Here is a 144,179-nt window from a genome sequence, read left to right as displayed (position 1 = left end):
AACCTATGAAAAGTTATACCCAAAATACAGAGGCTATATTATTTTCGTCGAGAATTGAAATACCGACATACAACATTTTAGGAGTTGTTACATTCGGTTGGGTCAAAATGGGTCAAAATAATTATTGGGTCAAGACCCATTCCGCCCAAAGTTTGCTTGGGTCAAACAATGAGTAATAACTCAACTCGCCCAACATAACCCAACCTCTCCCCTCTATTCACCCTCTGTTTGCTTTGTCATTCATTTACCAACTTAATATTCTGGAATTAAACAGAGTGTGGGGGATTAATTAATGACACCACAGCATGAATCAGTGGAGCCTTACTTTTCTGCCACAAATCCTAAGAGGATTAGAGATTATTAGTTTTAGTTTAGTTATCTAATCAAAATTTCTCATAGGAACATGTCACGCCCCGGGAGGGTACCCCTAGGCGTGGCCGGCACTCGAAGTCCATTTCTGACCTCCGAGCGAACCACCTAGTCCAGTCACACATTCATTCAATCACATTCTCTTAGCGGAAAACTCAATTAATGACATACTGCTCATAAATTAAGGCTAAGGCCAAACAATCGTCGACTTGACAACAATTTGGAATGGGTTACTCAAAAGAACAATCCAACATTTCTACACTCCGGTCTATGAAGCCTCTATCTACAATTTAGAAGGTGCCCATGACAAGCCCATGGCTGCCAAAAATCAAAACAAAGTAAATGGCATCAAAACTATACAAGAAGAGCTCAACATCCTCCAGAACTAAGAGGACTCACCGCTAGCTGAGAGTGAGTGTGGATCTTCAACGGAGCACCGATTGATGATCTCTGGTACCTGTCTCTGCATCATGAAACAATGTAGGCCAAATGGCGTCAGTTCATGGAATGTACTGGTATGTAAAATGGTCGAATGGAAGGACATAAAGGAAACATCAATTCCGTCAGAACTCAACTCAAGAGAAATAACAACTCAATCAGGTGTCCTAAGTCTAAACAAGAATACAGTTTAGACAGGACCAATCAACTCAATCCAACTCAGAGTACTATCAAGACTTAGGTGGGAGTTTCTCTTACCCGACAACCATCACTTATGAGCCAGTGACAGTACAACAAGCCGACGTGGTTGCCGCATCCGTTCATGCTTTTCCAGGGCATGAATGAGTCAACCAATCATGGATCCAATCCAACCAAATCCTATAATGTCAGGACAAACATTTTGGGGAAACATCCGACTTTAACGGTTCAATCCCCTCCTACGTTTGGCGACGTAGTTATTGGGTTCGAGTATGGACTTTACTCTTACCCAATTCGGTGCTCGATACTCCTCCTAGGACTCAATGCTCATAAAACTCCATTCATTCAACTCAATCAAATCATATCGACAAGTCTCATTTAAACCTTGTCAACTCATCAACTCTAGCACAATCAATCATCTCCAAATCATGTTTCTCAAGAGTGAAATTAAATGCACATTTATAACAACTCTCAAACATCACCAACCATTTCCTCTATTCATTTAATCAATCTTTAAGACTCAACACAACCTCAAGGCCTTAAATTAATAATTCAAGCTAAGCAACACTTTTAAGGAAAACACATCATTTATCACAATCTACATAGTCAAGAAAATCAACAAGACATATTTATCAACTCTTCCTCATCAATTCATATTCACATAAAGGCTCCTTTTTAGAAGTTTCTTGACTCAACCTCATCAACATAACAAGAATCACTTTAATAGAGAACAAAACTCACTTGAACACAACCCTAGCAAGATACTCCATTTCTATGGACATTTATCCTCAAAGAAGGTATAGGGCACATGGGTGGACTCAACCCATGTTTTGGATAACCTTACATACCTTAGTGAAGACTTGAAAAAAAAACCTTGATGTTGAGTCTTCAATGGAGAACTCGAATCCTGAAGCTCTTGGAACTCTTCTTGTTGGAAATGGAAAGGAAGAAGAAGAGAGAGAGAGGAGAATTCCTAAGGCTTTTTAGAGAGAGAGAGAGAGCTGCAAAATATGGTCTCAATTTAGTCTAGGGTGATACATATATAATTTGGGTAAGTTCCCAAATTGCCCCTCCTCAAAAGTTCTGAAAATAGGCTAAAATGCTCATGGCGCAATAGTGGCACGTCGCGCCATTGCAGCGTCAGGCTGATTAAGCCTAAAACCTGCACATCTCATAGTGGCGCGCCGCGCCAGAGACCAAACTACTGAGGCATGTTTCTAGTGCGATAGTGGCGCATCGCGCCCTTTCAACGCCAAGACCATATTTTCTGGGTTTTGAAAATTAGGCTTGAAAAATCCTACACATCTTATAGTGGCGCGCCACGCCAGATACCAAACTACTGAGGCATGTTTCTGGCGCGGTAGTGGCGCATCGCGCCACTGGGGCTCCAAGCCCCTTTTTCCAGAATTTCAACCCAAGCCTGAAATCTTTGCCATGCTAGTTCGTCTTAGGATCGTCATATCTTTTGACTCCGAACTTCAAAATTTACGTTCTTGGTGGCGTTGGAAAGAAGACTCAATGAACTTTAATTTAATAGGTTGTGGTCCACCCAGATTGTCGTCCTTCAAAATATAGGGTCGTTAGAGGTCGACCTCTTAGGCGAACTCCTCCTCAAACTTAGCCACGACGAATCCTTTGGATTTAATTTGGTCCTAGGGGTCCCTTGTGACCCCACATCACCTCCAACATCCTTAGATTTCTCGGGGACTCGCCCTAGTTCATGCATACGCTCCTTAATAATCGAGTTCGACCCTATCCATTTACAAGAAGGGTTCGAATCTTAGGGGGAAATTTTGAGGGGTGTTACAGAACAATACTCTGTTCACTTTATATTACTTCCTTCTTTTCATGTTGTTCAACACTATTTTTTATTAACCCGTCTAGATAATAATAACATTCTTATAATTTCTTAATTAAAAGCTTTTATATCCACACAAATATTACGACATGTTTACGGCACAAGTTTCAAAAAACATTTCTTTTACCTCTCGGTTGATTTAGGAGGATGCCCAAGTGATATATGTGCGGGGGACAACTAGAGCGTCAGCTACAGGTTTGGGTGAAATCAAGAGCTTTTGTGTAGACCCTGTATTTGTATTAGAAAAATCATTGTATTCACATTTAATTGCGACCCCACTAAGTAAGATGAGTGACAATATCGGTGAATTCATCCACCTGCACTTCTTTTTCTTTCGTCACATGTTGCATCAACATAGGCATCTACCACGGTAGTCATAGAGGCTGGTGAAGTTGCACCAGAAACAACCCTTATGTCAAAGATTCATTAAGTTCCAACATAGTTTTCTCCTCTCTTTTGTTTGAGAGTAAATCCACATTGTCAAATTTGTACTTCCGAAGCACTAAAGAATTTAACCATTTATTACATTTCTCTATATGTTATATTCAATTTTTGATGATTTGACAAACTATGAACCCTGATGGAGGGACCTAGTCCCATGAGTAACGTTCGTCTAGGACAGAATGGGGAACAACTATAAAAGCTGCCACCACCTGTTGTGATTGGTACACACAACAGAGGATAGCAGAGCTCTCAGCTAATAGGATTGCACTAGGTTGTTTCGTCCATACTTTATTATACCATCTTTGACAAGAAATAACCTAGTTTTTGCTTAACGATTTTGAGAGCAAAAGCCATTCTCTCTCAAGCAAGAACAAGCTCACAAGAACAGCAAGGAACCCGATAGAGTTATCTGGTGAAAAGTCTTTAGTTGCTTCTTAGTGAGTTGTGTTGCTGCTTTCTTAGGCAAAGAGGGAGTTCCCTGGCTGGTACCAATAGATAGAGCTACTAGTAAGATAAGCAAAGGCGGTTGAGAGTGGAAGGAGTTAACCTCTCAGCCTCAAGGTGAACAGGCCCCCTACAATCCTAAAGAAGCCTTTATGGACTTCTTTTCTTAGACCAGAGGCGCGACCAGCAGCTTGTCTCCACATTGGATCAAGAACAGGATCAGAAGGATCAAAAACCGCTAATTCATACAGAGCCATCGAACCCCGAATTTAGATAGGTGAAAGATCCTTACTCAAATTACGAACCCTGAACCTCTTTGCGAATTCACAGCTGAACCTTGATGGGAAATCATAGATTTCTGATAGAACGAAGAAGGCCGAGGATGGCCTACGGTGCGTCTTATCTGAAGGGAACACGCTTTTTTGACCGCCGTGGTATGATTGCCGGGCCCTCTCCAACCAGTCAAGTGGCTGAACGCCCCTCTCCTCGTTCCGCCCTTCCTATTGGGATAGCAGCCTTCGGGCTTTGCCTGCCCTTTCTAATAAAAAATTCCGGCTCGGCCCGGGAAAGCGCCTGATTCTGAAATCCCCGCATACAAAGTCAAATAAGAGCTTCACTGCTCGGAGAGGAATGAATTCTTCTCCAAATCAGTTCCGGGAGTTACGAAGGAAGCTTCGAGCTCATATTGGTCATGGGTTGGGAACGGCGTGCTACGAGCTTCCGGTGGACCAAGTTCTTATAAAACAGCGTATTTTCCGAGCCGCCATCCAAGCGCGAATACCTTCGTTTAAGAGAATATTTTTGGTGTAGAAAGTCTCAAATTCAGGATCTTCCGCTGCGCGCCACCTCCCACTTTTTTTTGGCGCACTTGTTTGATGAGCGCTTTTAAGCCTAGGGGCTTTTAAGCGCTTCCCTCGTCTTAGAGCTGCGTATTCAATTCGCCGACACGAGTCCTAGTCGTTGCGCTGCGGTCCGTTTCCCGGCTTCGCTTGCTAAACTTGGAATGGATGGCGGAGCGTAGCCATCAAGTGTTGTCTTATTTCCCAAGCCACTGCTCAATCCTCCTTTTCTGATTGATTGAAAGTAGCAAGGAAAGACAAGGGTAAATATCTGGATTCATTGCCCATTGAATTTAATATTTAATCGACTAATTGATGTGGAAAAAGGCATAGCTTCATTGAATCCTGTGGGAATACGATTTCCTCCCTCACTAGTATAGTACTTCGTGTCATCTTTTCTTCTTCTGAGTGTCTTATCCACGATCAGCGCACGGGAAGGATCGTTGGCCGGTTGGGAAAGCTTTATTATACGGATATTCTTCTCTACATTCCTTTTTTTCAGCTGCCGTCCCTACCGTCGTAAAATAAGAGCACCTGGCTTTGCGCAAGAAGAGCCGAGATGGCAAATCGAGCAGCCTATTGAAGATTCCAGTTTGGAATCGTCGCCGAGGTTTCATGGTGTAAGAATGGACTTAATTCACCTGAGAGAGTTGTGCTTTTCTTTTTGAAACTAGGGTCGGTGGTGAGAAGGCCGAGAAAGTAGTTAAAACCGACGTCGGGACTGACGGGGCTCGAACCCGAAAGAACAGAAAAATAAACCTGTCCGCCAGTCAGTATTACAGCTAGTGCTATGGCCCTAATTAACATTGCGACCGTTTTAGCCTTAGCTGAATGGGGCCGCTGCTTTCTTATTGAAATCCCTTTTTTTGTCAAGCACATAAATGAGGGGATCGAAGACAGATTTAGGCTTCTCCGATTGAGAAAACTCCGACAATTACGGCCCGTAATGCCTCCCTTCATTTGCTTGCCTCCTTTCAGCTCAGAATGCCTAATGCGGACAAATTACCCGACGAATAATAGGTACCCACACCCCAGGCAGAGTTAGTGAGCCGTGTAATAGGCGACCATTTCGCGCGGTTCGGGGGGCACTTGAGTCAGCCGCCGGCGCCCGACAGCGTGGGTCAGATCAATCCATTCCGTTCTTCAGGGAAGATCTATGGAATAGGAAAGCCAAAACGGATCTATCAAAACAGATCTATTCTAAGTAAATACTTGGTCGATACGAGTGGATCTTTTTATCTTATTGTAGTTCCTTTACAACACGCATGTTCTAAGTTTCAACTATTCTCGTTTTTTTTTCCTTCGGATAACCGAGAAATCTCTTAGGGTAGGTAGTGCATGGAATGTAACTCTTTGATTTAGGGGCACACCCCTCTTAACTATTTTTCCGTTCATGCTTATACTTGTTGGAATTCGATCTCACACAGTTAGTCCTAACTGCGTTCCTTATCGCTTGTTTAGGTCGATCACAAAAAGAAAGACTACTAGTTTGGTTTTGGACTTGCAGTTGGAGAATAGAAGAGGCAGCTTAAACAGAGGGATTAGGGGTAAACATATGAGCACAAAATAAAAGCATCTTAACAAGTGATGTTTTTCTATAAAAGGATCGAAACATCAGTTTTGTATTTTTATAGAGCAGACATTGTTTCTGGAGCATACATATCATCAACTGGTGCAACTAGTCACTAATAGTTGATTTTGCAATTTGGGACAATTCTTTAGACAATTTAGAATTGTAGAGTTGACTTTATTCAAATACAGAGATCTATCATTATGATTTTACTGCATCTGGCTACTATGTGCTGAATAATTCTATTATTAAATTTAATGTAGTGTTTAGAGATTTTGAAGGTATTTGAATACCTACTATGTAACCAAGGGAAGTTTGATTTAACATCCGGTAATTTTTTTTGTCTAGTATTTGTGATGTTGGGAGATAGCTGGCATCTAGTGAAATTGTCGAGGTGGTTCAGATACTACATTTATAAAACCAAAGTGTCAATCATCTATTTCTCTATTTCAAATCAGTTTGAATCGACTATATGAGTTTCTTCAAATAATGTAGCCAGTGTAATACTATAGCATAGGGAATTTTGATGGAAGTAGAATTAGGTAGATACTTAGGCTTGTATCAAATTATCAGGGATGTCTCACCTGAAAACAGCGTGTGATTTCTTCCCATCTATTGTAGTTTCAAAGGACAAAGGTATCTGGTATATGTTACGGGAAGGAAACAAGTATCACGTTAAAATTAGTCGGGACATGTGAAAGTTGGTTCAAATATCATGGGTTATAAAAAAAATATTGTGAAAAATAAAAAGTGAAGTAATTGCATTAAATATTTTTATTAATATGATTCAGTTGTATACATTATTGATATAGCACATACCCGTGTTCTTTAATTTGGTTTAAGCTAACATATATATACTTCAACTTTAAGTATGCACAAGTAGACACTTAAATTTATATTAAATTGAATATGTGTACATGCGTCTTACGCGGAATATACAAATTAGTTCGAGAACACCATATAGGGTACACGTTTTTTTAATTGAAAAAGTAACAGACATTTTAATCAAGAATGTACAATTTAAAAAGGCTTTAATTAGAAATAACAACAAATTACTTATTGTAATGGCTTTCTTGCTTTTCGAATTAGTTTGTTTTTTCATTCTTCCACCTCATATTTGTTAAATTCATTTACTTACACGATCATTTTAATGGATTATGGTGTTTGATTTTTAAAGGTAAAGAAAATTCTACTATTATATTTTTATAGACTTTTCAATATTATAAACATGAAAAGAGTTTCAATTTTAAAATATAAGGGGTCGTTTGATTACTAATTAGGAAGAGAATTACTCATGTATTAAAAATTAAAATTTCAATATCATATTAAGGATTTTAATGGCTTTATATAAATTTAGCACACTAATACTATGTTTGGCTACGCTTTTGGGAGGTAGAAAGTATATTTTTTAATAAAAAAATATAAAAGTGTTTGGCCAAACTTTTGCAAGAAAATAAGTACTTTGGATAGTAGCACAAACTGTTTTTGATGTGCTAAAAAGTAATTTCTTTTCTAAAAGCACTTTTTAAAAACATATCTTTGAGAAAAATAAACTTAAAAATACTTTTTAAAAGTTTGGTCAAACACCAATTATTTTTAAAAGTGTTTTTTAAAATTTAATAATCAAACATAAGTTGTTTTTTGCCATAAAAATTTTTTTAACCACTTTTAAAAATAAGCTAATTTTAAAAATTTGACCGAATTGATTACAATGTGTAATTATTTTACACTCACACATAACTAAAATATACAATATAAGTATGAGTTATTTTATGCATAACAAATCACCCCTAAAGGGTTGTTTGTTTGCTAGTTAGAGTTATTCACTTATTAGTAAGGTAAGATTTAATTATTCATGTAGCATTTTTTATTTTATTTTTTGCCCTATAAAATAGTAAGTAAATTTCTCATAATTTATACGTGTATCAATTTATAATATTATAAACTAGTTCTCAATTTTATGCATAGCAACTAAAATACTACTAAGTGTGTGATTTAGTTATAATAATTTTAATATATAAATAATTTACTTGTTAACGAGCAACCAAATAATCCGTTAGGGGTCGTTTGGTGTGATAGATAAGAGGAGTTAATTTTGGGATAATTTTTGAGTGCCCTTGAATCCCCTGTTAGCAATTAGCTTGTTGAAAAGATGGTAATGTCATTTTTGTGGGTGATTTGTGGGATAACGAAGACTAAAATGGCTAATAAGGAAATGGTAGGAGAAAATGATCCAAATGTTGGTGCTACCAATATATATGTTCTATTCCTAATATTAAGTTCCATATCGAGTGTAGTATGTATTGCATCAGAACTAGTAACCCTGTACTCTATGAGAAAGCAAAACTTTAGAAGGGTGGGTTTATAGAAATGGCAAAGGAACTAGTCATGGAAGTAGTAGTGAACTGAGAGATGGTGCCTTCGGCATGTCAAGGAAATGTTGGATGAGAACACTAAAGAAGGATCTCTAGTAGAAGGGGAGTGGTGGGAGAATGAGAGGCTTTGGTAGCATGAAAAGATAAGAGTGAATAAGGAAAGCAAGTTTTGAATGGGAGAGATGAGTTAAGGAGGTCTCGAAGGGTTTTTGAAGGTGGGGCTATTCGATTTTGTCACACATTGAGTAGTATAAAAAGGTTGCAAGTGGGGGAGACAAATATAAAGGAAAATGGGTGATTTGTTGAATCTTGAATGTATATTGCTTTTGTTTCTCAAAACTCAACTATTCATGACATAATTTCTTATGATTCTCTTTTGACAGGGAAGCTGAAGTTCATGCAGATAGACCATGATGGTGGCTTAACTGCAGTGTATAGGAAAAGCTTCTGATGTTTGTAGAAGAGAAACTTCAGAAGAAAAGCTTGACAGCTCACAATAAACTAGAACTCCCTATCATGGAAAGTATCAAGCCTATGCTAAAGATTATTCTAATCAGGTCAGCTAAGCCTTCTGATTATAAGCCTAACACAGATGGTTGCTCGAAAGGTAATCCTGGCCCTGGTGGAGGAAATGGAAATCTGGCCATCAATAATGTGATGGAGCAAATCAAGAATATAGTAGAAAAAGTCTTGAAAGAGAAAGGAGAATTTTGTTTTCTGCATTACTACAGAGAAAGCAAATACTGTTGCAGATGCCACGACAAGCCATTGTCTCTGCAACTTCAACCATGCCAAGCATCGCTCCCACAAATGATTGTGTCTAGTAGAATATCATTTGTAGAAACTCCCTAGGGAGAAGGCCACTTATTAACCGAACTAATCTAATATACAAAGTTACGTATTTTCTTCAAGACTCTTTGAGTTAAAATGGGAAGCGCCACTTTTAATTAAATCAACACCTTAGATTGTATCTAATATCAAGTAGAAGATTATTTTTCATACTACTACATTCGAGACTCATACTAGGCATGAAATCCAAAATTTCAAATGTCAAGCACTAACTAGTTAAGTCCCCTTCGCCACTAAAGTGCAATTCAAGAGTAAACTTAGTAAATAACTAGACTCGATTTACACACCCTCCGAAAGTCTTAAGGAATGGAAGAAAGAAGGAGATAAACTATTCACCAATTTCAAGTTACATCATGGCCAACATTCATTAAAAAGTACATATCTAAGTGTATCATATGGTTCATGTACAAATCCCCAAAAGTCTACAAAAATATATATATGCTTATGCAAATGTGATCACCATCTATGCTTGACCATCTTTAAGTCTCTTCAGGTACATCACCTACGATAGCAACAGACTATCGCTAAGCATAAAGCTTAGTAGCACACAAACTTTGGGCTTGGAGCCATAAATTTCTCCAATTCCCATAATTAAAAAAACTGCAACATATCATATCAAACTTAAACACATGAATTTAGCTATAGCCATATAAGGTGCTCAAGAAATGTATTCTAGAAATGAGCTTATCAAAATCACCATCAAATACTTAATGATGAAGGTAGATGCCTCAAGAAAATCAAATATCAAGTAGTTCAAGATGCAAATATTCAAAATTTCAAGTGTCAAGAAGCTTCACAAAGCTAATCCAAAATTCCACCGATTACTTAATTTTGCCCAACACTACGTCAAACAACAACATCAAGCATAATAGAATAAGAAGAAGAACCGGAATCCACCCAAAAATCAAGAGAATAAAGATTAATGTTGAAAGTACCTTTTTTGGTAACTAATTATTTGTATTAATCACCAAGTAATGAATGATAAACACCACAGCTAAGCTATATTACACCTAGTTCCAAATAAAAGTCACTGATACATCAAAAAACACTACCTACTATCCATTGTAGTCAAAGGCGTGCTTAAGCCTTGAAGCGAGGCTCAAAATGTGTTGAATGCTTCGCCTCACTCTATGTGCGCTTCCGTGTCGTCTGCCAATGAGCCTCTTCAAAAGAAGTGACACTAAACAATTGATATTTCACTTTATCATAGTTTTTTTTTCAATTTCTTTGGTCATATATTTGTCATTCATGTTTATAATTATTAGTGTTGGACTAAACATATATAGTTGTATTTGTCCCTTTGCGCCTTTTTTCATTAAAGCCCATGCTTTATTTGCTCTTTGCGCTTAAACCCCCAACAGACCTTAGAGCTTTTTTTCGCTTTTCACCATTGAAACCACTGCTACTATCTATGGAATGTAAACAACATTATCAAAGGGATAGCATATAGAACACAATGCTTAGCTTCACTGATGATCTAACATTGCAAATACAAGTTATTTCCCAAGCTAGACTATCTGTAGTTCTCTCTTTCTACACAAAAAACTCTGAAATTCCTTCCAGACCGAATGGCAGGGAGATATTCTGTGTAAACCATCTTTAGAATCTGAGCTGAAGTAGGAGAGTGACTTTTTAGTCATAGTTTCATACTTAAATTGGACGTAAGTCCATAAATAAGATGAATTGTAAATCCAAAGTCAAGATGCAAAAGATCCAAATTATTTCAAGAGGCATGTCAAAATAAGTGATAGTCACTATCACAAGAAGGACAAAGTCCAAAAGAATGCAATAGTGCTCAAGCAATCCGTATATGTGGGTGAGTTAAATTATCTTACAAAAACTACTTCACGTTACACCAATGACTTTAACATATTCATAACCCAACTACAAAATTGTACACTCAATGATAGCTAATTTATCCAAGTGTCCAAGAGTCAAGACATACTTTCTAGCAACAAAATCAATATGACAATAACAACATCAACATACCTAATGTAATCCCACAAGTGAGTTCTAGGGAGGTTATAGTGTACGTTGACCTTATCCCTACCTTGGGAGGTAGAGAGGTGGTTTTTGATATCTAAGCAAAATAAATTGAAAGGAAAATTCAAGTTTATGTGCAAACGACGAAGCTTTAGTGTTCCAAAAGCTCAAACAAACATCAAGTATAGATCCTCAAAGCAAATAATCAAGCAATTATGTCGACCTCCTTAGCTCGAGTAAGTAGCTTTAGAACCTTAATACACAATCAAACACCCACTAAGGGTTTGAAATCTAAAGATGTTTAAAGCAAATCATGATGAATATCAACAAGATATACCAAGTCTTCTTTTTCTTCTTTCAAACAAAATTCAAATTTAAATTCAAGAGAAGTCATAAAAAAAATATTTACTATAAGAACAAGATCATCTAAAGGCACATAATAAATTTACAAAATTTGGGGTGTTACATCATCATTGTTGTTCACTTCTTCGTGATGAATGGGTGTTCTAATGCCTAAGAAACAGTGATTCTCTTTAGAGGTTCTAACACAAAGATTTTCTCCATCAAATCTTTGAAGTGAGCCAACATCTTTAATTCTTCACCTAGGTCACCTGAAATTACTGAACTAATATCTTTCGGTTTCATGTTGACAATCAGCTTCCTTATAGCCTGCAAACAAATAGAAGCACATGCAAAACTTAAAAGTACAGCAAAGTTATTACCATTCATTATTATAAAGGGTTGTTTATCATGGATTGAAAAGATGGGCTCAAGGGTCTATAAGACATACCTTCTTTGTAACGAGATCCTCTTTAGTGGCGAGGAAATTGAGATCTTGGTCAAAATGTTGATATGTAAATGCACCGTGTGATAAAAGAAGAAAAGAGTATTATTGTTTCCATACTAGCTATATCATTTCATTACTCATTACAAACTATAAAAGCCGCTACCTAATACAATCATCATAACAGAATTGTCCACAGCAAATTATTGACCAGCAAATTAACTTCAAATCATAAATGTTTTCATTCAGAGAATGTCTTAAGACGAACCTTTCTAAGGATCTTCTTCGGAAATGGACCTTTCAGTTCCATATGAAGACGGAGCACGTCATTATTAATACGACCTAGAAATAAGACTTTCCCAGCATAAAGCTCAAACAAACAGCAACCTACTGACCAAATATCCATTGGATGATCATATGGCAAGCCAAATACTGCAACAAGAAAAAATACATTAATAAACAAAACCACAGATCCATAAAACTACTTAGGATCAAAACATTGGAGCATCAAACAAAAGAAACAAAGTGAAAAGGAAGATCAAAAAATAATAAATGGAAAATCTTGAGAAATGATACTTACTGATCTGAGGGACGTGATAAAAGCGGCTCACGAGGTATGGAGTAATTTCGTTTTTGCCAGCAAACATAGCATTGCCAAAGTCACAAAGCTTCAGCTTGTCTTTCGCTTCATTTACCTTAACAATTAAATATAGAAAAGTCATCATACGCATACAAAAGCAAAGTGATGAAAAACTACTCTCAACAAATACAAAGTGGGTGAATCAGCAAGCCAGCAAAAGATACAATACTCAAAACATTCCACTTACCAAGATGTTGTCAGGTTTAATGTCACAATGAAGCACGCCACAATTCTTTAGATGCTTTAAAGCACTAAAAAGTTGATTCACATAAAGCCTCACAACGTCGAGGCTGAGTCCAATGTTACGCCCAAACTTCTTCTGGAGCTCACGGAGATTCATCCAGAGAGACTTAAATACTAGACAAAGATTATTCCAGTACTTGAAGCTACAGATTAAATGAACACAGCGGCGCTTGTCTTTAGGATCTGCAGCAACTAGCTTCTTCAATATGACCAACTCTTCCATACCCGCTTTATACCTGATGAGCAGAAACAACAAAATTAGGCTACCAAAACAAGCAAGGTTGGCATGAAATGGAGAAATTAATAGATTAACTCACATTGTTTCATTATTATGAATGATTTTTATTGCAACTTCTATCTGGTCACCGGGTCTAGCCTTCAAATCTTTAGCCCGAACAACAGTAGAAAACACACCTTTCCCATGAGCAGCAAGAATCTCATAACGGCCATCAAGAATTTCTCCGAAGCGGTATCCTGCAAAAATCAATGAGAATTAGAGCATCAACTAAGACAAAAGTTACCAGCCATTACAGGAAAAGTTGACAAAAATAGGCAGAAGGATAAAGCTATTTTCTTGAGGTAACAATGTCAACTTGCAGTATGATATATCAAATAACAGAATGAAGGGACTGTCATGCGCAAATATCAAGGAAGAGGGAGAAAAAAAACAAATTTAGAAGTATGATCAACATGCTCTGAAGTAAAAGCTCAAATAAGAAGGATCCAGGCAAAATGTGAGATGAAATACTTACTATAATACCATTCCAGATCATTCTAGTTATCATGAAGACAATTGCTCTCGGTCGGCATGCATCTCCTTTGCCCTGTAAAATGGATATAAGCAAACACATGAAATCGGTTTACTTATTACAGCCTGATTTGACAAAGAAAAGACTCTCCATAAGCACAATAAATTATTTCCCACAATTCAGTCTAAGCACAAGTACAAAGAACAGAACAATCCTTTTTTTTTCTCACTTATTGTCTAGGGTTTTACCTTGGAGCATAAACCACAAGATAGAGGGATTCATAGAATCAATAGAGTTCAAACAACACATGATTCCTAGATATCACACTCTAAACGGAACAGTAGTAGCAAAAACTACCACCAAGTAATACACTCCCACAATATGGACAAAGGGAATAACCTTCAACTAGAAACATAATAAAATAAAAGCCATTTTGCAGTCATCACTTCAATAAATGGCTCCTTTTTACGTTGAATTTTGGGTTCAGTAGGAAAGAAAGGGACACTCACATTTTGTTTGAATTAATATAACAATAATAATAATTTCCGACGACGTTACCAAGACAGACTCACCATTTTCGAAATGGCAACAAGTGATTCTCCAAATATATCGTAACAAAACATGTCAGCCGACCTCTCACTCTATGAAGTGTTAAAACAGTAAGTCAATCATCAAATAGAAGAAGCTAGTATTTAGGAAAAAAGCTAAACCAACCTTTTGCTTAACTTGGTCGTTATACTCCGGTTGATGCTGTTGGAGATATTCAATTAGTTTAGCAAGCTCTTTCACTAGCTCATCTGTTGGAAACTGCAAAGTAATGACTAATGATCAGAAAAATAAGTTTTATTATCAACATAAAGTATTTTTATTTTTATTTTTGAGAATTATCAGCATGCCAAAGTATTTGAGCCCAGTTGCTAGAAATTCAGTGATCAACTATATTTAATAGGTTATTTTCAGAAGTATTCAGTTAAATTCCAACTTGTTGCTTAACTCCGTCCTCATACTCCTGTTGATGTTGTATGAATTTTTCTTTTTGTTTAGGTAGCTCCTTCACTAGCTCTTCTGATAAAAACTGCAAAGTAATGACTATGATCAGAAAAAGTAAGCTACAATATCAGCATTTCGAAGAATTATTTCATTGACTAATTTTAAAACAAATCCATAACACGGGAGAATGATTACAAGCTCACATAAATAAGTGTTGAAAGATAAGGGGAAAAAAGAGAATGAGCACGTACTCTAACCTGTGGTTGTTGTTGGAGACGTTCAATTTGTTTCTCAAGCTTCTTAACTAGCTCCTCTGTTGAAAACTGCAAAGTAATGACTTATGATCGGAAGAAGTAAGCCGCATTATTAGCATCCCAAAATATTTGAACCTAATGGGGAAGTATTTCATCAACTAATTCTAAAACAAACCCCTAACAAAAGGGAAAAGTATTAAGATCTCCCAGAAATTAGTATGGAAGATAAATAAAACAAAAAGAAGAATGGCATCACTAGAAAAAAAAAACCCATTTGAATCTCAGGGTAAAGTGAACACACCTACCTCTGGAGTAGCCTGTCCTAGTCCACCAGCTCCAGAAGCCTTCTCTTCAGCATTATAAATACCTCGTGAAGGTGATTTCCCAGAAGAAAATATTAGCTCATTAACATGGACATCTGCACCATTGGTTGGACCATCAATGGGCTTTGGTACAATACTATCTCCAGCTACAGGCTTCTCAGTAGACTGATTCGCATGAACCTCACCTAATGCCAAGAAATGAAAAGCACAATTAGAGACCAGAAACTCAACAAGAGACAGACAGACACACACAGAGAGAGATAGAGAGATGCAGAGGAACAACAGAGAAAATAGCTCTGAAGAGGCTCAGGTGCATATACAATCTTCATAAAATCTTAAGTGGAGACATTATACAACTCAAATCCTAAATTATATAACACGCGCGTTTAAGAGTTCGGATCCAAAATTAAGATACATTAAGAAAGTAGGAACTTGGTACTTAAATATCTTAGCAAAATTGGGTTATTAATTAGTCAACAACAACAACAATATACCCAGTATAATCCCCAAGTATAATTTGGAGAGGGTAGGATTGTCACAACCCAATTCCTTAGGTCATGATGGCACCTACTATAACCCTCTAGTAGGTAAGCCAATCCATCAACCCGAAACTTTAAGTAATGGGCTTGAGGGCAGAAACTAAATAAGAGTATCGAATTATAAAAGTAAGCAGAATGAATAAGCGGAAGTAAACCAAAACATGTTTTAAAAAACTAAAGATTCCTCCCAAAACCCTGAAAGTCACAAGTACAGAGCTGCTACAAAATAAAATATGAGTACAAGTCCCGAAAATAGACCGAAAATATATATATATATATATAACAACTGGCTAGTCTCAGAAGGCAAAAGACGGGCCATCCATGCTGAAGGAGACAAGAATGATCCAAAAACGCCAAGTACTCACCCTAGTCTCCGAAGTTGACTGCAACAGGTTCGATTTATCCACGGCGATAGCTGGTGCTTAGTCCTGCATCACGAAAGTAGATGCAGAGTGTAGTATGAGTACCAAGACAACAGGTACCCAGTAGGCATCATAGGCCGACTGAGCAGAAAAGGTAAAAATAATATGAAAAAGAAGAATAGCCTAAATAGGAGTCAACATAAGCATCAAAAGAGGAAAGAGTACTACCTATGAGAACTACAGTTAATAATACCCAACAGGGCCCCCAAAAGCCCAGCCGAGATACTCATGCGCAAGTTAAATACAACTCGGATGAACCCCCATAAGCTCGCCGAGTACACAGAATAGCTACAACTACCAAGGCTAGGAACCAAGAATCTGCGATGTTAGAAGCCGAAGTACTATATCATTTCCAAATCCAGAATCTCTAAGAGTCAATCGATCTAGTAGTGACTTAGGGTTCGAAGCTGGGACTGGGACCCAAATGCTCACCTAAATATTTAAAGTGGCCAAGGCCGGGAATGAGTACTTGGATGCTTGCCATAATACATAAGTACGGTCGAGGTCGGCACTGGGTACCCGGATGCTCGTCGTATTATCGACATAATTGTGGCCGAGACTGGTACCCGAATGCTCGTCATACTAGCAAGCCGATAGAGGCCGAGGCTGAGTAACCGGATGCTCTCCGATAATTCAGAATGGAGGTCGGGACTTGGTACCCGGATGCTCACAGATAATTTATCCAATGATGCCAAACATTCTACTTTCCAACTTAGAATACAACAGTACCAAAACTCTTTTCCCAAATGAGTCAACCGATATGCCACCAAAACTGGAACCGAAGCCAAAGTCAACGATCACAAAATCTAGTATTGCCGACGCATCACGAAAGTAACAATTATACCTGTCACGCCCCGGGAGGGTACCCTAGACGTAACCGGCACCCGAAGGCCATCTCTGACCTCCGGGCGAACCACTTGGGACAATCACTCATTCATTCAAGCACATTCTATTAGCAGAAAACTCAATTTAAGAAATACTTCTCATATCATAAGGGCCGAAGGCCAAATATCTACAATCAAGACGATAATCAAAATAGGAATCCTCAAGATGGCCGCTCGACCTCCTCACATCTTAGTCTATGAAGCCTCTATTCAAGTCTAAAAGGTGCCAATGACAAGCCCATGGCTACCGACAATCTAAATAAAGAAGAGACAATCCAAAAACTGTACAGGAAGGCCCAATATCCTCCAGGAACTAGGAGGACTCACCGACTGGCTGAAAGTGTAAGTTGATCTTCAACGGAGCGCCGGTTGATGATCTCTAGTACCTGTCTCTGCATCATGAAACGATGCAGGCCAAATGGCATCAGTACATGGAATGTACGAGTATGTAAAATGGCCGAATACAACGAACATCAAGGAAGAATAAATCAACTCGGGAGCTCAACTCAAAAGGGATGACAACTCAATCAAATGTCCTAAGTCTAAACAAGGATATGATTTAGACGGGACCAATCATATACAACTCAACTCAATCTGACTCAGAGTACTATCAACACATATTTGGGAGTTTCTCTTAACCGACAACCAATACTTATGAGCCAGTGAAGGTACAACGAAACGACGTCGTTGCCACGCCCGTTCATACCTTGCCAGGGAATGAACGACGAACACTCATGGATCCAATCCAACCAGGTCCTATAATGTCAGGACAAAAGCTCTCGGGGAAGCATCCGACTTTAATGGTTCAATCCCCCCTACGTTTGGCAACACAGGTATTGGGTTCGAGTATGGACTATACTCTTGCCCAATTCGGTGCTCGATACTCCTCTCAAGACTCAATGCTCATAAAACTCCATCAACTCAACTCAATCAACTCATATCAACAAGTCTCATTACAACCTTGTCGACTCATCAACTCTGTCACAATCAAATATCAATCTCAATGCTCAATCTCAATCATATCTTCAAGGAAGCTTTAAATGCACATGTATAACATCATCTAGATATAATCAATCATTACCTCATCCATTTGAGAAAATCCTCATGACTCACCACATCTTCAAGACTTCAAATCGACATTTTTATAATAGGCAACATTTTTAAGAAAGTAATATACTTTATCAAATCTACATAATTAAGAAGATCAGTAAAACATATTTAGCAACTCATTCCTTCATCATCTCATACTCACATAAGGACTCATTTTAGGAACCTCTTAGCTCAACAACATTGGCACATAAATAATTAAATAAAATGGAGACCAAGTTCATTCAAACATGTACCATACCAAGAAACTCAATTTTCATGGATATCTAACCTCAAGACAAGAATAGGGCACATGGGTGGACTCAACCCATGTTTTGGTTAGCCTTACATACCTTAGTGAAGACTTAAAGAAAACCTTGTAGTTGGGTCTTCAATGGAGGACTCAAATCTTGAAGTTCTTGGACTCTTTTTTTGTTGGAAATGGAGAAGAAGAGAAGAGAGAGGAGCTAGGGCTTTTAGAGAGAGAGTGAGGGCTGAAGAAAATGGTCCCAAAATATACAAGGCTTGGGTATATATAATTTGGGACAATTCCCAAATTGCCCTTCCTCCAAAATTCTGAGAAATTAGGCCAAAACGCCCTTGGCGCGATAGTGGCGCGTCGCGCTCTTTCAGCGCCAAGGCCAATTACGCCTAAAAACCTGCACACCTCGTAGTGGCGCGCCGCGCCAAAGACCAAACTACTGAGGCATGTTTCTGGCGCGATAGTGGCGCGTCGCGCCCTTACAGCGCCAAGCCCATTGTTCTGAATTCTGGGATTTTGGCCTGAAAAACCCTGCACACTTTTAGTGGCGCGTCGCGCCAGGGACCAAACTACTGAGGCATGTTCCTGGCGTGATAGTGGCGCGTCGCTCCCTTACGGCGCCAGGGCCATTTCCCCAGCAGTGGTAACCCAAGCCAAAATGAAGTCCCTATCGTGCTAGTTCGTCTTCGAATCGTCATATCTTTTGGCCCCGAACTCCAAAATCTACGTTCTTGGTGGCGTTGGAAAGAAGACTCGACGAACTTTAATTTGATAGGTCATGGGCCACCCAGATTAAAGTCTTTCAAACGATAGGGTCATTGAAAGTCGACCCTTATGTGAACTCATCCTAAACTTAGCCACGATGGATCTTTTGGACTTAGCTCGGTCCTAGGGGTCCTCAATGACACCACATCACCTCCAACGCTCTTAAACTCCTCAAGGACTCATCTTAACTCAAGCACATACTTCGAAATAAATACGATGGGCCCCACACGTGTACAAAGAAGGCCCGAATCTTGGGAAAAAGTTTGAGAGGTGTTACATTATCTCTCCCTTGGGATCATTCGTCCTCGAATGACGAGCAACCAAGAATAGACTCGGGGTACAAATCACAATCAAAATCCAGTCATTCAATCAATTAAAACTCAAAAAGGTACGAATGAATTCGAGTCAAGGAAGTGGTCATTACCTTCAATGCTCTCCTCGGTAGGCACGAATAGATGTGGGTATTTAGACTTCATGGCTTCCTCTGCTTCCCACGTGGCTTCCTCAACAAATTGGTTCCTCCACAAGACTTTGACTGAGGCGACCTCCTTGTTCCTCAATTTGCGGATTTGGCGATCAAGGATTTGGATTGGGACCTCCTCATAGGATAAGCTATCCTTAATTCCAACGCTTTCAATAGGGAATACCAATGAGGGGTCACCCAAGCACTTTTTCAACATTGAAACGTGGAACACCGGATGAATAGAAGCTAGTTCTGAGGGTAGGTCCAGCTCATAAGCGACACTCCCGATCCGCCTTAAAATTTGGTACGGGCCAATGTATCGAGGACTAAGTTTCCCCTTCTTTCCAAACCTCATGACCCCCTTCATGGGTGACACTTTCAAATACACCCAATCATCCACCTCAAACTCTAAGTCTCTCCTCCTCACATCGGTGTACGATTTTTGGCGACTTTGGGCTGTCTTTAGCCTCTCTCGGATAACTCGTACCTTCTCCATGGCTTGATGGACGAGGTCAGGTCCAATCAACTCGGCTTCACCAACTTCAAACCACCCAATGGGCGATCTACACCTCCTCCCATACAAGGCTTCATAAGGAGCCATTTGAATGTTTGCATGGTAGCTATTGTTATATGCAAACTCTATGAGAGGCAAGTGATCATCCCAATTTCCCTTGAAGTCAAGCACACACGCCCTCAACATATCCTCTAATGTTTGAATTGTGCGCTCTGCTTGGCCGTCTGTCTGGGGGTGGAAGGTTGTACTCAAGTTCACCCTCGAACCTAATCCCTTCTGAAAGGATTTCCAAAATTGGGAAGTGAATTGGGCTCCTCTGTCTGAGATGATAGACAAAGGGACCCCATGCAATCTAACGATCTCCTGTATGTACAACTTCGCATAATCTTCTGCGGTGTCAGTAGTCTTAACCGCCAAGAAGTGAGCTGATTTCGTCATTCTATCCACAGTTACCCAAATGGAATCATGTTGCGTTCGGGACTTCGGCAAACCTGTAATAAAGTCCATGTTGATCATCTCCCACTTCCATTCTGGAATTTCTATGTTTTGGGCTAGACCACATGGTCTCTGATGCTCAACCTTCACTTGTTGACAATTCGGGCATTTGGAAACGAATTCCGCAATATCCTTCTTCATCCCGCTCCACCAGTAGATCTCCCTCAAGTCATGGTACATTTTCGTGGAACCCGGATGAATAGAGTATCTAGAACTATGAGCTTCGGCCATAATCCTCTCTCGAACATCGTCAACATCCGGCACGCACAATCTATTTTGGTACCGTAACACACCATCTCCCCCTTGGGTAAAAACCATTACCTCTTGTTTGTGAACTCCTCCCTTCAATTGGAGAAGGACGGGATCTTGGTCTTGCTTCTCCTTCACCTCTGCCACAAGTGAGGACGTAGACCCATCCTGAATGGTAACTCCGCCTTCATTATTCTCTTCCAGATGAACTCCCAATCAGGCTAATCTGTGTACCTCCTTCGCCAATTCCCTCCTTCCTTCCTCCACGTGGCTAGTGGTACCCATGGACAACCTGCTAAGAGCATCAGCAACAACATTAGCTTTACCTGGATGGTAGAGGATGCTCATATCATAGTCCTTGAGTAGCTCGAGCCATCTCATTTGCCTAAGGTTGAGTTCCTTCTGGCTAAAGACGTATTGCAAGCTCTTGTGATTGGTGAATATATCGATATGCACTCCATACAGATAGTGGCGCCAGATTTTAAGTGCAAACACCACAGCTGCCAGCTCAAGGTCATGAGTTGGGTAATTCCTCTCATGAAGCTTAAGCTGTCTTGAAGCATAGGCTATCACCTTTCCCCTTTGCATCAACACACAACCCAAACCAACTCTGGAGGCATCACAATAAATCACAAAACCTTCTGTTCCATCGGGCAAGGTTAGAACAGGAGCAGTGGTTAGCTTGGTCTTCAATTTCTGGAAACTCTCCTCACAAGCATCAGACCATTGGAACTTAGCCTTCTTTTGGGTCAGCTTAGTCAATAGTGATGATATGGATGAGAATCCCTCTACAAACCTTCGATAGTACCCGGCCAAGCCCAGAAAGCTCCTTATCTCTGTTGGGGATGTGGGTCTAGGCCAATTCTTCACATCTTCTATTTTCTGAGCATCCACCTGAATACCATCTCCAGATACAATGTAGCCTAAGAAGGCCACCGATGCAAGCCAAAATTCACATTTAGAGAACTTTGCATATAATACTTGGTCCCTCAAAGTTTGTAGAACGACTCTAAGATGATAGGCATGCTCCTCTTCATTCTTGGAGTAAACCAGAATATCATCTATGAATACAATCACAAACATATCAAGGTACGGTTTGAATACTCGGTTCATGAGATCCATAAAAGCGGCGGGAGCATTAGTCAACCCAAAAGACATGACCAGAAATTCAAAGTGGCCATAACGAGTCCGGAAAGCAGTCTTCGGAACATCGCATTCTCTCACCTTCAACTGGTGGTAGCCGGATCTCAAGTCTACCTTTGAGAAACAAGTGGCACCTTGAAGTTGGTCGAATAAGTCATCTATTCTGGGAAGAGGGTATTTGTTCTTTATGGTGACTTTATTCAACTGCCTATAGTCGATACACATTCTAAGGGACCCATCCTTCTTCCGCACAAATAGGACCGGAGCACCCTATGGCGAGACACTCGGCCTAATGAATCCCTTATCTAACAAGTCCTTCAGCTGCTCCTTCAACTCCTTCAACTCGGCCGGAGCCATTCTATATGGGGGAATTGAGATAGGCTGGGTATCAGGAAGAATATCAATCCCGAAGTCGATCTCCCTATCAGGAGGGACTCCAGGCAGATCTTCAGGAAAGACATCCGGAAACTCGTTGACAATCGGAACTGACTCAAGGGATGGAGACTCAATGCTGTCATCTTTCACTCGGACAAGGTGATAGATACACCCTTTTGAGATTAGCTTCCTGGCCCTAAGGTATGAAATAAACTTACCCTTAGGCGCAATAGGACTACCCCTCCATTCTATGACAGCCTCATTCGGGAATCTGAATGTGACAATTTGAGTTCTACAATCAATAGAGGCATAGCAGACATAAAGTCAGTCCATACCAAGGATCACGTCGAAATCAACCATGTCTAACTCAACCAAGTCAGCCAAGGTGTCCCTGTGATGAATTGACACAGTGCAATCTCTATAGACTCTCTCAGCTAAGACAGAATCACCGACAGGAGTAGCCACACAAAAGGGCTCAAGAAGACGTTCAGGGATTTTATTGAACTTACTAGCCACATAGGGAGTTACAAAAGATAAGGTGGCACCTGGATCCATCAATACATAACAATCAAAGGAAGAGAATCGAATCATACCCGTCACGACATTTGGAGAGTTCTCCTGATCTTGGCGACTACCCATGGCATATAGGCGGTTCATACCTCCACTCGTAACTGGAGTAGCGCCCCTCTGATTTCCTCTAGCTGGTGGTGCGATGGCTGAGGACTGGGCCCTGTTCCCCCATGTTGGACACTCCCTCAGAAGTTGGCCCATTTGGCCGCATTTATAGCAACCAACCCTTCCTGCTCTGCATTCTCCCAAGTGAAGCCTACCACACTTGCCGCATGGTGGCTTTCCCTTCGAACCCTGACTTACACTGGCCGGGGATTGAGAAACCTTGGGTCTGAAATTCTGGCGACCTTGTCCCTGCCGATCATACCTGTCCTGCAGCATCAGTGCGCTGGCGGTAGATGAGGCATAGGTGGAAGGCCTCTTCTGGAAGAAGGACCTGTTGCCCTTGCTTTGCCTCTGCTCATTCTCATGCCCAGATGACCTTGCCTTTTTGCTCAGGTGCTCTTCTCTGTCTTTCCTCTTCTCCTCCTCTACCTGTTGAGCATACACCATTAATCTGGAAAGGTCCATATCCGAGATCAACAATGCTGCCTTGCATTCCTTCTTCACATGCCTCCCTAATCCAGAGACGAACTTCCTCATCTTCGACCTCACATCAGGAATCATTTCTGGAGCATACCGGGACAGCTGGATGAACCTTAGGCCATACTCCTTAACCGACATTCCTTCCTGGTTCAGATTAACGAATTCCTCCACCTTCGCTTCCCTCAATTCTCGGGGAAAGAAGTGGTCAAGAAAAGCCCCCTCGAATTCATCCCATCTAGCAGGTTCAGCATCTTCACCTCTACTCTGCTCCCATTGATTATACCAAATATTTGCCACATCTTTGAGTTGATAAGACACCAACTCGACCCCCTCGATTTCTGTAGCGTGCATAGCTTTTAGAATCTTCCACATTTCATCAATGAAATTCTAGGGATCTTCATCAACCTTAGAACCCGTAAATGATGGTGGGTTCATCCTCAGAAACTCTCTAATTCTAGTGGCAGCAGATGGTTCCTGGGAACTAGAGCTGAGAGTCGGCGAACTTTGATTGCCACTTCGGGCGGCCATTAGTTGGGTGAGCATGGCAATTGCCCCTCGAAATTCAGCTTCTGATGTGGGTGCAGGTGGAGTAGATGGCACTTGAGGTGCCTCTGCATATCTCGCGGGTCGGCCTCTAGCTCTTGCTAGGCGTGCCTCTGACTGTGGCATCCCTGCATTATCAATATTCCTCTGGCTAGCGGTACATTTAGGAGGCATTATCTGTAACGTATGAACGCACGAATTAGAAAGGAAGTTTCATGGAGTTCAACTCCATCGCACGAATTCAGAGTATGAAAGAAGTGAAACAATTCCTAATGTCCTATAGCCTCTTGCTCATAAGTGTGGTTCACAACACACCCATAAGCAAGACTCTATTAGACACGGCTTCATAGACTCCCTAGGACACTTGAACTCTGTGCTCTGATACCATGTTTGTCACGCCCCGGGAGGGTACCCTAGACGTAACCGGCACCCGAAGACCATCTCTGACCTCCGGGCGAACCACTTGGGACAATCACTCATTCATTCAAGCACATTCTATTAGCAGAAAACTCAATTTAAGAAATACTTCTCATATCATAAGGGCCGAAGGCCAAATATCTACAATCAAGACGATAATCAAAATAGGAATCCTCAAGATGGCCGCTCGACCTCCTCACATCTTAGTCTATGAAGCCTCTATTCAAGTCTAAAAGGTTCCAATGACAAGCCCATGGCTACCGACAATCTAAATAAAGAAGAGACAATCCAAAAACTGTACAGGAAGGCCCAATATCCTCCAGGAACTAGGAGGACTCACCGACTGGCTGAAAGTGTAAGTTGATCTTCAATGGAGCGCCGGTTGATGATCTCTAGTACCTATCTCTGCATCATGAAACGATGCAGGCCAAATGGCGTCAGTACATGGAATGTACGAGTATGTAAAATGGCCGAATACAACAAACATCAAGGAAGAATAAATCAACTCGGGAGCTCAACTCAAAAGGGATGACAACTCAATCAAATGTCCTAAGTCTAAACAAGGATATGATTTAGACTAGACCAATCATATACAACTCAACTCAATCTGACTCAGAGCACTATCAACACTTATTTGGGAGTTTCTCTTAACCGACAACCAACACTTATGAGCCAGTGAAGGTACAACGAAACGACGTCGTTGCCACGCCCGTTCATACCTTGCCAGGGCATGAACGACGAACACTCATGGATCCAATCCAACCAGGTCCTATAATGTCAGGACAAAAGCTCTCGGGGAAGCATCCGACTTTAACGGTTCAATCCCCCCTACGTTTGGCAACACAGGTATTGGGTTCGAGTATGGACTATACTCTTGCCCAATTCGGTGCTCGATACTCCTCCCAAGACTCAATGCTCATAAAACTCCATCAACTCAACTCAATCAACTCATATCAACAAGTCTCATTACAACTTTGTCGACTCATCAACTCTGTCACAATCAAATATCAATCTCAATGCTCAATCTCAATCATATCTTCAAGGAAGCTTTAAATGCACATGTATAACATCATCTAGATATAATCAATCATTACCTCATCCATTTGAGAAAATACTCATGACTCACCACATCTTCAAGACTTCAAATCGACATTTTTATAATAGGCAACATTTTTAAGAAAGTAATATACTTTATCAAATCTACATAATTAAGAAGATCAGTAAAACATATTTAGCAACTCATTCCTTCATCATCTCATACTCACATAAGGGCTCATTTTAGGAACCTCTTAGCTCAACAACATTGGCACATAAATAATTAAATAAAATGGAGACCAAGTTCATTCAAACATGTACCATACCAAGAAACTCAATTTTCATGGATATCTAACCTCAAGACAAGAATAGGGCACATGGGTGGACTCAACCCATGTTTTGGTTAGCCTTACATACCTTAGTGAAGACTTAAAGAAAACCTTGTAGTTGGGTCTTCAATGGAGGACTCAAATCTTGAAGTTCTTGGACTCTTTTTTTGTTGGAAATGGAGAAGAAGAGAAGAGAGAGGAGCTAGGGCTTTTAGAGAGAGAGTGAGGGCTGAAGAAAATGGTCCCAAAATATACAAGGCTTGGGTATATATAATTTGGGACAATTCCCAAATTGCCCTTCCTCCAAAATTCTGAGAAATTAGGCCAAAACGCCCTTGGCGCGATAGTGGCGCGTCGCGCTCTTGCAGCGCCAAGGCCAATTACGCCTAAAAACCTGCACACCTCGTAGTGGCGCGCCGCGCCAGAGACCAAACTACTGAGGCATATTTCTGGCGTGATAGTGGCGCGTCGCGCCCTTACAGCGCCAAGCCCATTGTTCTGAATTCTGGGATTTTGGCCTGAAAAACCCTGCACACTTTTAGTGGCGCGTCGCGCCAGGAACCAAACTACTGAGGTATGTTCCTGGCACGATAGTGGCGCGTCGCGCCCTTACGGCGCCAGGGCCATTTCCCCAGCAGTGGTAACCCAGGCCAAAATGAAGTCTCTATCGTGCTAGTTCGTCTTCGAATCGTCATATCTTTTGGCCCCGAACTCCAAAATCTACGTTCTTGGTGTCGTTGGAAAGAAGACTTGACGACCTTTAATTTGATAGGTCATGGGCCACCCGGATTAAAGTCTTTCAAACGATAGGGTCATTGAAAGTCGACCCTTACGTGAACTCATCCTAAACTTAGCCACGACGGATCTTTTGGACTTAGCTCGGTCCTAGGGGTCCTCAATGACCCCACATCACCTCCAACGCTCTTAAACTCCTCAAGGACTCATCTTAACTCAAGCACGTACTTCGAAATAAATACGATGGGCCCCACACGTGTACAAAGAAGGCCCGAATCTTGGGAAAAAGTTTGAGGGGTGTTACAATACCAATTTACGAATGAGGATATTTTTAAGAGCAAGGATAACTCCTAACTAAGGCTATGCTACCAGGCATTAGCCCGCTACACCATTCTACAAGGATCTAAGTCCACTGGAGTGACGTTGGGACATCTAAAGCAAGTGTACATCCTATACTAAGGACAACATACTCCACAGTGTCAACAACATGCTCATTCAACACTCCTTATAATACTAACAAGTAACGACAAGATACACATGCTTTTAAATATCCGAAAAATCCGATAACAAGCCTAAACCATGATTTCTAACACCTAAAATATACAATCATACTACCCAACCCAAATTCCCACTATTTCAATATACTTTCACACATTCCAGCTCAATCTAAAGAAAGGTAAAATCGTAGCCTACCTGTTGGCTAAACACTCCTTCAAATCACTATGCTGGAGCTTTTCCCTTTCGAACGACCTCGGAATGCTTCCAAGCTATCAAAAATAGAACCACAACGTCAATACGGTCGTTTAGACACTAATTTCATAATTTTTGGAGACGGGCCAATTTCGGGGTCTAAAATGGGAATTATGGGACCCACATATGAAATTACGGATTTGGCCCCCAAAACAGTTTCCAAATGTCACCCCAAGCTCAAAATTTAGATTTATAACACAATTTGAGGTGGAAAAATAATGCAAGGCGATCAAACAATCAATTCCCACATTTTCAAACTAAGAAAACAAACAAGACAGCCTCTTTACGCGTCGATTTATCAAAAAAGAAAATCTCCAATCAAAACAAATCACACCATGACATTCCTTGCGAAAAACTCCACAATCTAGCCTCAAGAATTACTCAAAACGGAGTTATATTTACCAAGATACACTTTTCCAAAATTCAACAAAATTTGATTCCAAAAAATACTAAATCTGCAGCTAAAAATCCATTTATCACCTCGAACGACGTGACAAAAGCAAATTCTAAAACTACACGATGTTTTCCTCAAAATTCCACGCAAGATAGCCTCTCGAATCACCCAAATCGGATTTATATAGGTCAAGAAATAACTTGTCAAAGTTCTTCAAAAATTCATTTCGAAAATGGACACTGCTGCAAATAATATCATGGTTTTTACCTGAATCGAATACTCCAAATCAATTCTCAAGCTCCCCAATGCGTTCTTCACGAAAAATCTCACAAGTTTTCCTTTTGAATCACCCAATTTGGAGTTATATAACTCAAGTTATGGGGTTTTAAAGTTGGAGGAAAAAACCCAAAAAAAACAAAGGCAAACTGCTGCAGATTTTTGCAGATTTTGGAGAAATCCAAAATCTCCGACGGGGTGCTCGGAATTCGTTCGGAATCTGATAAAAATAAACAAGATATGCTAACCCACTAAATTCGACATTCCGGAATCAATGGCGCATTCAGCCATACAAGATCATTTTAATAAAATATGGGTCCCACACCCAAGAGTCACTTTAAGCACATTCCACAACGGGCCTCGATATTAGTCCGGAAGCCTCGAAAAGCGAACGAAGGGACGTTCTAGACCAAAATCGATATTTTGGAACTAACCGCCCTGTCAAAATTTTTATTTGAGCGTGTTTGAAGTAATGACTTATGATCGGAAGAAGTAAGCCGCATTATTAGCATCCCAAAATATTTGAACCTAATGGGGAAGTATTTCATCAACTAATTCTAAAACAAACCCCTAACAAAAGGGAAAAGTATTAAGATCTCCCAGAAATTAGTATGGAAGATAAATAAAACAAAAAGAAGAATGGCATCACTAGAAAAAAAAAACCCATTTGAATCTCAGGGTAAAGTGAACACACCTACCTCTGGAGTAGCCTGTCCTAGTCCACCAGCTCCAGAAGCCTTCTCTTCAGCATTATAAATACCTCGTGAAGGTGATTTCCCAGAAGAAAATATTAGCTCATTAACATGGACATCTGCACCATTGGTTGGACCATCAATGGGCTTTGGTACAATACTATCTCCAGCTACAGGCTTCTCAGTAGACTGATTCGCATGAACCTCACCTAATGCCAAGAAATGAAAAGCACAATTAGAGACCAGAAACTCAACAAGAGACAGACAGACACACACAGAGAGAGATAGAGAGATGCAGAGGAACAACAGAGAAAATAGCTCTGAAGAGGCTCAGGTGCATTTACAATCTTAATAAAATCTTAAGTGGAGACAGTATACAACTCAAATCCTAAATTATATAACACGCACGTTTAAGAGTTCGGATCCAAAATTAAGATACATTAAGAAAGCAGGAACTTGGTAGTTAAATATCTTAGCAAAACTGGGTTATTAATTAGTCAACAACAACAACAATATACCATGTATAATCCCCAAGTATAATTTGGAGAGGGTAGGATGTACGCCTACCTTACCCCAACCTTTGTGAGGTAGAGAAGTTGTTTCAGATAGACCCTCCCCTCTTCAGATAGAGCTCTACAACAGGCAAGAAGAAATACAGCAAAACAGAATTGAATTATATTTTACAAAAATCATAGGTCAAATAACTTACCATTTTCTCCGGATTGAGTAACTTGGTCCTTCTGTCAAGGCTGATTCTTATACTTTTCAAGAATAGCTTGCTTGCGCCTTTTGCTCTCCTCCTTAATTCTAGCAAGTTCTTCTTCTTCTTCCTGTTGAGCAAGTTGGAAAGCAATTTTTTTCTTGATAGTCCTCTTGTTCAACTTCATCTCAGCAATGAGAGAAACGAAAACCAGTATCAAAAACAACTTCGTCTTTGGTGCTCTTTTGCTTTCGACTTACTTGGACCTTGTGTGATTTAGAATCCAGTTCATTTATGTAACTAGAATTCTGCCGGTGAGCTTTAAACAATTCCTACACAAGAAATATGTACATGATTAAAACATAAATGTAATTTATTCAGACAAGGTTTGATTTTAACAAATCACAAACATACAAAAACAAAAAAGAAAGACCTCAGCCATGAGAACACCAACACGCCTCAATGTAATCAAAGCTCAGTATGGGAATAGGTAGTTATCATGTCTCCTTTTGCATTTTTCAATTGTCTTGATCTATCTTTTTATCTTTTTTTTTGGATTAAAAACTTTCGAGAGTTTAATTCTCAATTTTATAATTTTCTCTCAAATTTCGACTCCCCCTAAACCTAATTAGACCACAAAAAGAAAATATTTGTAACATTATATTCATTTTGGTTCAGAATAAGTATTGCTTTAAGAAATCAAGAAAGCATTAAAAAAACTGTTAATATTGTCGGAAGTCAACTTTTTTTTAATTATTTTTTTTGCAAATTGTTTAATTGTCCTTCTTTTGTGATGATATTTTCTTCTTTTTATTTTGTCATAGAATTTTTTTTAATATTTAAAAATAATTTGATTTTAAATTCTATATCATCCTTCATGAGATGATTATAATTACATGATCATACATGAATTGTTTTAAAATACATGTTCCAAAATTTTCTTTGTTAAATTCCGCTCTCAGCTATATATTATCACATAAATTAAAACTTTTTTAGTAATTATAAGTTTCTCAAAAACATCAACAATGAGTAAAGTGTATAAACCAATTTTTGAGGTTTTCAAACTAAAAGTATATTTTTATACATATATTTCATGAAATCATATAAAAGCATATAATTGAGTGGTTAAAATGTCTAATAAATTGATATATATTTTAAATATTCATCACACTTTGCCTCTCATTATTTTGCCTCCCCTTATCAAGTTTCTTCTTACCCTATGGTTGTATGTTATTTCAAAATTCAATTTTGTGTAGAAAATTCTTATTTTTGCCAAGCCAATTGAGGATTTATCTAAAAAAAAGTAATCTTCTAAGATATATGGTTAATACTTCTAAGTAAGTGACTTGAAATCGTTGTTTGGGACGGATCTTCGAATAAAAGACTATTTTTATTTTTTGAGTTGATATAGTTATTTCTAAGATAGATTTTATTTTTATTGAAATCTGAAACCTAAATTTATATTTGAAATTCAAAATGAGACATGTGTTATGCCCTTTTTAAAAAACTTTCTTTCTTCGACCACTATAAATTTATCTTCTTTGAAAGTGGCTATCGATTTGCAATGCCTATTTTGGCTTTAGTATATTCTTAAAAAACACTAGTGTATACGCGTGTATAATACATCTCAACTATTTTTTTAAGGTCAATGACCTCTGATGCTTCAAATCTTTTTTTTCATTGTTATATTTTTATTTTTCTGATACAACACTACACTTGACAGATAACTACGTCAACCGTATATCAATAATTGATTAAAACAGATAACCACATCAAGCATATCTCAATAGTTGATTAAGAGTGATATGATAAAGGGTGGTCCATTGAAAACGTTGTACATGCTATTACATTATTTTTTATGGCATTGGACACCTCTTGATCATCCCTTCATTCTCATGTTCTCAATTAGAATATATTGAAAAATCTTTGTTTATTGAGGTAATTTATTTTATAGAGCTGTGAAGATTTGGAGATTATTTTATGTAAAAATTGAATATTGATGTAATTTCTCAAAAATCATTTCAAATTCAAATTAACTTACTTGAATTTATCCACACATTTGGAGTATTCGAATGTGTATGATGGATAATATATTTTCTTTATCAATAGCAAGTGAATTTTCATGTTACTAGCCATGGAACTTTTGTTAAGTAAAAAGATATCCAGAGTATTTGTTTTTACATTAAATATTAAATAATACATCAAATAAATTATTATTCTCAAACAATTGGGCACCATCACACAAAAACTAAAAACAAAACCACAACAATAGATCCAATGTATTCCTGCAAGCAAGATTGAGGAGGATCGTGTGTATCTAGACCTTTTCTTTTATTAGTAAACGTACGTAGTTAACTCGTATATTGTGAAGACAAAATGTTTTCCCGCTAAATCAATAAAAAATAGATTGTAATAAGAATGCTTTGCAAATAAAATTTGATTTTAAATAATGTAGGTAAATATTATATATTAGACTAATCTATCACTTTTAAAGTGTCACATAAAACTTTTAGAATTGAAACTTTTTACATTTATGATGGATAAAAAGATATTTATTATTAATTTTCGTAGAAATGACAAAATAAACTCAATTTGAATAATCAAACATTGAAATTTCTACTAATTGGGCAATGATATATTTATTGACTATGCTTAACATGTGGAGTTCAAAAAGATGCATTAAGCTATTCAATCAAAACGAATCAAAATATTGGATCGGGTGAATTAAATTATTATCCAAAAATAAAAATTATTTAATTTTGAAGAAACCTAATATAAAAAATTATGTTTCCAATCCCAAATAGATTAAATTTGACCATCCATTATAATTCGTGTACAAATGATAAATAAAACAAAATAGTTAAAAAAATCTCCATTTTTTCACATTTTAAAATATATTTTTTTGTCACAATTATGTAATGCAGTTTGACTAGGTACAAAATTTAAAAAATATGAGAAGATTTTGTAATGTTACTTTTAACATATCAAGAAAATACAATTACTTTTTTTTTTACTCTCAAGATTAATTAATTGTTGTCCAAAACATTTTTCAAGATCTAAGATTATCCAACAAAAACAACATACCTATATAATTCCATAAAAGGGGTTGTGGAGAGTAGGGTTATTGATTCGATATTGGTTTTTAATATTGGGTTATTGGGTAAACTGATAGCTTATTAAAACAATAGTAATTTGCTACTTTACACCTAAATAAATATCAAATTTTAATATCAATACCTTATTGGTTACTATCTTTGTCCTTTAACCTTCAATTCACATTATTGTCTTAGTTTTTTTATTTGTGTTGCACTTGGAAAGTTTTTTCATGTTAGTCACTAACTCACTATTGTTTCTAATTTATGAGTATTGCGTAAAGTTATATTATTATCTTGTGGCGCCAAATTATTGAAAAAGTCATATAATTATTTTATGACCATTTTTTTATTGGTTAAATCGAAAACCAAACCATTAGAAACCAAAAAAGATAAACTGAAAATCGATAAAAAATATCTTATTGATTTGCTATTTCTTAAAAAAATATATAATAACTAAAATTGAACAAGGAAGCATGACATTTTTTTTGGGATAACTAAAAAAAAATGATATAAATTACATTAGAAAAAGTAATAATTTATAAGAATTATTCACTTTTTTACTTGTCAAATATTCTAAAAATTTCCAAAAAGCACAAAGGCTATAATTAGGGCACGCTGAGCAGAGCAACATTGGCACATCCATTAGCCATTGAAGATGAAGAGAATTTCTCTGCGAAATGGCAATGCTATTCCCTTTGTCTCTTTCTTCCCTAATTCACATTCTGCTTCCGCAATTTCAGGAAAGGGTAAAGTTGGGTTAAACAGTAGCAATTTTGACAAAGTAAAGAGTTTAGATGATGCTGTGAATCTCTTCAATCAAATGGTTAGAATGAAACCTCTTCCTTCACTTGTCGATTTCTCTAAATTTTTTAAGAATATGATAAGTATGAAGTATTACACTGCTGTCCTTTCTCTTTTTCGAGAAATGCAGAAATTGGGAATCCCAATTAGTGATTTCATTTTGAATATTGTGCTTAATAGTTATTGTCTGATGCGTCGTTCTGATTGTGCATTTTCGGTGTTACCCATTTACTTGAAGAGTGGCATTCCATTTGATGTTGTTACCTTTAACACCCTATTAAGAGGAATCTTTGCTGAAAATAAGGTCAAAGATGCAGTTGAATTGTTCAAAAAATTGGTGAGAGAGAAGATTTGTGAGCCCGATGAAGTCATGTATGCAACCGTCATGAATGGGCTCAGCAAAAGGGGCCATATTGACAAGACTTTAAGTTTGCTCCGTTTAATGGAACAAGGGAACACTAAGCCCAACATATATATCTACAACATTGTTATAGATTCCCTTTGCAAAGATAGAAACTTAGATGCTGCTATCACTCTTTTGAATGAGATGAAGCAGAGAAGTATTCCTCCAAACATAGTCACGTATAATACAATAATTGATGGTTTGTGTAGGATTGGTCAGTGGGGAAAGGTTAAGATATTGTTCTCTGAGATGGTGAACCGTAATATTTATCCAGATGTGCACTCCTTCACCATACTAATAGATGGACTATGCAAAGAAGGGAAAGTTCAAGATGCCGAGGAAGTAATGAAACACATGGTCGAAAAGGGTGTAGAGCCTAATATAATCACCTACAATGCGATAATGGATGGGTATTGTTTGTGTGGTCAACTAGATAGAGCAAGGAGAATTTTTGATAGCTTGATAGATAAGGGCATTGAGCCTGACATTTTTAGCTATAACATACTAATAAACGGATACTGTAAGAAAAAGAATTCTGCTAAGGCCATGCAATTGTTTCGTGAAATTTCTAGAAAGGGATCAAAACCTAATATTGTTACCTACAATACTATCTTGCAAGGTCTGTTTGAAGTTGGAAGAATTGGTGTTGCAAAACAATTGTTTGTTGAGATGGTATCTACTGGACCAGTACCTGACTTATGCACTCATCGCACTTTGCTTGATGGTTATTTTAAGTACGGACTTGTTGAAGAAGCTATGTCACTCTTTAATAAGTTGGTTGGAAAGAAAGAAACTATTGATATTATATCTTATAATATTATCATTAATGGATTGTGTAAAAATGGTGAACTCGATAAAGCTCATGCTATTTTTGAGAAGATTTATTCAATGGGATTGCTTCCAAATGCGAGAACATACAATACAATGATAACTGGATTTTGTCTAAAAGGGTTGTTAGATGAAGCTATAGATATGCTTAGAAAAATGGAGGGGAACAATTGTCTTCCAAACAATGTCACTTACAATGTTATTTTGCAAGGATATCTTAGGTGCAGGAAAATAAATGAAATGGTATCTTTTATGAAGGAAATGACTGGAAGGGGCTTCTCATTTGATGCAACTACAGCAAAGTTACTGGTAAACTCTATAAGTGAGAATCCTTCCGTCCTTGACATGATACCAAAGCTTCATGTGGAAAACAAGAAGTGAATATTTCTTTCGCTTGGTTTATTCGGCTATGTTATAACTTTGATACAATTTCGGTTTATCACCTCACATGAAAAGGAATCCAATGCAATTGTGGAAGATGAAAAATGAAAATCAGAACGTTGCTTGGGTTTTCATGCTGGCTTATCGAGGAGGTACATCACTTCTGATATTTTAATTGTTTTTCCACTATTCTTTATCTTGAAAATCTGGTATTACTGGTCTCTTGATATGATAAATAGTGTGAGTTACCCTTATGTGTACACATTATATGTTTAGGAATAGCATTTCCAATGCTATTTGTTATCTTCTGTATTGTCATTTTCTATCTATTTGAGGAGTAGTATATCTCAGATAGGCATTCCATTAAATGATGCCAATTTAATTAATGTGTGGTTTGCAGAACAGGTTCATCACGGTCACGCCTGAAACTGAAGTTCTGAAAGCGAAGCAACTGATGATAGGTACTACTTTCTGCTTCATTTCTTTTTTGAATGCCCTTTTTTAGTGTATTTTCTTTATACACAATAAGATTTGCAATAATGTACTATATGATGGACTTGAGGAGTAACATATGATATACATACCTATATAATTCCAAAAAGCACAAAGTCTATACATTAGGGCACGCTGAGCAGAGCAACACTGAGACATCCATTAACCATTGAAGATGAAGAGAATTTCTCTGCGAAATGGCAATGCTATTCCCTTTATCTCTTTCTTCCCTAATTCACATTCTGCTCCTGCAATTACAGTAAGAGATTATTCTGATATATCCATTTCAGGAAAGGGTAAAGTAAAGAGTTTAGATGATGCTGTGAATCTCTTCAATCAAATGGTTAGAATGAAACCTCTTCCTTCACTTTTCCATTTCTCTAAATTGTTTAACAATATGATAAGTATGAAGCATTACTCTGCTGTCCTTTCTCTTTTTCGAGAAATGCAGAAATTGGGTATCCCAATTAATGTTTTCATCTTGACTGGTGTGATTAATAGTTATTGTCTGATGCATCGTTCTGATTGTGCATTTTCGGTGTTACCCATTTACTTGAAGAGAGGCATTCCATTTGATGTTGTAACCTTTACCACTCTAATAAGGGGAATCTTTGCTGAAAATAAGATTAAAGATGCAGTTGAATTGTTCAAAAAATTGGTGAGAGACAAGATTTGTGAGCCTGATGAAGTCATGTATGGAACCGTCATGAATGGGCTTAGCAAAAGCAGGCATACTGAAAAAACTTTAAGTTTGCTCCGTTTAATGGAACAAGGGAACACTAAGCCCGACATATATATCTACAACATTGTTATAGATTCCCTTTGCAAAGATAGAAACTTAGATGCTGCTATCACTCTTTTGAACGAGATGAAGCAGAGAGGCATTCCTCCAGATGTAGTCACATATAATTCATTAATTGATGGTTTGTGTAGGATTGGTCAGTGGGAAAGGGTAGATTTTGTTATCTGAGATGGTGAACCACAATATTTATCCAAATGTGCTCACCTTCAGCATACTTACTGATGGACTGTGCAAAGAAGGGAAAGTTGAAGATGTCGAGGAAATAATGAAACACATGGTCGAAAAGGGTGTAGAGCCTAATATAATCACCTACAGTGCAATAATGGATGGGTATTGTTTGTGTGGTCAACTAGATAGAGCGAGGAGAATTTTTGATATCTTGATAGATAAGGGCATTGAGCCCAACATTTTTTGCTATAGCATACTAATAAACGGATACTGTAAGAAAAAGAAAGTGGATGAGGCCATGCAATTGTTTTGTGAAATTTCTCAAAAGGGATCAAAACGTGATATTGTTACCTACAATACTATCTTGAAAGGTCTGTTTGAAGTTGGAAGAACTGGTGAAGCAAAACAAATTTACGCTGAGATGCTATTTGCGGGGACCAAGCTGAATATATACACTCATGCCATTTTGCTCAATGGTTATTTTAAGTGTGGACTTGTTGAAGAAGCTATGTCTCTCTTTAATAAGTTAGAAAGAAGCAGAGAATATACTGATATTGCATTTTATAGTGTTGTCATTAATGGATTGTGCAAAAATGGTAAACTCAACGAAGCGCGTGCTGTTTTCAAGAAGCTTTCTTTTATTGGATTGCTCCCAGATGTGAGAACATACAATGTAATGATAAATGGATTTTGTCTCGAAGGGTTGTTTGATAAAGCTAAAGATATTCTAAGAAAAATGGAAGACAATGGTTGTTCTCCAAACAATGTCACTTATAATGTCATTGTGCAAGGATTTCTCAGGTGCAACAAAATTAGTGAAATGGCATCTTTTATGAAGGAAATGGCTGGAAGGGGTTTCTCATTTGATGCAACTACAGCTGAGTTTTTGGTAAACATTGTAAGGGAGAATCCTTCTGTCCTTGACATGATACCAGAGCTTCACTTGAAAAATAAGAAGTGAACATTTCTTTTGTTTGGTTCATTCGGCTACGCTATCACTGTGATACAGCTTCCTTTTTATCCCTGCAAAAGAAATGACACCCAATGCATTTGCCAAATGTGATGGCAATTAGAACATCGCTTGAGCTTTCCAGACATCAGTTTTGATTTGAGAAAAAATGGTGACCATACCGATTTTCTTAAAAAATAAATAATGGTAAGTTCCCTTTTTGTACACATTATAAGTCTAGTAATATCATTTTCAGTGCTATTTGGTATCTTGAGAAACACTGAGTAAACCCTCCCAAAGAAAAAAAATATCTGTTATATTTTCTTTTGCCGATTTCACCAGCATTGCTTGTAATTGTCTTTCATCTTTCTAGGTTTACCTTTTTAATGATTTTCACACTATTTAGTGTATGTTAATTTATCTGCAGGTTGATGCAGGGCAAGTTGCTAGTTTTGCACTGAGTTACAACAAGCTTTGTTTATGTTATTATTTTTTCTGAGAATCTAACTTGATTTCTTGCTGGCTAGTGTTGGTCTTGACACTTTTACTATGTGCATTTCCAGTAGTTTTGCAGTTTCCTGTTGGCTTGGAAATCTTTTTTCCTAGTTTCTAACTTGGTGGTTTGATCTTGTGTAACTGTACTATTTGCTACAACTGTGCACAATCTCGTTAAAAATGAAAGCTCCAAATTTAAGGCAGATAATTGGGGGTCTTTTGTAGAGAATCATATATTTTTTTGAAACTTGTAGTGAATCATATTTCTGCGTGTGTTTCTATGGAATGACTAAAGTGCTGCTATAAAAGGGATCAAGAAGATGCTGGTTAGATAATTGGGGGTCTTTTGTAGAGAATCATATCTTTTTTAATGGTTTTCACATTTTTAACGTTTGTTAATTTATCTGCAGGTTGATGCAGGGCAAGTTACTAGTACGGGAATAGTTGCACCAAGTTATGTTCAGAAAGTTGCACCATGTACGGGAATGGTTGCACTGAATTAGTATCTTAAGGACTTCAGTTGTGACTTGCTTTTCTTAAACTCTTTTCTGCGATGCAGCTGTCTCTAGCATCAGACTTTATGTACAACCAACCATATGTCTAGAGATGTTACATCAAGCTTTGGTTATTACATCCTTCGGCAGGTAACCTTTTGTTGTAAATTTTTCTGAAAATCTATATAATTAGTTTTGTACTAATACTATTTTATACTTTTTTATGTATGTACTTTGGTATTCTCTTTATAAATACTGAATACTAAAATTTTGTTTCTATAACAACACTTATTCATGCATTACAGTGTAGTCTCAGAGGGAAGATTGATTCCAATGGATGTGTTGCTGCTTTATTGGAAGAGTGGTTGAACATGGGTCTTAATTTCAATTTATCAGCCGAGGTAGGTTGCATCTGGACTTTTTTATCTTGTCGTAGCTCCTTCACAGAATACATGTTCCTAACGCCTTTATTTTAGAATTGAGGCTGTCTGTCCTCCTCTCAATGATGCTGAAATATGAAAAGCTTCTTGATTTCCTCCCACCTTTTTGCTTTTGCTTCAAACTTTCACCTGTTTTTTTTGTTGTCTCTTCCTGATAACCGAGAAATCTCCGAAGGGCGCATGGATACAAACTTGGTAGATAAGGGGCACACCCCTCTGTCTATTCTTTTCCTTGTTGCTTTTACTGCTTGGAATACAATCTCACACAGTTTGGCTGTATAACTTTCATCAGTGTACTAAATGTGCTCCTTATCGCTTGTTCAGGTCGGTCACAAAAGGAAAGACTACAACTTTGGCTTTGGACTCACAGTTGGAGAATAGAGGAGGATGTTTGAACAGGGATTAAGTTTTAATATATGAGCACAAGTAAATTGAAAGCATCTTAGCAAGTGCTTCGTTTTCTCAGCAATAAAAGAATTGAAACAATCAGTTTTGTATTTTTATCGAGCGGACATTGTCAACTGGTGCAACTTGTCACTAGTAGTTGATTTTACAATTTGAGTCATTCTTTGGATATGCATGGTAAAGTTGCATACAATAGGCCCTTGTAGTCCGGTCCTTTCCTGAATTTGCGCATATCGGGAGCTTATTGCATCGGGCTACCTTTTTTTTAGAACTTCTTTAGATAGTTTAGAATTTGTAGAGTTGACTTTATTCGGACAGAGAGATCTACCTTTCTGATATTAGGGGCCGTTTGGTAGAGTGTGTTAACTAAAATAATGCATGCATTAATTAGGTGTATTAGTAGTACCTTTTTTGGTACATTAGTTATAAACTCTATTATGTATTAAGGCTTGCATTACTAATGCCATGGATTTCTAGGTATTAGTAATGCAGGGGGATTTAATGCTTGCATTATTATAGTTAAAGACTCAATTGCCCCTCAAAATCCCTTTTACATTTTTTTCATCATAATTGTTGAGGATATTTTTGTAAATAAATATTTTTATGCAATAAATGTTATTTTTTAATATACTAAACCAAACAAAATATTTTAAGTTGTCAATTATTATAATTTATAACATTTAAAACATATTTTAAACTATATAACAAAGTAAAAAAAATAATACAAATAAATTAAAACAAAAAAAATATCAATTTTTTAGAAGTAAAGTCCAGCTATGTGCTTCCTAGCCTCTTATTCTATATAGAATAGTATAGCAGGTAGTAAATTATACTACTAATATTATTTTTATGATTCAAATCTCGTATTTTATATTTTAATAATGAATAGTGTCAAGAGACCTAACTTAAACTCGGAAGAGCTTAAACAAGCTAAACCAGAGAGATCTAGAATTAAGTAAACAAGGTTCATACACAACAAATGTTATACTTCATCAGTTTTAGTTCGTTTGTTCTATTTTTAATATATTTTTTAATTTATATATTTAAAAATATTTTAAATACATTTTATATATATTTAATTTAAAATTACGAGATTACTCTATCTAAACAGAAGGTCGATGAATGGTTGAAGCCATGAAAACTCGATGAGATCTGATTGAAGAAGAAGGAAATGGTAACATTTTGTGAGATTGTAATGACACCGCATTGACATTCAGAAATAATTAAGGGCATTTTTGTAAATTTATTACTTACGATACAATATCATAAGTCAAACCAAACAATAAAATTATCATTAAACAATAACAAATCATATAATCTATAATCATGAAAAACCACCGTCCAAACAGAGTGTTAATTACTACTTTGATATCGAACCAATCGATAACTTATTAGTTGACTAGCATATTATTATACTTAAAAATAAGTCGTTATCTCTCCAATAAGAAACTCTAATTTATACAATGCATTCTATAAAATTAGGTCACACTGAAAATTATGGAGAAATTGAGTGAGAGATTGAAGATGAGGAGAATTTATCTGCGGAAATGGAATGGCTCTATTCTCTCTATCTTTTCCTTTCATATTTCCCATTTTTACTCTTCTTCTTCTTCATGCCGCCCTACTAAAGTTATTGTAAATAGTTGCAATTTTTTTTTTTTTTTTTTTATGGGAACAGACCCTACACGAGGCTCCCACCTCTCGTGCACAGTTAGGGGTTAAGCAACACCCCCAAGCCTTAACATAAATAATCAAAATAAAAATACAAGGAGGGGGACATAAACCTTACCTCCGATCTTATGGTGGTTCATAAGTCGGCTAACCTATTAAGGTCGGCTAACTCATCCCCGATACAAAAAGAGACTAACTATAACTAGAAAGCAGTAAACCTGTGAGAGGACTCCTCCCGGTACAATTCAACTATGAAAGCATAAATGAGGGAGACTCTCCCCTTCCATGAGAAAAAAGAAAAGTAACCTACACTAGTCCTATTCCAACTATGCTACGTACCAGACATAGCTACATTGAAGAAGAACAAGTATACGAAACTTCTATCTCGCATGGGATGGGAAATTCTTTTCATCTTTGCTCTTTTTAGTCTTGTCGTACCAAGAAAATCCAGGTGAAATATGCCTTTGTATCAGTATCATGATTACCAGCTAAGGAGGCTGAAAGGATAGGAAATATATGGAACTATAGTAGCCAACAACCTTTGATTTGTTGTGGAAGAAAGTGTAGCTGTATTCGAACACCTGCATGGTGGTCCAAATGTATGGTTGCTGCAGACTTGCACCTGCACAGACAGACAAAACCAGAAACATGCACAAGCAACCAAGTCTGGAGGTTGCTGTACGTGGGTGTGTTGGTTTTGGCCTCTGTTGTTGCTGATGCTGTTGAACTTCATCTTTCAATTCTGCACTTTCAGCTTCAGCTCTGTGGTTGAGTTGTTGTTTGGTGTGTGGCTGAGTAGTTGTTTGGTGTTGTGTTTCCACAGTATGTATATGGAGTTGATGGAGGTGTATCATTCTACAGCTACTCATGATATTGTTGTTGGTTCTTGGATGTTGTCTCTGAGGGTGTTGGAGTTCCTTCTGGGTTCCACTGTTGCCTGTATCTCCAACAACCTTCATAAACAAATAAGCAAACAAAAAAACAAACAAACAAGCAAGCACACAATTATAAGAACAATTCCAAGAGTTCTGTTGCACAAACTCCTTGTTGCTGCCCTTGTAGTTAGGTTGCTTGTTGGTCCTTGCTTTGAAGTGGTTCAGCTTGTATCTGCACAGCCAAACACCAACAAAACATACAACCAAAGAGATGTGCAAGCTGCTGTAGCTAGTACTATTAGCTTGTATTTGTTCCTTGTCTGCTTCAAGTTGGTGTAGCTGTTGCAGCTGTTGATGGAATGCATCTGATATGTATGGAGAGGTGATCCATGCTTTAGTATCCAGTTGTTTACAATTATGAGGATCTGCACCTGCACAGACAAACAACAACAAAAACAACAAACCCAAGGCTGCCAATCTGCAGGTTCTGATGGCTGCAGTCTCCCTAGGCTGCTTGTTGGTCTTTGTTATGAGGTGGTTAGACTTCTTGGAGTACCTGTACAGAAAAAAAAAACAAACAAACTTGTATATGTTTCTTGTCTGCTGCAGGTGGATGGAGTTGTTGCTGGGGTGACTGCTCTTGGGGCTCAATGCAGCTTCAAGGAGGAAGCTGCAGCTGGGGTACCTGCATAAATCAAAACGACTGCACCTTACAACCAAGGGGATCTGCAGGCTGCTGTACCCATGTTCCTTGTGTGCTGCCAGTTGGTAGAGTGTTTGCTGTGGTGTGTTGATGTTAGAGAGTGTGGATGTCCCTAAGAAAAAACAATCAGCCAAAGACAAACAGCCAAACAAACACAAAAACCAGAAGGAAGTTGCATTTCTGCATAGTCCTTGTGGAGGCCTCTTAGTAATTGTTTTGGTATTTGTTTTGGTGGTTGTAGATGTGATGTGTTCTATGTAGGTGTTGGGAAGACATGTTGATGAGTCCATCCTGACATCTGCATCTACACAACAAACAAGAACCAGCAAGAAAGGAGCTGAGGTTAATAGAAAAGATATCAAGCAAGTGTGCATCTTCTTGTTGCTTCCTTTGTGATTAGGTTGCTTGTTGGTGTCAGTTACACAAGAATGGATGTCCTTTGTTGTGATCAGGTTCAAATTCTTGGAGTACCTGCACAGACAATCAAAACCAACAAACCACACAACCCAAGAAATCTGCATGCTGCTGTAACCAATAGTAGTACTATTAGGTTGTATTTGTTCCTTGTCTGCTGCAGGTTGGTGGAGTTGTTGCTGGGGTGTGTTGATAATAGAGAGTGTGGTTGACCAGCTGAGTGTGTTGCTCCATAGAAGCCCCAGGACATTGCATCTTGTGCATTTTCGGTGTTACCCATTTACTTAAAGAGTAGCATTCTGTTTACCACTCTAATAAGGGGAATGTTTGATGAAAATAAGGTCAAAGATGCAGTTGAATTGTTCAAGAAATTGGTGAGAAAGAAGATTTGTGAACCTAACGAAGTAATGTATGCAACTGTCATGAATGGGCTCAACAAAAGGGGTCATATTCAAAAGACTTTAAGTTTGCTCCGGTTAATGGAACAAGGGAGTGGCACTAAGCCCAACATTGTCATAGATGGCCTATGCAAAGATGGAAACACAGATGTTTCTATCAACCTTTTGAATGAGATGAAATAGAAAGGCATTCATCAAGACATATTAACGTATAATTCATTAATTGATGGTTTGTGTAAGCTAGGTTAGTGGGAAAAGGTTAAGATTTTGTTTTCTGAGATGGTGAATCTTAATATGTATCCAGATTTGTGCACCTTCAACATACTAACAGATGGACTATGCAAAGAAGGAAAAGTTGAAGATGCCGAGGAAGTAATGAAACACATGGTCGAAAAGGGTGTAGAGCCTGATATAATCACCTACAATGAGATAATGCATGGCTATTGTTTGCGAGGTCAACTAGATAGAGCGAGGAGAATTTTTTATAGCTTGGTAGATAAGGGCATTGAACCTAACAGTTTTAGCTAAAGCATACTGATAAATGGATACTGTAAGAAAAGGAAACTCGCCGAGGCCATGCAATTGTTTTGTGAAATTTCTCTAAAGGGATCAAAACCTGATATTGTTACCTACAATACTATCTTGCATGGTATGTTTGAAATTGGAAGAACTGGTGATGCCAAACAATTGTTCATTGAGATGGAATCTACAGGGCCCCTACCTAACTTATGCACTTATTCCACTTTGCTCAATGGTTATTTTAAGTACGGATTCGTTGAAGAAGCTATGTCACTCTTTAATAAGTCAGAAAGAAAGAGAGAATACATTGATATTGCATTTTATAGTGTTGTCATTAATGGATTGTGCAAAAATGGTAAACTCGACGCAGGTCATGCTATTTTTGAGAAGCTTTCTTTCGTTGGATTGCTTCCTGATGTGAGAACATACAATGTAATGATAAATGGATTTTGTCTCGAAGGGTTGTTTGATAAAGCTAAAGATATTCTAAGAAAAATGGAAGACAACGGTTGTTCTCCAAACAATGTCACTTATAATGTCATTGTGCAAGGATTTCTCAGGTGCAACAAAATTAGTGAAATGGCATTTTTTATGAAGGAAATGGCTGGAATGGGCTTCTCATTTGATGTATCTACAACGATTGTTGGGTTTAATTGATAGGTTGAATGGGAAATTGAGGGAAAAAGAAGTAGAGAGGAAATGATATGTTCTCTCTTATTTTATTAAATAAGCTTTGGTCCCACATAGGTGGTGGAAATGAAAAGTCTCCTATTTAAAAATAGAAGCACTCCTTCATGTTGATAAAGGGTCAAGAAGAGGGTCTCCCCTCGCGCCGTCGTCGTCGTCGCTCGCTCGGCTCGGCTTCGGCTTCGGCTTCGGCTTCGGCTTCGGATTTGGATTTGGATTTGGATTTGGATTTGGATTTGGATTTGGATTTGGTCAATTGATATGATTGATTGATAATCTTTTTGGACCAAATTTTCTTTATATTTTTAATTAATTAATATTATTTATTTAATTAATTAATTAAGTGGAAAAAATCCTGACCCGCGACCCGCGACCCGTTTCTTCCCGGATTAATTTAAAATTTCCCTCCGTTTTTTCCAACCGATTTTTGAATGGTTGCAACCTTGTCCGAAAAGTTGCAAACCTTCTCAACAGGCAAACCTTTTCCCAACAGGTGCCTTTTCTGAAAAGGTATAAACAGTCTATATATATCTGTAAATCTTCAGAATGTTCAATACGAAAATTCTGAACATACCATCTTCTTCTTCTTCTTCTTTCTGCACTTCCTAAAATCGTGTGATATACATCCTTCAAGTGGTTCGCTGTCATCAAAGATTTGCAGTACCTCTACTTTGGTGAGTAAATCGTTCTATCCTGGGAGGAAAAATTCCAAAACCTCGGGTACTTTGAGGGAAATAATTTCCTTAAGGACACACTGTGCATTCAGTGGGCTCGATTCTGTTTCTGCATTAACTTTTCCAGATTCTGTATTTTATTACCTTTACTTGTTGTTACTGGTTTTAATATTTACTATACAGTGTACTAACAATCTTAAGGAAATTATATTATTATTGTTTTCTAACCAAACTGTATTCTGTCTTTGGAGACTAAAACCTGTGTGGTTTTCTACTCCGTATGAAATAAATATTCTGATTTGAAGAGTATAAAAACTTCATTGGAATATTAAAGTTCATACTTGTACAACGATTTGAAGAGTATAAAAACTTCGTCGTTGTTTTTGTAAAAGGTCTGATATTCTGAAATATTAAGACAGTTTGTCTATTTTGACAGTGAAAAGAAATGACAAGTGATACTGCTACTACTTCTGCGACTGTTGCTGCAACAAGCCGCACTTCTGTGCCACCGGCAGAAAAACCAGGAAAATTTTCTGGAGCCAACTTCAAAGGATGGCAGCAAAGGGTGTTCTTTTGGCTTACCACTCTTGGTATGCAGAAGTTCACTAACGAAGATCCTCCTGTGCCCGCTGTTGATATGCCGGCCAATGAAAAATTTATGATTACTGAGGCATGGACACAGGCAGATTTTCTATGCAAGGGCTACATCCTAAGTGCTTTGGATGATGATTTGTACAATGTCTATAGTGCTGTGAAAACTTCTAAAGAATTATGGGATGCACTTGAGAAGAAGTACAAGACTGAAGACGCATGCTTGAAAAAATTTGTGGTTGCTAAGTTCCTAGACTATAAAATGATAGATAGCAGAACTGTTGGAACCCAAGTTCAAGAACTACAACTTATTTTTCATGACCTTATTGCTGAAGGCATGGTAGTTAATGAAGCTTTTCAAGTGGCTGCGATGATAGAAAAATTGCCTCCTTCGTGGAGAGATTTCAAAAATTATCTAAAGCACAAGCGTAAGGAAATGAAGTTGGAAGATCTTGTGATTCGTCTCAAGATTGAGGAAGATAACAAAACAGCAGAAAAGAAGTTGCGTGGAAATTCAGCAATTATGGGAGCGAACATCGTTGAAGATGCTGCTCCAAAGAATAAGAAAAGGAAACAACCTTTTGGAAAGATTCAGGAGCAGAACAAGAAAAAGTTCAAGGGCAATTGTTATAATTGTGGGAAAGTTGGACACAAAGCTCCAGATTGTCGTCTTCCGAAAAAGGACAAGAGAAAGGGACAAGCCAATATGGTGGAAAATAAAGAAGCTATTGATGATCTGTGTGCAATGCTATCAGAATGCAACCTAGTAGGTAATCCCAAAGAATGGTGGCTTGATTCAGGAGCTACTTCGCATGTGTGTGCAGTCCGAGAAGCATTCTCTACTTATTCCCCTGCAGCACCTGATGCGACGATCTATATGGGAAATTCTGCAACTGCAAAGATTGAAGGATATGGGAGAGTTTTTCTGAAAATGACATCCGGCAAGGTGGTGACGCTGAACAAAGTGTATCATGTTCCAGAAATGCGAAAGAATTTGGTGTCTGCCGGCCTTCTTATCAAGAATGGATTCAAGTGTGTTCTAGTTTCAGACAAAGTAGTTGTCAGTAAGAATGAAATGTATCTAGGAAAAGGCTACCTCACTAAGGGTCTTTTCAAACTAAATGTAATGGTTGTTGATGATAATAAAGTTCAAGCTTCTTCTTACTTACTTGAGTCAAATAATTTATGGCATTCACGTTTAGGACATGTCAATCATAAAACCTTGCGAAAACTGATTAATTTAAATATATTGCCTAACTTTGATTGCAATAAATCAAAATGTCAAGTATGTGTTGAATCTAAGTATGCTAAGCATCCTTATAAATCTATTGAACGGAATTCTAGTCCCTTAGAATTGATTCACACAGACATTTGTGATATGAAGTCTACACCAACTCGTGGTGGAAACAAGTATTTTATAACTTTTATTGACGACTGCACTCGATATTGTTATGTATATTTGCTTAATAGTAAGGATGAAGTAATTGATGCATTTAAGCAATACAAGAACGAAGTAGAAAATCAATTGAATAAAAAGATAAAAATGATTAGAAGTGATAGGGGTGGAGAATACGAATCTCCTTTTGAAAAGATATGTTTAGAATATGGAATTATTCATCAAACTATTGTCCCCTACACACCTCAATCAAACGGAGTTGCGGAAAGGAAAAACCGAACATTAAAAGAAATGATGGATGCTTTATTAATAAGTTCCGGTTTACCGCAGAACTTGTGGGGGGAAGCTATCCTTACAGCTAATCGAATACTCAACAGAGTACCCCACAGCAAAACACAAACTATTCCATATGAACTATGGAAAGGAAGAAAACTCAACTTGAAATACTTCAAAGTGTGGGGGTGTTTAGCAAAGGTCCAAGTTCCTTTGCCCAAAAGGGTAAAAATCGGACCAAAGACCGTGGATTGTGTTTTTATTGGCTATGCTACAAATAGCAAAGCTTGTCGATTTTTGGTTCACAAATCGGACAATCCTGAAATTAATGTTAATACGGTAATTGAATCAGACAATGCTGAATTTTTTGAAAATATTTATCCGTATAAAATTAAAAGTGAATCCTCAAGTGAAAGATCTAAACGACCAAGAGAAGTTCAAAAGGAAAGTAAACCATCCGAAGAGGATCCAAGGCGTAGCAAACGTCAAAAGATATCTACTTCCTTTGGACCAGATTTTGTGACATTCTTGCTTGAAAATGAGCCTCAAACATTTAAAGCTGCAATGTCTTCTTCTGATTCAGCATTTTGGAAAGAGGCAATCAATAGTGAGATTCAATCAATTTTGAATAACCATACATGGGAATTGGTTGATCTTCCTCCTGGAAATAAACCTTTAGGATCAAAATGGATATTTAAAAGGAAAATGAAAGCTGATGGCACTATTGATAAATATAAGGCAAGACTTGTGGTCAAAGGTTATAGACAAAAAGAAGGTCTTGATTACTTTGACACATACTCGCCGGTAACAAGAATAACATCTATTCGGGTGTTAGTGGCACTTGCAGCTGTATATGGTCTTGAAATTCATCAAATGGATGTTAAGACGGCTTTCTTAAATGGAGAATTGGAGGAAGAAATTTACATGGAACAACCTGAGGGTTTCATAGTTCCAGGTAAAGAAAGGAAAGTGTGCAAACTTGTTAAGTCACTTTATGGACTTAAACAAGCACCTAAACAATGGCATGCAAAATTTGACCAAACAATGTTGGCAAATGGATTTAAGATTAATGAGTGTGACAAATGTGTTTACATTAAAAATACTCCAAATCATGAAGTCATTGTTTGTTTATATGTTGATGACATGTTGATAATGAGTAAAGACATTGCCAATATAAATGCTACGAAGCATATGCTTGCTAGCAAATTTGACATGAAAGACTTAGGGGTTGCTGACTTAATCTTAGGAATTAGGATCCATAAAACTCCACAAGGTCTAGCATTATCACAATCACATTATATAGAAAATATACTTGATAAGTTTAAATATTTAAATTTCAATGTTGCAAAAACTCCAATTGATGTAAGTTTTGCACTTCAAAAGAATGAAGGTAAAAGTGACTCACAATTGGACTATGCACGAGTTTTGGGAAGTTTGATGTATATTATGAATTGTACACGACCAGATATAGCATGTGCTATTAGCAAGTTGAGTCGATTCACGAATAATCCTAATCAAACTCATTGGATGGCAATGAAACGAGTCTTGGGGTATTTGAAACACACCCAAAACTATGCTTTGCATTATAATAAATATCCCGCAGTAATTGAGGGATATAGTGATGCAAACTGGATCACCGGATCATCTGAAGTTAAATCCACAAGTGGATATGTTTTCACCGTTGGTGGAGGAGCAGTGTCTTGGAAATCATCAAAACAGACATGCATCGCCCGCTCTACAATGGAGTCTGAATTTATAGCTTTAGACAAGGCTGGTGAAGAAGCTGAATGGCTTCGAAATTTTTTGAAAGATATTCCATTTTGGCCCAAACCTTTGGCACCCATATGTATACATTGTGATAGCCAAGCGGCAATAGGGAGGGCAGGAAATGTTATGTATAATGGAAAATCGCGTCACATTCGACGGCGACACAATACTGTTAGACAACTACTCTCTAGTGGTGTTATCACTATTGACTACGTAAAGTCAAGAGATAATATATCGGATCCACTAACAAAAGGCTTATCTAGAGAGGCTGTTAAAAGATCATCGAAGGGAATGGGGTTAAGGCCAAGGACAAGTCAACATGGCGGTAACTCTACCTAGTAGACTGGAGATCCCAAGAACTAGGTTCAAAGAGATCAAACAAAGTTATGATTGACGGTTCAACATTGTCAAATAACTCAACCCATTCTCGTGATGATGACAATGTTCAGAAACAAAGGATAAAACCTTAAGGCTTTTAATGAGTTAATAAAGCTTTAAAGGTTTTTTAATGATTATCTAAATCTGACGGAAAATAACTAGATAGTGTGTCTATAGGACTACACGTTTAGAAATCACCTATGTGAATGTGAAGTATAAGCCGCTTCAAGGGGAATGACAGTAAAGGCCCATTCTCTATGCATTCACGAAACCAGGCGGTGTTCATGGCTGAAACGAACACAACCGTGAGAACCATAGATGGTTGATGATTGATTGTGTGACTTATGTTGTCTAGTTATACAACAAAGTTCGATGGTTCAAAGATATCGCATCTACCGATTGATCGAGTATATCCTATATAAGTTCACTATGGAAAGTTCAAAGGGAAACCTACTTATCCAGATGCAATTAATTTTCGCTTGTATATCACACACTTATTCGTGCATTCCTTTATCTTGTAGACATTCCCCATTCATGTGGGGGATTGTTGGGTTTAATTGATAGGTTGAATGAGAAATTGAGGGAAAAAGAAGTAGAGAGGAAATGATATGTTCTCTCTTATTTTATTAAATAAGCTTTGGTCCCACATAGGTGGTGGAAATGAAAAGTCTCCTATTTAAAAATAGAAGCACTCCTTCATGTTGCTAAAGGGTCAAGAAGAGGGTCTCCCCTCGCGCCGTCGTCGTCGTCGCTCGCTCGGCTCGGCTTCGGCTTCGGCTTCGGCTTCGGATTTGGATTTGGATTTGGATTTGGATTTGGATTTGGATTTGGATTTGGATTTGGTCAATTGATATGATTGATTGATAATCTTTTTGGACCAAATTTTCTTTAAATTTTTAATTAATTAATATTATTTATTTAATTAATTAATTAAGTGGAAAAAATCCTGACCCGCGACCCGCGACCCGTTTCTTCCCGGATTAATTTAAAATTTCCCTCCGTTTTTTCCAACCGATTTTTGAATGGTTGCAACCTTGTCCGAAAAGTTGCAAACCTTCTCAACAGGCAAACCTTTTCCCAACAGGTGCCTTTTCTGAAAAGGTATAAACAGTCTATATATATCTGTAAATCTTCAGAATGTTCAATACGAAAATTCTGAACATACCATCTTCTTCTTCTTCTTCTTTCTGCACTTCCTAAAATCGTGTGATATACATCCTTCAAGTGGTTCGCTGTCATCAAAGATTTGCAGTACCTCTACTTTGGTGAGTAAATCGTTCTATCCTGGGAGGAAAAATTCCAAAACCTCGGGTACTTTGAGGGAATAATTTCCTTAAGGACACACTGTGCATTCAGTGGGCTCGATTCTGTTTCTGCATTAACTTTTCCAGATTCTGTATTTTATTACCTTTACTTGTTGTTACTGGTTTTAATATTTACTATACAGTGTACTAACAACGATGCTATTGGTAGACGTTATAAATGAGAATCCTTCCGCCCTTGATATGATACTAGGGCTTCACTCGCTAAAAAAGAAGTGAATATTTGTTTAGCCTAGTTTATTCGGCTGCACTATGGCTGTGATACAATTTCCTTTTTATCCTTGCCAATGAATTGACATACTGTGCAATTGCAGAAGTTGATGGCAATAAGAACGTTGCTTGAGTTTTCTAGGCAGACCTACTGAGGAGGTACTTCGAATGTTGTTATTTTGAGTTCTATATCCTCTTTTGTTTTTCTCAGAAATCAAATGTTATTGCATTTTTATAGTGTTGTCATTAATGGATTGTGCAAAAATGGTAAACTCAACGAAGCGCATGCTGTTTTCGAGAAGCTTTCTTTCATTGGACTGCTCCCGGTTGTGAGAACATACACCGTAATGATAAATGGATTTGTCTTGAATGGTTGTTTGACAAAGCTAAAGATATTCTAAGAAAAATGGAAGACTACGGTTGTTCTCCAAACAATGTCACTTATAATGTTATTGTGCAAGGATTTCTCAGGTGCGACAAAATTAGTGAAATGACATCTTTTATGAAGGAAATGGCTGGAAGGGGCTTCTCATTTGATGTATCTACAACGATGCTATTGGTAGACGTTATAAAAGAGAATCCTTCCGCCCTTGATATGATACCAGGGCTTCACTCGATAAATAAGAAGTGAAAATTTCTTTCAGAGCTTATTCTTCATGCTCATAGGTTTAGACTCAAACTCACTTACAAGGGGAACTATGAGAATACACATGGTTTTGAATATCTACTTTAGACTGTCTAGTATTTTCAAGATGATTTACTAGATGCCAACACAATTAGTTGGTCTTAGTTAGACATGTAATCCCCTGTCAAATGATCTTTGTACTTTATACTGTCTAGTGTTTACAATGCCGTCATCAATGGATTGTGCAAAAATGGTAAGCTCTACAAAGTTCATGCTATTCTTGAGAAGCTTTCTTTAATTAGATTGCTTCCGAATGTGACAACGTACAATAAGATGATAAATGGATTTTGTCTTGAAGGTTTGTTATATGAAGCTAATGATATGCTAAGAAAAATGGAAGAGAACGGTTATTTGCCAAATGCCTTCAGTTACAATGTCCTTGTGCGGGATTTCTCAGGTGTAGCAAAATTTCTGAAATGACAACTTTTATGAAGGAAATGACTGGCAGGGGTTTCTCATTTGATGCAACTACAACTGGGTTATTGGTAGATGTTCTTAGGGAGAGTCCATTCGTCCTTGACACGATACTAGAGCTTCACTTAAAAATTATGAAGTGAATATTTCTTTGGCCTGATTTATTCGGCTACACTATCACTATGATACAATTTCCTTTTAGCACTGCAAAAGAAATGTTTCTAATGCAGTTGTGGAAGCATAAGAAATGGCAATTAGGACGTCGCTTGGGCTTTGTACGCAGGTTTATTCAAAAGGTAAACCACTTCTGATATTTGTATTGTGTTTGCACTCTTCTTTATCTTGGAAATCAGATATTACTGCTCTCTTAATATGAGAAATAAGATGAGTTTCTTTATGTGTAAACATTCCAAGTCTAGGGGATACTGTTGACCCTCACCCTCTCTTTACTTTAATATGATAGTAGCTTTTAATGTTAGGGGGATGAATTAGCGGTGACAAATAAGCAAGTTGGGTCAAAATAATTATTGGGTCAAGATCCATCCCGCCCAAAGTTTGCTTGGGTCAAACAAGGAGTAATAACCCAAGTCGCCCAACATAACCCAACCTCTCCCCTCTATTCACCCTCTGTTTGCTTTGTCATTCATTTAACAACTCAATATTCTGGAATTAAACATAGTGTGGAGGAATAATTAATGACACCACAGCATGAATCAGTGGAGCCTCACTTTTCTGCCACAAAGCCTAAGGATTAGAGATTATTAGTATTAGCTTAGTTAGAAAGCTAATCAAAATTTCTCATAGGAACAATACTCTGTTGACTTTATATTACTTCCTTCTTTTCATGTTGTTCAACACTATTTTCTTATTAACCCGTCTAGATAATAATAACAATCTTATAATTTCTTAATTAAAAGCTTTTATATCCACACAAATATTACGACAAGTTTACGGCACAAGTTTCAAAAAAAAATTCTTTTGTTGATTTAGGAGGATGCCCAAGTGATATATGTGCGGGGGCCAACTAGAGTGTCAGCTACAGGTTTGGGTGAAATCAAGATCTTTTGTATAGACCCTGTATTTGTATTAGAAAAATCATTGTATTCACATTTAATTGCGACCCCAGTAAGTAAGATGAGTGACAATATTTTCGATGAATTCATCCACCTGCACTTCTTTTTCTTTCGTCACATGTTGTATCAACATAGGCATCTACCACGGTAGTCATAGAGACTGGTGAAGTTGCACCAGAAACAACCCTTATGTCAAAGATTCATTAAGTTCCAACATAGTTTTCTCCTCTCTTATGTTCGAGAGTAAATCCACATTGTCAAATTTGTACTTCCGAAGCACTAAAGAATTTAACCATTTATTACAGTTCTCTATATGTTATATTCAAATTTTGATGATTTGACAAACTACGAGACCTGATGGAGGGACCTGGTCCCATGAGTAACGTTCGTCTAGGACAGAATGGGGAACAACTATAAAAGCTGCCACCACCTATTGTGATTGGTACACACAACAGAGGATAGCAGAGCTCTCAGCTAATAGGATTGCACTAGGTTGTTTCATCCATACTTTATTATACCATCTTTGACAAGAAATAACCTAGTTTTTGCTTAACGATTTTGAGAGCAAAAGCCATTCTCTCTCAAGAAAGAACAAGCTCACAAGAACAGCAAGGAACCCGATTGAGTTATCTGGTGAAAAGTCTTTAGTTGCTTCTTAGTGAGTTGTGTTGCTGCTTTCTTGGAAGAGCGCTTGAACATGGGTCTTAATTTCATTCTTTTAGCCGAGGTAAGTGGCATATGGATCTTTTTATCTTATTGTAGTTCCTTTACAACATGCATGTTCTAAGTTTCAACTATTCTCATTTTGTTTTTCCTTCGGATAAACGAGAAATCTCTTAGGGCAGCTAGTGCATGGAATGTAACTCCTTGATTTAGGGGCACACCCCTCTTAACTATTTCTCTGTCCTTGACATGATACCAGAGCTTCACTCGATAAATAAGAAGTGAAAATTTCTTTCAGAGCTTATTCTTCATGCTCATAGGTTCAGACTCAAACTCACTGACAAGGGGAACTATGAGAATACACATGGTTTTGAATCTCTACTTTATATTGTCTAGTATTTTCAAGATGATTTACTAGATGCCAATACAATTAGTTGGTCTTAGTTAGACATGTAATCTCGTGTCAAATGATCTTTGTACTTTACACTGTCTAGTATTTGAAGGGGAGCCTTGGAGTAACTGACAAAGTTGTTGTCATGTGAACAGGAGGTCACGGGTTCAAGCCTAGGAAACAGCCTAGCAGAAATGCAAGGTAAGGCTGCGTACAATAGACCCTTGTGGTCGGGCCCTTCCCCGGACCCTGCGCATAGCGGGAGCTTTAGTGCACCGGGCTACCCTTTTATACTGTCTAGTATTTACAATGTCGTCATCAATGGATTGTGCAAAAATGGTAAACTCTACAAAGCTCGTGCTATTCTTGAGAAGCTTTCTTTAATTGGATTGCTTCCGAATGTGACAACGTACAATAAGATGATAAATGGATTTTGTCTTGAAGGTTTGTTAGATGAAGATAATGATATGCTAAGAAAAATGGAAGAGAACGGTTATTTGCCAAACGCCTTCACTTACAATGTCCTTGTGCGGGATTTCTCAGGTGTAGCAAAATTACTGAAATGACAACTTTTATTAAGGAAATGACTGGAAGGGGTTTCTCATTTGATGCAACAACAATTGGGTTATTGGTAGACGTTCTAAGGGAGATTCCATCCGTCCTTGACATGATACTAGAGCTTCACTCAAAAATTATGAAGTGAATATTTCTTTTGCCTGATTTATTCGGCTACACTATCACTATGATACAATTTCCTTTTAGCACTGCAAAAGAAATGTTTCTAATGCAGTTGTGGAAGCATAAGAAATGGCAATTAGGATGCCGCTTGGGCTTTGTATGCAGGTTTATTCAAAAGGTAAACCACTTCTTATAATTGTATTGTTTTTGCACTCTTCTTTATCTTGGAAATCAGATATTACTGCTCTCTGAATATGAGAAATAAGATGAGTTTCCTTATGTGTAAACATTCCAAGTCTAGGGGATACTGTTGACCCTCATCCTCTCTTTACTTTAGTATGATAGTAGCTTTTAATGTTAGGGGGCTAAATTAGCGGTGGCAAATGGACAAGTTGGGTCAAATTCGGTGCCACGCCCCGAGAGGGTACCCTAGGCGTGGCCGGCACTCAAAAACCATTTCTGGCTTTCGAGAGAACCACTTGGTCTCATTTCTTATTTATTCATCAGCGGAAGACTTAAGAATACTAATGTGGGCTTGTCATAATCAAAGGAAAAATAGATAATTCTTAGAAGAAGTAGTTTCTAAGGAGAACTACTCCGATTACATCATCAAACTCTGTCTATGAAGCCTCTAATACTCTTAGATGGTGCCAATGACATTTCCATGGCAACCTCAAAAGAAACATCACACTCAACAATAATAAAAGGATAAGGAGTTCCTTCGAATACAAGAAGGACTCACCAAATAGCTGAAAAGAAATGATCTTCAACGATGCGCCTGTTGAGGATCTCTAACACCTTTATCTACATCATAAAACGATGCAGGTCGAATGACGTCAGTACGTGGAATGTACGAGTATGTAAAATGGCAGGAAGGTAAGGACAGATATCAAGAAACTCCTCTAAAAAAAACTCAGCTCAGAACTCAACATCATCTCAACATGAATATGTAATGCAAGTTTAAAATATAATAATAAAAATAATAGTAATAAGCAATGCTTACTCAGTTGGGAGTTTCTCTAACCGACAACCATCACTTATGAGCTAGCGATGATACAACGAAGCGATGTCGTTGCCACATCCATCCAATACCTTACTAGGGTAAAGGACATCACCATCTTGGATCCATTCATCAAAGTCCTCTTTTTGGGACTTAAGAGGCATAGCCTCCATCCTACGCTGGCTACGTAGTTCTGGGGTTTGAGTCAATTAAACTCTTACCCAACTCGGTGCTCAATACTACTCCCAAAATATGTGCTCATATTAAACTCATCATCTAGTCTCATTGGACTTTAATTTAAATCATCAAACTCATCTCATTTCATGTTCATCAATCATTATACTTCCAAAAACATCATTTACATCTCATCAAAACATCTTGCTCAAAATATCATTTGCTCAAATTCATTCAAATTCAACTCTTTTGCTCTTTCAAAACTCAATAAAATACATATATAGTATTAATTCCTATAACTTATTTTTATCAATCAAAATAATAAAAAGCCAACATCTTTACTCAAAATATGTGTAAAAATATTCATGAACATCAAATCAATTAGAATTCATAGGAAAGTAGCCATTAACAATAATTCCAATAATATGAGAGATAACAATAATAATAATATTAATGCATAAATATATCAAACTCAATAGAAGAAGAATTAATTTATTTAGAATTCAAGATTTGGATAAAACTCAACTATAACTCAATTATAATGAATTTAAATATTGGGCGCATGGACGAACTCAATCCAATGCTATGAAAGCCTTACATACCTTAAATCCGAAGGTTTACTCCGAATTGGAACACTCTTGGACCCCTAGCCTTTTCTTCTCGCCAGAGCGTTTTGTGTACTACCCAGAGTATAAGAATCACCGGAGTAGTATTTTTATACTACTAAAACTAAAACTATATTTGAGAAGAAGTATATAGAGAGAAGAAGTTCTTAAGAAAGCTTGATGAATAAAATGAGGAAATAGGGTGGGTATTTATAGGTGGGAAAGAGGGACCTAACAATAAATAAAATAATTATAAAGAAAATCTGAAAATTTAATGGAATATATTGATGTCATGGATGATGTTAAATGGAAGACAATTTATGTCATGAATGATGTCAAATGTATCTAGATCTTTCCATGGTAGGTAAGATGAGTTCTTTTTAACAGAATACTCTTTTTTGGAGCTGCGTTTGAATAAGATAAATTCCTTATTAGGATTTGGTATCTCATAAGAATTTTAGTTATGGAAGTCTAGTTTCATATAGTTCAAGAATAAACCAATTTGGAGCAACCTACAGTGAGATATGAATTTTCTTCTATAAACACTCAATTCCGTCACAACACTATATCTTGCAAAGATTAATTTATTTGATCTACTTATACTCTGAATCTTAAGATATGTGCCTCATGAAAGTTGTAGGTAATGATGTTGTGGTTACTCAGAAATTTGAATCACCTAATTTGGACCAACCTATGAAAAGTTATACCCAAAATACAGAGGCTATATTATTTTCGTCGAGAATTGAAATACCGACATACAACATTTTAGGAGTTGTTACATTCGGTTGGGTCAAAATGGGTCAAAATAATTATTGGGTCAAGACCCATTCCGCCCAAAGTTTGCTTGGGTCAAACAATGAGTAATAACTCAACTCGCCCAACATAACCCAACCTCTCCCCTCTATTCACCCTCTGTTTGCTTTGTCATTCATTTACCAACTTAATATTCTGGAATTAAACAGAGTGTGGGGGATTAATTAATGACACCACAGCATGAATCAGTGGAACCTTACTTTTCTGCCACAAATCCTAAGAGGATTAGAGATTATTAGTTTTAGTTTAGTTATCTAATCAAAATTTCTCATAGGAACATGTCACGCCCCGGGAGGGTACCCCTAGGCGTGGCCGGCACTCGAAGTCCATTTCTGACCTCCGAGCGAACCACCTGGTCCAGTCACACATTCATTCAATCACATTCTCTTAGCGGAAAACTCAATTAATGACATACTGCTCATAAATTAAGGCTAAGGCCAAACAATCGTCGACTTGACAACAATTTGGAATGGGTTACTCAAAAGAACAATCCAACATTTCTACACTCCGGTCATTGAAGCCTCTATCTACAATTTAGAAGGTGCCCATGACAAGCCCATGGCTGCCAAAAATCAAAACAAAGTAAATGGCATCAAAACTATACAAGAAGAGCTCAACATCCTCCAGAACTAAGAGGACTCACCGCTAGCTGAGAGTGAGTGTGGATCTTCAACGGAGCACCGATTGATGATCTCTGGTACCTGTCTCTGCATCATGAAACGATGCAGGCCAAATGGCGTCAGTTCATGGAATGTACTGGTATGTAAAATGGTCGAATGGAAGGACATAAAGGAAACATCAATTCCGTCAGAACTCAACTCAAGAGAAATAACAACTCAATCAGGTGTCCTAAGTCTAAACAAGAATACAGTTTAGACAGGACCAATCAACTCAATCCAACTCAGAGTACTATCAAGACTTAGGTGGGAGTTTCTCTTACCCGACAACCATCACTTATGAGCCAGTGACAGTACAACAAGCCGACGTGGTTGCCGCATCCGTTCATGCTTTTCCAGGGCATGAACGAGTCAACCAATCATGGATCCAATCCAACCAAGTCCTATAATGTCAGGACAAACATTTTGGGGAAACATCCGACTTTAACGGTTCAATCCCCTCCTACGTTTGGCGACGTAGTTATTGGGTTCGAGTATGGACTTTACTCTTACCCAATTCGGTGCTCGATACTCCTCCTAGGACTCAATGCTCATAAAACTCCATTCATTCAACTCAATCAAATCATATCGACAAGTCTCATTTAAACCTTGTCAACTCATCAACTCTAGCACAATCAATCATCTCCAAATCATGTTTCTCAAGAGTGAAATTAAATGCACATTTATAACAACTCTCAAACATCACCAACCATTTCCTCTATTCATTTAATCAATCTTTAAGACTCAACACAACCTCAAGGCCTTAAATTAATAATTCAAGCTAAGCAACACTTTTAAGGAAAACACATCATTTATCACAATCTACATAGTCAAGAAAATCAACAAGACATATTTAGCAACTCTTCCTCATCAATTCATATTCACATAAAGGCTCCTTTTTAGAATTTTCTTGACTCAACCTCATCAACATAACAAGAATCACTTTAATAGAGAACAAAACTCACTTGAACACAACCCTAGCAAGATACTCCATTTCTATGGACATTTATCCTCAAAGAAGGTATAGGGCACATGGGTGGACTCAACCCATGTTTTGGATAACCTTACATACCTTAGTGAAGACTTGAAAAAAAAACCTTGATGTTGAGTCTTCAATGGAGAACTCGAATCCTGAAGCTCTTGGAACTCTTCTTGTTGGAAATGGAAAAGAAGAAGAAGAGAGAGAGAGGAGAATTCCTAAGGCTTTTTAGAGAGAGAGAGAGAGCTGCAAAATATGGTCTCAATTTAGTCTAGGGTGATACATATATAATTTGGGTAAGTTCCCAAATTGCCCCTCCTCAAAAGTTCTGAAAATAGGCTAAAATGCTCATGGCGCAATAGTGGCACGTCGCGCCATTGCAGCGTCAGGCTGATTAAGCCTAAAACCTGCACATCTCATAGTGGCGCGCCGCGCCAGAGACCAAACTACTGAGGCATGTTTCTAGTGCGATAGTGGCGCATCGCACCCTTACAACGCCAAGACCATATTTTCTGGGTTTTGAAAATTAGGCTTGAAAAATCCTACACATCTTATAGTGGCGCGCCACGCCAGATACCAAACTACTGAGGCATGTTTCTGGCGCGGTAGTGGCGCATCGCGCCACTGGGGCTCCAAGCCCCTTTTTCCAGAATTTCAACCCAAGCCTGAAATCTTTGCCATGCTAGTTCGTCTTAGGATCGTCATATCTTTTGACTCCGAACTTCAAAATTTACGTTCTTGGTGGCGTTGGAAAGAAGACTCAATGAACTTTAATTTAATAGGTTGTGGTCCACCCAGATTGTCGTCCTTCAAAATATAGGGTCGTTAGAGGTCGACCTCTTAGGCGAACTCCTCCTCAAACTTAGCCACGACGAATCCTTTGGATTTAATTTGGTCCTAGGGGTCCCTTGTGACCCCACATCACCTCCAACATCCTTAGATTTCTCGGGGACTCGCCCTAGTTCATGCATACGCTCCTTAATAATCGAGTTCGACGCTATCCATTTACAAGAAGGGTTCGAATCTTAGGGGGAAATTTTGAGGGGTGTTACAGAACAATACTCTGTTCACTTTATATTACTTCCTTCTTTTCATGTTGTTCAACACTATTTTTTATTAACCCGTCTAGATAATAATAACATTCTTATAATTTCTTAATTAAAAGCTTTTATATCCACACAAATATTACGACATGTTTACGGCACAAGTTTCAAAAAACATTTCTTTTACCTCTCGGTTGATTTAGGAGGATGCCCAAGTGATATATGTGCGGGGGACAACTAGAGCGTCAGCTACAGGTTTGGGTGAAATCAAGAGCTTTTGTGTAGACCCTGTATTTGTATTAGAAAAATCATTGTATTCACATTTAATTGCGACCCCACTAAGTAAGATGAGTGACAATATCGGTGAATTCATCCACCTGCACTTCTTTTTCTTTCATCACATGTTGCATCAACATAGGCATCTACCACGGTAGTCATAGAGGCTGGTGAAGTTGCACCAGAAACAACCCTTATGTCAAAGATTCATTAAGTTCCAACATAGTTTTCTCCTCTCTTTTGTTTGAGAGTAAATCCACATTGTCAAATTTGTACTTCCGAAGCACTAAAGAATTTAACCATTTATTACATTTCTCTATATGTTATATTCAAATTTTGATGATTTGACAAACTATGAACCCTGATGGAGGGACCTAGTCCCATGAGTAACGTTCGTCTAGGACAGAATGGGGAACAACTATAAAAGCTGCCACCACCTGTTGTGATTGGTACACACAACAGAGGATAGCAGAGCTCTCAGCTAATAGGATTGCACTAGGTTGTTTCGTCCATACTTTATTATACCATCTTTGACAAGAAATAACCTAGTTTTTGCTTAACGATTTTGAGAGCAAAAGCCATTCTCTCTCAAGCAAGAACAAGCTCACAAGAACAGCAAGGAACCCGATAGAGTTATCTGGTGAAAAGTCTTTAGTTGCTTCTTAGTGAGTTGTGTTGCTGCTTTCTTAGAAGAGCGCTTGAACATGGATCTTTTTATCTTATTGTAGTTCCTTTACAACACGCATGTTCTAAGTTTCAACTATTCTCGTTTTTTTTTCCTTCGGATAACCGAGAAATCTCTTAGGGTAGGTAGTGCATGGAATGTAACTCTTTGATTTAGGGGCACACCCCTCTTAACTATTTTTCCGTTCATGCTTATACTTGTTGGAATTCGATCTCACACAGTTAGTCCTAACTGCGTTCCTTATCGCTTGTTTAGGTCGATCACAAAAAGAAAGACTACTAGTTTGGTTTTGGACTTGCAGTTGGAGAATAGAAGAGGCAGCTTAAACAGAGGGATTAGGGGTAAACATATGAGCACAAAATAAAAGCATCTTAACAAGTGATGTTTTTCTATAAAAGGATCGAAACATCAGTTTTGTATTTTTATAGAGCAGACATTGTTTCTGGAGCATACATATCATCAACTGGTGCAACTAGTCACTAATAGTTGATTTTGCAATTTGGGACAATTCTTTAGACAATTTAGAATTGTAGAGTTGACTTTATTCAAATACAGAGATCTATCATTATGATTTTACTGCATCTGGCTACTATGTGCTGAATAATTCTATTATTAAATTTAATGTAGTGTTTAGAGATTTTGAAGGTATTTGAATACCTACTATGTAACCAAGGGAAGTTTGATTTAACATCCGGTAATTTTTTTTGTCTAGTATTTGTGATGTTGGGAGATAGCTGGCATCTAGTGAAATTGTCGAGGTGGTTCAGATACTACATTTATAAAACCAAAGTGTCAATCATCTATTTCTCTATTTCAAATCAGTTTGAATCGACTATATGAGTTTCTTCAAATAATGTAGCCAGTGTAATACTATAGCATAGGGAATTTTGATGGAAGTAGAATTAGGTAGATACTTAGGCTTGTATCAAATTATCAGGGATGTCTCACCTGAAAACAGCGTGTGATTTCTTCCCATCTATTGTAGTTTCAAAGGACAAAGGTATCTGGTATATGTTACGGGAAGGAAACAAGTATCACGTTAAAATTAGTCGGGACATGTGAAAGTTGGTTCAAATATCATGGGTTATAAAAAAAATATTGTGAAAAATAAAAAGTGAAGTAATTGCATTAAATATTTTTATTAATATGATTCAGTTGTATACATTATTGATATAGCACATACCCGTGTTCTTTAATTTGGTTTAAGCTAACATATATATACTTCAACTTTAAGTATGCACAAGTAGACATTTAAATTTATATTAAATTGAATATGTGTACATGCGTCTTACGCGGAATATACAAATTAGTTCGAGAACACCATATAGGGTACACGTTTTTTTAATTGAAAAAGTAACAGACATTTTAATCAAGAATGTACAATTTAAAAAGGCTTTAATTAGAAATAACAACAAATTACTTATTGTAATGGCTTTCTTGCTTTTCGAATTAGTTTGTTTTTTCATTCTTCCACCTCATATTTGTTAAATTCATTTACTTACACGATCATTTTAATGGATTATGGTGTTTGATTTTTAAAGGTAAAGAAAATTCTACTATTATATTTTTATAGACTTTTCAATATTATAAACATGAAAAGAGTTTCAATTTTAAAATATAAGGGGTCGTTTGATTACTAATTAGGAAGAGAATTACTCATGTATTAAAAATTAAAATTTCAATATCATATTAAGGATTTTAATGGCTTTATATAAATTTAGCACACTAATACTATGTTTGGCTACGCTTTTGGGAGGTAGAAAGTATATTTTTTAATAAAAAAATATAAAAGTGTTTGGCCAAACTTTTGCAAGAAAATAAGTACTTTGGATAGTAGCACAAACTGTTTTTGATGTGCTAAAAAGTAATTTCTTTTCTAAAAGCACTTTTTAAAAACATATCTTTGAGAAAAATAAACTTAAAAATACTTTTTAAAAGTTTGGTCAAACACCAATTATTTTTAAAAGTGTTTTTTAAAATTTAATAATCAAACATAAGTTGTTTTTTGCCATAAAAATTTTTTTAACCACTTTTAAAAATAAGCTAATTTTAAAAATTTGACCGAATTGATTACAATGTGTAATTATTTTACACTCACACATAACTAAAATATACAATATAAGTATGAGTTATTTTATGCATAACAAATCACCCCTAAAGGGTTGTTTGTTTGCTAGTTAGAGTTATTCACTTATTAGTAAGGTAAGATTTAATTATTCATGTAGCATTTTTTATTTTATTTTTTGCCCTATAAAATAGTAAGTAAATTTCTCATAATTTATACGTGTATCAATTTATAATATTATAAACTAGTTCTCAATTTTATGCATAGCAACTAAAATACTACTAAGTGTGTGATTTAGTTATAATAATTTTAATATATAAATAATTTACTTGTTAACGAGCAACCAAATAATCCGTTAGGGGTCGTTTGGTGTGATAGATAAGAGGAGTTAATTTTGGGATAATTTTTGAGTGCCCTTGAATCCCCTGTTAGCAATTAGCTTGTTGAAAAGATGGTAATGTCATTTTTGTGGGTGATTTGTGGGATAACGAAGACTAAAATGGCTAATAAGGAAATGGTAGGAGAAAATGATCCAAATGTTGGTGCTACCAATATATATGTTCTATTCCTAATATTAAGTTCCATATCGAGTGTAGTATGTATTGCATCAGAACTAGTAACCCTGTACTCTATGAGAAAGCAAAACTTTAGAAGGGTGGGTTTATAGAAATGGCAAAGGAACTAGTCATGGAAGTAGTAGTGAACTGAGAGATGGTGCCTTCGGCATGTCAAGGAAATGTTGGATGAGAACACTAAAGAAGGATCTCTAGTAGAAGGGGAGTGGTGGGAGAATGAGAGGCTTTGGTAGCATGAAAAGATAAGAGTGAATAAGGAAAGCAAGTTTTGAATGGGAGAGATGAGTTAAGGAGGTCTCGAAGGGTTTTTGAAGGTGGGGCTATTCGATTTTGTCACACATTGAGTAGTATAAAAAGGTTGCAAGTGGGGGAGACAAATATAAAGGAAAATGGGTGATTTGTTGAATCTTGAATGTATATTGCTTTTGTTTCTCAAAACTCAACTATTCATGACATAATTTCTTATGATTCTCTTTTGACAGGGAAGCTGAAGTTCATGCAGATAGACCATGATGGTGGCTTAACTGCAGTGTATAGGAAAAGCTTCTGATGTTTGTAGAAGAGAAACTTCAGAAGAAAAGCTTGACAGCTCACAATAAACTAGAACTCCCTATCATGGAAAGTATCAAGCCTATGCTAAAGATTATTCTAATCAGGTCAGCTAAGCCTTCTGATTATAAGCCTAACACAGATGGTTGCTCGAAAGGTAATCCTGGCCCTGGTGGAGGAAATGGAAATCTGGCCATCAATAATGTGATGGAGCAAATCAAGAATATAGTAGAAAAAGTCTTGAAAGAGAAAGGAGAATTTTGTTTTCTGCATTACTACAGAGAAAGCAAATACTGTTGCAGATGCCACGACAAGCCATTGTCTCTGCAACTTCAACCATGCCAAGCATCGCTCCCACAAATGATTGTGTCTAGTAGAATATCATTTGTAGAAACTCCCTAGGGAGAAGGCCACTTATTAACCGAACTAATCTAATATACAAAGTTACGTATTTTCTTCAAGACTCTTTGAGTTAAAATGGGAAGCGCCACTTTTAATTAAATCAACACCTTAGATTGTATCTAATATCAAGTAGAAGATTATTTTTCATACTACTACATTCGAGACTCATACTAGGCATGAAATCCAAAATTTCAAATGTCAAGCACTAACTAGTTAAGTCCCCTTCGCCACTAAAGTGCAATTCAAGAGTAAACTTAGTAAATAACTAGACTCGATTTACACACCCTCCGAAAGTCTTAAGGAATGGAAGAAAGAAGGAGATAAACTATTCACCAATTTCAAGTTACATCATGGCCAACATTCATTAAAAAGTACATATCTAAGTGTATCATATGGTTCATGTACAAATCCCCAAAAGTCTACAAAAATATATATATGCTTATGCAAATGTGATCACCATCTATGCTTGACCATCTTTAAGTCTCTTCAGGTACATCACCTACGATAGCAACAGACTATCGCTAAGCATAAAGCTTAGTAGCACACAAACTTTGGGCTTGGAGCCATAAATTTCTCCAATTCCCATAATTAAAAAAACTGCAACATATCATATCAAACTTAAACACATGAATTTAGCTATAGCCATATAAGGTGCTCAAGAAATGTATTCTAGAAATGAGCTTATCAAAATCACCATCAAATACTTAATGATGAAGGTAGATGCCTCAAGAAAATCAAATATCAAGTAGTTCAAGATGCAAATATTCAAAATTTCAAGTGTCAAGAAGCTTCACAAAGCTAATCCAAAATTCCACCGATTACTTAATTTTGCCCAACACTACGTCAAACAACAACATCAAGCATAATAGAATAAGAAGAAGAACCGGAATCCACCCAAAAATCAAGAGAATAAAGATTAATGTTGAAAGTACCTTTTTTGGTAACTAATTATTTGTATTAATCACCAAGTAATGAATGATAAACACCACAGCTAAGCTATATTACACCTAGTTCCAAATAAAAGTCACTGATACATCAAAAAACACTACCTACTATCCATTGTAGTCAAAGGCGTGCTTAAGCCTTGAAGCGAGGCTCAAAATGTGTTGAATGCTTCGCCTCACTCTATGTGCGCTTCCGTGTCTGCCAATGAGCCTCTTCAAAAGAAGTGACACTAAACAATTGATATTTCACTTTATCATAGTTTTTTTTTCAATTTCTTTGGTCATATATTTGTCATTCATGTTTATAATTATTAGTGTTGGACTAAACATATATAGTTGTATTTGTCCCTTTGCGCCTTTTTTCATTAAAGCCCATGCTTTATTTGCTCTTTGCGCTTAAACCCCCAACAGACCTTAGAGCTTTTTTTCGCTTTTCACCATTGAAACCACTGCTACTATCTATGGAATGTAAACAACATTATCAAAGGGATAGCATATAGAACACAATGCTTAGCTTCACTGATGATCTAACATTGCAAATACAAGTTATTTCCCAAGCTAGACTATCTGTAGTTCTCTCTTTCTACACAAAAAACTCTGAAATTCCTTCCAGACCGAATGGCAGGGAGATATTCTGTGTAAACCATCTTTAGAATCTGAGCTGAAGTAGGAGAGTGACTTTTTAGTCATAGTTTCATACTTAAATTGGACGTAAGTCCATAAATAAGATGAATTGTAAATCCAAAGTCAAGATGCAAAAGATCCAAATTATTTCAAGAGGCATGTCAAAATAAGTGATAGTCACTATCACAAGAAGGACAAAGTCCAAAAGAATGCAATAGTGCTCAAGCAATCCGTATATGTGGGTGAGTTAAATTATCTTACAAAAACTACTTCACGTTACACCAATGACTTTAACATATTCATAACCCAACTACAAAATTGTACACTCAATGATAGCTAATTTATCCAAGTGTCCAAGAGTCAAGACATACTTTCTAGCAACAAAATCAATATGACAATAACAACATCAACATACCTAATGTAATCCCACAAGTGAGTTCTAGGGAGGTTATAGTGTACGTTGACCTTATCCCTACCTTGGGAGGTAGAGAGGTGGTTTTTGATATCTAAGCAAAATAAATTGAAAGGAAAATTCAAGTTTATGTGCAAACGACGAAGCTTTAGTGTTCCAAAAGCTCAAACAAACATCAAGTATAGATCCTCAAAGCAAATAATCAAGCAATTATGTCGACCTCCTTAGCTCGAGTAAGTAGCTTTAGAACCTTAATACACAATCAAACACCCACTAAGGGTTTGAAATCTAAAGATGTTTAAAGCAAATCATGATGAATATCAACAAGATATACCAAGTCTTCTTTTTCTTCTTTCAAACAAAATTCAAATTTAAATTCAAGAGAAGTCATAAAAAAAATATTTACTATAAGAACAAGATCATCTAAAGGCACATAATAAATTTACAAAATTTGGGGTGTTACATCATCATTGTTGTTCACTTCTTCGTGATGAATGGGTGTTCTAATGCCTAAGAAACAGTGATTCTCTTTAGAGGTTCTAACACAAAGATTTTCTCCATCAAATCTTTGAAGTGAGCCAACATCTTTAATTCTTCACCTAGGTCACCTGAAATTACTGAACTAATATCTTTCGGTTTCATGTTGACAATCAGCTTCCTTATAGCCTGCAAACAAATAGAAGCACATGCAAAACTTAAAAGTACAGCAAAGTTATTACCATTCATTATTATAAAGGGTTGTTTATCATGGATTGAAAAGATGGGCTCAAGGGTCTATAAGACATACCTTCTTTGTAACGAGATCCTCTTTAGTGGCGAGGAAATTGAGATCTTGGTCAAAATGTTGATATGTAAATGCACCGTGTGATAAAAGAAGAAAAGAGTATTATTGTTTCCATACTAGCTATATCATTTCATTACTCATTACAAACTATAAAAGCCGCTACCTAATACAATCATCATAACAGAATTGTCCACAGCAAATTATTGACCAGCAAATTAACTTCAAATCATAAATGTTTTCATTCAGAGAATGTCTTAAGACGAACCTTTCTAAGGATCTTCTTCGGAAATGGACCTTTCAGTTCCATATGAAGACGGAGCACGTCATTATTAATACGACCTAGAAATAAGACTTTCCCAGCATAAAGCTCAAACAAACAGCAACCTACTGACCAAATATCCATTGGATGATCATATGGCAAGCCAAATACTACAACAAGAAAAAATACATTAATAAACAAAACCACAGATCCATAAAACTACTTAGGATCAAAACATTGGAGCATCAAACAAAAGAAACAAAGTGAAAAGGAAGATCAAAAAATAATAAATGGAAAATCTTGAGAAATGATACTTACTGATCTGAGGGACGTGATAAAAGCGGCTCACGAGGTATGGAGTAATTTCGTTTTTGCCAGCAAACATAGCATTGCCAAAGTCACAAAGCTTCAGCTTGTCTTTCGCTTCATTTACCTTAACAATTAAATATAGAAAAGTCATCATACGCATACAAAAGCAAAGTGATGAAAAACTACTCTCAACAAATACAAAGTGGGTGAATCAGCAAGCCAGCAAAAGATACAATACTCAAAACATTCCACTTACCAAGATGTTGTCAGGTTTAATGTCACAATGAAGCACGCCACAATTCTTTAGATGCTTTAAAGCACTAAAAAGTTGATTCACATAAAGCCTCACAACGTCGAGGCTGAGTCCAATGTTACGCCCAAACTTCTTCTGGAGCTCACGGAGATTCATCCAGAGAGACTTAAATACTAGACAAAGATTATTCCAGTACTTGAAGCTACAGATTAAATGAACACAGCGGCGCTTGTCTTTAGGATCTGCAGCAACTAGCTTCTTCAATATGACCAACTCTTCCATACCCGCTTTATACCTGATGAGCAGAAACAACAAAATTAGGCTACCAAAACAAGCAAGGTTGGCATGAAATGGAGAAATTAATAGATTAACTCACATTGTTTCATTATTATGAATGATTTTTATTGCAACTTCTATCTGGTCACCGGGTCTAGCCTTCAAATCTTTAGCCCGAACAACAGTAGAAAACACACCTTTCCCATGAGCAGCAAGAATCTCATAACGGCCATCAAGAATTTCTCCGAAGCGGTATCCTGCAAAAATCAATGAGAATTAGAGCATCAACTAAGACAAAAGTTACCAGCCATTACAGGAAAAGTTGACAAAAATAGGCAGAAGGATAAAGCTATTTTCTTGAGGTAACAATGTCAACTTGCAGTATGATATATCAAATAACAGAATGAAGGGACTGTCATGCGCAAATATCAAGGAAGAGGGAGAAAAAAAACAAATTTAGAAGTATGATCAACATGCTCTGAAGTAAAAGCTCAAATAAGAAGGATCCAGGCAAAATGTGAGATGAAATACTTACTATAATACCATTCCAGATCATTCTAGTTATCATGAAGACAATTGCTCTCGGTCGGCATGCATCTCCTTTGCCCTGTAAAATGGATATAAGCAAACACATGAAATCGGTTTACTTATTACAGCCTGATTTGACAAAGAAAAGACTCTCCATAAGCACAATAAATTATTTCCCACAATTCAGTCTAAGCACAAGTACAAAGAACAGAACAATCCTTTTTTTTTCTCACTTATTGTCTAGGGTTTTACCTTGGAGCATAAACCACAAGATAGAGGGATTCATAGAATCAATAGAGTTCAAACAACACATGATTCCTAGATATCACACTCTAAACGGAACAGTAGTAGCAAAAACTACCACCAAGTAATACACTCCCACAATATGGACAAAGGGAATAACCTTCAACTAGAAACATAATAAAATAAAAGCCATTTTGCAGTCATCACTTCAATAAATGGCTCCTTTTTACGTTGAATTTTGGGTTCAGTAGGAAAGAAAGGGACACTCACATTTTGTTTGAATTAATATAACAATAATAATAATTTCCGACGACGTTACCAAGACAGACTCACCATTTTCGAAATGGCAACAAGTGATTCTCCAAATATATCGTAACAAAACATGTCAGCCGACCTCTCACTCTATGAAGTGTTAAAACAGTAAGTCAATCATCAAATAGAAGAAGCTAGTATTTAGGAAAAAAGCTAAACCAACCTTTTGCTTAACTTGGTCGTTATACTCCGGTTGATGCTGTTGGAGATATTCAATTAGTTTAGCAAGCTCTTTCACTAGCTCATCTGTTGGAAACTGCAAAGTAATGACTAATGATCAGAAAAATAAGTTTTATTATCAACATAAAGTATTTTTATTTTTATTTTTGAGAATTATCAGCATGCCAAAGTATTTGAGCCCAGTTGCTAGAAATTCAGTGATCAACTATATTTAATAGGTTATTTTCAGAAGTATTCAGTTAAATTCCAACTTGTTGCTTAACTCCGTCCTCATACTCCTGTTGATGTTGTATGAATTTTTCTTTTTGTTTAGGTAGCTCCTTCACTAGCTCTTCTGATAAAAACTGCAAAGTAATGACTATGATCAGAAAAAGTAAGCTACAATATCAGCATTTCGAAGAATTATTTCATTGACTAATTTTAAAACAAATCCATAACACGGGAGAATGATTACAAGCTCACATAAATAAGTGTTGAAAGATAAGGGGAAAAAAGAGAATGAGCACGTACTCTAACCTGTGGTTGTTGTTGGAGACGTTCAATTTGTTTCTCAAGCTTCTTAACTAGCTCCTCTGTTGAAAACTGCAAAGTAATGACTTATGATCGGAAGAAGTAAGCCGCATTATTAGCATCCCAAAATATTTGAACCTAATGGGGAAGTATTTCATCAACTAATTCTAAAACAAACCCCTAACAAAAGGGAAAAGTATTAAGATCTCCCAGAAATTAGTATGGAAGATAAATAAAACAAAAAGAAGAATGGCATCACTAGAAAAAAAAAACCCATTTGAATCTCAGGGTAAAGTGAACACACCTACCTCTGGAGTAGCCTGTCCTAGTCCACCAGCTCCAGAAGCCTTCTCTTCAGCATTATAAATACCTCGTGAAGGTGATTTCCCAGAAGAAAATATTAGCTCATTAACATGGACATCTGCACCATTGGTTGGACCATCAATGGGCTTTGGTACAATACTATCTCCAGCTACAGGCTTCTCAGTAGACTGATTCGCATGAACCTCACCTAATGCCAAGAAATGAAAAGCACAATTAGAGACCAGAAACTCAACAAGAGACAGACAGACACACACAGAGAGAGATAGAGAGATGCAGAGGAACAACAGAGAAAATAGCTCTGAAGAGGCTCAGGTGCATATACAATCTTCATAAAATCTTAAGTGGAGACATTATACAACTCAAATCCTAAATTATATAACACGCGCGTTTAAGAGTTCGGATCCAAAATTAAGATACATTAAGAAAGTAGGAACTTGGTACTTAAATATCTTAGCAAAATTGGGTTATTAATTAGTCAACAACAACAACAATATACCCAGTATAATCCCCAAGTATAATTTGGAGAGGGTAGGATTGTCACAACCCAATTCCTTAGGTCATGATGGCACCTACTATAACCCTCTAGTAGGTAAGCCAATCCATCAACCCGAAACTTTAAGTAATGGGCTTGAGGGCAGAAACTAAATAAGAGTATCGAATTATAAAAGTAAGCAGAATGAATAAGCGGAAGTAAACCAAAACATGTTTTAAAAAACTAAAGATTCCTCCCAAAACCCTGAAAGTCACAAGTACAGAGCTGCTACAAAATAAAATATGAGTACAAGTCCCGAAAATAGACCGAAAATATATATATATATATAACAACTGGCTAGTCTCAGAAGGCAAAAGACGGGCCATCCATGCTGAAGGAGACAAGAATGATCCAAAAACGCCAAGTACTCACCCTAGTCTCCGAAGTTGACTGCAACAGGTTCGATTTATCCACGGCGATAGCTGGTGCTTAGTCCTGCATCACGAAAGTAGATGCAGAGTGTAGTATGAGTACCAAGACAACAGATACCCAGTAGGCATCATAGGCCGACTGAGCAGAAAAGGTAAAAATAATATGAAAAAGAAGAATAGCCTAAATAGGAGTCAACATAAGCATCAAAAGAGGAAAGAGTACTACCTATGAGAACTACAGTTAATAATACCCAACAGGGCCCCCAAAAGCCCAGCCGAGACACTTATGCGCAAGTTAAATACAACTCGGATGAACCCCCATAAGCTCGCCGAGTACACAGAATAGCTACAACTACCAAGGCTAGGAACCAAGAATCTGCGATGTTAGAAGCCGAAGTACTATATCATTTCCAAATCCAGAATCTCTAAGAGTCAATCGATCTAGTAGTGACTTAGGGTTCGAAGCTGGGACTGGGACCCAAATGCTCACCTAAATATTTAAAGTGGCCAAGGCCGGGACTGAGTACTTGGATGCTTGCCATAATACATAAGTGCGGTCGAGGTCGGCACTGGGTACCCGGATGCTCGTCGTATTATCGACATAATTGTGGCCGAGACTGGTACCCGAATGCTCGTCATACTAGCAAGCCGATAGAGGCCGAGGCTGAGTAACCGGATGCTCTCCGATAATTCAGAATGGAGGTCGGGACTTGGTACCCGGATGCTCACAGATAATTTATCCAATGATGCCAAACATTCTACTTTCCAACTTAGAATACAACAGTACCAAAACTCTTTTCCCAAATGAGTCAACCGATATGCCACCAAAACTGAAACCGAAGCCAAAGTCAACGATCACAAAATCTAGTATTGCCGACGCATCACGAAAGTAACAATTATACCTATCACGCCCCGGGAGGGTACCCTAGACGTAACCGGCACCCGAAGGCCATCTCTGACCTCCGGGCAAACCACTTGGGACAATCACTCATTCATTCAAGCACATTCTATTAGCAGAAAACTCAATTTAAGAAATACTTCTCATATCATAAGGGCCGAAGGCCAAATATCTACAATCAAGACGATAATCAAAATAGGAATCCTCAAGATGGCCGCTCGACCTCCTCACATCTTAGTCTATGAAGCCTCTATTCAAGTCTAAAAGGTGCCAATGACAAGCCCATGGCTACCGACAATCTAAATAAAGAAGAGACAATCCAAAAACTGTACAGGAAGGCCCAATATCCTCCAGGAACTAGGAGGACTCACCGACTGGCTGAAAGTGTAAGTTGATCTTCAACGGAGCGCCGGTTGATGATCTCTAGTACCTGTCTCTGCATCATGAAACGATGCAGGCCAAATGGCGTCAGTACATGGAATGTACGAGTATGTAAAATGGCCGAATACAACGAACATCAAGGAAGAATAAATCAACTCGGGAGCTCAACTCAAAAGGGATGACAACTCAATCAAATGTCCTAAGTCTAAACAAGGATATGATTTAGACTGGACCAATCATATACAACTCAACTCAATCTGACTCAGAGTACTATCAACACTTATTTGGGAGTTTCTCTTAACCGACAACCAATACTTATGAGCCAGTGAAGGTACAATGAAACGACATCGTTGCCACGCCCGTTCATACCTTGCCAGGGCATGAACGACGAACACTCATGGATCCAATCCAACCAGGTCCTATAATGTCAGGATAAAAGCTCTCGGGGAAGCATCCGACTTTAACGGTTCAATCCCCCCTACGTTTGGCAACACAGGTATTGGGTTCGAGTATGGACTATACTCTTGCCCAATTCGGTGCTCGATACTCCTCTCAAGACTCAATGCTCATAAAACTCCATCAACTCAACTCAATCAACTCATATCAACAAGTCTCATTACAACCTTGTCGACTCATCAACTCTGTCACAATCAAATATCAATCTCAATGCTCAATCTCAATCATATCTTCAAGGAAGCTTTAAATGCACATGTATAACATCATCTAGATATAATCAATCATTACCTCATCCATTTGAGAAAATCCTCATGACTCACCACATCTTCAAGACTTCAAATCGACATTTTTATAATAGGCAACATTTTTAAGAAAGTAATATACTTTATCAAATCTACATAATTAAGAAGATCAGTAAAACATATTTAGCAACTCATTCCTTCATCATCTCATACTCACATAAGGGCTCATTTTAGGAACCTCTTAGCTCAACAACATTGGCACATAAATAATTAAATAAAATGGAGACCAAGTTCATTCAAACATGTACCATACCAAGAAACTCAATTTTCATGGATATCTAACCTCAAGACAAGAATAGGGCACATGGGTGGACTCAACCCATGTTTTGGTTAGCCTTACATATCTTAGTGAAGACTTAAAGAAAACCTTGTAGTTGGGTCTTCAATGGAGGACTCAAATCTTGAAGTTCTTGGACTCTTTTTTTGTTGGAAATGGAGAAGAAGAGAAGAGAGAGGAGCTAGGGCTTTTAGAGAGAGAGTGAGGGCTGAAGAAAATGGTCCCAAAATATACAAGGCTTGGGTATATATAATTTGGAACAATTCCCAAATTGCCCTTCCTCCAAAATTCTAAGAAATTAGGCCAAAACGCCCTTGGCGCAATAGTGGCGCGTCACGCTCTTGCAGCGCCAAGGCCAATTACGCCTAAAAACCTGCACACCTCGTAGTGGCGCGCCGCGCCAGAGACCAAACTACTGAGGCATGTTTCTGGCGCGATAGTGGCGCGTCGCGCCCTTACAGCGCCAAGCCCATTGTTCTGAATTCTGGGATTTTGGCCTGAAAAACCCTGCACACTTTTAGTGGCGCGTCGCGCCAGGGACCAAACTACTGAGGCATGTTCCTGGCGCGATAGTGGCGCGTCGCTCCCTTACGGCGCCAGGGCCATTTCCCCAGCAGTGGTAACCCAAGCCAAAATGAAGTCCCTATCGTGCTAGTTCGTCTTCGAATCGTCATATCTTTTGGCCCCGAACTCCAAAATCTACGTTCTTGGTGGCGTTGGAAAGAAGACTCGACGACCTTTAATTTGATAGGTGTGGGCCACCCAGATTAAAGTCTTTCAAACGATAGGGTCATTGAAAGTCGACCCTTACGTGAACTCATCCTAAACTTAGCCACGATGGATCTTTTGGACTTAGCTCGGTCCTAGGGGTCCTCAATGACACCACATCACCTCCAACGCTCTTAAACTCCTCAAGGACTCATCTTAACTCAAGCACATACTTCGAAATAAATACGATGGGCCCCACACGTGTACAAAGAAGGCCCGAATCTTGGGAAAAAGTTTGAGAGGTGTTACATTATCTCCCCCTTGGGATCATTCGTCCTCGAATGACGAGCAACCAAGAATAGACTCGGGGTACAAATCACAATCAAAATCCAGTCATTCAATCAATCAAAACTCAAAAAGGTACGAATGAATTCGAGTCAAGGAAGTGGTCATTACCTTCAATGCTCTCCTCGGTAGGCACGAATAGATGTGGGTATTTAGACTTCATGGCTTCCTCTGCTTCCCACGTGGCTTCCTCAACAAATTGGTTCCTCCACAAGACTTTGACTGAGGCGACCTCCTTGTTCCTCAATTTGCGGATTTGGCGATCAAGGATTTGGATTGGGACCTCCTCATAGGATAAGCTATCCTTAATTCCAACGCTTTCAATAGGGACTACCAATGAGGGGTCACCCAAGCACTTTTTCAACATTGAAACGTGGAACACCGGATGAATAGAAGCTAGTTCTGAGGGTAGGTCCAGCTCATAAGCGACACTCCCGATCCGCCTCAAAATTTGGTATGGGCCAATGTATCGAGGACTAAGTTTCCCCTTCTTTCCAAACCTCATGACCCCCTTCATGGGTGACACTTTCAAATACACCCAATCATCCACCTCAAACTCTAAGTCTCTCCTCCTCACATCGGTGTACGATTTTTGGCGACTTTGGGCTGTCTTTAGCCTCTCTCGGATAACTCGTACCTTCTCCATGGCTTGATGGACGAGGTCAGGTCCAATCAACTCGGCTTCACCAACTTCAAACCACCCAATGGGCGATCTACACCTCCTCCCACACAAGGCTTCATAAGGAGCCATTTGAATGTTTGCATAGTAGCTATTGTTATATGCAAACTCTATGAGAGGCAAGTGATCATCCCAATTTCCCTTGAAGTCAAGCACACACGCCCTCAACATATCCTCTAATGTTTGAATTGTGCGCTCTGCTTGGCCGTCTGTCTGGGGGTGGAAGGTTGTACTCAAGTTCACCCTCGAACCTAATCCCTTCTGAAAGGATTTCCAAAATTGGGAAGTGAATTGGGCTCCTCTGTCTGAGATGATAGACAAAGGGACCCCATGCAATCTAACGATCTCCTGTATGTACAACTTCGCATAATCTTCTGCGGTGTCAGTAGTCTTAACCGCCAAGAAGTGAGCTGATTTCGTCATTCTATCCACAGTTACCCAAATGGAATCATGTTGCGTTCGGGACTTCGGCAAACCTGTAATAAAGTCCATGTTGATCATCTCCCACTTCCATTCTGGAATTTCTATGTTTTGGGCTAGACCACATGGTCTCTGATGCTCAACCTTCACTTGTTGACAATTCGGGCATTTTGAAACGAATTCCGCAATATCCTTCTTCATCCCGCTCCACCAGTAGATCTCCCTCAAGTCATGGTACATTTTCGTGGAACCCAGATGAATAGAGTATCTAGAACTATGAGCTTCGGCCATAATCCTCTCTCGAACATCGTCAACATCCGGCACGCACAATCTATTTTGGTACCGTAACACACCATCTCCCCCTTGGGTAAAAACCATTACCTCTTGTTTGTGAACTCCTCCCTTCAATTGGAGAAGGACGGGATCTTGGTCTTGCTTCTCCTTCACCTCTGCCACAAGTGAGGACGTAGACCCATCCTGAATGGTAACTCCGCCTTCATTATTCTCTTCCAGATGAACTCCCAATCAGGCTAATCTGTGTACCTCCTTCGCCAATTCCCTCTTTCCTTCCTCCACGTGGCTAGTGGTACCCATGGACAACCTGCTAAGAGCATCAGCAACAACATTAGCTTTACCTGGATGGTAGAGGATGCTCATATCATAGTCCTTGAGTAGCTCGAGCCATCTCCTTTGCCTAAGGTTGAGTTCCTTCTGGCTAAAGACGTATTGCAAGCTCTTGTGATCGGTGAATATATCGATATGCACTCCATACAGATAGTGGCACCAGATTTTAAGTGCAAACACCACAGCTGCCAGCTCAAGGTCATGAGTTGGGTAATTCCTCTCATGAAGCTTAAGCTGTCTTGAAGCATAGGCTATCACCTTTCCCCTTTGCATCAACACACAACCCAAACCAACTCTGGAGGCATCACAATAAATCACAAAACCTTCTGTTCCATCGGGCAAGGTTAGAACAGGAGCAGTGGTTAGCTTGGTCTTCAATTTCTGGAAACTCTCCTCACAAGCATCAGACCATTGGAACTTAGCCTTCTTTTGGGTCAGCTTAGTCAATAGCGATGATATGGATGAGAATCCCTCTACAAACCTTCGATAGTACCCGGCCAAGCCCAGAAAGCTCCTTATCTCTGTTGGGGATGTGGGTCTAGGCCAATTCTTCACAGCTTCTATTTTCTGAGCATCCACCTGAATACCATCTCCAGATACAATGTAGCCTAAGAAGGCCACCGATGCAAGCCAAAATTCACATTTAGAGAACTTTGCATATAATACCTGGTCCCTCAAAGTTTGTAGAACGACTCTAAGATGATAGGCATGCTCCTCTTCATTCTTGGAGTAAACCAGAATATCATCTATGAATACAATCACAAACATATCAAGGTACGGTTTGAATACTCGGTTCATGAGATCCATAAAAGCGGCGGGAGCATTAGTCAACCCAAAAGACATGACCAGAAATTCAAAGTGGCCATAACGAGTCCAGAAAGCAGTCTTCGGAACATCGCATTCTCTCACCTTCAACTGGTGGTAGCCGGATCTCAAGTCTACCTTTGAGAAACAAGTGGCACCTTGAAGTTGGTCGAATAAGTCATCTATTCTGGGAAGAGGGTATTTGTTCTTTATGGTGACTTTATTCAACTGCCTATAGTCGATACACATTCTAAGGGACCCATCCTTCTTCCGCACAAATAGGACCGGAGCACCCTATGGCGAGACACTCGGCCTAATGAATCCCTTATCTAACAAGTCCTTCAGCTGCTCTTTCAACTCCTTCAACTCGGCCGGAGCCATTCTATATGGGGGAATTGAGATAGGCTGGGTATCAGGAAGAATATCAATCCCGAAGTCGATCTCCCTATCAGGAGGGACTCCAGGCAGATCTTCAGGAAAGACATCCGGAAACTCGTTGACAATCGGAACTGACTCAAGGGATGGAGACTCAATGCTGTCATCTTTCACTCGGACAAGGTGATAGATACACCCTTTTGAGATTAGCTTCCTGGCCCTAAGGTATGAAATAAACTTACCCTTAGGCGCAATAGGACTACCCCTCCATTCTATGACAGCCTCATTCGGGAATCTGAATGTGACAATTTGAGTTCTACAATCAATAGAGGCATAGCAGACATAAAGTCAGTCCATACCAAGGATCACGTCGAAATCAACCATGTCTAACTCAACCAAGTCAGCCAAGGTGTCCCTGTGATGAATTGACACAGTGCAATCTCTATAGACTCTCTCAGCTAAGACAGAATCACCGACAGGAGTGGCCACACAAAAGGGCTCAAGAAGACGTTCAGGGATTTTATTGAACTTACTAGCCACATAGGGAGTTACAAAAGATAAGGTGGCACCTGGATCCATCAATACATAACAATCAAAGGAAGAGACTCGAATCATACCCGTCACGACGTTTGGAGAGTTCTCCTGATCTTGGCGACTACCCATGGCATATAGGCGGTTCATACCTCCACTCGTACTTGGAGTAGCGCCCCTCTGATTTCCTCTAGCTGGTGGTGCGATGGCTGAGGACTGGGCCCTGTTCCCCCATGTTGGACACTCCCTCAGAAGATGGCCCATTTGGCCGCATTTATAGCAACCAACCCTTCCTGCTCTGCATTCTCCCAAGTGAAGCCTACCACACTTGCCGCATGGTGGCTTTCCCTTCGAACCCTGACTTACACTGGCCGGGGATTGAGAAACCTGGGGTCTGAAATTCTGGCGACCTTGTCCCTGCCGATCATACCTGTCCTGCAGCATCAGTGCGCTGGCGGTAGATGAGGCATAGGTGGAAGGCCTCTTCTGGAAGAAGGACCTGTTGCCCTTGCTTTGCCTCTGCTCATTCTCATGCCCAGATGACCTTGCCTTTTTGCTCAGGTGCTCTTCTCTGTCTTTCCTCTTCTCCTCCTCTACCTGTTGAGCATACACCATTAATCTGGAAAGGTCCATATCCGAGATCAACAATGCTGCCTTGCATTCCTTCTTCACATGCCTCCCTAATCCAGAGACGAACTTCCTCATCTTCGACCTCACATCAGGAATCATTTCTGGAGCATACCGGGACAGCTGGATGAACCTTAGGCCATACTCCTTAACCGACATTCCTTCCTGCTTCAGATTAACGAATTCCTCCACCTTCGCTTCCCTCAATTCTCGGGGAAAGAAGTGGTCAAGAAAAGCCCCCTCGAATTCATCCCATCTAGCAGGTTCAGCATCTTCACCTCTACTCTGCTCCCATTGATTATACCAAATATTTGCCACATCTTTGAGTTGATAAGACACCAACTCGACCCCCTCGATTTCTGTAGCGTGCATAGCTTTTAGAATCTTCCACATTTCATCAATGAAATTCTGGGGATCTTCATCAACCTTAGAACCCGTAAATGATGGTGGGTTCATCCTCAGAAACTCTCTAATTCTAGTGGCAGCAGATGGTTCCTGGGAACTAGAGCTGAGAGTCGGCGAACTTTGATTGCCACTTCGGGCGGCCATTAGTTGGGTGAGCATGGCAATTGCCCCTCGAAATTCAGCTTCTGATGTGGGTGTAGGTGGAGTAGATGGCACTTGAGGTGCCTCTGCATATCTCGCGGGTCGGCCTCTAGCTCTTGCTAGGCGTGCCTCTGACTGTGGCATCCCTGCATTATCAATATTCCTCTGGCTAGCGGTACGTTTAGGAGGCATTATCTGTAACGTATGAACGCACGAATTAGAAAGGAAGTTTCATGGAGTTCAACTCCATCGCACGAATTCAGAGTATGAAAGAAGTGAAACAATTCCTAATGTCCTATAGCCTCTTGCTCATAAGTGTGGTGCACAACACACCCATAAGCAAGACTCTATTAGACACGGCTTCATAGACTCCCTAGGACACTTGAACTCTGTGCTCTGATACCATGTTTGTCACGCCCCGGGAGGGTACCCTAGACGTAACCGGCACCCGAAGACCATATCTGACCTCCGGGCGAACCACTTGGGACAATCACTCATTCATTCAAGCACATTCTATTAGCAGAAAACTCAATTTAAGAAATACTTCTCATATCATAAGGGCCGAAGGCCAAATATCTACAATCAAGACGATAATCAAAATAGGAATCCTCAAGATGGCCGCTCGACCTCCTCACATCTTAGTCTATGAAGCCTCTATTCAAGTCTAAAAGGTGCCAATGACAAGCCCATGGCTACCGACAATCTAAATAAAGAAGAGACAATCCAAAAACTGTACAGGAAGGCCCAATATCCTCCAGGAACTAGGAGGACTCACCGACTGGCTGAAAGTGTAAGTTGATCTTCAATGGAGCGCCGGTTGATGATCTCTAGTACCTGTCTCTGCATCATGAAACGATGCAGGCCAAATGGCGTCAGTACATGGAATGTACGAGTATGTAAAATGGCCGAATACAACAAACATCAAGGAAGAATAAATCAACTCGGGAGCTCAACTCAAAAGGGATGACAACTCAATCAAATGTCCTAAGTCTAAACAAGGATATGATTTAGACTGGACCAATCATATACAACTCAACTCAATCTGACTCAGAGCACTATCAACACTTATTTGGGAGTTTCTCTTAACCGACAACCAACACTTATGAGCCAGTGAAGGTACAACGAAATGACGTCGTTGCCACGCCCGTTCATACCTTGCCAGGGCATGAACGACGAACACTCATGGATCCAATCCAACCAGGTCCTATAATGTCAGGACAAAAGCTCTCGGGGAAGCATCCGACTTTAACGGTTCAATCCCCCCTACGTTTGGCAACACAGGTATTGGGTTCGAGTATGGACTATACTCTTGCCCAATTCGGTGCTCGATACTCCTCTCAAGACTCAATGCTCATAAAACTCCATCAACTCAACTCAATCAACTCATATCAACAAGTCTCATTACAACTTTGTCGACTCATCAACTCTGTCACAATCAAATATCAATCTCAATGCTCAATCTCAATCATATCTTCAAGGAAGCTTTAAATGCACATGTATAACATCATCTAGATATAATCAATCATTACCTCATCCATTTGAGAAAATACTCATGACTCACCACATCTTCAAGACTTCAAATCGACATTTTTATAATAGGCAACATTTTTAAGAAAGTAATATACTTTATCAAATCTACATAATTAAGAAGATCAGTAAAACATATTTAGCAACTCATTCCTTCATCATCTCATACTCACATAAGGGCTCATTTTAGGAACCTCTTAGCTCAACAACATTGGCACATAAATAATTAAATAAAATGGAGACCAAGTTCATTCAAACATGTACCATACCAAGAAACTCAATTTTCATGGATATCTAACCTCAAGACAAGAATAGGGCACATGGGTGGACTCAACCCATGTTTTGGTTAGCCTTACATACCTTAGTGAAGACTTAAAGAAAACCTTGTAGTTGGGTCTTCAATGGAGGACTCAAATCTTGAAGTTCTTGGACTCTTTTTTTGTTGGAAATGGAGAAGAAGAGAAGAGAGAGGAGCTAGGGCTTTTAGAGAGAGAGTGAGGGCTGAAGAAAATGGTCCCAAAATATACAAGGCTTGGGTATATATAATTTGGGACAATTCCCAAATTGCCCTTCCTCCAAAATTCTGAGAAATTAGGCCAAAACGCCCTTGGCGCGATAGTGGCGCGTCGCGCTCTTGCAGCGCCAAGGCCAATTACGCCTAAAAACCTGCACACCTCGTAGTGGCGCGCCGCGCCAGAGACCAAACTACTGAGGCATGTTTCTGGCGCGATAGTGGCGCGTCGCGCCCTTACAGCGCCAAGCCCATTGTTCTGAATTCTGGGATTTTGGCCTGAAAAACCCTGCACACTTTTAGTGGCGCGTCGCGCCAGGAACCAAACTACTGAGGCATGTTCCTGGCGCGATAGTGGCGCGTCGCGCCCTTACGGCGCCAGGGCCATTTCCCCAGCAGTGGTAACCCAGGTCAAAATGAAGTCCCTATCGTGCTAGTTCGTCTTCGAATCGTCATATCTTTTGGCCCCGAACTCCAAAATCTACGTTCTTGGTGGCGTTGGAAAGAAGACTTGACGACCTTTAATTTGATAGGTCGTGGGCCACCCGGATTAAAGTCTTTCAAACGATAGGGTTATTGAAAGTCGACCCTTACGTGAACTCATCCTAAACTTAGCCACGACGGATCTTTTGGACTTAGCTCGGTCCTAGGGGTCCTCAATGACCCCACATCACCTCCAACGCTCTTAAACTCCTCAAGGACTCATCTTAACTCAAGCACGTACTTCGAAATAAATACGATGGGCCCCACACGTGTACAAAGAAGGCCCGAATCTTGGGAAAAAGTTTGAGGGGTGTTACAATACCAATTTACGAATGAGGATATTTTTAAGAGCAAGGATAACTCCTAACTAAGGCTATGCTACCAGGCATTAGCCCGCTACACCATTCTACAAGGATCTAAGTCCACCGGAGTGACGCTGGGACATCTAAAGCAAGTGTACATCCTATACTAAGGACAACATACTCCACAGTGTCAACAACATGCTCATTCAACACTCCTTATAATACTAACAAGTAACGACAAGATACACATGCTTTTAAATATCCGAAAAATCCGATAACAAGCCTAAACCATGATTTCTAACACCTAAAATATACAATCATACTACCCAACCCAAATTCCTACTATTTCAATATACTTTCACACATTCCAGCTCAATCTAAAGAAAGGTAAAATCGTAGCCTACCTGTTGGCTAAACACTCCTTCAAATCACTATGCTGGAGCTTTTCCCTTTCGAACGACCTCGGAATGCTTCCAAGCTATCAAAAATAGAACCACAACGTCAATACGGTCGTTTAGACACTAATTTCATAATTTTTGGAGACGGGCCAATTTCGGGGTCTAAAATGGGAATTATGGGACCCACATATGAAATTACGGATTTGGCCCCCAAAACAGTTTCCAAATGTCACCCCAAGCTCAAAATTTAGATTTATAACACAATTTGAGGTGGAAAAATAATGCAAGGCGATCAAACAATCAATTCCCACATTTTCAAACTAAGAAAACAAACAAGACAGCCTCTTTACGCGTCGATTTATCAAAAAAGAAAATCTCCAATCAAAACAAATCACACCATGACATTCCTTGCGAAAAACTCCACAATCTAGCCTCAAGAATTACTCAAAACAGAGTTATATTTACCAAGATACACTTTTCCAAAATTCAACAAAATTTGATTCCAAAAAATACTAAATCTGCAGCTAAAAATCCATTTATCACCTCGAACGACGTGACAAAAGCAAATTCTAAAACTACACGATGTTTTCCTCAAAATTCCACGCAAGATAGCCTCTCGAATCACCCAAATCGGATTTATATAGGTCAAGAAATAACTTGTCAAAGTTCTTCAAAAATTCATTTCAAAAATGGACACTGCTGCAAATAATATCATGGTTTTTACCTGAATCGAATACTCCAAATCAATTCGTAAGCTCCCCAATGCGTTCTTCACGAAAAATCTCACAAGTTTTCCTTTTGAATCACCCAATTTGGAGTTATATAACTCAAGTTATGGGGTTTTAAAGTTGGAGGAAAAAACCCAAAAAAAACAAAGGCAAACTGCTGCAGATTTTTGCAGATTTTGGAGAAATCCAAAATCTCCGACGGGGTGCTCGGAATTCGTTCGGAATCTGATAAAAATAAACAAGATATGCTAACCCACTAAATTCGACATTCCGGAATCAATGGCGCATTCAGCCATACAAGATCATTTTAATAAAATATGGGTCCCACACCCAAGAGTCACTTTAAGCACATTCCACAACGGGCCTCGATATTAGTCCGGAAGCCTCGAAAAGCGAACGAATGGACGTTCTAGACCAAAATCGATATTTTGGAACTAACCGCCCTGTCAAAATTTTCATTTGAGCGTGTTTGAAGTAATGACTTATGATCGGAAGAAGTAAGCCGCATTATCAGCATCACAAAATATTTGAACCTAATGGGGAAGTATTTCATCAACTAATTCTAAAACAAACCCCTAACAAAAGGGAAAAGTATTAAGATCTCCCAGAAATTAGTGTGGAAGATAAATAAAACAAAAAGAAGAATGGCATCACTAGAAAAGAAAAACCCATTTGAATCTCAGGGTCAAGTGAACACACCTACCTCTAGAGTAGCCTGTCCCAGTCCACCAGCTCCAGAAGCTTTCTCTTCAGCATTATAAACACCTCGCAAAGGTGATTTCCCTGAAGAAAATGTTGGCTCATCAACATGGACATCTGCACCATTGGTTGGACCATCAATGGGCTCTGGTACAACACTATCTCCAGCTACAGGCTTCTCAGTAGACTGATTCGCATGAACCTCACCTAATGCCAAGAAATGAAAAGAACAATTAGAGACCAGAAACTCAACAAGAGAGAGACAGACACACACACAGAGAGAGAGAGAGATGCAGAGGAACAACAGAGAAAATAGCTCTGAAGAGGCTCAGGTGCATTTACAATCTTAATAAAATCTTAAGTGGAGACAGTATACAACTCAAATCCTAAATTATATAACACGCACGTTTAAGAGTTCGGATCCAAAATTAAGATACATTAAGAAAGCAGGAACTTGGTAGTTAAATATCTTAGCAAAACTGGGTTATTAATTAGTCAACAACAACAACAATATACCCTGTATAATCCCCAAGTATAATTTGGAGAGGGTAGGATGTACGCCTACCTTACCCCAACTTTTGTGAGGTAGAGAAGTTGTTTCAGATAGACCCTCCCCTCTTCAGATAGAGCTCTACAACAGGCAAGAAGAAATACAGCAAAACATAATTGAATTATATTTTACAAAAATCATAGGTCAAATAACTTACCATTTTCTCCGGATTGAGTAACTTGGTCCTTCTGTCAAGGCTGATTCTTATACTTTTCAAGAATAGCTTGCTTGCGCCTTTTGCTCTCCTCCTTAATTCTAGCAAGTTCTTCTTCTTCTTCCTGTTGAGCAAGTTGGAAAGCAATTTTTTTCTTGATAGTCCTCTTGTTCAACTTCATCTCAGCAATGAGAGAAACGAAAACCAGTATCAAAAACAACTTCGTCTTTGGTGCTCTTTTGCTTTCGACTTACTTGGACCTTGTGTGATTTAGAATCCAGTTCATTTATGTAACTAGAATTCTGCCAGTGAGCTTTAAACAATTCCTACACAAGAAATATGTACATGATTAAAACATAAATGTAATTTATTCAGACAAGGTTTGATTTTAACAAATCACAAACATACAAAAACAAAAAAGAAAGACCTCAGCCATGAGAACACCAACACGCCTCAATGTAATCAAAGCTCAGTATGGGAATAGGTAGTTATCATGTCTCCTTTTGCATTTTTCAATTGTCTTGATCTATCTTTTTATCTTTTTTTTTGGATTAAAAACTTTCGAGAGTTTAATTCTCAATTTTATAATTTTCTCTCAAATTTCGACTCCCCCTAAACCTAATTAGACCACAAAAAGAAAATATTTGTAACATTATATTCATTTTGGTTCAGAATAAGTATTGCTTTAAGAAATCAAGAAAGCATTAAAAAAACTGTTAATATTGTCGGAAGTCAACTTTTTTTTAATTATTTTTTTTGCAAATTGTTTAATTGTCCTTCTTTTGTGATGATATTTTCTTCTTTTTATTTTGTCATAGAATTTTTTTTAATATTTAAAAATAATTTGATTTTAAATTCTATATCATCCTTCATGAGATGATTATAATTACATGATCATACATGAATTGTTTTAAAATACATGTTCCAAAATTTTCTTTGTTAAATTCCGCTCTCAGCTATATATTATCACATAAATTAAAACTTTTTTAGTAATTATAAGTTTCTCAAAAACATCAACAATGAGTAAAGTGTATAAACCAATTTTTGAGGTTTTCAAACTAAAAGTATATTTTTATACATATATTTCATGAAATCATATAAAAGCATATAATTGAGTGGTTAAAATGTCTAATAAATTGATATATATTTTAAATATTCATCACACTTTGCCTCTCATTATTTTGCCTCCCCTTATCAAGTTTCTTCTTACCCTATGGTTGTATGTTATTTCAAAATTCAATTTTGTGTAGAAAATTCTTATTTTTGCCAAGCCAATTGAGGATTTATCTAAAAAAAAGTAATCTTCTAAGATATATGGTTAATACTTCTAAGTAAGTGACTTGAAATCGTTGTTTGGGACGGATCTTCGAATAAAAGACTATTTTTATTTTTTGAGTTGATATAGTTATTTCTAAGATAGATTTTATTTTTATTGAAATCTGAAACCTAAATTTATATTTGAAATTCAAAATGAGACATGTGTTATGCCCTTTTTTTAAAACTTTCTTTCTTCGACCACTATAAATTTATCTTCTTTGAAAGTGGCTATCGATTTGCAATGCCTATTTTGGCTTTAGTATATTCTTAAAAAACACGAGTGTATACGCGTGTATAATACATCTCAACTATTTTTTTAAGGTCAATGACCTCTGATGCTTCAAATCTTTTTTTTCATTGTTATATTTTTATTTTTATGATACAACACTACACTTGACAGATAACTACGTCAACCGTATATCAATAATTGATTAAAACAGATAACCACATCAAGCATATCTCAATAGTTGATTAAGAGTGATATGATAAAGGGTGGTCCATTGAAAACGTTGTACATGCTATTACATTATTTTTTATGGCATTGGACACCTCTTGATCATCCCTTCATTCTCATGTTCTCAATTAGAATATATTGAAAAATCTTTGTTTATTGAGGTAATTTATTTTATAGAGCTGTGAAGATTTGGAGATTATTTTATGTAAAAATTGAATATTGATGTAATTTCTCAAAAATCATTTCAAATTCAAATTAACTTACTTGAATTTATCCACACATTTGGAGTATTCGAATGTGTATGATGGATAATATATTTTCTTTATCAATAGCAAGTGAATTTTCATGTTACTAGCCATGGAACTTTTGTTAAGTAAAAAGATATCCAGAGTATTTGTTTTTACATTAAATATTAAATAATACATCAAATAAATTATTATTCTCAAACAATTGGGCACCATCACACAAAAACTAAAAACAAAACCACAACAATAGATCCAATGTATTCCTGCAAGCAAGATTGAGGAGGATCGTGTGTATCTAGACCTTTTCTTTTATTAGTAAACGTACGTAGTTAACTCGTATATTGTGAAGACAAAATTTTTTCCCGCTAAATCAATAAAAAATAGATTGTAATAAGAATGCTTTGCAAATAAAATTTGATTTTAAATAATGTAGGTAAATATTATATATTAGACTAATCTATCACTTTTAAAGTGTCACATAAAACTTTTAGAATTGAAACTTTTTACATTTATGATGGATAAAAAGATATTTATTATTAATTTTCGTAGAAATGACAAAATAAACTCAATTTGAATAATCAAACATTGAAATTTCTACTAATTGGGCAATGATATATTTATTGACTATGCTTAACATGTGGAGTTCAAAAAGATGCATTAAGCTATTCAATCAAAACGAATCAAAATATTGGATCGGGTGAATTAAATTATTATCCAAAAATAAAAATTATTTAATTTTGAAGAAACCTAATATAAAAAATTATGTTTCCAATCCCAAATAGATTAAATTTGACCATCCATTATAATTCGTGTACAAATGATAAATAAAACAAAATAGTTAAAAAAATCTCCATTTTTTCACATTTTAAAATATATTTTTTTGTCACAATTATGTAATGCAGTTTGACTAGGTACAAAATTTAAAAAATATGAGAAGATTTTGTAATGTTACTTTTAACATATCAAGAAAATACAATTACTTTTTTTTTTACTCTCAAGATTAATTAATTGTTGTCCAAAACATTTTTCAAGATCTAAGATTATCCAACAAAAACAACATACCTATATAATTCCATAAAAGGGGTTGTGGAGAGTAGGGTTATTGATTCGATATTGGTTTTTAATATTGGGTTATTGGGTAAACTGATAGCTTATTAAAACAATAGTAATTTGCTACTTTACACCTAAATAAATATCAAATTTTAATATCAATACCTTATTGGTTACTATCTTTGTCCTTTAACCTTCAATTCACATTATTGTCTTAGTTTTTTTATTTGTGTTGCACTTGGAAAGTTTTTTCATGTTAGTCACTAACTCACTATTGTTTCTAATTTATGAGTATTGCGTAAAGTTATATTATTATCTTGTGGCGCCAAATTATTGAAAAAGTCATATAATTATTTTATGACCATTTTTTTATTGGTTAAATCGAAAACCAAACCATTAGAAACCAAAAAAGATAAACTGAAAATCGATAAAAAATATCTTATTGATTTGCTATTTCTTAAAAAAATATATAATAACTAAAATTGAACAAGGAAGCATGACATTTTTTTTGGGATAACTAAAAAAAAATGATATAAATTACATTAGAAAAAGTAATAATTTATAAGAATTATTCACTTTTTTACTTGTCAAATATTCTAAAAATTTCCAAAAAGCACAAAGGCTATAATTAGGGCACGCTGAGCAGAGCAACATTGGCACATCCATTAGCCATTGAAGATGAAGAGAATTTCTCTGCGAAATGGCAATGCTATTCCCTTTGTCTCTTTCTTCCCTAATTCACATTCTGCTTCCGCAATTTCAGGAAAGGGTAAAGTTGGGTTAAACAGTAGCAATTTTGACAAAGTAAAGAGTTTAGATGATGCTGTGAATCTCTTCAATCAAATGGTTAGAATGAAACCTCTTCCTTCACTTGTCGATTTCTCTAAATTTTTTAAGAATATGATAAGTATGAAGTATTACACTGCTGTCCTTTCTCTTTTTCGAGAAATGCAGAAATTGGGAATCCCAATTAGTGATTTCATTTTGAATATTGTGCTTAATAGTTATTGTCTGATGCGTCGTTCTGATTGTGCATTTTCGGTGTTACCCATTTACTTGAAGAGTGGCATTCCATTTGATGTTGTTACCTTTAACACCCTATTAAGAGGAATCTTTGCTGAAAATAAGGTCAAAGATGCAGTTGAATTGTTCAAAAAATTGGTGAGAGAGAAGATTTGTGAGCCCGATGAAGTCATGTATGCAACCGTCATGAATGGGCTCAGCAAAAGGGGCCATATTGACAAGACTTTAAGTTTGCTCCGTTTAATGGAACAAGGGAACACTAAGCCCAACATATATATCTACAACATTGTTATAGATTCCCTTTGCAAAGATAGAAACTTAGATGCTGCTATCACTCTTTTGAATGAGATGAAGCAGAGAAGTATTCCTCCAAACATAGTCACGTATAATACAATAATTGATGGTTTGTGTAGGATTGGTCAGTGGGGAAAGGTTAAGATATTGTTCTCTGAGATGGTGAACCGTAATATTTATCCAGATGTGCACTCCTTCACCATACTAATAGATGGACTATGCAAAGAAGGGAAAGTTCAAGATGCCGAGGAAGTAATGAAACACATGGTCGAAAAGGGTGTAGAGCCTAATATAATCACCTACAATGCGATAATGGATGGGTATTGTTTGTGTGGTCAACTAGATAGAGCAAGGAGAATTTTTGATAGCTTGATAGATAAGGGCATTGAGCCTGACATTTTTAGCTATAACATACTAATAAACGGATACTGTAAGAAAAAGAATTCTGCTAAGGCCATGCAATTGTTTCGTGAAATTTCTAGAAAGGGATCAAAACCTAATATTGTTACCTACAATACTATCTTGCAAGGTCTGTTTGAAGTTGGAAGAATTGGTGTTGCAAAACAATTGTTTGTTGAGATGGTATCTACTGGACCAGTACCTGACTTATGCACTCATCGCACTTTGCTTGATGGTTATTTTAAGTACGGACTTGTTGAAGAAGCTATGTCACTCTTTAATAAGTTGGTTGGAAAGAAAGAAACTATTGATATTATATCTTATAATATTATCATTAATGGATTGTGTAAAAATGGTGAACTCGATAAAGCTCATGCTATTTTTGAGAAGATTTATTCAATGGGATTGCTTCCAAATGCGAGAACATACAATACAATGATAACTGGATTTTGTCTAAAAGGGTTGTTAGATGAAGCTATAGATATGCTTAGAAAAATGGAGGGGAACAATTGTCTTCCAAACAATGTCACTTACAATGTTATTTTGCAAGGATATCTTAGGTGCAGGAAAATAAATGAAATGGTATCTTTTATGAAGGAAATGACTGGAAGGGGCTTCTCATTTGATGCAACTACAGCAAAGTTACTGGTAAACTCTATAAGTGAGAATCCTTCCGTCCTTGACATGATACCAAAGCTTCATGTGGAAAACAAGAAGTGAATATTTCTTTCGCTTGGTTTATTCGGCTATGTTATAACTTTGATACAATTTCGGTTTATCACCTCACATGAAAAGGAATCCAATGCAATTGTGGAAGATGAAAAATGAAAATCAGAACGTTGCTTGGGTTTTCATGCTGGCTTATCGAGGAGGTACATCACTTCTGATATTTTAATTGTTTTTCCACTATTCTTTATCTTGAAAATCTGGTATTACTGGTCTCTTGATATGATAAATAGTGTGAGTTACCCTTATGTGTACACATTATATGTTTAGGAATAGCATTTCCAATGCTATTTGTTATCTTCTGTATTGTCATTTTCTATCTATTTGAGGAGTAGTATATCTCAGATAGGCATTCCATTAAATGATGCCAATTTAATTAATGTGTGGTTTGCAGAACAGGTTCATCACGGTCACGCCTGAAACTGAAGTTCTGAAAGCGAAGCAACTGATGATAGGTACTACTTTCTGCTTCATTTCTTTTTTGAATGCCCTTTTTTAGTGTATTTTCTTTATACACAATAAGATTTGCAATAATGTACTATATGATGGACTTGAGGAGTAACATATGATATACATACCTATATAATTCCAAAAAGCACAAAGTCTATACATTAGGGCACGCTGAGCAGAGCAACACTGAGACATCCATTAACCATTGAAGATGAAGAGAATTTCTCTGCGAAATGGCAATGCTATTCCCTTTATCTCTTTCTTCCCTAATTCACATTCTGCTCCTGCAATTACAGTAAGAGATTATTCTGATATATCCATTTCAGGAAAGGGTAAAGTAAAGAGTTTAGATGATGCTGTGAATCTCTTCAATCAAATGGTTAGAATGAAACCTCTTCCTTCACTTTTCCATTTCTCTAAATTGTTTAACAATATGATAAGTATGAAGCATTACTCTGCTGTCCTTTCTCTTTTTCGAGAAATGCAGAAATTGGGTATCCCAATTAATGTTTTCATCTTGACTGGTGTGATTAATAGTTATTGTCTGATGCATCGTTCTGATTGTGCATTTTTGGTGTTACCCATTTACTTGAAGAGAGGCATTCCATTTGATGTTGTAACCTTTACCACTCTAATAAGGGGAATCTTTGCTGAAAATAAGATTAAAGATGCAGTTGAATTGTTCAAAAAATTGGTGAGAGACAAGATTTGTGAGCCTGATGAAGTCATGTATGGAACCGTCATGAATGGGCTTAGCAAAAGCAGGCATACTGAAAAAACTTTAAGTTTGCTCCGTTTAATGGAACAAGGGAACACTAAGCCCGACATATATATCTACAACATTGTTATAGATTCCCTTTGCAAAGATAGAAACTTAGATGCTGCTATCACTCTTTTGAACGAGATGAAGCAGAGAGGCATTCCTCCAGATGTAGTCACATATAATTCATTAATTGATGGTTTGTGTAGGATTGGTCAGTGGGAAAGGGTAGATTTTGTTATCTGAGATGGTGAACCACAATATTTATCCAAATGTGCTCACCTTCAGCATACTTACTGATGGACTGTGCAAAGAAGGGAAAGTTGAAGATGTCGAGGAAATAATGAAACACATGGTCGAAAAGGGTGTAGAGCCTAATATAATCACCTACAGTGCAATAATGGATGGGTATTGTTTGTGTGGTCAACTAGATAGAGCGAGGAGAATTTTTGATATCTTGATAGATAAGGGCATTGAGCCCAACATTTTTTGCTATAGCATACTAATAAACGGATACTGTAAGAAAAAGAAAGTGGATGAGGCCATGCAATTGTTTTGTGAAATTTCTCAAAAGGGATCAAAACGTGATATTGTTACCTACAATACTATCTTGAAAGGTCTGTTTGAAGTTGGAAGAACTGGTGAAGCAAAACAAATTTACGCTGAGATGCTATTTGCGGGGACCAAGCTGAATATATACACTCATGCCATTTTGCTCAATGGTTATTTTAAGTGTGGACTTGTTGAAGAAGCTATGTCTCTCTTTAATAAGTTAGAAAGAAGCAGAGAATATACTGATATTGCATTTTATAGTGTTGTCATTAATGGATTGTGCAAAAATGGTAAACTTGACGCAGGTCATGCTATTTTTGAGAAGCTTTCTTTCGTTGGATTGCTTCCTGATGCGAGAACATACAATGTAATGATAAATGGATTTTGTCTCGAAGGGTTGTTTGATAAAGCTAAAGATATTCTAAGAAAAATGGAAGGCAATGGTTGTTCTCCAAACAATGTCACTTATAATGTCATTGTGCAAGGATTTCTCAGGTGCAACAAAATTAGTGAAATGACATCTTTTATGAAGGAAATGGCTGGAAGGGGTTTCTCATTTGATGCAACTACAGCCGAGTTTTTGGTAAACATTGTAAGGGAGAATCCTCCTGTCCTTGACATGATACCAGAGCTTCACTTGAAAAATAAGAAGTGAACATTTCTTTTGTTTGGTTCATTCGGCTACGCTATCACTGTGATACAGCTTCCTTTTTATCCCTGCAAAAGAAATGACACCCAATGCATTTGCCAAATGTGATGGCAATTAGAACATCGCTTGAGCTTTCCAGACATCAGTTTTGATTTGAGAAAAAATGGTGACCATACCGATTTTCTTAAAAAAGAAATAATGGTAAGTTCCCTTTTTGTACACATTATAAGTCTAGTAATATCATTTTCAGTGCTATTTGGTATCTTGAGAAACACTGAGTAAACCCTCCCAAAGAAAAAAAATATCTGTTATATTTTCTTTTGCCGATTTCACCAGCATTGCTTGTAATTGTCTTTCATCTTTCTAGGTTTACCTTTTTAATGATTTTCACATTATTTAGTGTATGTTAATTTATCTGCAGGTTGATGCAGGGCAAGTTGCTAGTTTTGCACTGAGTTACAACAAGCTTTGTTTATGTTATTATTTTTTCCGAGAATCTAACTTGATTTCTTGCAGGCTAGTGTTGGTCTTGACACTTTTACTATGTGCATTTCCAGTAGTTTTGCAGTTTCCTGTTGGCTTGGAAATCTTTTTTCCTAGTTTCTAACTTGGTGGTTTGATCTTGTGTAACTGTACTATTTGCTACAACTGTGCACAATCTCGTTAAAAATGAAAGCTCCAAATTTAAGGCAGATAATTGGGGGTCTTTTGTAGAGAATCATATATTTTTTTGAAACTTGTAGTGAATCATATTTCTGCGTGTGTTTCTATGGAATGACTAAAGTGCTGCTATAAAAGGGATCAAGAAGATGCTGGTTAGATAATTGGGGGTCTTTTGTAGAGAATCATATCTTTTTTAATGGTTTTCACATTTTTAACGTTTGTTAATTTATCTGCAGGTTGATGCAGGGCAAGTTACTAGTACGGGAATAGTTGCACCAAGTTATGTTCAGAAAGTTGCACCATGTACGGGAATGGTTGCACTGAATTAGTATCTTAAGGACTTCAGTTGTGACTTGCTTTTCTTAAACTCTTTTCTGCGATGCAGCTGTCTCTAGCATCAGACTTTATGTACAACCAACCATATGTCTAGAGATGTTACATCAAGCTTTGGTTATTACATCCTTCGGCAGGTAACCTTTTGTTGTAAATTTTTCTGAAAATCTATATAATTAGTTTTGTACTAATACTATTTTATACTTTTTTATGTATGTACTTTGGTATTCTCTTTATAAATACTGAATACTAAAATTTTGTTTCTATAACAACACTTATTCATGCATTACAGTGTAGTCTCAGAGGGAAGATTGATTCCAATGGATGTGTTGCTGCTTTATTGGAAGAGTGGTTGAACATGGGTCTTAATTTCAATTTATCAGCCGAGGTAGGTTGCATCTGGACTTTTTTATCTTGTCGTAGCTCCTTCACAGAATACATGTTCCTAACGCCTTTATTTTAGAATTGAGGCTGTCTGTCCTCCTCTCAATGATGCTGAAATATGAAAAGCTTCATGATTTCCTCCCACCTTTTTGCTTTTGCTTCAAACTTTCACCTGTTTTTTTTTTTTTTTGTTCTCTTTCTGATAACCGAGAAATCTCCGAAGGGCGCATGGATACAAACTTGGTAGATAAGGGGCACACCCCTCTGTCTATTCTTTTCCTTGTTGCTTTTACTGCTTGGAATACAATCTCACACAGTTTGTCTGTATAACTTTCATCAGTGTCCTAAATGTGCTCCTTATCGCTTGTTCAGGTCGGTCACAAAAGGAAAGACTACAACTTTGGCTTTGGACTCACAGTTGGAGAATAGAGGAGGATGTTTGAACAGGGATTAAGTTTTAATATATGAGCACAAGTAAATTGAAAGCATCTTAGCAAGTGCTTCGTTTTCTCAGCAATAAAAGAATTGAAACAATCAGTTTTGTATTTTTATCGAGCGGACATTGTCAACTGGTGCAACTTGTCACTAGTAGTTGATTTTACAATTTGAGTCATTCTTTGGATATGCATGGTAAAGTTGCATACAATAGGCCCTTGTAGTCCGGTCCTTTCCTGAATCTGCGCATATCGGGAGCTTATTGCATCGGGCTACCTTTTTTTTAGAACTTCTTTAGATAGTTTAGAATTCGTAAAATTGACTTTATTCGGACAGAGAGATTACCTTTCTGATATTAGGGGCCGTTTGGTAGAGTGTGTTAACTAAAATAATGCATGCATTAATTAGGTGTATTAGTAGTACCTTTTTTGGTACATTAGTTATAAACTCTACTGTGTATTAAGGCTTGAATTACTAATGCCATGGATTTCTAGGTATTAGTAATGCAAGGGGATTTAATGTTTGCATTATTATAGTTAAAGACTCAATTGCCCTCAAAATTCCTTTTACATTTTTTCCATCATAATTGTTGAGGATATTTTTGTAAATAAATATTTTTATGCAATAAATGTTATTTTTTAATATACTAAACCAAACAAAATATTTTAAGTTGTCAATTATTATAATTTATAACATTTAAAACATATTTTAAACTATATAACAAAGTAAAAAAAAATAATACAAATAAATTAAAACAAAAAAATATCAATTTTTTAGAAGTAAAGTCCAGCTATGTGCTTCCTAGCCTCTTATTCTATATAGAATAGTATAGCAGGTAGTAAATTATACTACTAATATTATTTTTATGATTCAAATCTCGTATTTTATATTTTAATAATGAATAGTGTCAAGAGACCTAACTTAAACTCGGAAGAGCTTAAACAAGCTAAACCAGAGAGATCTAGAATTAAGTAAACAAGGTTCATACACAACAAATGTTATACTTCATCAGTTTTAGTTCGTTTGTTCTATTTTTAATATATTTTTTAATTTATATATTTAAAAATATTTTAAATACATTTTATATATATTTAATTTAAAATTACGAGATTACTCTATCTAAACAGAAGGTCGATGAATGGTTGAAGCCATGAAAACTCGATGAGATCTGATTGAAGAAGAAGGAAATGGTAACATTTTGTGAGATTGTAACGACACCACATTGACATTCAGAAATAATTAAGGGCATTTTTGTAAATTTATTACTTACGATACAATATCATAAGTCAAACCAAACAATAAAATTATCATTAAACAATAACAAATCATATAATCTATAATCATGAAAAACCACCGTCCAAACAGAGTGTTAATTACTACTTTGATATCGAACCAATCGATAACTTATTAGTTGACTAGCATATTATTATACTTAAAAATAAGTCGTTATCTCTCCAATAAGAAACTCTAATTTATACAATGCATTCTATAAAATTAGGTCACACTGAAAATTATGGAGAAATTGAGTGAGAGATTGAAGATGAGGAGAATTTATCTGCGGAAATGGAATGGCTCTATTCTCTCTATCTTTTCCTTTCATATTTCCCATTTTTACTCTTCTTCTTCTTCATGCCGCCCTACTAAAGTTATTGTAAATAGTTGCATTTTTTTTTTTTTTTATGGGAACAGACCCTACACGAGGCTCCCACCTCTCGTGCACAGTCAGGGGTTAAGCAACACCCCCAAGCCTTAACATAAATAATCAAAATAAAAATACAAGGAGGGGGACATAAACCTTACCTCCGATCTTATGGTGGTTCATAAGTCGGCTAACCTATTAAGGTCGGCTAACTCATCCCCGATACAAAAAGAGACTAACTATAACTAGAAAGCAGTAAACCTGTGAGAGGACTCCTCCCGGTACAATTAAACTATGAAAGCATAAATGAGGGAGACTCTCCCCTTCCATGAGAAAAAAGAAAAGTAACCTACACTAGTCCTATTCCAACTATGCTACGTACCAGACATAGCTACATTGAAGAAGAACAAGTATACGAAACTTCTATCTCGCATGGGATGGGAAATTCTTTTCATCTTTGCTCTTTTTAGTCTTGTCGTACCAAGAAAATCCAGGTGAAATATGCCTTTGTATCAGTATCATGATTACCAGCTAAGGAGGCTGAAAGGATAGGAAATATATGGAACTATAGTAGCCAACAGCCTTTGATTTGTTGTGGAAGAAAGTGTAGCTGTATTCGAACACCTGCATGGTGGTCCAAATGTATGGTTGCTGCAGACTTGCACCTGCACAGACAGACAAAACCAGAAACATGCACAAGCAACCAAGTCTGGAGGTTGCTGTACGTGGGTGTGTTGGTTTTGGCCTCTGTTGTTGCTGATGCTGTTGAACTTCATCTTTCAATTCTGCACTTTCAGCTTCAGCTCTGTGGTTGAGTTGTTGTTTGGTGTGTGGCTGAGTAGTTGTTTGGTGTTGTGTTTCCACAGTATGTATATGGAGTTGATGGAGGTGTATCATTCTACAGCTACTCATGATATTGTTGTTGGTTCTTGGATGTTGTCTCTGAGGGTGTTGGAGTTCCTTCTGGGTTCCACTGTTGCCTGTATCTCCAACAACCTTCATAAACAAATAAGCAAACAAAAAAACAAACAAACAAGCAAGCACACAATTATAAGAACAATTCCAAGAGTTCTGTTGCACAAACTCCTTGTTGCTGCCCTTGTAGTTAGGTTGCTTGTTGGTCCTTGCTTTGAAGTGGTTCAGCTTGTATCTGCACAGCCAAACACCAACAAAACATACAACCAAAGAGATGTGCAAGCTGCTGTAGCTAGTACTATTAGCTTGTATTTGTTCCTTGTCTGCTTCAAGTTGGTGTAGCTGTTGCAGCTGTTGATGGAATGCATCTGATATGTATGGAGAGGTGATCCATGCTTTAGTATCCAGTTGTTTACAATTATGAGGATCTGCACCTGCACAGACAAACAACAACAAAAACAACAAACCCAAGGCTGCCAATCTGCAGGTTCTGATGGCTGCAGTCTCCCTAGGCTGCTTGTTGGTCTTTGTTATGAGGTGGTTAGACTTCTTGGAGTACCTGTACAGAAAAACAAAACAAACAAACTTGTATATGTTTCTTGTCTGCTGCAGGTGGATGGAGTTGTTGCTGGGGTGACTGCTCTTGGGGCTCAATGCAGCTTCAAGGAGGAAGCTGCAGCTGGGGTACCTGCATAAATCAAAACGACTGCACCTTACAACCAAGGGGATCTGCAGGCTGCTGTACCCATGTTCCTTGTGTGTTGCCAGTTGGTAGAGTGTTTGCTGTGGTTTGTTGATGTTAGAGAGTGTGGATGTCCCTAAGAAAAAACAATCAGCCAAAGACAAACAGCCAAACAAACACAAAAACCAGAAGGAAGTTGCATTTCTGCATAGTCCTTGTGGAGGCCTCTTAGTAATTGTTTTGGTATTTGTTTTGGTGGTTGTAGCTGTGATGTGTTCTATGTAGGTGTTGGGAAGACATGTTGATGAGTCCATCCTGACATCTGCATCTACACAACAAACAAGAACCAGCAAGAAAGGAGCTGAGGTTAATAGAAAAGATCTCAAGCAAGTGTGCATCTTCTTGTTGCTTCCTTTGTGATTAGGTTGCTTGTTGGTGTCAGTTACACAAGAATGGATGTCCTTTGTTGTGATCAGGTTCAAATTCTTGGAGTACCTGCACAGACAATCAAAACCAACAAACCACACAACCCAAGAAATCTGCATGCTGCTGTAACCAATAGTAGTACTATTAGGTTGTATTTGTTCCTTGTCTGCTGCAGGTTGGTGGAGTTGTTGCTGGGGTGTGTTGATAATAGAGAGTGTGGTTGACCAGCTGAGTGTGTTGCTCCATAGAAGCCCCAGGACATTGCATCTTGTGCATTTTCGGTGTTACCCATTTACTTAAAGAGTAGCATTCTGTTTACCACTCTAATAAGGGGAATGTTTGATGAAAATAAGGTCAAAGATGCAGTTGAATTGTTCAAGAAATTGGTGAGAAAGAAGATTTGTGAACCTAACGAAGTAATGTATGCAACTGTCATGAATGGGCTCAACAAAAGGGGTCATATTCAAAAGACTTTAAGTTTGCTCCGGTTAATGGAACAAGGGAGTGGCACTAAACCCAACATTGTCATAGATGGCCTATGCAAAGATGGAAACACAGATGTTGCTATCAACCTTTTGAATGAGATGAAATAGAAAGGCATTCATCAAGACATATTAACGTATAATTCATTAATTGATGGTTTGTGTAAGCTAGGTTAGTGGGAAAAGGTTAAGATTTTGTTTTCTGAGATGGTGAATCTTAATATGTATCCAGATTTGTGCACCTTCAACATACTAACAGATGGACTATGCAAAGAAGGAAAAGTTGAAGATGCCGAGGAAGTAATGAAACACATGGTCGAAAAGGGTGTAGAGCCTGATATAATCACCTACAATGAGATAATGCATGGCTATTGTTTGCGAGGTCAACTAGATAGAGCGAGGAGAATTTTTTATAGCTTGGTAGATAAGGGCATTGAACCTAACAGTTTTAGCTAAAGCATACTGATAAATGGATACTGTAAGAAAAGGAAACTCGCCGAGGCCATGCAATTGTTTTGTGAAATTTCTCTAAAGGGATCAAAACCTGATATTGTTACCTACAATACTATCTTGCATGGTATGTTTGAAATTGGAAGAACTGGTGATGCCAAACAATTGTTCATTGAGATGGAATCTACAGGGCCCCTACCTAACTTATGCACTTATTCCACTTTGCTCAATGGTTATTTTAAGTACGGATTCGTTGAAGAAGCTATGTCACTCTTTAATAAGTTAGAAAGAAAGAGAGAATACATTGATATTGCATTTTATAGTGTTGTCATTAATGGATTGTGCAAAAATGGTAAACTCGACGCAGGTCATGCTATTTTTGAGAAGCTTTCTTTCGTTGGATTGCTTCCTGATGTGAGAACATACAATGTAATGATAAATGGATTTTGTCTCGAAGGGTTGTTTGATAAAGCTAAAGATATTCTAAGAAAAATGGAAGACAACGGTTGTTCTCCAAACAATGTCACTTATAATGTCATTGTGCAAGGATTTCTCAGGTGCAACAAAATTAGTGAAATGGCATTTTTTATGAAGGAAATGGCTGGAATGGGCTTCTCATTTGATGTATCTACAACGATTGTTGGGTTTAATTGATAGGTTGAATGGGAAATTGAGGGAAAAAGAAGTAGAGAGGAAATGATATGTTCTCTCTTATTTTATTAAATAAGCTTTGGTCCCACATAGGTGGTGGAAATGAAAAGTCTCCTATTTAAAAATAGAAGCACTCCTTCATGTTGCTAAAGGGTCAAGAAGAGGGTCTCCCCTCGCGCCGTCGTCGTCGTCGCTCGCTCGGCTCGGCTTCGGCTTCGGCTTCGGCTTCGGCTTCGGATTTGGATTTGGATTTGGATTTGGATTTGGATTTGGATTTGGATTTGGTCAATTGATATGATTGATTGATAATCTTTTTGGACCAAATTTTCTTTAAATTTTTAATTAATTAATATTATTTATTTAATTAATTAATTAAGTGGAAAAAATCCTGACCCGCGACCCGCGACCCGTTTCTTCCCGGATTAATTTAAAATTTCCCTCCGTTTTTTCCAACCGATTTTTGAATGGTTGCAACCTTGTCCGAAAAGTTGCAAACCTTCTCAACAGGCAAACCTTTTCCCAACAGGTGCCTTTTCTGAAAAGGTATAAACAGTCTATATATATCTGTAAATCTTCAGAATGTTCAATACGAAAATTCTGAACATACCATCTTCTTCTTCTTCTTCTTTCTGCACTTCCTAAAATCGTGTGATATACATCCTTCAAGTGGTTCGCTGTCATCAAAGATTTGCAGTACCTCTACTTTGGTGAGTAAATCGTTCTATCCTGGGAGGAAAAATTCCAAAACCTCGGGTACTTTGAGGGGAATAATTTCCTTAAGGACACACTGTGCATTCAGTGGGCTCGATTCTGTTTCTGCATTAACTTTTCCAGATTCTGTATTTTATTACCTTTACTTGTTGTTACTGGTTTTAATATTTACTATACAGTGTACTAACAATCTTAAGGAAATTATATTATTATTGTTTTCTAACCAAACTGTATTCTGTCTTTGGAGATTAAAACCTGTGTGGTTTTCTACTCCGTATGAAATAAATATTCTGATTTGAAGAGTATAAAAACTTCATTGGAATATTAAAGTTCATACTTGTACAACGATTTGAAGAGTATAAAAACTTCGTCGTTGTTTTTGTAAAAGGTCTGATATTCTGAAATATTAAGACAGTTTGTCTATTTTGACAGTGAAAAGAAATGACAAGTGATACTGCTACTACTTCTGCGACTGTTGCTGCAACAAGCCGCACTTCTGTGCCACCGGCAGAAAAACCAGGAAAATTTTCTGGAGCCAACTTCAAAGGATGGCAGCAAAGGGTGTTCTTTTGGCTTACCACTCTTGGTATGCAGAAGTTCACTAACGAAGATCCTCCTGTGCCCGCTGTTGATATGCCGGGCAATGAAAAATTTATGATTACTGAGGCATGGACACAGGCAGATTTTCTATGCAAGGGCTACATCCTAAGTGCTTTGGATGATGATTTGTACAATGTCTATAGTGCTGTGAAAACTTCTAAAGAATTATGGGATGCACTTGAGAAGAAGTACAAGACTGAAGACGCATGCTTGAAAAAATTTGTGGTTGCTAAGTTCCTAGACTATAAAATGATAGATAGCAGAACTGTTGGAACCCAAGTTCAAGAACTACAACTTATTTTTCATGACCTTATTGCTGAAGGCATGGTAGTTAATGAAGCTTTTCAAGTGGCTGCGATGATAGAAAAATTGCCTCCTTCGTGGAGAGATTTCAAAAATTATCTAAAGCACAAGCGTAAGGAAATGAAGTTGGAAGATCTTGTGATTCGTCTCAAGATTGAGGAAGATAACAAAACAGCAGAAAAGAAGTTGCGTGGAAATTCAGCAATTATGGGAGCGAACATCGTTGAAGATGCTGCTCCAAAGAATAAGAAAAGAAAGCAACCTTTTGGAAAGAATCAGGAGCAGAACAAGAAAAAGTTCAAGGGCAATTGTTATAATTGTGGGAAAGTTGGACACAAAGCTCCAGATTGTCGTCTTCCGAAAAAGGACAAGAGAAAGGGACAAGCCAATATGGTGGAAAATAAAGAAGCTATTGATGATCTGTGTGCAATGCTATCAGAATGCAACCTAGTAGGTAATCCCAAAGAATGGTGGCTTGATTCAGGAGCTACTTCGCATGTGTGTGCAGTCCGAGAAGCATTCTCTACTTATTCCCCTGCAGCACCTGATGCGACGATCTATATGGGAAATTCTGCAACTGCAAAGATTGAAGGATATGGGAGAGTTTTTCTGAAAATGACATCCAGCAAGGTGGTGACGCTGAACAAAGTGTATCATGTTCCAGAAATGCGAAAGAATTTGGTGTCTGCCGGCCTTCTTATCAAGAATGGATTCAAGTGTGTTTTAGTTTCAGACAAAATAGTTGTCAGTAAGAATGAAATGTATCTAGGAAAAGGCTACCTCACTGAGGGTCTTTTCAAACTAAATGTAATGGTTGTTGATGATAATAAAGTTCAAGCTTCTTCTTACTTACTTGAGTCAAATAATTTATGGCATTCACGTTTAGGACATGTCAATCATAAAACCTTGCGAAAACTGATTAATTTAAATATATTGCCTAACTTTGATTGCAATAAATCAAAATGTCAAGTATGTGTTGAATCTAAGTATGCTAAGCATCCTTATAAATCTATTGAACGGAATTCTAGTCCCTTAGAATTGATTCACACAGACATTTGTGATATGAAGTCTACACCAACTCGTGGTGGAAACAAGTATTTTATAACTTTTATTGACGACTGCACTCGATATTGTTATGTATATTTGCTTAATAGTAAGGTTGAAGCAATTGATGCATTTAAGCAATACAAGAACGAAGTAGAAAATCAATTGAATAAAAAGATAAAAATGATTAGAAGTGATAGGGGTGGAGAATACGAATCTCCTTTTGAAAAGATATGTTTAGAATATGGAATTATTCATCAAACTATTGTCCCCTACACACCTCAATCAAACGGAGTTGCGGAAAGGAAAAACCGAACATTAAAAGAAATGATGAATGCTTTATTAATAAGTTCCGGTTTACCGCAGAACTTGTGGGGGGAAGCTATCCTTACAGCTAATCGAATACTCAACAGAGTACCCCACAGCAAAACACAAACTATTCCATATGAACTATGGAAAGGAAGAAAACTCAACTTGAAATACTTCAAAGTGTGGGGGTGTTTAGCAAAGGTCCAAGTTCCTTTGCCCAAAAGGGTAAAAATCGGACCAAAGACCGTGGATTGTGTTTTTATTGGCTATGCTACAAATAACAAAGCTTGTCGATTTTTGGTTCACAAATCGGACAATCCTGAAATTAATGTTAATACGGTAATTGAATCAGACAATGCTGAATTTTTTGAAAATATTTATCCGTATAAAATTAAAAGTGAATCCTCAAGTGAAAGATCTAAACGACCAAGAGAAGTTCAAAAGGAAAGTAAACCATCCGAAGAGGATCCAAGGCGTAGCAAACGTCAAAAGATATCTACTTCCTTTGGACCAGATTTTGTGACATTCTTGCTTGAAAATGAGCCTCAAACATTTAAAGCTGCAATGTCTTCTTCTGATTCAGCATTTTGGAAAGAGGCAATCAATAGTGAGATTCAATCAATTTTGAATAACCATACATGGGAATTGGTTGATCTTCCTCCTGGAAATAAACCTTTAGGATTAAAATGGATATTTAAAAGGAAAATGAAAGCTGATGGCACTATTGATAAATATAAGGCAAGACTTGTGGTCAAAGGTTATAGACAAAAAGAAGGTCTTGATTACTTTGACACATACTCGCCGGTAACAAGAATAACATCTATTCGGGTGTTAGTGGCACTTGCAGCTGTATATGGTCTTGAAATTCATCAAATGGATGTTAAGACGGCTTTCTTAAATGGAGAATTGGAGGAAGAAATTTACATGGAACAACCTGAGGGTTTCATAGTTCCAGGTAAAGAAAGGAAAGTGTGCAAACTTGTTAAGTCACTTTATGGACTTAAACAAGCACCTAAACAATGGCATGCAAAATTTGACCAAACAATGTTGGCAAATGGATTTAAGATTAATGAGTGTGACAAATGTGTTTACATTAAAAATACTCCAAATCATGAAGTCATTGTTTGTTTATATGTTGATGACATGTTGATAATGAGTAAAGACATTGCCAATATAAATGCTACGAAGCATATGCTTGCTAGCAAATTTGACATGAAAGACTTAGGGGTTGCTGACTTAATCTTAGGAATTAGGATCCATAAAACTCCACAAGGTCTAGCATTATCACAATCACATTATATAGAAAATATACTTGATAAGTTTAAATATTTAAATTTCAATGTTGCAAAAACTCCAATTGATGTAAGTTTTGCACTTCAAAAGAATGAAGGTAAAAGTGACTCACAATTGGACTATACACGAGTTTTGGGAAGTTTGATGTATATTATGAATTGTACACGACCAGATATAGCATGTGCTATTAGAAAGTTGAGTCGATTCACGAATAATCCTAATCAAACTCATTGGATGGCAATGAAACGAGTCTTGGGGTATTTGAAACACACCCAAAACTATGCTTTGCATTATAATAAATATCCCGCAGTAATTGAGGGATATAGTGATGCAAACTGGATCACCGGATCATCTGAAGTTAAATCCACAAGTGGATATGTTTTCACCGTTGGTGGAGGAGCAGTGTCTTGGAAATCATCAAAACAGACATGCATCGCCCGCTCTACAATGGAGTCTAAATTTATAGCTTTAGACAAGGCTGGTGAAGAAGCTGAATGGCTTCGAAATTTTTTGGAAGATATTCCATTTTGGCCCAAACCTTTGGCACCCATATGTATACATTGTGATAGCCAAGCGGCAATAGGGAGGGCAGGAAATGTTATGTATAATGGAAAATCGCGTCACATTCGACGGCGACACAATACTGTTAGACAACTACTCTCTAGTGGTGTTATCACTATTGACTACGTAAAGTCAAGAGATAATATATCGGATCCACTAACAAAAGGCTTATCTAGAGAGGCTGTTGAAAGATCATCGAGGGGAATGGGGTTAAGGCCAAGGACAAGTCAACATGGCGGTAACTCTACCTAGTAGACTGGAGATCCCAAGAACTAGGTTCAAAGAGATCAAACAAAGTTATGATTGACGGTTCAACATTGTCAAATAACTCAACCCATTCTCGTGATGATGACAATGTTCAGAAACAAAGGATAAAACCTTAAGGCTTTTAATGAGTTAATAAAGCTTTAAAGGTTTTTTAATGATTATCTAAATCTGACGGAAAATAACTAGATAGTGTGTCTATAGGACTACACGTTTAGAAATCACCTATGTGAATGTGAAGTATAAGCCGCTTCAAGGGGAATGACAGTAAAGGCCCATTCTCTATGCATTCACGAAACTAGGCGGTGTTCATGGCTGAAACGAACACAACCGTGAGAACCATAGATGGTTGATGATTGATTGTGTGACTTATGTTGTCTAGTTATACAACAAAGTTCGACGGTTCAAAGATATCGCATCTACCGATTGATCGAGTATATCCTATATAAGTTCACTATGGAAAGTTCAAAGGGAAACCTACTTATCCAGATGCAATTAATTTTCGCTTGTATATCACACACTTATTCGTGCATTCCTTTATCTTGTAGACATTCCCCATTCATGTGGGGGATTGTTGGGTTTAATTGATAGGTTGAATGGGAAATTGAGGGAAAAAGAAGTAGAGAGGAAATGATATGTTCTCTCTTATTTTATTAAATAAGCTTTGGTCCCACATAGGTGGTGGAAATGAAAAGTCTCCTATTTAAAAATAGAAGCACTCCTTCATGTTGCTAAAGGGTCAAGAAGAGGGTCTCCCCTCGCGCCGTCGTCGTCGTCGCTCGCTCGGCTCGGCTTCGGCTTCGGCTTCGGCTTCGGCTTCGGATTTGGATTTGGATTTGGATTTGGTCAATTGATATGATTGATTGATAATCTTTTTGGACCAAATTTTCTTTAAATTTTTAATTAATTAATATTATTTATTTAATTAATTAATTAAGTGGAAAAAATCCTGACCCGCGACCCGCGACCCGTTTCTTCCCGGATTAATTTAAAATTTCCCTCCGTTTTTTCCAACCGATTTTTGAATGGTTGCAACCTTGTCCGAAAAGTTGCAAACCTTCTCAACAGGCAAACCTTTTCCCAACAGGTGCCTTTTCTGAAAAGGTATAAACAGTCTATATATATCTGTAAATCTTCAGAATGTTCAATACGAAAATTCTGAACATACCATCTTCTTCTTCTTCTTCTTTCTGCACTTCCTAAAATCGTGTGATATACATCCTTCAAGTGGTTCGCTGTCATCAAAGATTTGCAGTACCTCTACTTTGGTGAGTAAATCGTTCTATCCTGAGAGGAAAAATTCCAAAACCTCGGGTACTTTGAGGGGAATAATTTCCTTAAGGACACACTGTGCATTCAGTGGGCTCGATTCTGTTTCTGCATTAACTTTTCCAGATTCTGTATTTTATTACCTTTACTTGTTGTTACTGGTTTTAATATTTACTATACAGTGTACTAACAACGATGCTATTGGTAGACGTTATAAATGAGAATCCTTCCGCCCTTGATATGATACCAGGGCTTCACTCGCTAAAAAAGAAGTGAATATTTGTTTAGCCTAGTTTATTCGGCTGCACTATGGCTGTGATACAATTTCCTTTTTATCCTTGCCAATGAATTGACATACTGTGCAATTGCAGAAGTTGATGGCAATAAGAACGTTGCTTGAGTTTTCTAGGCAGACCTACTGAGGAGGTACTTCGAATGTTGTTATTTTGAGTTCTATATCCTCTTTTGTTTTTCTCAGAAATCAAATGTTATTGCATTTTTATAGTGTTGTCATTAATGGATTGTGCAAAAATGGTAAACTCAACGAAGCGCATGCTGTTTTCGAGAAGCTTTCTTTCACTGGACTGCTCCCGGTTGTGAGAACATACACCGTAATGATAAATGGATTTGTCTTGAATGGTTGTTTGACAAAGCTAAAGATATTCTAAGAAAAATGGAAGACTACGGTTGTTCTCCAAACAATGTCACTTATAATGTTATTGTGCAAGGATTTCTCAGGTGCGACAAAATTAGTGAAATGACATCTTTTATGAAGGAAATGGCTGGAAGGGGCTTCTCATTTGATGTATCTACAACGATGCTATTGGTAGACGTTATAAAAGAGAATCCTTCCGCCCTTGATATGATACCAGGGCTTCACTCGATAAATAAGAAGTGAAAATTTCTTTCAGAGCTTATTCTTCATGCTCATAGGTTTAGACTCAAACTCACTTACAAGGGGAACTATGAGAATACACATGGTTTTGAATATCTACTTTAGACTGTCTAGTATTTTCAAGATGATTTACTAGATGCCAACACAATTAGTTGGTCTTAGTTAGACATGTAATCCCCTGTCAAATGATCTTTGTACTTTATACTGTCTAGTGTTTACAATGCCGTCATCAATGGATTGTGCAAAAATGGTAAGCTCTACAAAGTTCATGCTATTCTTGAGAAGCTTTCTTTAATTAGATTGCTTCCGAATGTGACAACGTACAATAAGATGATAAATGGATTTTGTCTTGAAGGTTTGTTATATGAAGCTAATGATATGCTAAGAAAAATGGAAGAGAACGGTTATTTGCCAAATGCCTTCAGTTACAATGTCCTTGTGCGGGATTTCTCAGGTGTAGCAAAATTTCTGAAATGACAACTTTTATGAAGGAAATGACTGGCAGGGGTTTCTCATTTGATGCAACTACAACTGGGTTATTGGTAGATGTTCTTAGGGAGAGTCCATCCGTCCTTGACACGATACTAGAGCTTCACTTAAAAATTATGAAGTGAATATTTCTTTGGCCTGATTTATTCGGCTACACTATCACTATGATACAATTTCCTTTTAGCACTGCAAAAGAAATGTTTCTAATGCAGTTGTGGAAGCATAAGAAATGGCAATTAGGACGTCGCTTGGGCTTTGTACGCAGGTTTATTCAAAAGGTAAACCACTTCTTATAATTGTATTGTGTTTGCACTCTTCTTTATCTTGGAAATCAGATATTACTGCTCTCTTAATATGAGAAATAAGATGAGTTTCTTTATGTGTAAACATTCCAAGTCTAGGGGATATTGTTGACCCTCACCCTCTCTTTACTTTAATATGATAGTAGCTTTTAATGTTAGGGGGCTGAATTAGCGGTGACAAATAAGCAAGTTGGGTCAAAATAATTATTGGGTCAAGACCCATCCCGCCCAAAGTTTGCTTGGGTCAAACAAGGAGTAATAACCCAAGTCGCCCAACATAACCCAACCTCTCCCCTCTATTCACCCTCTGTTTGCTTTGTCATTCATTTAACAACTCAATATTCTGGAATTAAACATAGTGTGGAGGAATAATTAATGACACCACAGCATGAATCAGTGGAGCCTCACTTTTCTGCCACAAAGCCTAAGGATTAGAGATTATTAGTATTAGCTTAGTTAGAAAGCTAATCAAAATTTCTCATAGGAACAATACTCTGTTGACTTTATATTACTTCCTTCTTTTCATGTTGTTCAACACTATTTTCTTATTAACCCGTCTAGATAATAATAACAATCTTATAATTTCTTAATTAAAAGCTTTTATATCCACACAAATATTACGACATGTTTACGGCACAAGTTTCAAAAAAAAATTCTTTTGTTGATTTAGGAGGATGCCCAAGTGATATATGCGCGGGGGCCAACTAGAGTGTCAGCTACAGGTTTGGGTGAAATCAAGATCTTTTGTATAGACCCTGTATTTGTATTAGAAAAATCATTGTATTCACATTTAATTGCGACCCCAGTAAGTAAGATGAGTGACAATATTTTCGATGAATTCATCCACCTGCACTTCTTTTTCTTTCGTCACATGTTGCATCAACATAGGCATCTACCACGGTAGTCATAGAGACTGGTGAAGTTGCACCAGAAACAACCCTTATGTCAAAGATTCATTAAGTTCCAACATAGTTTTCTCCTCTCTTATGTTCGAGAGTAAATCCACATTGTCAAATTTGTACTTCCGAAGCACTAAAGAATTTAACCATTTATTACAGTTCTCTATATGTTATATTCAAATTTTGATGATTTGACAAACTACGAGACCTGATGGAGGGACCTGGTCCCATGAGTAACGTTCGTCTAGGACAGAATGGGGAACAACTATAAAAGCTGCCACCACCTGTTGTGATTGGTACACACAACAGAGGATAGCAGAGCTCTCAGCTAATAGGATTGCACTAGGTTGTTTCATCCATACTTTATTATACCATCTTTGACAAGAAATAACCTAGTTTTTGCTTAACGATTTTGAGAGCAAAAGCCATTCTCTCTCAAGAAAGAACAAGCTCACAAGAACAGCAAGGAACCCGATTGAGTTATCTGGTGAAAAGTCTTTAGTTGCTTCTTAGTGAGTTGTGTTGCTGCTTTCTTGGAAGAGCGCTTGAACATGGGTCTTAATTTCATTCTTTCAGCCGAGGTAAGTGGCATATGGATCTTTTTATCTTATTGTAGTTCCTTTACAACATACATGTTCTAAGTTTCAACTATTCTCGTTTTGTTTTTCCTTTGGATAAACGAGAAATATCTTAGGGCAGCTAGTGCATGGAATGTAACTCCTTGATTTAGGGGCACACCCCTCTTAACTATTTTTCTGTTCTTGACATGATACCAGAGCTTCACTCGATAAATAAAAAGTGAAAATTTCTTTCAGAGCTTATTCTTCATGCTCATAGGTTCAGACTCAAACTCACTGACAAGGAGAACTATGAGAATACACATGGTTTTGAATCTCTACTTTATACTGTCTAGTATTTTCAAGATGATTTACTAGATGCCAATACAATTAGTTGGTCTTAGTTAGACATGTAATCTCGTGTCAAATGATCTTTGTACTTTACACTGTCTAGTATTTGAAGGGGAGCCTTGGAGTAACTGGCAAAGTTGTTGTCATGTGAACAGGAGGTCACGGGTTCAAGCCTAGGAAACAGCCTCTAGCAGAAATGCAAGGTAAGGCTGCGTACAATAGACCCTTGTGGTCGGGCCCTTCCCCGGACCCTGCGCATAGCGGGAACTTTAGTGCACCGGGCTGCCCTTTTATACTGTCTAGTATTTACAATGTCGTCATCAATGGATTGTGCAAAAATGGTAAACTCTACAAAGCTCGTGCTATTCTTGAGAAGCTTTCTTTAATTGGATTGCTTCCGAATGTGACAACGTACAATAAGATGATAAATGGATTTTGTCTTGAAGGTTTGTTAGATGAAGATAATGATATGCTAAGAAAAATGGAAGAGAACGGTTATTTGCCAAACGCCTTCACTTACAATGTCCTTGCGCGGGATTTCTCAGGTGTAGCAAAATTACTAAAATGACAACTTTTATTAAGGAAATGACTGGAAGGGGTTTCTCATTTGATGCAACAACAATTGGGTTATTGGTAGACGTTCTAAGGGAGAGTCCATCCGTCCTTGACATGATACTAGAGCTTCACTCAAAAATTATGAAGTGGATATTTCGTTTGCCTGATTTATTCGGCTACACTATCACTATGATACAATTTCCTTTTAGCACTGCAAAAGAAATGTTTCTAATGCAGTTGTGGAAGCATAAGAAATGGAAATTAGGACGCCGCTTGGGCTTTGTATGCAGGTTTATTCAAAAGGTAAACCACTTCTTATAATTGTATTGTTTTTGCACTCTTCTTTATCTTGGAAATCAGATATTACTGCTCTCTGAATATGAGAAATAAGATGAGTTTCCTTATGTGTAAACATTCCAAGTCTAGGGGATATTGTTGACTCTCATCCTCTCTTTACTTTAGTATGATAGTAGCTTTTAATGTTAGGGGGCTAAATTAGCGGTGGCAAATGGACAAGTTGGGTTAAATTCGGTGCCACGCCCCGAGAGGGTACCCTAGGCGTGGCCGGCACTCAAAAACCATTTCTGGCTTTCGAGAGAACCACTTGGTCTCATTTCTTATTTATTCATCAGCGGAAGACTTAAGAATACTAATGTGGGCTTGTCATAATCAAAGGAAAAATAGATAATTCTTAGAAAAAGTAGTTTCTAAGGAGAACTACTCCGATTACATCATCAAACTCTGTCTATGAAGCCTCTAATATTCTTAGATGGTGCCAATGACATTTTCATGGCTACCTCAAAAGAAACATCACACTCAACAATAATAAAAGGATAAGGAGTTCCTTCGAATACAAGAAGGACTCACCAAATAGCTGAAAAGAAATGATCTTCAACGATGCGCCTGCTGAGGATCTCTAACACCTGTATCTACATCATAAAATGATGCAGGTCGAATGACGTCAGTACGTGGAATGTACGAGTATGTAAAATGGCAGGAAGGTAAGGACAGATATCAAGAAACTCCTCTAAAAAAAACTCAGCTCAGAACTCAACATCATCTCAACATGAATATGTAATGCAAGTTTAAAATATAATAATAAAAATAATAGTAATAAGCAATGCTTACTCAATTGGGAGTTTCTCTAACCGACAACCATCACTTATGAGGTAGCGATGATACAACGAAGCGATGTCGTTGCCACATCCATCCAATACCTTACCAGGGTAAAGGACATCACCATCTTGGATCCATTCATCAAAGTCCTCTTTTTGGGACTTAAGAGGCATAGCCTCCATCCTACGCTGGCTACGTAGTTCTGGGGTTTGAGTCAATTAAACTCTTACCCAACTCGGTGCTCAATACTACTCCCAAAATATGTGCTCATATTAAACTCATCATCTAGTCTCATTGGACTTTAATTTAAATCCTCAAACTCCTCTCATTTCATGTTCATCAATCATTATACTTCCAAAAACATCATTTACATCTCATCAAAACATCTTGCTCAAAATATCATTTGCTCAAATTCATTCAAACTCAACTCTTTTGCTCTTTCAAAATTCAATAAAATATATATATAGTATTAATTCATATAACTTTCTTTTTTTATCAATGAAAATAATAAAAAGCCAACGTCTTTACTCAAAACATGTATAAAATATTCATTAACATCAAATCAATTAGGATTTATGGGAAAGTAGCCATGAATAATAATTCCAATAATATGAGAGATAACAATAATAATATTAATGCATAAATATATCAAACTCAATAGAAGAACAATTAATTTATTTAGAATTCAAGATTTGGATAAAACTCAACTATAACTCAATTATAATGAATTTAAATATTGGGCGCATGGACGAACTCAATCCAATGCTATGAAAGCCTTACATACCTTAAATCCGAAGGTTTACTCCGAATTGGAACACTCTTGGACCCCTAGCCTTTTCTTCTCGCCAGAGCGTTTTGTGTACTACGCAGAGTATAAGAATCACCGGAGTAGTATTTTTATACTACTAAAACTAAAACTATATTTGAGAAGAAGTATATAGAGAGAAGAAGTTCTTAAGAAAGCTTGATGAATAAAATGAGGAAATAGGGTGGGTATTTATAGGTGGGAAAGAGGGACCTAACAATAAATAAAATAATTATAAAGAAAATCTGAAAATTTAATGGAATATATTGATGTCATGGATGATGTTAAATGGAAGACAATTTATGTCATGAATGATGTCAAATGTATCTAGATCTTTCCATGGTAGGTAAGATGAGTTCTTTTTAACAGAATACTCTTTTTTGGAGCTGCGTTTGAATAAGATACATTCCTTATTAGGATTTGGTATCTTCATAAGAATTTTAGTTATGGAAGTCTAGTTTCATATAGTTCAAGAATCAACCAATTTGGAGCAACCTACAGTGAGATAGGAATTTTCTTCTATAAATACTCAATTCCGTCACAACACTATATCTTGCAAAGATTAATTTATTTGATCTACTTATACTCCGAATCTTAAGATATGTACTTGATGAAAGTTGTAGGTAATGATGTTGTGGTTACTCAAAAATTTGAATCACCTAATTTGGACCAACCTATGAAAAGTTATGCCCAAAATACAGAGGCTGTATTATTTTCGTCGAGAATTGAAATACCGACATACAACATTTTAGGGGTTGTTACATTCGGTTGGGTCAAAATGGGTCAAAATAATTATTGGGTCAAGACCCATTCTGCCCAAAGTTTGCTTGGGTCAAACAATGAGTAATAACTCAACTCGCCCAACATAACCCAACCTCTCCCCTCTATTCACCCTCTGTTTGCTTTGTCATTCATTTAACAACTTAATATTCTAGAATTAAACAGAGTATGGGGGAATAATTAATGACACCACAGCATGAATCAGTGGAGCCTTACTTTTCTGCCACAAAGCCTAAGAGGATTAGAGATTATTAGTTTTAGTTTAGTTATCTAATCAAAATTTCTCATAGGAACATGTCACGCCCCGGGAGGGTACCCTAGGCGTGGCCGGCACTCGAAGTCCATTTCTGACCTCCGAGCAAACCACCTGGTCCAGTCACACATTCATTCAATCATATTCTCTTAGCGGAAAACTCAATTAATGACATACTGCTCATAAATTAAGGCTAAGGCCAAACAATCGTCGACTTGACAACAATTTGGAATGGGTTACTCAAAAGAACAATCCAACATTTCTACACTCCGGTCTATGAAGCCTCTATCTACAATTTAGAAGGTGCCCATGACAAGCCCATGGCTGCCAAAAATCAAAACAAAGTAAATGGCATCAAAACTATACAAGAAGAGCTCAACATCCTCCGGAACTAAGAGGACTCACCACTAGCTGAGAGTGAGTGTGGATCTTCAACGGAGCACCGATTGATGATCTCTGGTACCTGTCTCTGCATCATGAAATGATGCAGGCCAAATGGCGTCAGTACGTGGAATGTACTGGTATGTAAAATGGTCGAATGGAAGGGCATAAAGGAAACATCAATTCCGTCAGAACTCAACTCAAGAGAAATAACAACTCAATCAGGTGTCCTAAGTCTAAACAAGAATACAGTTTAGACAAGACCAATCACATACCAATCAACTCAATCCGACTCAGAGTACTATCAAGACTTAGGTGGGAGTTTCTCTTACCCGACAACCATCACTTATGAGCCAGTGACAGTACAACAAGCCGACGTTGTTGCTGCATCCGTTCATGCTTTTCCAGGGCATGAACGAGTCAACCAATCATGGATCCAATCCAACAAAGTCCTATAATGTCAGGATAAACATTTTGGGGAAACATCCGACTTTAACGGTTCAATCCCCTCCTACGTTTGGCGACGTAGTTATTGGGTTCGAGTATGGACTTTACTCTTACCCAATTCGATGCTCGATACTCCTCCTAGGACTCAATGCTCATAAAACTCCATCCATTCAACTCAATCAAATCATATCGACAAGTCTCATTTAAACCTTGTCAACTCATCAACTCTAACACAATCAATCATCTCCAAATCATGTTTCTCAAGAGTGAAATTAAATGCACATTTATAATAACTCTCAAACATCACCAACCATTTCCTCTATTCATTTAATCAATCTTTAAGACTCAACACAACCTCAAGGCCTTAAATTAACAATTCAAGCTAAGCAACACTTTTAAGGAAAACACATCATTTATCACAATCTACATAGTCAAGAAAATCAACAAGACATATTTAGCAACTCTTCCTCATCAATTCATATTCACATAAAGGCTCCTTTTTAGAAGTTTCTTGACTCAACCTCATCAACATAACAAGAATCACTTTAATAGAGAACAAAACTCACTTGAACACAACCCTAGCAAGATACTCCATTTCTATGGACATTTATCCTCAAAGAAGGTATAGGGCACATGGGTGAACTCAACCCATGTTTTGGATAACCTTACATACATTAGTGAAGACTTGAAAAAAAAACCTTGATGTTGAGTCTTCAATGGAGAACTCGAATCCTGAAGCTCTTGGAACTCTTCTTGTTGGAAATGGAGAGGAAGAAGAAGAGAGAGAGAGGAGAATTCCTAGGGCTTTTTAGAGAGAGAGAGAGAGCTACAAAATATGGTCTCAATTTAGTCTAGGGTGATACATATATAATTTGGGTAAGTTCCCAAATTGCCCCTCCTCAAAAGTTCTGAAAATAAGCTAAAATGCTCATGGCGCGATAGTGGCACGTCACGCCATTGCAGCGCCAGGCTGATTAAGCCTAAAACCTGCACATCTCATAGTGGCGCGCCGCGCCAGAGACCAAACTACTGAGGCATGTTTCTAGCGCGATAGTGGCGCATCGCGCCCTTACAACGCCAAGGCCATATTTTCTGGGTTCTGAAAATTAGGCTTGAAAAATCCTGCACATCTTATAGTGGCGCGCCACGCCAGATACCAAACTACTGAGGCACGTTTCTGGCGCGGTAGTGGCGTATTGCGCCACTGGGGTGCCAAGCCCCTTTTTCCAGAATTTCAACCCAAGCCTGAAATCTTTGCCATGCTAGTTCGTCTTAAGATCGTCATATCTTTTGACTCCGAACTTCAAAATTTACGTTCTTGGTGGCGTTGGAAAGAAGACTCAATGAACTTTAATTTAATAGGTTGTGGGCCACCCAGATTGTCGTCCTTCAAAATATAGGGTCGTTAGAGGTCGACCTCTTAGGCGAACTCCTCCTCAAACTTAGCCACGACGAATCCTTTGGATTTAATTTGGTCCTAGGGGTCCCTTGTGACCCCACATCACCTCCAACATCCTTAGATTTCTCGGGGACTCGCCCTAGCTCACGCATACGCTCCTTAATAATTGAGTTCGACCCTATCCATTTACAAGAAGGGTTCGAATCTTAGGGGGAAATTTTGAGGGGTGTTATAGAACAATACTCTGTTCACTTTATATTACTTCCTTCTTTTCATGTTGTTCAACACTATTTTTTATTAACCCGTCTAGATAATAATAACATTCTTATAATTTCTTAATTAAAAGCTTTTATATCCACACAAATATTACGACATGTTTACGGCACAAGTTTCAAAAAACATTTCTTTTCCCTCTCGGTTGATTTAGGAGGATGCCCAAGTGATATATGTGCGGGGGACAACTAGAGCGTCAGCTACAGGTTTGGGTGAAATCAAGAGCTTTTGTGTAGACCCTGTATTTGTATTAGAAAAATCATTGTATTCACATTTAATTGCGACCCCAGTAAGTAAGATGAGTGACAATATTTTCAGTGAATTCATCCACCTGCACTTATTTTTCTTTCATCACATGTTGCATCAACATAGGCATCTACCACGGTAGTCATAGAGACTGGTGAAGTTGCACCAGAAACAACCCTTATGTCAAAGATTCATCAACTTTAAGTATGCACAAGTAGACACTTAAACTTATATTAAATTGAATATGTGTACATGCATCTTACGCGGAATATATAAAAGTGTTTGGCCAAACTTTTGCAAGAAAATAAGTACTTTGGATAGTAGCACAAACTGTTTTTGATGTGCTAAAAAGTAATTTTTTTCTAAAAGCACTTTTTAAAAACATCTTTGAGAAAAATAAACTTAAAAATACTTTTTAAAAGTTTGGTCAAATACCAATTATTTTCAAAAGTGTTTTTTAAAATTTAATAATCAAACATAAGTTGTTTTTTGCCATAAATATTTTTTTAACCACTTTTAAAAAATAAGCTAATTTTAAAATTTTGACCGAATTGATTACAATGTGTAATTATTTTACACTCACACATAACTAAAATATACATTATAAGTATGAGTTATTTTATGCATAACAAATCACCCTAAAGGGTTGTTTGTTTGCTAGTTAGATTTATTCACTTATTAGTAAGGTAAGATTTAAGTATCCATGTAGCATTTTTTATTTTATTTTTTTCCCTATAAAATAGTAAGTAAATTTCTCATAATTTATACGTGTATCAATTTATAATATTATAAACTAGTTCTCAATTTTATGCATAGCAACTAAAATACTACTAAGTGTGTGATTTAGTTATAATAATTTTAATATATAAATAATTTACTTGTTAACGAGCAACCAAATAATCCGTTAGGGGTCGTTTGGTGTGATGGATAAGAGGAGTTAATTTTGGGATAATTTTTGAGTGCCCTTGAATCCCCTGTTAGCAATTAGCTTGTTGAAAAGATGGTAATGTCATTTTTGTGGGTGATTTGTGGGATAACGAAGACTAAAATGGCTAATAAGGAAATGGTAGGAGAAAATGATCCAAATGTTGGTGCTACCAATATATATGTTCTATTCCTAATATTAAGTTCCATATCGAGTGTGGTATGTATTGCATCAGAACTAGTAACCCTGTACTCTATGAAAAAGCAAAACTTTAGAAGGGTGGGTTTATAGAAATGGCAAAGGAACTAGTCATGGAAGTAGTAGTGAACTGAGAGATGGTGCCTTCGGCATGTCAAGGAAATGTTGGATGAGAACACTAAAGAAGGATCTCTAGTAGAAGGGGAGTGGTGGGAGAATGAGAGGCTTTGGTAGCATGAAAAGATAAGAGAGAATAAGGAAAGCAAGTTTTGAATGGGAGAGATGAGTTAAGGAGGTCTCGAAGGGTTTTTGAAGGTGGGGCTATTCGATTTTGTCACACATTGAGTAGTATAAAAAGGTTGCAAGTGGGGGAGACAAATATAAAGGAAAATGGGTGATTTGTTGAATCTTGAATGTATATTGCTTTTGTTTCTCAAAACTCAACTATTCATGACATAATTTCTTATGATTCTCTTTTGACAGGGAAGCTGAAGTTCATGCAGATAGACCATGATGGTGGCTTAACTGCAGTGTATAGGAAAAGCTTCTGATGTTTGTAGAAGAGAAACTTCAGAAGAAAAGCTTGACAGCTCACAATAAACTAGAACTCCCTATCATGGAAAGTATCAAGCCTATGCTAAAGATTATTCTAATCAGGTCAGCTAAGCCTTCTGATTATAAGCCTAACACAGATGGTTGCTCGAAAGGTAATCCTGGCCCTGGTGGAGGAAATGGAAATCTGGCCATCAATAATGTGATGGAGCAAATCAAGAATATAGTAGAAAAGATTCAAGTCTTGAAAGAGAAAGGAGAATTTTGTTTTCTGCATTACAACAGAGAAAGCAAATACTGTTGCAGATGCCACGACAAGCCATTGTCTCTGCAACTTCAACCATGCCAAGCATCGCTCCCACAAATGATTGTGTCTAGTAGATTATCATTTGTAGAAACTCCCTAGGGAGAAGGCCACTTATTAACCGAACTAATCTAATATACAAAGTTATGTATGTTAGTAAACTGTATTGGAAAATATTAAACAGTAACAGAAACTTCTGAAAATAATAAAGACAAAATCTGGAATTAATCAAAAATAATAACAGTATATGAACAATTATTATAAGAACAAAATCGAGCCCACTGAATACACAGTGTGTCCTTAAGGAAATTATTCCCCTCAAAGTACCCGAGGTTTTGGAATCTTTCCTCCCAGGATAAAATGATTTACTCACCAAAGTAGAGGTACTGCTAATTTTTGGTGACTGCGAACCACTTGATGGCTGTATTTCACACGAGTTTTAGGAAGTGCAGAAAGAAGAAGAAGATTGTATTTCAGAATTTCATATTAAACATTCAGAGGATTAACATATATATATATAGACTGTTTACACCTTTTAAGAAAAGGCACCTGTTGGGAAAAGGTTTGCCTGTTGAGAAAAGGTTTGCAATTTTTCGGACAAGGTTGCAACCTTTCAAAAATCCGTTGGAAAAAACGGAGGGAAATTTTAAATTAATCCGGGAAAGAAACGGGTCGCGGGTCAGGATTTTTTCCACTTAATTAATTAATTAAATAAATAATATTAATTAATTAAAAATTTAAAGAAAATTTGGTCCAAAAAGATTATCAATCAAAGTACCCGAGGTTTTGGAATCTTTCCTCCCAGGATAAAATGATTTACTCACCAAAGTAGAGGTACTGCTAATTTTTGGTGACTGCGAACCACTTGATGGCTGTATTTCACACGAGTTTTAGGAAGTTCAGAAAGAAGAAGAAGATTGTATTTCAGAATTTCGTATTGAACATTCTGAGGATTAACAGATATATATATAGATTGTTTACACCTTTTAAGAAAAGGCACCTGTTGGAAAAAGGTTTGCCTGTTGAGAAAAGGTTTGCAACTTTTCGGACAAGGTTGCAACCTTTCAAAAATCCGTTGGAAAAAACAGAGGGAAATTTTAAATTAATTCGGGAAAGAAACGGATCGCGGGTTGCGGGTCAGGATTTTTTCCACTTAATTAATTAATTAAATAAATAATATTAATTAATTAAAAATTTAAAGAAAATTTGGTCCAAAAAGATTATCAATCATATCAATTGACCGAAGCCGAAGCCGAAGCCGAGCTGAGCGAGCGACGACGACAACGGCGCGAGGGGAGACCCTCTTCTTGACCCTTTAGCAACATGAAGGAGTGTTTCTACTTTTAAATAGGAGACTTTTCATTTCCACCACCTATGTGGGACCAAAGCTTATTTAATAAAGCAAGAGAGAACATATCATTTCCTCTCCACTTCTTTTTCCCTCAATTTCCCATTCAACCTATCAATTAAACCCAACAATGTATTTTCTTCAAGACTCTTTGAGTTAAAATGGGGAGCACCACTTTTAATTAAATCAACACCTTAGATTGTGTCTAATATCAAGTAGAAGATTATTTTTCATACTACTACATTCGAGACTCATACTAGGCATGAAATCGAAAATTTCAAATGTCAAGCACTATCGCCACTAAAGTGCAATTCAAGAGTAAACTTAGTAAATAACTAAACTCGATTTACACACCCTCCGAAAGTCTAAGGAATGGAAGAAAGAAGGAGATAAACTATTCACTAATTTCAAGTTACATCATGGCCAACATTCATTAAAAAGTACATATCTAAGTGTATCATATGGTTCATGTACAAATCCCCAAAAGTCTACAAAAATATATATATGCTTATGCAAATGTGATCACCATCTATGCTTGACCATCCTCAAGTCTCTTCAGGTACATCACCTACGATAGCAACACACTATCACTAAGCATAAAGCTTAGTAGCACACAAACTTTGGGCTTGGAGCCATAAATTTCTCCAATTCCCATAAAAAAAACTGCAACATATCATATCAAACTTAAACACATGAATTTAGCTATAGCCATATAAGGTGCTCAAGAAATGTATTCTAGAAATGAGCTTATCAAAATCACCATCAAATACTTAATGATGAAGGTAGATGCCTCAAGAAAATCAAATATCAAGTAGTTCAAGATGCAAATATTCAAAATTTCAAGTGTCAAGAAGCTTCACAAAGCTAATCCAAAATTCCACCGATTACTTAATTTTGCCCAACACTACGTCAAACAACAACATCAAGCATAATCGAATAAGAAGAAGAACCGGAATCCACCCAAAAATCAAGAGAATAAAGATTAATGTTGAAAGTACCTTTTTTGGTAACTAATTATTTGTATTAATCACCAAGTAATGAATGATAAGCACCACGGCTAAGCTATATTACACCTAGTTCCAAATAAAAGTCACTGATACATCAAAAAACACTACCTACTATCCAGTGTAGTCAAAGGCGTGCTTAAGCCCTGAAGCGAGGCTCAAAATGTTTTGAGTGCTTCGCCTCACTCTATGTGCGCTTCAGTGTCGTCTGCCAGGTTCTAAGGCAAACTTTTCCTTGCCAATGAGCATCTTCAAATGAAGTGAAGATATAAATTGATATTTATACAATTGATATTTCACTTTATCATAGTTTTTTTTTCAATTTCTTTGGTCATATATTTGTCATTCATGTTTATAATTATTAGTGTTGGACTAAACATATATAGTTGTATTTGTCCCTTTGCGCCTTTTTTCATTAAAGCCCATGCTTTATTTGCGCTTAAACCCCCAACAGTCCTTAGAGATTCTTTTCGCTTTTCACCATTGAAAACACTGCTACTATCTATGGAATGTAAACAAGATTATCAAAAGGATAGCATGTAGAAAACAACGCTTAGCTTCACTGATGATCTAACATTGCAAATGCAAGTTATTTCCCAAGCTAGACTATCTGTAGTTCCCTCTTTCTACACAAAAGACTCTGAAATTCCTTCCAGACCGAATGGCAGGGATATATTCTGTGTAAACCATATTTAGAATCTGAGCTGAAGTAGGAGAGTGACTTTTTAGTCATAGTTTCATACTTAAATTGGACGTAAGTCCATAAATAAGATGAATTGTAAATCCAAAGTCAAGATGCACAAGATCCAAATTATTTCAAGAGGCATGTCAAAATAAGTGATAGTCACTATCACAAGAAGGACAAAGTCCAAAAGAATGCAATAGTGCTCAAGCAAGCTGTATATGTGGGTGAGTTAAATTATCTGACAAAAACTACTTCCCGTTACACCAATGACTTTAACATATTCATAACCCAACTACAAAATTGTACACTCAATGATAGCTAATTTATCCAAGTGTCCAAGAGTCAAGACATACTTTCTAGAGAGGTGGTTTTTGATATCTAAGCAAAATTCAAGTTTATGTGCAAACGACGAAGCTTTAGTGTTCCAAAAGCTCAAACAAACATCAAGTATAGATCCTCAAAGCAAATAATCAAGCAATTATGTCGACCTCCTTAGCTCGAGTAAGTAGCTTTAGAACCTTAATACACAATCAAACACCCACTAAGGGTCTGAAATCTGAAGATGTTTAAAGCAAATCATGATGAATATCAACAAGATATAACAAGTCTTCTTTTTCTTCTTTTCAAATAAAATTTAAATTTAAATTCAAGAGAAGTGATAAAAAAATATTTACTATAAGAACAAGATCATCTAAAGGCACATAATAAATTTACAAAATTTTGGGTGTTACATCATCATTGTTGTTCACTTCTTCATGATGAATGGGTGCTTTAATGCCTGAGAAACAGTGATTCTCTTTAGAGGTTCTAACATAAAGATTCTCTCCATCAAATCTTTGAAGTGAGCCAACATCTTTAATTCTTCACCTAGGTCACCTGAAATTACTGAACTGATATCTTTCGGCTTCATGTTGACAATCAGCTTCCTTATAGCCTGCAAACAAATAGAAGCACATGCAAAAATTAAAAGTACAGCAAAGTTATTACCATTCATTCTTATAAAGGGTTGTTTATCAGGGATTGAAAAGACGGGCTCAAGGGTCTATAAGACATACCTTCTTTGTAACGAGAGCCTCTTCAGTGGCCAGGAAATTGACCAGCCTATAAAAGCCGCTACCTAATACAATCATCATGAATTGTCCACAGCAAATTATTGACCAGCCTATTAACTTCAAATCATAAATGTTTTCATTCAGAGAATGTCTTAAGACGAACCTTTCTAAGCATCTTCTTCGGAAATGGACCTTTCAGTTTCATATGAAGACGGAGCACGTCATTATTAATACGACCTAGAAATAAGACTTTCCCAGCATAAAGCTCAAACAAATAGCAACCTGCTAACCAAATATCCATTGGATGATCGTATGGCAAGCCAAGTACTGCAACAAGAAAAAATACATTAATAAACAAAACCACAGATCCATAAAACTACTCAGGATCAAAACATTGGAGCATCAAACAAAAGAAACAAAGTGAAAAGGAAGATCAAAAAATAATAAATGGAAAATCTTGAGAAATGATACTTACTGATCTCAGGGACGTGATAAAAGCGGCTCATGAAGTATGGAGTAATTTCGTTTTTGCCAGCAAACATAGCATTGCCAAAGTCACAAAGCTTCAGCTTGTCTTTCGCTTCATTTACCTTAACAATTAAATATAGAAAAGTCATCATACGCATACAAAATCAAAGTGATGAAAAACTACTCTCAGCAGATGCAAAGTGGGTGAATAAGACACAATACTCAAAACATTCCACTTACCAAGATGTTGTCAGGTTTAATGTCACAATGAAGCACGCCACAACTCTTTAGATGCTTTAAAGCACTGAAAAGTTGATTCGCATAAAGCCTCACAACGTCGTAGCAATAGAGTTCAAACAATACATGATTCCTAGATATCACACTCTAAACTGAACAGTAGTAGCAAAAAATGCCACCAAGTAATACACTCCCACAATATGGACAAAGGGAATAACCTTCAACTAGAAATATAATAAAATAAAAGCCATTTTGCAGTCATCACTTCAATAAATGGTTCCTTTTTACGTTGCATTTTGGGTTCAGTAGGAAAGAAAGGGACCCTCACAATTTGTTTGAATTAATATAACAATAATAATAATTTCCGACGACGTTACCAAGACAGACTCACCATTTTCGAAATGGAAACAGGTGATTCTCCAAATATATCGTCACAAAACATGTCAGCCGACCTCTCACTCTGTGAAGTCTTAAAACAGTAAGTCAATCATCAAATAGAAGAAGCTAGTATTTAGGAAAAACACTAAAGGAGAAAAAAGCTAAACCAACCTTTTGCTTAACTTGGTCGTTATACTCCGGTTGATGCTGTTGGAGATATTCAATTAGTTTAGCAAGCTCTTTCACTAGCTCATCTGTTGGAAACTGCAAAGTAATGACTAATGATCAGAAAAATAAGTTTTATTATCAACATAAAGTATTTTTATTTTTATTTTTGAGAATTATCAGCATGCCAAAGTATTTGAGCCCAGTTGCTAGAAATTCAGTGATCAACTATATTTAATAGGTTATTTTCAGAAGTATTCAGTTAAATTCCAACCTGTTGCTTAACTCCGTCCTCATACTCCTGTTGATGTTGTATGAATTTTTCTTTTTGTTTAGGTAGCTCCTTCACTAGCTCTTCTGATAAAAACTGCAAAGTAATGACTATGATCAGAAAAAGTAAGCTACAATATCAGCATTTCGAAGAATTATTTCATTGACTAATTTTAAAACAAACCCATAACACGGGAGAATGATTACAAGCTCACAAAAATAAGTGTTGAAAGATAAGGGGAAAAAAGAGAATGAGCATGTATTCTAACCTGTGGTTGTTGTAGGAGACGTTCAATTTGTTTCTCAAGCTTCTTCACTAGCTCCTTTGTTGAAAACTACAAAGTAATGACTTATGATCGGAAGAAGTAAGCCGCATTATCAGCATCCCAAAATATTTGAACCTAATGGGAAGTATTTCATCAACTAATTCTAAAACAAACCCCTAACAAAAGGGAAAAGTATTAAGATCTCCCAGAAATTAGTGTGGAAGATAAATAAAACAAAAAGAAGAATGGCATTTGAATCTCAGGGTCAAGTGAACACACCTACCTCTGGAGTAGCCTGTCCCAGTCCACCAGCTCCAGAAGCCTTCTCTTCAGCATTATAAACACCTCGCGAAGGTGATTTCCCTGAAGAAAATGTTGGCTCATCAACATGGACATCTGCACCATTGGTTGGACCATCAATGGACTCTGGTACAACACTATCTCCAGCTACAGGCTTCTCAGCAGACTGATTCGCATGAACCTCACCTAATGCCAAGAAATGAAAAGAACAATTAGAGACCAGAAACTCAACAAGAGAGAGACAGACAGACACAAACACACAGAGATACAGAGGAACAACAGAGAAAATAGCTCTGAAGAGGCTCAGGTGCATTTACAATCTTCATAAAATCTTAAGTGGAGACAGTATACAACTCAAATCCTAAATTATATAACACGCGTGTTTAAGAGTTCGGATCCAAAATTAAGATACATTAAGAAAGAAGGAACTTGGTAGTTAAATATCTTAGCAAAACTGGGTTATTAATTAGTCAACAACAACAACAATATACCCAGCATAATCCCCAAGTATAATTTGGAGAGGGTAGGATGTACGCCTACTTTACCCCAACCTTTATGAGGTAGAGAAGTTGTTTCAGGTAGACCCTCCCCTCTTCAGATAGAGCTCTACAACAGGCAAGAAGAAATACAGCAAAACAGAATTGAATTATATTTTACAAAAATCACAGGTCAAATAACTTACCATTGTCTCTGGATTGAGTAACTTGGTCTTTTTGTCAAGGCTGATTCTTATACTTTTCAAGAATAGCTTGATTGCGCCTTCTGCTCTCCTCCTTAATTCTACCAAGTTCTTCTTCTTCTTCCTCTTCCTGTTGAGCAAGTTGGAAAGCAATTTTTTTCTTGATAGTCCTCCTGTTCAACTTCATCTCTACAATGAGAGAAACGAAAACCAGTATCAGAAACAACTTCGTCTTTGGTGCTCTTTTGCTTTCGACTTACTTGGACCTTGTGTGGTTTAGAATCCAGTTCATTTATGTAACTAGAATTCTGCCGGTGAGCTTTAAACAATTCCTACACAAGAAATATGTACATGATTAAAACATAAATGTAATTTATTCAGACAAGGTTTGATTTTAACAAATCACAAACATACAAAAACAAAAAAGAAAGACCTCAGACATGAGAACACCAACACGCCTCAATGTAATCAAAGCTCAGTATAGGAATAGGTAATTATCATGTCTCCTTTTGCATTTTTCAATTGTCTTGATCTATCTTTTTATCTTTTTTTTTGGATTAAAAACTTTCGAGAGTTTAATTCTCAATTTTATAATTTTCTCTCAAATTTCGACTCCCCCTAATCCTAATTAGACCACAAAAAGAAAATATTTGTGACATTATATTCATTTTATCCATTTTGGTTCAGAATAAGTATTGCTTTAAGAAATCAAGAAAGCATTAAAAAAATCTATTAATATTGTTGGAAGTCAACTTTTTTTTAATTATTCTTTTTGCAAATTGTTTAATTGTCCTTTTGTGATGATATTTTCTTCTTTTTATTTTGTCATAGAATTTTTTTTAATATTTAAAAATAATTTGATTTTAAATTCTATATCATCCTTCATGAGATGACTATAATTACATGATCATACATGAATTGTTTTAAAATACATGTTCCAAAATTTTCTTTGTTAAATTCCTCTCTCAGTTCCTCTCTCAGTTTATCACATAAATTAAAACTTTTTTAGTAATTATAAGTTTCTCAAAAAACATCAACAATGAGCAAAGTGTATAAACCAATTTTTGAGGTTTTCAAACTAAAAGTATATTTTTATACATATATTTCATGAAATCATATAAAAGCATATAATTGAGTGGTTAAAATGTCTAATAAATTGGTATATATTTTAAATATTCATTACACTTTGCCTCTCATCATTTTGCCTCCCCTTATCAAGTTTCTTCTTACCCTATGGTTGTATGTTATTTCAAAATTCAATTTTGTGTAGAAAATTCTTATTTTTGCCAAGCCAATTGAGGATTTATCTAAAAAAAAGTAATCTTCTAAGATATATGGTTAATACTTCTAAGTAAGTGACTTGAAATCGTTGTTTGGGACGGATCTTCGAATAAAAGACTATTTTTATTTTTTGAGTTGATATAGTTATTTCTAAGATAGATTTTATTTTTATTGAAATCTGAAACCTAAATTTATATTTGAAATTCAAAATGAGACACGTGTTATGCCCTTTTTTTAAAACTTTCTTTCTTCGACCACTATAAATTTATCTTCTTTGAAAGTGGCTATCGATTTGCAATGCCTATTTTGGCTTTAGTATATTCTTAAAAAACACGAGCGTATACGCGTATATAATACATCTCAACTATTTTTTTAAGGTCAATGACCTCTCATGCTTCAAATCTTTTTTTTCATTGTTATATTTTTATCTTTCTGATACAACACTACACTTGACAGATAACTACGTTAAGCGTATATCAATAATTTATTAAAACAGATAACCACATCAAGCATATCTCAATAGTTGATTAAGAGTGATATGATAAAGGGTGGTCCATTGAAAACGTTGTACATGCTATTACATTATTTTTTATGGCATTGGACACCTCTTGATCATCCCTTCATTCTCATGTTCTCAATTAGAATATATTGAAAAATCTTTGTTTATTGAGGTAATTTATTTTATAGAGCTGTGAAGATTTGGAGATTATTTTATGTAAAAATTGGATATTGATGTAATTTCTCAAAAATCATTTCAAATTCAAATTAACTTACTTGAATTTATCCACACATTTGGAGTATTCGAATGTGTATGATGGATAATATATTTTCTTTATCAATAGTAAGTGAATTTTCATGTTACTAGCCATGGAACTTTTGTTAAGTAAAAAGATATCCAGAGTATTTGTTTTTACATTAAATATTAAATAATACATCAAATAAATTATTATTCTCAAACAATTGGGCACCATCACACAAAAACTAAAAACAAAACCACAACAATAGATCCAATGTATTCCTGCAAGCAAGATTGAGGAGGATCGTGTGTATCTAGACCTTTTCTTTTATTAGTAACCGTACGTAGTTAACTCGTTCCCCAGACCCTACGATGTTGGATTGCACTGGGTTGTTGTTGTTGTTGTACGTAGTTAACTCGTATATTGTGAAGACAAATTTTTTTCCGCTAAATCAATAAAAAATAGATTGTAATAAGAATGCTTTGCAAATAAAATTTGATTTTAAATAATGTAGGTAAATATTATATATTAGACTAATCTATCACTTTTAAAGTGTCACATAAAACTTTTAGAATTGAAACTTTTTACATTTATGGTGGATAAAAAGATGTTTATTATTAATTTTCGTAGAAGTGACAAAATAAACTCAATTTGAATAATCAAACATTGAAATTTCTACTAATTGGGCAATGATATATTTATTGACTATACTTAACATGTGGAATTCAAAAAGATGCATTAAGCTATTCAATCAAAATGAATCAAAATATTGGATCGGGTGAATTAAATTATAGTCCAAAAATAAAAATTATTTAATTTTGAAGAAATTAAGCTAATATAAAAAATTATGTTTCCAATCCCAAATAGATTAAATTTGACCATCCATTATAATTCGTGTACAAATGATAAATAAAACAAAATAGTTAAAAAATCTCCATTTTTTCACATTTTAAAATATATTTTTTTCTCACAATTATTTAATGCAGTTTGACTCGGTACGAAATTTAAAAAATATGAGAAGATTTTGTAATGTTACTTTTAACATATCAAGAAAATATCAAGAAAATACAATTACGTTTTTTTTTACTCTCAAAATTAATTACTTGTTGTTCAAAACATTTTTCAAGATCTAAGATTATCCAACAAAACAACAACATACCTATATAATTCCATAAAGTAGATTGTGGAGAGTAGGGGTGTGCAAAAATCAAACCGACCAATAAATCGAATCGAAAAAATGTTATTTGGTTAATAGGCTTTTTATGGTTTTATAAAAAAAATCATCAGGTTATTGATTCGATATTGATTTTTAATATTGAGTTATTGGGTAAACTGATAGCTTATTAAAACAATAGTAATTTACTAGTTACACCTAAATAAATATCAAGCTTTAATATCAATACTTTATTGGTTACTACCTTTGTAATATAGCCTTCAATTCACATTATTGTCTTAGTTTTTTTTATACGTGTTGCACTTGTAAGATTCTTTTCATGTTAGTCACTAATTCATTATTGTTTCAATTTTATGAGCATTCCGTAAAGTTATATTATTGTCTTCTCGCGCCAAATTGTTGAAAAAGTCATATAATTATTTTATGAATATTTTTATATTGGTTAAATCGAAAATCGAACCATTAGGGACCAAAAAAGATAAACTGAAAATCAATAAAAAAATATCTTATTGATTTGTTATTGGTTTAGCATATTTCAAAATTAAAAATCGATAAACTGAACCGATAATATATAAAATTGAACGAACTAATTTATGCACACCCTTAGTGGAGAGGATAAAATGTATACAAATCTGACCTCTACCTCAAATATAGAGCCAAAATCTAACACTATAAATCAATTAATATGATAATGATGATAATACATATACTCATAATAATCATTATTTGTTAAGAAATATGTAATAACTAAAATTGAACAAGGAAGCATGACATTCTTTTTGGGATCAATTAAAAAAATGATATAAATTACATTAGAAAAAGTAATAATTTATAAGAATTATTAACTTTTTTACTTAGTAAAATATTCTAAAAATTTCCAAAAAGCACACGAAATAAATACATTTTCTCTTATATGAAAATTAATCTTAAGCGAAAATCAAAACAATCTTTCAATTAATAAATATTAATTTATTGATTAAATTAATATTAGTCCAACATGTAATTTTGTAATGTTACTTTTAACATATCAAAAAAATATCAAGAAAATATAATTATTTTTTTCTTTTACGTTAAAAATTAATTACTTATTGTTCAAAACATTTTTCAAGATCTTAGATTATCCAACAAAAACAACAAGCTACATTAGGGCACGCTGAGCAGAGCAACACTGACACATCCATTAGCCATTGAAGATGAAGAGAATTTCTCTGCGAAATGGCAATGCTATTCCCTTTATCTCTTTCTTCCCTAATTCACATTCTGCTTCCGCAATTACAGTAAAGGGTAAAGTTGGGTTAAACAGTAGCAATTTTGACAAAGTAAAGAGTTTAGATGATGCTGTGAATCTCTTCAATCAAATGGTTAGAATGAAACCTCTTCCTTCAGTTGTCCATTTCTCTAAATTGTTTAAGAATATGATAAGTATGAAGCATTACTCTGCTGTCCTTTCTCTTTTTCGAGAAATGCAGAAATTGGGTATCCCAATTAGTGAATTCATCTTGAATATCGTGATTAATAGTTATTGTCTGATGCATCGCTCTGATTGTGCATTTTCGGTGTTACCCATTTACTTGAAGAATGGCATTCCATTTGGTATTGTCACCTTTACCACCCTATTAAGAGGAATCTTTGCTGAAAATAAGGTCAAAGATGCAGTTGAATTGTTCAAAAAATTGGTGAGAGAGAAGATTTGTGAGCCCGATGAAGTCATGTATGCAACCGTCATGAATGGGCTCAGCAAAACGGGCCATACTGACAAGACTTTAAGTTTGCTCCGTTTAATGGAACAAGGGAACACTAAGCCCAACATATATATCTACAACATTGCTGTTGATGCCCTTTGCAAAGATGGAAACTTAGATGCTGCTATCACTCTTTTGAATGAGATGAAGCAGAGAGGCATTCCTCCAAATATAGTCACGTATAATACAATAATTGATGGTTTGTGTAGGATTGGTCAGTGGGAAAAAGTTAAGATTTTGTTCTCTGAGATGGTTGAGATGAAGCAGAGAGGTATTCCTCCAAATATAGTCACGTATAATACAATAATTGATGGATTGTGTAGGATGGGTCAGTGGGGAAAGGTTAAGATATTGTTCTCTGAGATGGTGAACCTTAATATTTATCCAAATGTGCGCACCTTCAACATACTAATACATGGACTATGCAAAGATGGAAAAGTCGAAGATGCCGAGGAAATAGTGAAACTCATGGTCGAAAAGGGTGTAGAGCCTAATATAATCACCTACAATGCGATTATGGATGGATATTGTTTGTGTGGTCAACTAGATAGCGCAAGAAGAATTTTTGAAATCTTGATAGAGAAGGGCATTGAGCCTAACATTTTTAGCTTTAACATACTAATAAATGGATACAACAACAACAACAACAACAACCCAGTGAAATCCCACAACATGGGGTCTGGGGAGGGTAGAATGTACGCAGACCTTACTCCTACCAAGGTAGGACGGCTGTTTCCTGGAGACCCTCGGCTCAGTAAAAGCATAAATGCATAAAAAATGTTAGATAAGAATAGAAAATTAAAAGCTTTATGAGAAAAACAACAAACAAATAACAAATAGATAACAAATAAATACAAATAAATAAAGACTAATAACAAATAACGATTAAATAAATAATGAAAGCGTCACAGGTAAAATTGAGTAATCAAAGCATAGAAAGTAATAAATAATAACAGAAATAACAGAAATCAGAAGTCAAAGCGCAAGAGATCGTAATGCACTACTACACCTATGAATAGAGAAGAATAACGAGACTATGAACTAGACTTCTACCCTAATGTGGGTCCTCCACACCCTCCTATCTAAGGTCATGTCCTCCGTAAGCTGTAACTGCGCCATGTCCTGTCTAATCACCTCTCCCCAATACTTCTTCGGCCTACCCCTACCTCTTCTGTAACCATCCATGGCCAGCCTCTCACACCTCCGCACTGGCGCATCTGTGTCTCTCCTCTTCACATGTCCATACCATCTCAGTCGTATTTCCCGCATCTTGTCTTCCACCGAGGCCACTCCTACCTTATCCCGAATAGCCTCATTTCTAATCCTGTCGCTCCTGGTGTGCCCACACATCCATCTCAGCATTCTCATCTCAGCAACTTTCATCTTTTGAATGTGAGAAGTCTTAACTGGCCAACACTCCGCCCCATACAGCATAGCCGGTCTAACCACCACTTTGTAGAACTTGCCCTTAAGTTTTGGTGGCACATTCTTGTCACATAGCACTCCGGAAGCGAGCCTCCATTTCATCCACCCTACCCCAATACGATGTGTGACATCATCGTCAATCTCCCCGCTGCCTTGCATGATAGACCCAAGATACTTGCAACTACTTCTCTTTTGGATGGCCTGAGCACCAAGCCTAACTTCAACGTCAACCTCCTGAGGTGTCTCACTGAACTTGCACTCTAAGTACTCTGTCTTTATCCTACTCAACTTAAACCCTTTAGACTCCAAGGTATGTCTCCAATCCTCCAGCTTAGCGTTAACTCCGCGGCGAGTCTCATCGATCAGGACTATGTCATCCGCGAAAAGCATACACCATGGCACCGCACCTTGAATTTGTCGCGTCAATCCATCTATCACCAAGGCAAATAAAAAAGGACTAAGAGCTGATCCTTGATGCAACCCCATCACCACTGGGAAGTGCTCTGAGTCCCCTCCTACTGTCCTTACCCTGGTTTTGGCTCCCTCGTACATGTCCTTGATCACCCTAATGTATGCCATAGGTACACCTTTAGCCTTCAAACATGTCCATAGTATTTCTCTTGGGACTTTATCATAAGCCTTTTCTAGGTCGATGAATACCATATGCAAGTCCCTCTTCCTCTCCCTATGCTGCTCCACCAGTCTCCTCATAAGATGGATGGCTTCTGTAGTTGAGCATCCCGGCATAAATCCAAACTGGTTCTCTGAAATAGACACGTCTCTCCTCACCCTCATCTCTACCACTCTTTCCCACAGTTTCATAGTATGGCTTAGTAGCTTAATACCTCTATAGTTGTTGCAACTCTGGATATCCCCTTTGTTTTTGTATAGAGGGATCATTATGCTCGACCTCCATTCTTCGGGCATCGTTGCCGTTTTAAAGATGACATTAAATAACCTAGTCAACCACTCCAAACCTACCGAGCTCGTGCTCTTCCAAAATTCCCCAGGAATCTCGTCAGGTCCGGTTGCTCTTCCCCAGCGCATCCTACGAACGACACTCTTAACCTCCTCGACCTTAATACTCCTGCAATACCCAAAATCGCAACGCCTCTCTGTATGTTCTAAATCTCCCAACACAAAGTCTCTGTCCCCTTCCTCATTCAAGAGTTTATGGAAATAGGACTGCCATCTCTGTTTAATGAGGGTCTCGTCTACCAATACTTTTCCATGCTCGTCCTTAATGCACTTCACTTAGTCCACATCGCGTGCTCTTCTCTCCCGCGCCCTGGCTAGCCTGAACAATTTTCTATCCCCACCTTTCTCTTCTAGTTCAGCATAAAGGCGTTCAAAAGCTGTTGTTTTTGCCGTCGAAACCGCCGACTTCGCCTCCTTTCTCGCTATTTTATAAAGTTCCCTATTCGTCCACTTCTCCACCTCATCTGTGCTTTCTATCAACTTTGCGTACGCCATCTTCTTTGCTTCCACCTTTTCTTGCACTTCTCCATTCCACCACCAGTCTCCTCGATGCCGACTACGACTACCAGTCGAGACTCCCAACACTTCCCTTGCCACAGTCCTAATACAACTAGCCGTCCTATCCCACATACTTGTCGCATCCCCATTACTATCCCAGGCCCCCATGGCCTTCAACTTCTCTCCCATCTCCAAGGCATTTGCAGTGGTCAAACTCCTCCATCTGATCCTAGATCGATCATCCCCGACCCTCTTATTCCTCATCATCTTGATCCCTAAATCCATCACCAAAAGCTTATGTCGGGTTGTAAGGTTTTCTATCGGAATGACCTTACAGTCTTTGCACAGACCTATATCGACCTTCCTCAAGAGTAAAAAGTCTATCTGAGTCTTAGCCACCGAACTATGGAATGTTACCAAGTGGTCTTCCTTCTTTGGGAAACTCGAATTGGCTATGACCAACCCAAAAGCTCTTGCGAATTCCAAAAGTGAAAGGCCTCCTACATTTCTGACCCCATAGCCAAAGCCTCCATGCACATCATCATACCCTCCTGAAATAGACCCGATGTGTCCATTGAAATCCCCTCCCACGAAAAGCTTCTCAGTAGGTGGTATACCTCCCACTAACTCGTCCAAATCCTCCCAAAAGCGCCTCTTATCCTCCTCTCTTAAGCCCGCTTGTGGCGCATAAGCACTAATAATGTTGAATGTGCTCCCTTCAACGACCACCTTAATCGACATCATCCTATCGTTGACTCTCCTAACCTCCACTACCTGATCCCTTAGATCATTGTCTACTAAAATGCCTACCCCATTCCTATATTTTGATCTACCTGAAAACCAAAGCTTATACCCGTCTACCTCCCTAGCTTTAGAACCTACCCATTTGGTCTCTTGCACACAAGCTATATTAATCTTTCTCTTCTTTAGAATTTTAACTAGCTCTATGGATTTGCCCGTTAACGTTCCAATATTCCAAGAACCAACTCTCAGTCTAGACGCTCCTTTAACCCACTTACCCCTCCTTACCCTCGTCCCCGACCCCGTCCCTGAATGAGAACATGACCTTAATCTACCATCACTATCTAAAGCCACGAAAATATGTAGGAATTAATAAATTATTCAAAAATCTAAAGTTAGCAAAATGCAACGATAAGTGTATGAACAAAAATATAGATAAACCGGAGGTACCAACTCCAGTTGAAAAGAACCTGATTCACGCCGGAAACACTGTTCAAACCGGAAACACTGTTCACCCCGGAAATACTGTTCACGCCGGAAACACTGTTCACGCCGGAAAATGGAAAACCGCGAGACGACGCCGGAAATCAATAGATCTAGGCCAAGTCTGAACAGATCTGGAGGTATTCGTTGAAAAACAAGCAAAAGGAAAGAAAAGAAAAAGAAAGAAGAAGAAGAAGTAGTGCAGTATAAGGGAATCTTCTAGTGCAGCAGTAAATGTGGCTCAAAAATTGCTTCAAGTTGCAGGTTCCTTCTTCTCAATCCTTCAGAAGCAGAATTCACACTTTCTTCTGCTTTAGGAGTTCCACTGCTGAAGTCACAAAGATGAGAACTTTGGGGGTTTTGCTTCCTTCAGAAGCAGAATTCACACTTTCTTCTGCTTTAGGAGTTCCACTGCTGAAGTCACAAAGATGAGAACTTCTCAATACTAATAAATGGATATTGTAAGAAAAAGAATTTGGCTAAGGCCATGCAATTGTTTTGTGAAATTTCTAGAAAGGGATCAAAACCTGATATTGTTACCTACAATACTATCTTGCAAGGTCTGTTTGAAGTTGGAAGAACTGGTGAAGCAAAACAAATTTACGCTGAGATGCTAGTTGTGGGGACCAAGCCGAATATATACACTCATGCCATTTTGCTCAATGGTTATTTTAAGTATGGACTCGTTGAAGAAGCTATTTCACTCTTTAATAAGTTAGCAAGAAAGAGAGAATATACTGATATTTCATTTTATAGTGTTGTCATTAATGGATTGTGCAAAAATGGTAAACTCGACGAAGCGCGTGCTGTTTTCAAGAAGCTTTCTTTTATTGGATTGCTCCCAGATGTGAGAACATACACCGTAATGATAAATGGATTTTGTCTTGAAGGGTTGTTTGATGAAGCTAAAGATATTCTAAAAAAAAATGGAAGTAAGCGGTTGTTCTCCAAACGATGTCACTTATAATGTTATTTTGCAAGGATTTCTCAAGTGCAACAAAATTAGTGAAATGGCATCTTTTATGAAGGAAATGGCTGGAAGGGGCTTCTCATTTGATGCAACTACAGCTGGTTTTTTGGTAGATGTTGTAAGGGAGAATTCTTCTGTCCTTGACATGATACCAGAGCTTCACTCGAATAATAAGAAGTGAATATTTCTTTTGTTTGGTTTATTCGGCTACGCTTTCGCAATAATACAATTTCCTTATCATCCCTGCAAAAGAAATGGCGCCCAATGCAATTGCACAAGCTGATTGCAATTAGCATGTTGCTTGAGCTTTCTAGGCAGGCCTTTGGAGGAGGTACAACAATTTTGATATTTTGAATTTTTATTCCAGTCTCCTTTTTCTTAGAAATCAGATGTTATCTCACTCTTAATATGTGAAAAGATGATGACTATCCCCTTTTTTAAAAAAGATGAATAATGGTGAGTTTCCTTATGTGTATACAGGCTAGTAATATCATTTTTATTGCTATTTAGTTATCTTCGGGTATTTTTATTATTGTTGTCATCAAGTATTATCATTTTCTATTTTTTCTTAGAACCAATAACAACTGATTTTAACTTACAAATTGCTACCAGAATAATCTTCTTGTTGGTTTCTGAAGTCGTAGTTATATCATTGGTAAATGGAATGCTAGAACTGACAAGATCAACCCAATCCTTACCAAGGAGTGATTAATTAAAGGAGAACTTTGGTTGCATGGACGTAGATGTAATGTTGAAATTGTTCCATGATCATGTCTCCACATGTTAGTTTCATCATAGTTGTCTTTATATTTTTTAATGACGGTGGTGTTCGGGCCCACTTGTGTGTACCTTCTACTATTCAGCAAGTACATGCTACCTCCCACCAACACAAGTACCGGGTATCTTTGACTACCAGATATATTCAGTTGTCTATGAAATATTGAATCTTTTGGACAATTTAAGCTAGGAGTAACACATATCTATTTCCTTCTAAGTTTAGTTTAGCACGTGACGTGATCATATTTTGTCACAAATCTAACCTCGTCTTTAGAATCATTTGAATGTCAGTTGTGATCTTTTGTTTCTTCTTCATTAACGTAATAGAGTGCACTTGATGTTTATGAATGTCATGCTGATACTTTCTTGTTGCGTTCGCTTGCCTTGTTTTAGCCATGTGAAGGGCAGCATTATAAAATAAGTAATGTTTGGGTAAGGAATACACAAACAATTGCCATGCTGAAGGGTTTTGAATATCCATTTTCTACTTTGTAGTTGCAAGATCATAGTTAGATGCAAATTTAATAAATGCCAAATGATTTTTGTTCTTCTGTTTCTTTTTATTGCCTTCTTCTCACCTCTATTTCATTAACTCTGTGAACCAGATTATCTCAGGAAAATCATAGTAGAAGATCATTCATGTCAACAAAAGTCAAAGGATATTATGACCGAAGAGGTAATCCTTAAACTTCATCTTGCTATGATCTTGAGTACTTTGCAACATGTTAGAGCAGTTTGTACTGGTTTATTGCAAATTTTGACCTTCAAATAAAAATTAAAAGGCTATTTTATGTTTGGATTTATTTATTCGTTTCTGTAACATGTTTTTAGTGTTTTTTAGAACTTAATTTTGGGTTTAGAGTTCTAACTGACTGAGATGAATACATGTTCATAAAATAAGACACATTTTCTGAATATGCTTCAACATCTATAATAACGAACTTCTCTGCCTGGTCAACAAAAATTGCTTCTTCCCAAATATGACTTATCAAGGGTGTGGTATAAAAGTGGGTTGAGAATTACAAGGTCTCAGGTTCAAACTATCATCAGGTGATTTCTTTCCGTTTGTTCTATTACCTAGTAATTGTTGCTAGTGGAAGGTGATAGTTATTCCGTATAATTAGTCTAAGTGTGCACTAGCTGTCCTGGACACCACGGTGGCACGGTTATCAATTTTTATTTATTTATTTTTAAAAAAAGACTTATCAACTTGGCGTACAAGTTTTGGTTTTTTTGTCTCTTGAAAATTTTTGTTTGCACAAGCTGTCTGGCTAATGCTTTTGCTAATTTTGATAAGGAAAAAATAATGACTTTGACCAAGCATTATCCAGATGAGTTTGGTGAACTAAAACTTCGAGATCTTACTTATCAACTTGATACTTTCATAATACACATGCGGCGTGGTGATTCTACATTCTCTGATTAGAAAGGAATTGGTGATTTGGCAGAAGCATTGGTTAATGCAAATCTTGTGCAGACTTATTCTCTTGTATACTTATTTGTGAAGTTGACATTGATTTTATCTGTTGCTACTACAACTGTGGAGAGAGCATTCTCAGCCATGAATCATATCAAGAATGAACTACGTAGTAGTATTGGTGATGAAATTTTAAACGATTGTTTAGTTTGTTACATCGAGAAGGAAATATTTGTAAATATAAGTAATGATACTATTATTGACCGTTTTCAGAATATGAAAATGAGTCAATGTCAAGTATAAATAGATGATCTACTTTTATTATATTAGTACTAAATTAATGACTTCTGTTCATTTTGATATTTATACTTTGTCCATAATTTTTTGCATTTTTTGAGTTTAGAAGAATCGTATGTTAGAAATAGTGGTGTCTCCTCCCCATCTTCAAATCCTGGGATCGCCTCTTCCATTACTCTCTGCGGAAATCTTTCACACAAAGGACAGTAAACAAAATAAATCAAATGAGATATATACTAGATGATCAAATCTAACTAATATTTGGAATTTTATGATGAAAATAAATTACACCCAATTATTAAATTCATATAGAAGATAGAAACACTAAGATAAAGAATAATTGGCAGGCTGGCAATAAATCAACCACATGGGAGAAATTTATATACCAAGCAATGATATTTGAATACTATAGGCATAAACCAATAAAATTATGGTCAGAAAACATAGGAATTTGTCGCATACAGATTTCATTTTAGTCAAACATTCACTATCAAATGCATACTTAAACAGAACAACAACCAAATCATACTAACACCCTTTTTCTATTCATAATAGGGACAAAATCCAACACATAGTAGCACATCATTCGAAAAGCAGATGAGAAGTAAAAATGAAAATGCTACCTTTTCCGAAGCAGCGAATTTGGGGACGACGAGCTGTGGAGAAGCTTTCTAACACCACGAACGGAACCTCCTCAGAGAGAATTACACCCAACCGAAAAACTTCATATTCCAGAACCTTTTCCGACTCGATAGAAACTTTGGTAAATTAGGAAGAGATTTTTTCTTTCCTTTTTAGAGTAAAATTAGTATACTTCCCAACTTATATACACTTTGGTTGCATGGTTGTTACGTATTGCATTGTATGTATATGATGAGAGTTAAGGGAATGTATTGAATAAATAGGGAAATTGGTGTTTTTTGTTTGGGGCGATGGAGGAGTATATTGTAAGGGTGTGTTGGATTGTAGGAATTAAGGAAGGGTCAGTTAGTGGTGTATTGGTATAGGTATTGCATATTAAGTATTGTAAGTGGGTTTGGGATTTTTGTTTATAGCAAAAGGAGTCAAAATGGGCCAACAAATCAAACTCCAATCTATGTCATTAAAAGAGTCTGACGAGAACAATTCAAGTAAATAAAATACTCAATCGACCCATCACTATCTAGTCTATGAAGCCTCTATCACTACTATCTAATTGGTGCCAATGACATGTTCATGGCTACCTCAAATCAAAATGAAAGACTAAACTCAACGAGAGAATAACATAAGTGGTGTCCTCCGAATGTAGGGGAGGACTCACCAATAAGCTGAGTGTGAATAGATCCTCAATGGTGCGCCTATTGATGATCTCTTAAATCTGTCTCTGTATCATGAAACGATGCAGGTCCAAATGGACATCAGTACATGAAATGTACGAGTATGTAATATGGCAGAATGAAACATACATCAAGGTAGAATAATATCAGTTCAGATATCTCAAATCAGAAAGATAGACTCAATCAAGGTGTCATAAGTCTAAAGTAAGAACACAGTTTAGACAGAAACCAATCATATACCATCCAATCCAATCCAATCATGTACAATCCAATTCAATCAAATCATTTACAATTCGAACTAATCCAATCATATACAATCCGATCCAATCCAATCGTATACAATCCAATCACATACCATCCAATCCAATCCAATCGTATACAATCCAATCACATACCATCCAATCTAATCCAATCATTTACAATTCGATCCAATCCAATCATATACAAACCGATCCAATCCAATCATATACAATCTGATCCAATTCAATCCAATCATATACAATCCAATCACATACCATCCAATACAATTCAATTATATACAATCCAATTATTTACAATCAACTCAACAATAAAGTCAACTCAATAAATATGCAAATTAGAATTTATCAATATTTTACAATTTGATTCAATCATCTACAATCACAATTAAACCAATCATATCATGCGCAATCCACTCAATTTGGGAGTTTCTCTAACCGACAAACATCACCTATGAGCCAGTGATAGTACAATAAGCCGAAGTTGTTGCCATGTCCGTCCATACTTTGTCAGAGTATGAATGAATCAACCAAGCATGGACCCAATAATCAATCAAGTCCTATCATGTCAAGACAATGAAATAGGGAAACATCTGACTTTAACAGTCCAATTCTCTCCTACGTTGGCTATGTAGTTCATGGAATTCGAGTAGGGACTATACTCTTACCCAATTCGGTGCTCGATACTCCTTCCAAGACTCAATATGTTCATATATATCAGGTGAGTAAAATACTCATTTAGTATCTTTGGACTTAGTTTCAAATCAACTCATCCAGTCTCATTGGACTCTTTTCAAAACTCAATCAATTTGGTCTTATTGGACCTTCTTTCAAAATCAACCCATCTCAATCATCAAACTCTTCTTTTTAAATTTGATTCAATCTCAATTCAATGAATGCAGTAAATATTAGATGCATTTAAAACATAATTTTAACTCATCAACTCTATCTCAAAATAAACGTTTTAATGTAAAAATGCTCAACTCGTTTATACTCAAAATACTCATGCTCAAAATAATAATTAAGAGACTTTTCAAACTCAAATCATGCTTAAACTCTTTCTAAATCAAAGATGAAAATAATCATTCTTTAAACTCAAAGTAGTGCAAAAATAATTTATGCAAAAACGTTCACAAATCATTTTTAAAACTCCTCAAACAATTATTTATACTTAAAATGCTCATAAGATTCCAATCAAATCGAATTATGTAAATCATATCATGTAGTCATATTAGATTCCAATCCATTTCATTTCAAAACATCATCATCAACATAACCTCTTCATCAATCATTTTACCTTTGTTAAAAATAAACATCATTCACATCATCATCAAACATCTTGCTCCAAAATCTTCATTTAACTCTATATTCAATTTCATCAAACTCAGTAAAAAAAATACATCATTTCACTTTGAAAAGAATAACTTTTTAATTATACATAAAAACCATCAATCTCAACCTCAAGAGAAATTATGACAAAAATGCAATCTCATCTTGATTTCATGTGAATGAATACATGAATCCATACTCTCAACAAAACTCAACTCAAAAACATCATTAATACATGCGAATTTATATACTAAACTCAACAAAAATTATAGATAACTCAAGAACTCAACTTAACTCGAATCAATGAAGATGTAGGGCACGTGGATGAAATCAATACAACGTTGTGAGTAGCCTTACATACCTGACTTGAAGAACAAATCAAGGATTTGATAGCCTTACTTGAAGAACTTGAATCCTAACTCTTCTTCTCTTCTCCAATTCTTGCTCTTAATGCTCTTGGATGTTTTTGGAGAGAAAAATCCTGAGAAAAATGATATAGGGAAGAGAGTGTGATCCCTAATGTAGTAGGTTTGATATAGGATGGGTGGGAAAGGTCCATAATGTCCTTTTATCAAGAAAAAACTGAAAAATGGGTTTAAAACCCTGCAGGTGCGATAGTGGCGCGCCGCGCCATCACCCAAACTACTGAGGCTATTTTCAAGCGCCACTCCAGTGTCGGGCCTAAAATTGTTGCAGTGATAGTCTATAGTACAATGGTCATAACTTTTGACTCCGAACTCCAAAAAATGCAATCTTTGTGGCATTGGAAAGAAGACTCAAAGACCTTTAATTTGATAGGTGATTGGACACTAACTATTAATATACTGAAAGTTATGGTCATTTGAAGTTGACCCTTATTCGAACTCATCCGAAATCTTAGTCGATAGAAATTCTTTAGACTCGACTTGGTGTTAGAGATTCCTTATAACATTAAACCACATCTAATACTCTTAAAATACTTAGTAATTAATCTTAACTCATAAATACAATTAGAAGTCATTTAGTTTGAGTCTATACGCATGTAAAGAATGGTTCAAGTCTTGGCGAAAAAATTTTGGGGTGTTACAGTCCTAGACAAAGAAAATTGACAAATCCAATGTTGGCCTCCTACATCTTCATCTTTCTGAAAGGGGGTTGATATAGACTTTGGAAAATATGGCTAGACTCAGGTATCGGGTTTCCTACATATCTTAGGCTATACAAGAATTCAGGTCACTTGTAGTTTAAGACGCTTGATTTGGCGCATGAATTTTAAAGAATACAAAAGTTATTATGGTGTCAAATTAACAAAAATGCTCGGGAATGAGACTGAGAGTGATTGTTTGATTACAACCGAGTTTTCAACATTTAGCCTGCCTACATATCCCTGGACTTGAGAATGAGGTTGTTTGTAGTTCAATTCAATCGGTTGAAAAGGAAATATAGTATGCTAAGATAACCTTCAGTTCTGGAAGCGTGACAAATAAATCAAGTATCAAAAAGAGGCTTGCAACCTCTTAGACATGAATGTGGCACATTTCACACCCATAATAAAGAACTTACATGGACATAATTTCTAAAGCTTTTGGTGTATTGTCACCCGGATCAAAAATTCTGCTTTCGATAAGAATTAGAAGTTTTTCGGATGCGAAACTGAAACTGATAGACACAAGAAAAACCCACATGCCTTATGATAGGGGTTTGGTTTTATTGTGGTGGAAGTTGTTCCTCAGCTCGCGTTCTAAGAGTTTGATACTCCTCTTCGGACTACGTCCCAGTTTGCTGCTAAGAAAAAGTTCTACGTTGTGTTACATCCTTTTTTATGTCGTCCGTACCTGTGGTTTGATTGAGAATTCATCTTCTTGGATACTCTCGACAAAGATTAAGACAAACTCATTAGTATAAAATAAAATTCAAATGGAGAGGTAGTGCCGTTACTATGTTGGCACGTATTCATCTCTTTGAACCTTTGATGTCAGCTTCCTTTAGTTTGATGCAAAGAAAATAACGCTTATATTTTTTAAATGGATATGATACAATATATTAATGTGATGCAATATTTTGATGGCCCTTTTGGCGATGATGTAAAGTTGATGAAGTTTTTGTAATGGTTTGGAGATAATGTCACTCTTGGTGTTGCAAATGAAGTCCCTCTAGTAATGTTATTATGTCATTTGATGATATAGCGTGAATGACCCTCTGGGTAATAAATATGGTGTCCCTACGGGTAATAAATACTATGTCCCTCTGTATAGTGAATACGATGTCCCTCTGGGTAATAAAGACAATGTCCCTCTAGGTAATAATATTATCTCTTTAATAATATGGCATGAATGACCCTCTAGATAGTGAATATGAAGTCCCTCTGAGTAATAAAGACATGTCCCTCTGGATAATAATATTATCTCTTTGATAATATGGCATGAATGGTCCTCTAGGTAGTGAATACGATGTCCCTCTAGGTAGTAATATTATCTCTATCGATCGTCCTTAATGCTGAAAAATGAAATATGATAAAATGGTATTCTCTTGACACTCCCTACGACTTCTTCGTCTCATGTTTGTATGTTCATTATAGCTCCTATCTCTCTGGGAATTTGAGCGAAGCGATGTTGCTTATATCCCAAATTGTTTCCTTTATATTAGAAACTTCAATGGCTTTTTTTGCATCCACAGAAAAATTGTTAGTTTTAAGCGAATTGATTTGTGTTGATTCCTTCGATTGTCTGCTCCTTGTCTTGCTATCTTTGTTGACTGCTCTGATCTCCCGATTCTTGATAGATGTGAGACCATATTATATTTAAACAAAACATTTAGATGCATATAAAAATCTTTAGAGAAAAAATAGATTTTGAAAAATAATTTTGAAAAAGATCACTGTCAAGTGTCATTTCACATAAAGCTTAGTCGAATGTTCTTGATTCGAAGCTCTTGCGCATCTGATAGTTCGTTGAAATATTTTCATGTTCATTTAAACTGAGGTATTCTCATATGACCTTTCTGGAGTTCTTTGTCGTTGACTCAAAGTTCTGTTGTGTCAAAAATTTGACGTCGACTTTTGAACTTCTAACGATTCTGAGGACCATCTGAAGTTAGTTTCAAACTTCTAATCATGTTGGAGGTATTTGAAGTTGTCTATGAATTTTAGATTTTTTTATCTTACTTTTCAAACAAGCACGCCGTCTTCCCCATCATATACCATTATGAACAAAAAAATTAAAATTGGTCCAAAATTGCAGAAAGGGGAGAAGAAGAAGAGAAATGTGGAAAACAAATTTGAAGAAAAAGAAAATGATTTTTCAAATATTTTGGGGGTTTAATTTAATTTTAACATTTTATTTTCTACGTGACATTTGAAAATGACGTAGAAGTTAATGTTTAATGATTGTATTACACACAACACATATTAGATGAGAAAATGGTTTAAAATACTAAGTTTCAATGAGTTCAAGGGTTCTGTTGGCAGATTGTTGAGTAGAAAGGTCCAGAATAAAAACTCATACAAGTACAAAGGTCCATCAAACCATTTCACCTTTAAAAATTGATACTTGTTCTTGTAAATATCACAAATCCCACCATTTGTGAAGGCTATTAGAACTTATTCGAGTCTGATACAACTTTATTAGATGAACAAATTATGATTTATAAATAATGTATCAGAAAAGTAAGTCAATCAAATTGAATTGAAGTGAGCATTATTTATGCAGACCAAATCACCTCTAATTCAATTCCTTCCTTACTTAGTATTTT

At 36.9% G+C, this 144,179-nt stretch overlaps 7 protein-coding genes and 8 pseudogenes across 12 annotated transcripts in view; 10 read left to right on the top strand and 5 right to left on the bottom strand.

Annotated features, from left to right (window-relative positions):
• LOC129901562 (uncharacterized) overlaps positions 1 to 6,456 on the top strand; it is a 21,964-nt gene extending 15,508 nt beyond the window's left edge. For 2 of the 4 annotated variants that reach the window (XR_008769867.1, XR_008769868.1), the window contains exon 4: positions 6,052 to 6,452. The gene's annotated coding sequence lies outside the window, so the exon portion shown is untranslated. Of the gene's footprint in view, positions 1 to 6,051 lie in introns of all 4 variants that reach the window. The other 2 variants (XR_008769871.1, XR_008769870.1) reach the window with 2 other exon arrangements.
• Positions 6,457 to 11,806: 5,350 nt separating this feature from the next.
• On the bottom strand, positions 11,807 to 30,015 carry LOC129898889 (serine/threonine-protein kinase prp4-like; annotated as a pseudogene).
• A 3,248-nt stretch (positions 30,016 to 33,263) lies between these two features.
• Positions 33,264 to 38,484, top strand: LOC129901563 (putative pentatricopeptide repeat-containing protein At1g12700, mitochondrial). Of its 2 annotated transcripts, XM_055976801.1 has the most exons (4): positions 33,264 to 35,233; positions 35,487 to 35,542; positions 35,864 to 35,916; positions 36,915 to 36,949. In XM_055976801.1, exon 1 carries the CDS (start codon positions 33,324 to 33,326, stop codon positions 35,079 to 35,081), a length of 1,758 nt encoding a protein of 585 aa, XP_055832776.1. In that variant the 5' UTR covers positions 33,264 to 33,323; the 3' UTR covers positions 35,082 to 35,233; positions 35,487 to 35,542; positions 35,864 to 35,916; positions 36,915 to 36,949. The 2 variants fall into 2 exon arrangements, with proteins under 2 accessions (XP_055832776.1, XP_055832775.1); XM_055976800.1 differs by lacking the exons at positions 35,864 to 35,916; positions 36,915 to 36,949 and adding an exon at positions 38,398 to 38,484.
• Positions 35,549 to 37,994, top strand: LOC129901565 (putative pentatricopeptide repeat-containing protein At1g12700, mitochondrial; annotated as a pseudogene).
• Positions 38,034 to 39,497, top strand: LOC129901570 (mitochondrial import receptor subunit TOM40-1-like; annotated as a pseudogene).
• Positions 39,498 to 41,485: 1,988 nt separating this feature from the next.
• Positions 41,486 to 43,269, bottom strand: LOC129898883 (uncharacterized). Its single transcript, XM_055973599.1, has 4 exons — positions 43,203 to 43,269; positions 42,558 to 42,687; positions 42,337 to 42,428; positions 41,486 to 42,237 (listed from the first exon to the last, which is right to left on the bottom strand). The coding sequence occupies exons 1-4, from the start codon at positions 43,267 to 43,269 to the stop codon at positions 41,486 to 41,488; spliced, it is 1,041 nt and encodes a 346-aa protein (XP_055829574.1).
• A 397-nt stretch (positions 43,270 to 43,666) lies between these two features.
• Positions 43,667 to 44,563, top strand: LOC129898880 (pentatricopeptide repeat-containing protein At1g12620-like). The gene is made up of 2 exons (XM_055973590.1): positions 43,667 to 43,879; positions 43,943 to 44,563. The coding sequence occupies exons 1-2, from the start codon at positions 43,667 to 43,669 to the stop codon at positions 44,561 to 44,563; spliced, it is 834 nt and encodes a 277-aa protein (XP_055829565.1).
• Positions 44,564 to 67,346: 22,783 nt separating this feature from the next.
• Positions 67,347 to 85,552, bottom strand: LOC129898879 (serine/threonine-protein kinase prp4-like; annotated as a pseudogene).
• Positions 85,553 to 88,800: 3,248 nt separating this feature from the next.
• LOC129901561 (putative pentatricopeptide repeat-containing protein At1g12700, mitochondrial) lies at positions 88,801 to 94,021 on the top strand. 2 transcript variants are annotated; one of them, XM_055976795.1, is made up of 4 exons: positions 88,802 to 89,028; positions 89,245 to 90,770; positions 91,024 to 91,079; positions 93,935 to 94,021. In XM_055976795.1, exons 1-2 carry the CDS (start codon positions 88,861 to 88,863, stop codon positions 90,616 to 90,618), a joined length of 1,542 nt encoding a protein of 513 aa, XP_055832770.1. In that variant the 5' UTR covers positions 88,802 to 88,860; the 3' UTR covers positions 90,619 to 90,770; positions 91,024 to 91,079; positions 93,935 to 94,021. The 2 variants fall into 2 exon arrangements, with proteins under 2 accessions (XP_055832769.1, XP_055832770.1); XM_055976794.1 differs by having other exon boundaries at positions 88,801 to 90,770.
• On the top strand, positions 91,086 to 93,174 carry LOC129901564 (putative pentatricopeptide repeat-containing protein At1g12700, mitochondrial; annotated as a pseudogene).
• On the top strand, positions 93,581 to 95,039 carry LOC129901569 (mitochondrial import receptor subunit TOM40-1-like; annotated as a pseudogene).
• A 1,727-nt stretch (positions 95,040 to 96,766) lies between these two features.
• Positions 96,767 to 98,804, bottom strand: LOC129898878 (uncharacterized). The gene is made up of 3 exons (XM_055973588.1): positions 98,738 to 98,804; positions 97,872 to 98,222; positions 96,767 to 97,772 (listed from the first exon to the last, which is right to left on the bottom strand). Exons 1-3 carry the CDS (start codon positions 98,802 to 98,804, stop codon positions 97,021 to 97,023), a joined length of 1,170 nt encoding a protein of 389 aa, XP_055829563.1. The 3' UTR covers positions 96,767 to 97,020.
• A 397-nt stretch (positions 98,805 to 99,201) lies between these two features.
• On the top strand, positions 99,202 to 100,098 carry LOC129898874 (pentatricopeptide repeat-containing protein At1g12620-like). The gene is made up of 2 exons (XM_055973585.1): positions 99,202 to 99,414; positions 99,478 to 100,098. The coding sequence occupies exons 1-2, from the start codon at positions 99,202 to 99,204 to the stop codon at positions 100,096 to 100,098; spliced, it is 834 nt and encodes a 277-aa protein (XP_055829560.1).
• Positions 100,099 to 121,958: 21,860 nt separating this feature from the next.
• On the bottom strand, positions 121,959 to 125,470 carry LOC129898872 (dual specificity protein kinase lkh1-like; annotated as a pseudogene).
• Positions 125,471 to 129,368: 3,898 nt separating this feature from the next.
• LOC129901571 (pentatricopeptide repeat-containing protein At1g63330-like) lies at positions 129,369 to 137,613 on the top strand (annotated as a pseudogene).
• Positions 137,614 to 144,179: the final 6,566 nt, after the last annotated feature.

This window comes from Solanum dulcamara, chromosome 8 (assembly GCF_947179165.1).
Source record: "Solanum dulcamara chromosome 8, daSolDulc1.2, whole genome shotgun sequence".
Taxonomy (NCBI): Eukaryota; Viridiplantae; Streptophyta; class Magnoliopsida; order Solanales; family Solanaceae; genus Solanum; species Solanum dulcamara.
Note: the sequence above shows the minus strand (reverse complement) of the source record. Positions and strands in the feature narration are given on the sequence as shown.

Coding starts and splice junctions, on each gene's coding strand:
- LOC129898874 (XM_055973585.1), top strand. CDS start 99,202: ATGGTGAATCTTAATATGTATCCAGATTTGTGCACCTTCAACATACTA. Junction 99,415..99,477: donor GGAGAATTTTTTATAGCTTG/GTAGATAAGGGC, acceptor GGATACTGTAAG/AAAAGGAAACTCGCCGAGGC.
- LOC129901563 (XM_055976800.1), top strand. CDS start 33,324: ATGAAGAGAATTTCTCTGCGAAATGGCAATGCTATTCCCTTTGTCTCT.
- LOC129898883 (XM_055973599.1), bottom strand. CDS start 43,269: ATGGGTAACACCGAAAATGCACAAGATGCAATGTCCTGGGGCTTCTAT. Junction 42,429..42,557: donor AGTCGTTTTGATTTATGCAG/GTACCCCAGCTG, acceptor TTTTCTGTACAG/GTACTCCAAGAAGTCTAACC. Junction 42,238..42,336: donor CTGCAGATTGGCAGCCTTGG/GTTTGTTGTTTT, acceptor CATACATATCAG/ATGCATTCCATCAACAGCTG.
- LOC129898878 (XM_055973588.1), bottom strand. CDS start 98,804: ATGGGTAACACCGAAAATGCACAAGATGCAATGTCCTGGGGCTTCTAT. Junction 98,223..98,737: donor TGGAGCAACACACTCAGCTG/GTCAACCACACT, acceptor GTTTTTTCTTAG/GGACATCCACACTCTCTAAC. Junction 97,773..97,871: donor CTGCAGATTGGCAGCCTTGG/GTTTGTTGTTTT, acceptor CATACATATCAG/ATGCATTCCATCAACAGCTG.
- LOC129901561 (XM_055976794.1), top strand. CDS start 88,861: ATGAAGAGAATTTCTCTGCGAAATGGCAATGCTATTCCCTTTGTCTCT.
- LOC129898880 (XM_055973590.1), top strand. CDS start 43,667: ATGGTGAATCTTAATATGTATCCAGATTTGTGCACCTTCAACATACTA. Junction 43,880..43,942: donor GGAGAATTTTTTATAGCTTG/GTAGATAAGGGC, acceptor GGATACTGTAAG/AAAAGGAAACTCGCCGAGGC.